Raw genomic sequence first — 141092 nt, forward strand, 5'->3', positions numbered from 1 at the left:
GGCACAACAGCACTGGGGATCTCTGCTTTCCCAGAGACTCAGCATGTCACGGTGCTCGTCCTTGGCAGAAGCTTTTTTCTGAAAAGGCAAACTTACGGCTCCTTCTCCCACAAGGAAGGTGCCAGCCCTGAAAGAAATTGCTGGTTTTCACCGTCCCCCTGCAGCCTATCCACAGGCACAACAGCACTGGGGATCTCTGCTTTCCCAGAGACTCAGCATGTCACGGTGCTCACTTTCGGCAGAAGCTTTTTCTGAAAAGGCAAACGTCCGGCTCCTTCTCCCACAAGGAAGGTGCCAGCCCTGAAAGAAATTGCTGGTTTTCACCGTCCCCCTGCGGCCTATCCACAGGCACAACAGCACTGGGGATCTCTGCTTTCCCAGAGACTCAGCATGTCACGGTGCTCTTTCTCGGCAGAAGCTTTTTCTGAAAAGGCAAACGCCTGGCTCCTTCTCCCACAAGGAAGGTGCCAGCCCTGAAAGAAATTGCTGGTTTTCACCGTCCCCCTGCAGCCTATCCACAGGCACAACAGCACTGGGGATCTCTGCTTTCCCAGAGACTCAGCATGTCACGGTGCTCTTTCTCGGCAGAAGCTTTTTTTGAAAAGGCAAACGTCTGGCTCCTTCTCCCACAAGGAAGCTGCCAGCCCTGAAAGAAATTGCTGATATTCAGTATCCCTCTGCAGTCTATCCACAGGCACAACAGCACTGGGGATCTCTGCTTTCCCAGAGACTCAGCATGTCACGGTGCTCACTTTCGGCAGAAGCTTTTTCTGAAAAGTCAAACGTCCGGCTCCTTCTCCCACAAGGAAGGTGCCAGCCCTGACAGAAATTGCTGGTTTTCACCGTCCCCCTGCGGCCTATCCACAGGCACAACAGCACTGGGGATCTCTGCTTTCCCAGAGACTCAGCATGTCACGGTGCTCTTTCTCGGCAGAAGCTTTTTTCTGAAAAGGCAAACGCCTGGCTCCTTCTCCCACAAGGAAGGTGCCAGCCCTGAAAGAAATTGCTGATATTCAGTATCCCCCTGCAGCCTATCCACAGGCACAACAGCACTGGGGATCTCTGCTTTCCCAGAGACTCAGCATGTCACGGTGCTCTTTCTCGGCAGAAGCTTTTTTCTGAAAAGGCAAACTTACGGCTCCTTCTCCCACAAGGAAGGTGCCAGCCCTGAAAGAAATTGCTGATATTCAGTATCCCTCTGCAGCCTATCCACAGGCACAACAGCACTGGGGATCTCTGCTTTCCCAGAGACTCAGCATGTCACGGTGCTCTTTCTCGGCAGAAGCTTTTTTCTGAAAAGGCAAACGCCTGGCTCCTTCTCCCACAAGGAAGGTGCCAGCCCTGAAAGCAAATGCAGGTCTTCACTATCCCTGTGCAGCCTATCCACAGGCACAACAGCACTGGGGATCTCTGCTTTCCCAGAGACTCAGCATGTCACGGTGCTCGTTCTTGGCAGAAGCTTTTTTCTGAAAAGGCAAACTAACGGCTCCTTCTCCCACAAGGAAGGTGCCAGCCCTTGAAAGAAATTGCTGGTTTTCACCGTCCCCCTGCAGCCTATCCACAGGCACAACAGCACTGGGGATCTCTGCTTTCCCAGAGACTCAGCATGTCACGGTGCTCTTTCTCGGCAGATGCTTTTTTCTGAAAAGGCAAACGCCTGGCTCCTTCTCCCACAAGGAAGGTGCCAGCCCTGAAAGAAATTGCTGATATTCAGTATCCCCCTGCAGCCTATCCACAGGCACAACAGCACTGGGGATCTCTGCTTTCCCAGAGACTCAGCATGTCACGGTGCTCTTTCTCGGCAGAAGCTTTTTTCTGAAAAGGCAAACGCCTGGCTCCTTCTCCCACAAGGAAGGTGCCAGCCCTGAAAGCAAATGCAGGTCTTCACCCTCCCCCTACAGCCTATCCACAGGCACAACAGCACTGGGGATCTCTGCTTTCCCAGAGACTCAGCATGTCACGGTGCTCTTTCTCCGCAGAAGCTTTTTTCTGAAAAGGCAAACTTAAGGCTCCTTCTCCCACAAGGAAGCTGCCAGCCCTGAAAGAAATTGCTGATATTCAGTATCCCTCTGCAGTCTATCCACAGGCACAACAGCACTGGGGATCTCTGCTTTCCCAGAGACTCAGCATGTCACGGTGCTCACTTTCGGCAGAAGCTTTTTCTGAAAAGTCAAACGTCCGGCTCCTTCTCCCACAAGGAAGGTGCCAGCCCTGAAAGAAATTGCTGGTTTTCACCGTCCCCCTGCGGCCTATCCACAGGCACAACAGCACTGGGGATCTCTGCTTTCCCAGAGACTCAGCATGTCACGGTGCTCTTTCTCGGCAGAAGCTTTTTTCTGAAAAGGCAAACTTACGGCTCCTTCTCCCACAAGGAAGCTGCCAGCCCTGAAAGAAATTGCTGGTTTTCACCGTCCCCCTGCAGCCTATCCACAGGCACAACAGCACTGGGGATCTCTGCTTTCCCAGAGACTCAGCATGTCACGGTGCTCTTTCTCGGCAGAAGCTTTTTTCTGAAAAGGCAAACTTACGGCTCCTTCTCCCACAAGGAAGGTGCCAGCCCTGAAAGCAAATGCAGGTCTTCACTATCCCTCTGCTGCCTATCCACAGGCACAACAGCACTGGGGATCTCTGCTTTCCCAGAGACGCAGCATGTCACGGTGCTCGTTCCTGGCAGAAGCTTTTTTCTGAAAAGGCAAACTTACGGCTCCTTCTCCCACAAGGAAGGTGCCAGCCCTGAAAGAAATTGCTGATATTCAGTATCCCTCTGCAGCCTATCCACAGGCACAACAGCACTGGGGATCTCTGCTTTCCCAGAGACGCAGCATGTCACGGTGCTCGTTCTTGGCAGAAGCTTTTTTCTGAAAAGGCAAACTTACGGCTCCGTCTCCCGCAAGGAAGGTGCCAGCCCTGAAAGAAATTTGCTGATATTCAGTATCCCTCTGCAGCCTATCCACAGGCACAACAGCACTGGGGATCTCTGCTTTCCCAGAGACTCAGCATGTCACGGTGCTCTTTCTCGGCAGAAGCTTTTTTCTGAAAAGGCAAACGCCTGGCTCCTTCTTCCACAAGGAAGGTGCCAGCCCTGAAAGCAAATTCAGGTCTTCACTATCCCTCTGCAGCCTATCCACAGGCACAACAGCACTGGGGATCTCTGCTTTCCCAGAGACTCAGCATGTCACGGTGCTCTTTCTCGGCAGAAGCTTTTTTCTGAAAAGGCAAACGTCCGGCTCCTTCTCCCACAAGGAAGGTGCCAGACCTGAAAGAAATTGCTGGTCTTCACCGTCCCCCTGCGGCCTATCCACAGGCACAACAGCACTGGGGATCTCTGCTTTCCCAGAGACTCAGCATGTCACGGTGCTCTTTCTCGGCAGAAGCTTTTTCTGAAAAGGCAAACGCCTGGCTCCTTCTCCCACAAGGAAGGTGCCAGCCCTGAAAGAAATTGCTGATATTCAGTATCCCCCTGCAGCCTATCCACAGGCACAACAGCACTGGGGATCTCTGCTTTCCCAGAGACTCAGCATGTCACGGTGCTCTTTCTCGGCAGAAGCTTTTTTCTGAAAAGGCAAACTTACGGCTCCTTCTCCCACAAGGAAGGTGCCAGCCCTGAAAGAAATTGCTGTTATTCAGTATTTCTCTGCAGCCTATCCACAGGCACAACAGCACTGGGGATCTCTGCTTTCCCAGAGACTCAGCATGTCACGGTGCTCTTTCTCGGCAGAAGCTTTTTTCTGAAAAGGCAAACTTAAGGCTCCTTCTCCCACAAGGAAGGTGCCAGCCCTGAAAGCAAATGCAGGTCTTCACTATCCCTCTGCAGCCTATCCACAGGCACAACAGCACTGGGGATCTCTGCTTTCCCAGAGACTCAGCATGTCACGGTGCTCTTTCTCGGCAGAAGCTTTTTCTGAAAAGGCAAACGCCTGGCTCCTTCTCCCACAAGGAAGCTGCCAGCCCTGAAAGAAATTGCTGGTTTTCACCGTCCCCCTGCAGCCTATCCACAGGCACAACAGCACTGGGGATCTCTGCTTTCCCAGAGACTCAGCATGTCACGGTGCTCGTTCTTGGCAGAAGCTTTTTTCTGAAAAGGCAAACTTACGGCTCCTTCTCCCACAAGGAAGGTGCCAGCCCTGAAAGAAATTGCTGGTTTTCACCGTCCCCCTGCAGCCTATCCACAGGCACAACAGCACTGGGGATCTCTGCTTTCCCAGAGACTCAGCATGTCACGGTGCTCTTTCTCGGCAGAAGCTTTTTTCTGAAAAGGCAAACTTACGGCTCCTTCTCCCACAAGGAAGGTGCCAGCCCTGAAAGAAATTGCTGATATTCAGTATCCCCCTGCAGCCTATCCACAGGCACAACAGCACTGGGGATCTCTGCTTTCCCAGAGACTCAGCATGTCACGGTGCTCTTTCTCGGCAGAAGCTTTTTTCTGAAAAGGCAAACGCCTCGCTCCTTCTCCCACAAGGAAGGTGCCAGCCCTGAAAGAAATTGCTGATATTCAGTATCCCCCTGCAGCCTATCCACAGGCACAACAGCACTGGGGATCTCTGCTTTCCCAGAGACTCAGCATGTCACGGTGATCTTTCTCGGCAGATGCTTTTTTCTGAAAAGGCAAACGCCTGGCTCCTTCTCCCACAAGGAAGGTGCCAGGCCTGAAAGAAATTGCTGATATTCAGTATCCCCCTGCAGCCTATCCACAGGCACAACAGCACTGGGGATCTCTGCTTTCCCAGAGACTCAGCATGTCACGGTGCTCTTTCTCGGCAGAAGCTTTTTTCTGAAAAGGCAAACGCCTCGCTCCTTCTCCCACAAGGAAGGTGCCAGCCCTGAAAGCAAATGCAGGTCTTCACTATCCCTCTGCAGCCTATCCACAGGCACAACAGCACTGGGGATCTCTGCTTTCCCAGAGACTCAGCATGTCACGGTGCTCGTTCTTGGCAGAAGCTTTTTTCTGAAAAGGCAAACTTACGGCTCCTTCTCCCACAAGGAAGGTGCCAGCCCTGAAAGAAATTGCTGGTTTTCACCGTCCCCCTGCAGCCTATCCACAGGCACAACAGCACTGGGGATCTCTGCTTTCCCAGAGACTCAGCATGTCACGGTGCTCTTTCTCGGCAGAAGCTTTTTTCTGAAAAGGCAAACGCCTGGCTCCTTCTCCCACAAGGAAGGTGCCAGCCCTGAAAGAAATTGCTGGTTTTCACCGTCCCCCTGCAGCCTATCCACAGGCACAACAGCACTGGGGATCTCTGCTTTCCCAGAGACTCAGCATGTCACGGTGCTCGTTCTCGGCAGAAGCTTTTTTCTGAAAAGGCAAACTTACGGCTCCTTCTCCCACAAGGAAGGTGCCAGCCCTGAAAGCAAATGCAGGTCTTCACTATCCCTCTGCAGCCTATCCACAGGCACAACAGCACTGGGGATCTCTGCTTTCCCAGAGACGCAGCATGTCACGGTGCTCGTTCTCGGCAGAAGCTTTTTTCTGAAAAGGCAAACTTACGGCTCCATCTCCCACAAGGAAGGTGCCAGCCCTGAAAGAAATTGCTGATATTCAGTATCCCTCTGTAGCCTATCCACAGGCACAACAGCACTGGGGATCTCTGCTTTCCCAGAGACTCAGCATGTCACGGTGCTCGTTCTCGGCAGAAGCTTTTTTCTGAAAAGGCAAACTTACGGCTCCTTCTCCCACAAGGAAGGTGCCAGCCCTGAAAGAAATTGCTGATATTCAGTATCCCCCTGCAGCCTATCCACAGGCACAACAGCACTGGGGATCTCTGCTTTCCCAGAGACTCAGCATGTCACGGTGCTCGTTCTCGGCAGAAGCTTTTTTCTGAAAAGCCAAACGTCTGGCTCCTTCTCCCACAAGGAAGGTGCCAGCCCTGAAAGAAATTGCTGGTCTTCACCGTCCCCCTGCAGCCTATCCACAGGCACAACAGCACTGGGGATCTCTGCTTTCCCAGAGACTCAGCATGTCACGGTGCTCTTTCTCGGCAGAAGCTTTTTTCTGAAAAGGCAAATTACGGCTCCTTCTCCCACAAGGAAGGTGCCAGCCCTGAAAGAAATTGCTGGTTTTCACCGTCCCCCTGCAGCCTATCCACAGGCACAACAGCACTGGGGATCTCTGCTTTCCCAGAGACTCAGCATGTCACGGTGCTCTTTCTCGGCAGAAGCTTTTTTCTGAAAAGGCAAACTTACGGCTCCTTCTCCCACAAGGAAGGTGCCAGCCCTGAAAGAAATTGCTGATATTCAGTATCCCTCTGCAGCCTATCCACAGGCACAACAGCACTGGGGATCTCTGCTTTCCCAGAGACTCAGCATGTCACGGTGCTCTTTCTCGGCAGAAGCTTTTTTCTGAAAAGGCAAACGCCTGGCTCCTTCTCCCACAAGGAAGGTGCCAGCCCTGAAAGCAAATGCAGTTCTTCACTATCCCTCTGCAGCCTATCCACAGGCACAACAGCACTGGGGATCTCTGCTTTCCCAGAGACTCAGCATGTCACGGTGCTCTTTCTCGGCAGAAGCTTTTTTCTGAAAAGGCAAACTTAAGGCTCCTTCTCCCACAAGGAAGCTGCCAGCCCTGAAAGAAATTGCTGATATTCAGTATCCCTCTGCAGCCTATCCACAGGCACAACAGCACTGGGGATCTCTGCTTTCCCAGAGACTCAGCATGTCACGGTGCTCACTTTCGGCAGAAGCTTTTTCTGAAAAGGCAAACTTACGGCTCCTTCTCCCACAAGGAAGGTGCCAGACCTGAAAGAAATTGCTGGTTTTCACCGTCCCCCTGCGGCCTATCCACAGGCACAACAGCACTGGGGATCTCTGCTTTCCCAGAGACTCAGCATGTCACGGTGCTCTTTCTCGGCAGAAGCTTTTTCTGAAAAGGCAAACGCCTGGCTCCTTCTCCCACAAGGAAGCTGCCAGCCCTGAAAGAAATTGCTGGTTTTCACCGTCCCCCTGCAGCCTATCCACAGGCACAACAGCACTGGGGATCTCTGCTTTCCCAGAGACTCAGCATGTCACGGTGCTCGTCCTTGGCAGAAGCTTTTTTCTGAAAAGGCAAACGTCTGGCTCCTTCTCCCACAAGGAAGGTGCCAGCCCTGAAAGAAATTGCTGGTTTTCACCGTCCCCCTGCAGCCTATCCACAGGCACAACAGCACTGGGGATCTCTGCTTTCCCAGAGACTCAGCATGTCACGGTGCTCACTTTCGGCAGAAGCTTTTTCTGAAAAGGCAAACGTCCGGCTCCTTCTCCCACAAGGAAGGTGCCAGCCCTGAAAGAAATTGCTGGTTTTCACCGTCCCCCTGCGGCCTATCCACAGGCACAACAGCACTGGGGATCTCTGCTTTCCCAGAGACTCAGCATGTCACGGTGCTCTTTCTCGGCAGAAGCTTTTTCTGAAAAGGCAAACGCCTGGCTCCTTCTCCCACAAGGAAGGTGCCAGCCCTGAAAGAAATTGCTGGTTTTCACCGTCCCCCTGCAGCCTATCCACAGGCACAACAGCACTGGGGATCTCTGCTTTCCCAGAGACTCAGCATGTCACGGTGCTCTTTCTCGGCAGAAGCTTTTTTTGAAAAGGCAAACGTCTGGCTCCTTCTCCCACAAGGAAGCTGCCAGCCCTGAAAGAAATTGCTGATATTCAGTATCCCTCTGCAGTCTATCCACAGGCACAACAGCACTGGGGATCTCTGCTTTCCCAGAGACTCAGCATGTCACGGTGCTCACTTTCGGCAGAAGCTTTTTCTGAAAAGTCAAACGTCCGGCTCCTTCTCCCACAAGGAAGGTGCCAGCCCTGACAGAAATTGCTGGTTTTCACCGTCCCCCTGCGGCCTATCCACAGGCACAACAGCACTGGGGATCTCTGCTTTCCCAGAGACTCAGCATGTCACGGTGCTCTTTCTCGGCAGAAGCTTTTTTCTGAAAAGGCAAACGCCTGGCTCCTTCTCCCACAAGGAAGGTGCCAGCCCTGAAAGAAATTGCTGATATTCAGTATCCCCCTGCAGCCTATCCACAGGCACAACAGCACTGGGGATCTCTGCTTTCCCAGAGACTCAGCATGTCACGGTGCTCTTTCTCGGCAGAAGCTTTTTTCTGAAAAGGCAAACTTACGGCTCCTTCTCCCACAAGGAAGGTGCCAGCCCTGAAAGAAATTGCTGATATTCAGTATCCCTCTGCAGCCTATCCACAGGCACAACAGCACTGGGGATCTCTGCTTTCCCAGAGACTCAGCATGTCACGGTGCTCTTTCTCGGCAGAAGCTTTTTTCTGAAAAGGCAAACGCCTGGCTCCTTCTCCCACAAGGAAGGTGCCAGCCCTGAAAGCAAATGCAGGTCTTCACTATCCCTGTGCAGCCTATCCACAGGCACAACAGCACTGGGGATCTCTGCTTTCCCAGAGACTCAGCATGTCACGGTGCTCGTTCTTGGCAGAAGCTTTTTTCTGAAAAGGCAAACTAACGGCTCCTTCTCCCACAAGGAAGGTGCCAGCCCTTGAAAGAAATTGCTGGTTTTCACCGTCCCCCTGCAGCCTATCCACAGGCACAACAGCACTGGGGATCTCTGCTTTCCCAGAGACTCAGCATGTCACGGTGCTCTTTCTCGGCAGAAGCTTTTTTCTGAAAAGGCAAACTTAAGGCTCCTTCTCCCACAAGGAAGCTGCCAGCCCTGAAAGAAATTGCTGATATTCAGTATCCCTCTGCAGTCTATCCACAGGCACAACAGCACTGGGGATCTCTGCTTTCCCAGAGACTCAGCATGTCACGGTGCTCACTTTCGGCAGAAGCTTTTTCTGAAAAGTCAAACGTCCGGCTCCTTCTCCCACAAGGAAGGTGCCAGCCCTGAAAGAAATTGCTGGTTTTCACCGTCCCCCTGCGGCCTATCCACAGGCACAACAGCACTGGGGATCTCTGCTTTCCCAGAGACTCAGCATGTCACGGTGCTCTTTCTCGGCAGAAGCTTTTTTCTGAAAAGGCAAACTTACGGCTCCTTCTCCCACAAGGAAGCTGCCAGCCCTGAAAGAAATTGCTGGTTTTCACCGTCCCCCTGCAGCCTATCCACAGGCACAACAGCACTGGGGATCTCTGCTTTCCCAGAGACTCAGCATGTCACGGTGCTCTTTCTCGGCAGAAGCTTTTTTCTGAAAAGGCAAACTTACGGCTCCTTCTCCCACAAGGAAGGTGCCAGCCCTGAAAGCAAATGCAGGTCTTCACTATCCCTCTGCTGCCTATCCACAGGCACAACAGCACTGGGGATCTCTGCTTTCCCAGAGACGCAGCATGTCACGGTGCTCGTTCCTGGCAGAAGCTTTTTTCTGAAAAGGCAAACTTACGGCTCCTTCTCCCACAAGGAAGGTGCCAGCCCTGAAAGAAATTGCTGATATTCAGTATCCCTCTGCAGCCTATCCACAGGCACAACAGCACTGGGGATCTCTGCTTTCCCAGAGACGCAGCATGTCACGGTGCTCGTTCTTGGCAGAAGCTTTTTTCTGAAAAGGCAAACTTACGGCTCCGTCTCCCGCAAGGAAGGTGCCAGCCCTGAAAGAAATTTGCTGATATTCAGTATCCCTCTGCAGCCTATCCACAGGCACAACAGCACTGGGGATCTCTGCTTTCCCAGAGACTCAGCATGTCACGGTGCTCTTTCTCGGCAGAAGCTTTTTTCTGAAAAGGCAAACGCCTGGCTCCTTCTCCCACAAGGAAGGTGCCAGCCCTGAAAGCAAATTCAGGTCTTCACTATCCCTCTGCAGCCTATCCACAGGCACAACAGCACTGGGGATCTCTGCTTTCCCAGAGACTCAGCATGTCACGGTGCTCTTTCTCGGCAGAAGCTTTTTTCTGAAAAGGCAAACGTCCGGCTCCTTCTCCCACAAGGAAGGTGCCAGACCTGAAAGAAATTGCTGGTCTTCACCGTCCCCCTGCGGCCTATCCACAGGCACAACAGCACTGGGGATCTCTGCTTTCCCAGAGACTCAGCATGTCACGGTGCTCTTTCTCGGCAGAAGCTTTTTCTGAAAAGGCAAACGCCTGGCTCCTTCTCCCACAAGGAAGCTGCCAGCCCTGAAAGAAATTGCTGGTTTTCACCGTCCCCCTGCAGCCTATCCACAGGCACAACAGCACTGGGGATCTCTGCTTTCCCAGAGACTCAGCATGTCACGGTGCTCACTTTCGGCAGAAGCTTTTTCTGAAAAGGCAAACGTCCGGCTCCTTCTCCCACAAGGAAGGTGCCAGCCCTGAAAGAAATTGCTGGTTTTCACCGTCCCCCTGCGGCCTATCCACAGGCACAACAGCACTGGGGATCTCTGCTTTCCCAGAGACTCAGCATGTCACGGTGCTCTTTCTCGGCAGAAGCTTTTTCTGAAAAGGCAAACGCCTGGCTCCTTCTCCCACAAGGAAGGTGCCAGCCCTGAAAGAAATTGCTGGTTTTCACCGTCCCCCTGCAGCCTATCCACAGGCACAACAGCACTGGGGATCTCTGCTTTCCCAGAGACTCAGCATGTCACGGTGCTCTTTCTCGGCAGAAGCTTTTTTCTGAAAAGGCAAACGTCTGGCTCCTTCTCCCACAAGGAAGCTGCCAGCCCTGAAAGAAATTGCTGATATTCAGTATCCCTCTGCAGTCTATCCACAGGCACAACAGCACTGGGGATCTCTGCTTTCCCAGAGACTCAGCATGTCACGGTGCTCACTTTCGGCAGAAGCTTTTTCTGAAAAGTCAAACGTCCGGCTCCTTCTCCCACAAGGAAGGTGCCAGCCCTGACAGAAATTGCTGGTTTTCACCGTCCCCCTGCGGCCTATCCACAGGCACAACAGCACTGGGGATCTCTGCTTTCCCAGAGACTCAGCATGTCACGGTGCTCTTTCTCGGCAGAAGCTTTTTTCTGAAAAGGCAAACGCCTGGCTCCTTCTCCCACAAGGAAGGTGCCAGCCCTGAAAGAAATTGCTGATATTCAGTATCCCCCTGCAGCCTATCCACAGGCACAACAGCACTGGGGATCTCTGCTTTCCCAGAGACTCAGCATGTCACGGTGCTCTTTCTCGGCAGAAGCTTTTTTCTGAAAAGGCAAACGTCTGGCTCCTTCTCCCACAAGGAAGGTGCCAGCCCTGAAAGAAATTGCTGGTTTTCACCGTCCCCCTGCAGCCTATCCACAGGCACAACAGCACTGGGGATCTCTGCTTTCCCAGAGACTCAGCATGTCACGGTGCTCTTTCTCGGCAGAAGCTTTTTTCTGAAAAGGCAAACTTAAGGCTCCTTCTCCCACAAGGAAGCTGCCAGCCCTGAAAGAAATTGCTGATATTCAGTATCCCTCTGCAGTCTATCCACAGGCACAACAGCACTGGGGATCTCTGCTTTCCCAGAGACTCAGCATGTCACGGTGCTCACTTTCGGCAGAAGCTTTTTCTGAAAAGTCAAACGTCCGGCTCCTTCTCCCACAAGGAAGGTGCCAGCCCTGAAAGAAATTGCTGGTTTTCACCGTCCCCCTGCGGCCTATCCACAGGCACAACAGCACTGGGGATCTCTGCTTTCCCAGAGACTCAGCATGTCACGGTGCTCTTTCTCGGCAGAAGCTTTTTTCTGAAAAGGCAAACTTACGGCTCCTTCTCCCACAAGGAAGCTGCCAGCCCTGAAAGAAATTGCTGGTTTTCACCGTCCCCCTGCAGCCTATCCACAGGCACAACAGCACTGGGGATCTCTGCTTTCCCAGAGACTCAGCATGTCACGGTGCTCTTTCTCGGCAGAAGCTTTTTTCTGAAAAGGCAAACTTACGGCTCCTTCTCCCACAAGGAAGGTGCCAGCCCTGAAAGCAAATGCAGGTCTTCACTATCCCTCTGCTGCCTATCCACAGGCACAACAGCACTGGGGATCTCTGCTTTCCCAGAGACGCAGCATGTCACGGTGCTCGTTCCTGGCAGAAGCTTTTTTCTGAAAAGGCAAACTTACGGCTCCTTCTCCCACAAGGAAGGTGCCAGCCCTGAAAGAAATTGCTGATATTCAGTATCCCTCTGCAGCCTATCCACAGGCACAACAGCACTGGGGATCTCTGCTTTCCCAGAGACGCAGCATGTCACGGTGCTCGTTCTTGGCAGAAGCTTTTTTCTGAAAAGGCAAACTTACGGCTCCGTCTCCCGCAAGGAAGGTGCTAGCCCTGAAAGAAATTTGCTGATATTCAGTATCCCTCTGCAGCCTATCCACAGGCCCAACAGCACTGGGGATCTCTGCTTTCCCAGAGACTCAGCATGTCACGGTGCTCTTTCTCGGCAGAAGCTTTTTTCTGAAAAGGCAAACGCCTGGCTCCTTCTCCCACAAGGAAGGTGCCAGCCCTGAAAGCAAATTCAGGTCTTCACTATCCCTCTGCAGCCTATCCACAGGCACAACAGCACTGGGGATCTCTGCTTTCCCAGAGACTCAGCATGTCACGGTGCTCTTTCTCGGCAGAAGCTTTTTTCTGAAAAGGCAAACGTCCGGCTCCTTCTCCCACAAGGAAGGTGCCAGACCTGAAAGAAATTGCTGGTCTTCACCGTCCCCCTGCGGCCTATCCACAGGCACAACAGCACTGGGGATCTCTGCTTTCCCAGAGACTCAGCATGTCACGGTGCTCTTTCTCGGCAGAAGCTTTTTCTGAAAAGGCAAACGCCTGGCTCCTTCTCCCACAAGGAAGCTGCCAGCCCTGAAAGAAATTGCTGGTTTTCACCGTCCCCCTGCAGCCTATCCACAGGCACAACAGCACTGGGGATCTCTGCTTTCCCAGAGACTCAGCATGTCACGGTGCTCACTTTCGGCAGAAGCTTTTTCTGAAAAGGCAAACGTCCGGCTCCTTCTCCCACAAGGAAGGTGCCAGCCCTGAAAGAAATTGCTGGTTTTCACCGTCCCCCTGCGGCCTATCCACAGGCACAACAGCACTGGGGATCTCTGCTTTCCCAGAGACTCAGCATGTCACGGTGCTCTTTCTCGGCAGAAGCTTTTTATGAAAAGGCAAACGCCTGGCTCCTTCTCCCACAAGGAAGGTGCCAGCCCTGAAAGAAATTGCTGGTTTTCACCGTCCCCCTGCAGCCTATCCACAGGCACAACAGCACTGGGGATCTCTGCTTTCCCAGAGACTCAGCATGTCACGGTGCTCTTTCTCGGCAGAAGCTTTTTTCTGAAAAGGCAAACGTCTGGCTCCTTCTCCCACAAGGAAGCTGCCAGCCCTGAAAGAAATTGCTGATATTCAGTATCCCTCTGCAGTCTATCCACAGGCACAACAGCACTGGGGATCTCTGCTTTCCCAGAGACTCAGCATGTCACGGTGCTCACTTTCGGCAGAAGCTTTTTCTGAAAAGTCAAACGTCCGGCTCCTTCTCCCACAAGGAAGGTGCCAGCCCTGACAGAAATTGCTGGTTTTCACCGTCCCCCTGCGGCCTATCCACAGGCACAACAGCACTGGGGATCTCTGCTTTCCCAGAGACTCAGCATGTCACGGTGCTCTTTCTCGGCAGAAGCTTTTTTCTGAAAAGGCAAACGCCTGGCTCCTTCTCCCACAAGGAAGGTGCCAGCCCTGAAAGAAATTGCTGATATTCAGTATCCCCCTGCAGCCTATCCACAGGCACAACAGCACTGGGGATCTCTGCTTTCCCAGAGACTCAGCATGTCACGGTGCTCTTTCTCGGCAGAAGCTTTTTTCTGAAAAGGCAAACGTCTGGCTCCTTCTCCCACAAGGAAGGTGCCAGCCCTGAAAGAAATTGCTGGTTTTCACCGTCCCCCTGCAGCCTATCCACAGGCACAACAGCACTGGGGATCTCTGCTTTCCCAGAGACTCAGCATGTCACGGTGCTCTTTCTCGGCAGAAGCTTTTTTCTGAAAAGGCAAACTTACGGCTCCTTCTCCCACAAGGAAGGTGCCAGCCCTGAAAGAAATTGCTGATATTCAGTATCCCTCTGCAGCCTATCCACAGGCACAACAGCACTGGGGATCTCTGCTTTCCCAGAGACTCAGCATGTCACGGTGCTCTTTCTCGGCAGAAGCTTTTTTCTGAAAAGGCAAACGCCTGGCTCCTTCTCCCACAAGGAAGGTGCCAGCCCTGAAAGCAAATGCAGGTCTTCACTATCCCTGTGCAGCCTATCCACAGGCACAACAGCACTGGGGATCTCTGCTTTCCCAGAAACTCAGCATGTCACGGTGCTCGTTCTTGGCAGAAGCTTTTTTCTGAAAAGGCAAACTTACGGCTCCTTCTCCCACAAGGAAGGTGCCAGCCCTGAAAGAAATTGCTGATATTCAGTATCCCTCTGCAGCCTATCCACAGGCACAACAGCACTGGGGATCTCTGCTTTCCCAGAGACTCAGCATGTCACGGTGCTCTTTCTCGGCAGAAGCTTTTTTCTGAAAAGGCAAACGCCTGGCTCCTTCTCCCACAAGGAAGGTGCCAGCCCTGAAAGCAAATGCAGGTCTTCACCCTCCCCCTACAGCCTATCCACAGGCACAACAGCACTGGGGATCTCTGCTTTCCCAGAGACTCAGCATGTCACGGTGCTCTTTCTCGGCAGAAGCTTTTTTCTGAAAAGGCAAACGTCTGGCTCCTTCTCCCACAAGGAAGCTGCCAGCCCTGAAAGAAATTGCTGATATTCAGTATCCCTCTGCAGTCTATCCACAGGCACAACAGCACTGGGGATCTCTGCTTTCCCAGAGACTCAGCATGTCACGGTGCTCACTTTCGGCAGAAGCTTTTTCTGAAAAGTCAAACGTCCGGCTCCTTCTCCCACAAGGAAGGTGCCAGCCCTGACAGAAATTGCTGGTTTTCACCGTCCCCCTGCGGCCTATCCACAGGCACAACAGCACTGGGGATCTCTGCTTTCCCAGAGACTCAGCATGTCACGGTGCTCTTTCTCGGCAGAAGCTTTTTTCTGAAAAGGCAAACTTACGGCTCCTTCTCCCACAAGGAAGGTGCCAGCCCTGAAAGAAATTGCTGGTTTTCACCGTCCCCCTGCAGCCTATCCACAGGCACAACAGCACTGGGGATCTCTGCTTTCCCAGAGACTCAGCATGTCACGGTGCTCTTTCTCGGCAGAAGCTTTTTTCTGAAAAGGCAAACTTACGGCTCCTTCTCCCACAAGGAAGGTGCCAGCCCTGAAAGCAAATGCAGGTCTTCACTATCCCTCTGCTGCCTATCCACAGGCACAACAGCACTGGGGATCTCTGCTTTCCCAGAGACGCAGCATGTCACGGTGCTCGTTCCTGGCAGAAGCTTTTTTCTGAAAAGGCAAACTTACGGCTCCTTCTCCCACAAGGAAGGTGCCAGCCCTGAAAGAAATTGCTGATATTCAGTATCCCTCTGCAGCCTATCCACAGGCACAACAGCACTGGGGATCTCTGCTTTCCCAGAGACGCAGCATGTCACGGTGCTCGTTCTTGGCAGAAGCTTTTTTCTGAAAAGGCAAACTTACGGCTCCGTCTCCCACAAGGAAGGTGCCAGCCCTGAAAGAAATTTGCTGATATTCAGTATCCCTCTGCAGCCTATCCACAGGCACAACAGCACTGGGGATCTCTGCTTTCCCAGAGACTCAGCATGTCACGGTGCTCTTTCTCGGCAGAAGCTTTTTTCTGAAAAGGCAAACGTCCGGCTCCTTCTCCCACAAGGAAGGTGCCAGACCTGAAAGAAATTGCTGGTCTTCACCGTCCCCCTGCGGCCTATCCACAGGCACAACAGCACTGGGGATCTCTGCTTTCCCAGAGACTCAGCATGTCACGGTGCTCGTTCTTGGCAGAAGCTTTTTCTGAAAAGGCAAACGCCTGGCTCCTTCTCCCACAAGGAAGCTGCCAGCCCTGAAAGAAATTGCTGGTTTTCACCGTCCCCCTGCAGCCTATCCACAGGCACAACAGCACTGGGGATCTCTGCTTTCCCAGAGACTCAGCATGTCACGGTGCTCTTTCTCGGCAGAAGCTTTTTTCTGAAAAGGCAAACGCCTGGCTCCTTCTCCCACAAGGAAGGTGCCAGCCCTGAAAGAAATTGCTGATATTCAGTATCCCCCTGCAGCCTATCCACAGGCACAACAGCACTGGGGATCTCTGCTTTCCCAGAGACTCAGCATGTCACGGTGCTCTTTCTCGGCAGAAGCTTTTTTCTGAAAAGGCAAACGTCTGGCTCCTTCTCCCACAAGGAAGGTGCCAGCCCTGAAAGAAATTGCTGGTTTTCACCGTCCCCCTGCAGCCTATCCACAGGCACAACAGCACTGGGGATCTCTGCTTTTCCAGAGACTCAGCATGTCACGGTGCTCTTTCTCGGCAGAAGCTTTTTTCTGAAAAGGCAAACTTAAGGCTCCTTCTCCCACAAGGAAGCTGCCAGCCCTGAAAGAAATTGCTGATATTCAGTATCCCTCTGCAGCCTATCCACAGGCACAACAGCACTGGGGATCTCTGCTTTCCCAGAGACTCAGCATGTCACGGTGCTCACTTTCGGCAGAAGCTTTTTCTGAAAAGGCAAACGTCCGGCTCCTTCTCCCACAAGGAAGGTGCCAGCCCTGAAAGAAATTGCTGGTTTTCACCGTCCCCCTGCGGCCTATCCACAGGCACAACAGCACTGGGGATCTCTGCTTTCCCAGAGACTCAGCATGTCACGGTGCTCTTTCTCGGCAGAAGCTTTTTCTGAAAAGGCAAACGCCTGGCTCCTTCTCCCACAAGGAAGGTGCCAGCCCTGAAAGCAAATGCAGGTCTTCACCCTCCCCCTACAGCCTATCCACAGGCACAACAGCACTGGGGATCTCTGCTTTCCCAGAGACTCAGCATGTCACGGTGCTCTTTCTCGGCAGAAGCTTTTTTCTGAAAAGGCAAACTTAAGGCTCCTTCTCCCACAAGGAAGCTGCCAGCCCTGAAAGAAATTGCTGATATTCAGTATCCCTCTGCAGTCTATCCACAGGCACAACAGCACTGGGGATCTCTGCTTTCCCAGAGACTCAGCATGTCACGGTGCTCACTTTCGGCAGAAGCTTTTTCTGAAAAGTCAAACGTCCGGCTCCTTCTCCCACAAGGAAGGTGCCAGCCCTGACAGAAATTGCTGGTTTTCACCGTCCCCCTGCGGCCTATCCACAGGCACAACAGCACTGGGGATCTCTGCTTTCCCAGAGACTCAGCATGTCACGGTGCTCTTTCTCGGCAGAAGCTTTTTTCTGAAAAGGCAAACTTACGGCTCCTTCTCCCACAAGGAAGCTGCCAGCCCTGAAAGAAATTGCTGGTTTTCACCGTCCCCCTGCAGCCTATCCACAGGCACAACAGCACTGGGGATCTCTGCTTTCCCAGAGACTCAGCATGTCACGGTGCTCTTTCTCGGCAGAAGCTTTTTTCTGAAAAGGCAAACTTAAGGCTCCTTCTCCCACAAGGAAGCTGCCAGCCCTGAAAGAAATTGCTGATATTCAGTATCCCTCTGCAGCCTATCCACAGGCACAACAGCACTGGGGATCTCTGCTTTCCCAGAGACTCAGCATGTCACGGTGCTCACTTTCGGCAGAAGCTTTTTCTGAAAAGGCAAACGTCCGGCTCCTTCTCCCACAAGGAAGGTGCCAGCCCTGAAAGAAATTGCTGGTTTTCACCGTCCCCCTGCGGCCTATCCACAGGCACAACAGCACTGGGGATCTCTGCTTTCCCAGAGACTCAGCATGTCACGGTGCTCTTTCTCGGCAGAAGCTTTTTCTGAAAAGGCAAACGCCTGGCTCCTTCTCCCACAAGGAAGGTGCCAGCCCTGAAAGCAAATGCAGGTCTTCACCCTCCCCCTGCAGCCTATCCACAGGCACAACAGCACTGGGGATCTCTGCTTTCCCAGAGACTCAGCATGTCACGGTGCTCTTTCTCGGCAGAAGCTTTTTTCTGAAAATGCAAACTTAAGGCTCCTTCTCCCACAAGGAAGCTGCCAGCCCTGAAAGAAATTGCTGATATTCAGTATCCCTCTGCAGTCTATCCACAGGCACAACAGCACTGGGGATCTCTGCTTTCCCAGAGACTCAGCATGTCACGGTGCTCACTTTCGGCAGAAGCTTTTTCTGAAAAGTCAAACGTCCGGCTCCTTCTCCCACAAGGAAGGTGCCAGCCCTGACAGAAATTGCTGGTTTTCACCGTCCCCCTGCGGCCTATCCACAGGCACAACAGCACTGGGGATCTCTGCTTTCCCAGAGACTCAGCATGTCACGGTGCTCTTTCTCGGCAGAAGCTTTTTTCTGAAAAGGCAAACTTACGGCTCCTTCTCCCACAAGGAAGCTGCCAGCCCTGAAAGAAATTGCTGGTTTTCACCGTCCCCCTGCAGCCTATCCACAGGCACAACAGCACTGGGGATCTCTGCTTTCCCAGAGACTCAGCATGTCACGGTGCTCGTTCTTGGCAGAAGCTTTTTTCTGAAAAGGCAAACTTACGGCTCCTTCTCCCACAAGGAGGGTGCCAGCCCTGAAAGAAATTGCTGGTTTTCACCGTCCCCCTGCAGCCTATCCACAGGCACAACAGCACTGGGGATCTCTGCTTTCCCAGAGACTCAGCATGTCACGGTGCTCACTTTCGGCAGAAGCTTTTTCTGAAAAGGCAAACGTCCGGCTCCTTCTCCCACAAGGAAGGTGCCAGCCCTGAAAGAAATTGCTGGTTTTCACCGTCCCCCTGCGGCCTATCCACAGGCACAACAGCACTGGGGATCTCTGCTTTCCCAGAGACTCAGCATGTCACGGTGCTCTTTCTCGGCAGAAGCTTTTTCTGAAAAGGCAAACGCCTGGCTCCTTCTCCCACAAGGAAGCTGCCAGCCCTGAAAGAAATTGCTGGTTTTCACCGTCCCCCTGCAGCCTATCCACAGGCACAACAGCACTGGGGATCTCTGCTTTCCCAGAGACTCAGCATGTCACGGTGCTCGTTCTTGGCAGAGGCTTTTTTCTGAAAAGGCAAACTTACGGCTCCTTCTCCCACAAGGAAGGTGCCAGCCCTGAAAGAAATTGCTGGTTTTCACCGTCCCCCTGCAGCCTATCCACAGGCACAACAGCACTGGGGATCTCTGCTTTCCCAGAGACTCAGCATGTCACGGTGCTCTTTCTCGGCAGAAGCTTTTTTCTGAAAAGGCAAACTTACGGCTCCTTCTCCCACAAGGAAGGTGCCAGCCCTGAAAGAAATTGCTGATATTCAGTATCCCCCTGCAGCCTATCCACAGGCACAACAGCACTGGGGATCTCTGCTTTCCCAGAGACTCAGCATGTCACGGTGCTCTTTCTCGGCAGAAGCTTTTTTCTGAAAAGGCAAACGCCTGGCTCCTTCTCCCACAAGGAAGGTGCCAGCCCTGAAAGAAATTGCTGATATTCATTATCCCACTGCAGCCTATCCACAGGCACAACAGCACTGGGGATCTCTGCTTTCCCAGAGACTCAGCATGTCACGGTGCTCTTTCTCGGCAGAAGCTTTTTTCTGAAAAGGCAAACGCCTGGCTCCTTCTCCCACAAGGAAGGTGCCAGCCCTGAAAGAAATTGCTGGTTTTCACCGTCCCCCTGCAGCCTATCCACAGGCACAACAGCACTGGGGATCTCTGCTTTCCCAGAGACTCAGCATGTCACGGTGCTCTTTCTCGGCAGAAGCTTTTTTCTGAAAAGGCAAACGCCTGGCTCCTTCTCCCACAAGGAAGGTGCCAGCCCTGAAAGCAAATGCAGGTCTTCACTATCCCTCTGCTGCCTATCCACAGGCACAACAGCACTGGGGATCTCTGCTTTCCCAGAGACGCAGCATGTCACGGTGCTCGTTCCTGGCAGAAGCTTTTTTCTGAAAAGGCAAACTTACGGCTCCTTCTCCCACAAGGAAGCTGCCAGCCCTGAAAGAAATTGCTGGTTTTCACCGTCCCCCTGCAGCCTATCCACAGGCACAACAGCACTGGGGATCTCTGCTTTCCCAGAGACTCAGCATGTCACGGTGCTCTTTCTCGGCAGAAGCTTTTTTCTGAAAAGGCAAACGCCTGGCTCCTTCTCCCACAAGGAAGGTGCCAGCCCTGAAAGAAATTGCTGGTTTTCACCGTCCCCCTGCAGCCTATCCACAGGCACAACAGCACTGGGGATCTCTGCTTTCCCAGAGACTCAGCATGTCACGGTGCTCTTTCTCGGCAGAAGCTTTTTTCTGAAAAGGCAAACGTCCGGCTCCTTCTCCCACAAGGAAGGTGCCAGCCCTGAAAGAAATTGCTGATATTCAGTATCCCTCTGCAGCCTATCCACAGGCACAACAGCACTGGGGATCTCTGCTTTCCCAGAGACTCAGCATGTCACGGTGCTCTTTCTCGGCAGAAGCTTTTTTCTGAAAAGGCAAACGCCTGGCTCCTTCTCCCACAAGGAAGGTGCCAGCCCTGAAAGAAATTGCTGATATTCAGTATCCCTGTGCAGCCTATCCACAGGCACAACAGCACTGGGGATCTCTGCTTTCCCAGAGACTCAGCATGTCACGGTGCTCGTTCTTGGCAGAAGCTTTTTTCTGAAAAGGCAAACTAACGGCTCCTTCTCCCACAAGGAAGGTGCCAGCCCTGAAAGAAATTGCTGATATTCAGTATCCCTCTGCAGTCTATCCACAGGCACAACAGCACTGGGGATCTCTGCTTTCCCAGAGACTCAGCATGTCACGGTGCTCACTTTCGGCAGAAGCTTTTTCTGAAAAGTCAAACGTCCGGCTCCTTCTCCCACAGGGAAGGTGCCAGCCCTGACAGAAATTGCTGGTTTTCACCGTCCCCCTGCGGCCTATCCACAGGCACAACAGCACTGGGGATCTCTGCTTTCCCAGAGACTCAGCATGTCACGGTGCTCTTTCTCGGCAGAAGCTTTTTTCTGAAAAGGCAAACGCCTGGCTCCTTCTCCCACAAGGAAGCTGCCAGCCCTGAAAGAAATTGCTGGTTTTCACCGTCCCCCTGCAGCCTATCCACAGGCACAACAGCACTGGGGATCTCTGCTTTCCCAGAGACTCAGCATGTCACGGTGCTCTTTCTCGGCAGAAGCTTTTTTCTGAAAAGGCAAACTTACGGCTCCTTCTCCCACAAGGAAGGTGCCAGCCCTGAAAGCAAATGCAGGTCTTCACTATCCCTCTGCAGCCTATCCACAGGCACAACAGCACTGGGGATCTCTGCTTTCCCAGAGACGCAGCATGTCACGGTGCTCGTTCCTGGCAGAAGCTTTTTTCTGAAAAGGCAAACTTACGGCTCCTTCTCCCACAAGGAAGCTGCCAGCCCTGAAAGAAATTGCTGGTTTTCACCGTCCCCCTGCAGCCTATCCACAGGCACAACAGCACTGGGGATCTCTGCTTTCCCAGAGACTCAGCATGTCACGGTGCTCTTTCTCGGCAGAAGCTTTTTTCTGAAAAGGCAAACGCCTGGCTCCTTCTCCCACAAGGAAGGTGCCAGCCCTGAAAGAAATTGCTGATATTCAGTATCCCCCTGCAGCCTATCCACAGGCACAACAGCACTGGGGATCTCTGCTTTCCCAGAGACTCAGCATGTCACGGTGCTCTTTCTCGGCAGAAGCTTTTTTCTGAAAAGGCAAACTTACGGCTCCTTCTCCCACAAGGAAGGTGCCAGCCCTGAAAGAAATTGCTGGTTTTCACCGTCCCCCTGCAGCCTATCCACAGGCACAACAGCACTGGGGATCTCTGCTTTCCCAGAGACTCAGCATGTCACGGTGCTCTTTCTCGGCAGAAGCTTTTTTCTGAAAAGGCAAACTTACGGCTCCTTCTCCCACAAGGAAGGTGCCAGCCCTGAAAGAAATTGCTGATATTCAGTATCCCTCTGCAGCCTATCCACAGGCACAACAGCACTGGGGATCTCTGCTTTCCCAGAGACTCAGCATGTCACGGTGCTCTTTCTCGGCAGAAGCTTTTTTCTGAAAAGGCAAACTTAAGGCTCCTTCTCCCACAAGGAAGGTGCCAGCCCTGAAAGCAAATGCAGGTCTTCACTATCCCTCTGCAGCCTATCCACAGGCACAACAGCACTGGGGATCTCTGCTTTCCCAGAGACTCAGCATGTCACGGTGCTCTTTCTCGGCAGAAGCTTTTTTCTGAAAAGGCAAACTTAAGGCTCCTTCTCCCACAAGGAAGCTGCCAGCCCTGAAAGAAATTGCTGATATTCAGTATCCCTCTGCAGCCTATCCACAGGCACAACAGCACTGGGGATCTCTGCTTTCCCAGAGACTCAGCATGTCACGGTGCTCACTTTCGGCAGAAGCTTTTTCTGAAAAGGCAAACATCCGGCTCCTTCTCCCACAAGAAAGGTGCCAGACCTGAAAGAAATTGCTGGTTTTCACCGTCCCCCTGCGGCCTATCCACAGGCACAACAGCACTGGGGATCTCTGCTTTCCCAGAGACTCAGCATGTCACGGTGCTCTTTCTCGGCAGAAGCTTTTTCTGAAAAGGCAAACGCCTGGCTCCTTCTCCCACAAGGAAGCTGCCAGCCCTGAAAGAAATTGCTGGTTTTCACCGTCCCCCTGCAGCCTATCCACAGGCACAACAGCACTGGGGATCTCTGCTTTCCCAGAGACTCAGCATGTCACGGTGCTCGTTCTTGGCAGAAGCTTTTTTCTGAAAAGGCAAACTTACGGCTCCTTCTCCCACAAGGAAGGTGCCAGCCCTGAAAGAAATTGCTGGTTTTCACCGTCCCCCTGCAGCCTATCCACAGGCACAACAGCACTGGGGATCTCTGCTTTCCCAGAGACTCAGCATGTCACGGTGCTCTTTCTCGGCAGAAGCTTTTTTCTGAAAAGGCAAACTTACGGCTCCGTCTCCCACAAGGAAGGTGCCAGCCCTGAAAGAAATTGCTGGTTTTCACCGTCCCCCTGCAGCCTATCCACAGGCACAACAGCACTGGGGATCTCTGCTTTCCCAGAGACTCAGCATGTCACGGTGCTCGTTCTCGGCAGAAGCTTTTTTCTGAAAAGGCAAACTTACGGCTCCTTCTCCCACAAGGAAGGTGCCAGCCCTGAAAGCAAATGCAGGTCTTCACTATCCCTCTGCAGCCTATCCACAGGCACAACAGCACTGGGGATCTCTGCTTTCCCAGAGACGCAGCATGTCACGGTGCTCGTTCTCGGCAGAAGCTTTTTTCTGAAAAGGCAAACTTACGGCTCCTTCTCCCACAAGGAAGGTGCCAGCCCTGAAAGAAATTGCTGATATTCAGTATCCCCCTGCAGCCTATCCACAGGCACAACAGCACTGGGGATCTCTGCTTTCCCAGAGACTCAGCATGTCACGGTGCTCGTTCTCGGCAGAAGCTTTTTTCTGAAAAGCCAAACGTCTGGCTCCTTCTCCCACAAGGAAGGTGCCAGCCCTGAAAGAAATTGCTGGTCTTCACCGTCCCCCTGCAGCCTATCCACAGGCACAACAGCACTGGGGATCTCTGCTTTCCCAGAGACTCAGCATGTCACGGTGCTCTTTCTCGGCAGAAGCTTTTTTCTGAAAAGGCAAACGCCTGGCTCCTTCTCCCACAAGGAAGGTGCCAGCCCTGAAAGAAATTGCTGGTTTTCACCGTCCCCCTGCAGCCTATCCACAGGCACAACAGCACTGGGGATCTCTGCTTTCCCAGAGACTCAGCATGTCACGGTGCTCTTTCTCGGCAGAAGCTTTTTTCTGAAAAGGCAAACTTACGGCTCCTTCTCCCACAAGGAAGGTGCCAGCCCTGAAAGAAATTGCTGATATTCAGTATCCCTCTGCAGCCTATCCACAGGCACAACAGCACTGGGGATCTCTGCTTTCCCAGAGACTCAGCATGTCACGGTGCTCTTTCTCGGCAGAAGCTTTTTTCTGAAAAGGCAAACGCCTGGCTCCTTCTCCCACAAGGAAGGTGCCAGCCCTGAAAGCAAATGCAGTTCTTCACTATCCCTCTGCAGCCTATCCACAGGCACAACAGCACTGGGGATCTCTGCTTTCCCAGAGACTCAGCATGTCACGGTGCTCTTTCTCGGCAGAAGCTTTTTTCTGAAAAGGCAAACTTAAGGCTCCTTCTCCCACAAGGAAGCTGCCAGCCCTGAAAGAAATTGCTGATATTCAGTATCCCTCTGCAGCCTATCCACAGGCACAACAGCACTGGGGATCTCTGCTTTCCCAGAGACTCAGCATGTCACGGTGCTCACTTTCGGCAGAAGCTTTTTCTGAAAAGTCAAACGTCCGGCTCCTTCTCCCACAAGGAAGGTGCCAGCCCTGACAGAAATTGCTGGTTTTCACCGTCCCCCTGCGGCCTATCCACAGGCACAACAGCACTGGGGATCTCTGCTTTCCCAGAGACTCAGCATGTCACGGTGCTCTTTCTCGGCAGAAGCTTTTTTCTGAAAAGGCAAACGCCTGGCTCCTTCTCCCACAAGGAAGGTGCCAGCCCTGAAAGAAATTGCTGATATTCAGTATCCCCCTGCAGCCTATCCACAGGCACAACAGCACTGGGGATCTCTGCTTTCCCAGAGACTCAGCATGTCACGGTGCTCTTTCTCGGCAGAAGCTTTTTTCTGAAAAGGCAAACGTCTGGCTCCTTCTCCCACAAGGAAGGTGCCAGCCCTGAAAGAAATTGCTGGTTTTCACCGTCCCCCTGCAGCCTATCCACAGGCACAACAGCACTGGGGATCTCTGCTTTCCCAGAGGCTCAGCATGTCACGGTGCTCTTTCTCGGCAGAAGCTTTTTTCTGAAAAGGCAAACTTACGGCTCCTTCTCCCACAAGGAAGGTGCCAGCCCTGAAAGAAATTGCTGATATTCAGTATCCCTCTGCAGCCTATCCACAGGCACAACAGCACTGGGGATCTCTGCTTTCCCAGAGACTCAGCATGTCACGGTGCTCTTTCTCGGCAGAAGCTTTTTTCTGAAAAGGCAAACGCCTGGCTCCTTCTCCCACAAGGAAGGTGCCAGCCCTGAAAGCAAATGCAGGTCTTCACTATCCCTGTGCAGCCTATCCACAGGCACAACAGCACTGGGGATCTCTGCTTTCCCAGAGACTCAGCATGTCACGGTGCTCGTTCTTGGCAGAAGCTTTTTTCTGAAAAGGCAAACTTACGGCTCCTTCTCCCACAAGGAAGGTGCCAGCCCTGAAAGAAATTGCTGATATTCAGTATCCCTCTGCAGCCTATCCACAGGCACAACAGCACTGGGGATCTCTGCTTTCCCAGAGACTCAGCATGTCACGGTGCTCTTTCTCGGCAGAAGCTTTTTTCTGAAAAGGCAAACGCCTGGCTCCTTCTCCCACAAGGAAGGTGCCAGCCCTGAAAGCAAATGCAGGTCTTCACCCGCCCCCTACAGCCTATCCACAGGCACAACAGCACTGGGGATCTCTGCTTTCCCAGAGACTCAGCATGTCACGGTGCTCTTTCTCGGCAGAAGCTTTTTTCTGAAAAGGCAAACTTAAGGCTCCTTCTCCCACAAGGAAGCTGCCAGCCCTGAAAGAAATTGCTGATATTCAGTATCCCTCTGCAGTCTATCCACAGGCACAACAGCACTGGGGATCTCTGCTTTCCCAGAGACTCAGCATGTCACGGTGCTCACTTTCGGCAGAAGCTTTTTCTGAAAAGTCAAACGTCCGGCTCCTTCTCCCACAAGGAAGGTGCCAGCCCTGACAGAAATTGCTGGTTTTCACCGTCCCCCTGCGGCCTATCCACAGGCACAACAGCACTGGGGATCTCTGCTTTCCCAGAGACTCAGCATGTCACGGTGCTCTTTCTCGGCAGAAGCTTTTTTCTGAAAAGGCAAACTTACGGCTCCTTCTCCCACAAGGAAGCTGCCAGCCCTGAAAGAAATTGCTGGTTTTCACCGTCCCCCTGCAGCCTATCCACAGGCACAACAGCACTGGGGATCTCTGCTTTCCCAGAGACTCAGCATGTCACGGTGCTCTTTCTCGGCAGAAGCTTTTTTCTGAAAAGGCAAACTTACGGCTCCTTCTCCCACAAGGAAGGTGCCAGCCCTGAAAGAAATTGCTGGTTTTCACCGTCCCCCTGCAGCCTATCCACAGGCACAACAGCACTGGGGATCTCTGCTTTCCCAGAGACTCAGCATGTCACGGTGCTCACTTTCGGCAGAAGCTTTTTCTGAAAAGGCAAACGTCCGGCTCCTTCTCCCACAAGGAAGGTGCCAGCCCTGAAAGAAATTGCTGGTTTTCACCGTCCCCCTGCGGCCTATCCACAGGCACAACAGCACTGGGGATCTCTGCTTTCCCAGAGACTCAGCATGTCACGGTGCTCTTTCTCGGCAGAAGCTTTTTCTGAAAAGGCAAACGCCTGGCTCCTTCTCCCAAAAGGAAGCTGCCAGCCCTGAAAGAAATTGCTGGTTTTCACCGTCCCCCTGCAGCCTATCCACAGGCACAACAGCACTGGGGATCTCTGCTTTCCCAGAGACTCAGCATGTCACGGTGCTCGTTCTTGGCAGAAGCTTTTTTCTGAAAAGGCAAACTTACGGCTCCTTCTCCCACAAGGAAGGTGCCAGCCCTGAAAGAAATTGCTGGTTTTCACCGTCCCCCTGCAGCCTATCCACAGGCACAACAGCACTGGGGATCTCTGCTTTCCCAGAGACTCAGCATGTCACGGTGCTCTTTCTCGGCAGAAGCTTTTTTCTGAAAAGGCAAACTTACGGCTCCTTCTCCCACAAGGAAGGTGCCAGCCCTGAAAGAAATTGCTGATATTCAGTATCCCCCTGCAGCCTATCCACAGGCACAACAGCACTGGGGATCTCTGCTTTCCCAGAGACTCAGCATGTCACGGTGCTCTTTCTCGGCAGATGCTTTTTTCTGAAAAGGCAAACGCCTGGCTCCTTCTCCCACAAGGAAGGTGCCAGGCCTGAAAGAAATTGCTGATATTCAGTATCCCCCTGCAGCCTATCCACAGGCACAACAGCACTGGGGATCTCTGCTTTCCCAGAGACTCAGCATGTCACGGTGCTCTTTCTCGGCAGAAGCTTTTTTCTGAAAAGGCAAACGCCTCGCTCCTTCTCCCACAAGGAAGGTGCCAGCCCTGAAAGCAAATGCAGGTCTTCACTATCCCTCTGCAGCCTATCCACAGGCACAACAGCACTGGGGATCTCTGCTTTCCCAGAGACTCAGCATGTCACGGTGCTCGTTCTTGGCAGAAGCTTTTTTCTGAAAAGGCAAACTTACGGCTCCTTCTCCCACAAGGAAGGTGCCAGCCCTGAAAGAAATTGCTGGTTTTCACCGTCCCCCTGCAGCCTATCCACAGGCACAACAGCACTGGGGATCTCTGCTTTCCCAGAGACTCAGCATGTCACGGTGCTCTTTCTCGGCAGAAGCTTTTTTCTGAAAAGGCAAACGCCTGGCTCCTTCTCCCACAAGGAAGGTGCCAGCCCTGAAAGAAATTGCTGGTTTTCACCGTCCCCCTGCAGCCTATCCACAGGCACAACAGCACTGGGGATCTCTGCTTTCCCAGAGACTCAGCATGTCACGGTGCTCGTTCTCGGCAGAAGCTTTTTTCTGAAAAGGCAAACTTACGGCTCCTTCTCCCACAAGGAAGGTGCCAGCCCTGAAAGCAAATGCAGGTCTTCACTATCCCTCTGCAGCCTATCCACAGGCACAACAGCACTGGGGATCTCTGCTTTCCCAGAGACTCAGCATGTCACGGTGCTCGTTCTCGGCAGAAGCTTTTTTCTGAAAAGGCAAACTTACGGCTCCATCTCCCACAAGGAAGGTGCCAGCCCTGAAAGAAATTGCTGATATTCAGTATCCCTCTGTAGCCTATCCACAGGCACAACAGCACTGGGGATCTCTGCTTTCCCAGAGACTCAGCATGTCACGGTGCTCGTTCTCGGCAGAAGCTTTTTTCTGAAAAGGCAAACTTACGGCTCCTTCTCCCACAAGGAAGGTGCCAGCCCTGAAAGAAATTGCTGATATTCAGTATCCCCCTGCAGCCTATCCACAGGCACAACAGCACTGGGGATCTCTGCTTTCCCAGAGACTCAGCATGTCACGGTGCTCGTTCTCGGCAGAAGCTTTTTTCTGAAAAGCCAAACGTCTGGCTCCTTCTCCCACAAGGAAGGTGCCAGCCCTGAAAGAAATTGCTGGTCTTCACCGTCCCCCTGCAGCCTATCCACAGGCACAACAGCACTGGGGATCTCTGCTTTCCCAGAGACTCAGCATGTCACGGTGCTCTTTCTCGGCAGAAGCTTTTTTCTGAAAAGGCAAACGCCTGGCTCCTTCTCCCACAAGGAAGGTGCCAGCCCTGAAAGAAATTGCTGGTTTTCACCGTCCCCCTGCAGCCTATCCACAGGCACAACAGCACTGGGGATCTCTGCTTTCCCAGAGACTCAGCATGTCACGGTGCTCTTTCTCGGCAGAAGCTTTTTTCTGAAAAGGCAAACTTACGGCTCCTTCTCCCACAAGGAAGGTGCCAGCCCTGAAAGAAATTGCTGATATTCAGTATCCCTCTGCAGCCTATCCACAGGCACAACAGCACTGGGGATCTCTGCTTTCCCAGAGACTCAGCATGTCACGGTGCTCTTTCTCGGCAGAAGCTTTTTTCTGAAAAGGCAAACGCCTGGCTCCTTCTCCCACAAGGAAGGTGCCAGCCCTGAAAGCAAATGCAGTTCTTCACTATCCCTCTGCAGCCTATCCACAGGCACAACAGCACTGGGGATCTCTGCTTTCCCAGAGACTCAGCATGTCACGGTGCTCTTTCTCGGCAGAAGCTTTTTTCTGAAAAGGCAAACTTAAGGCTCCTTCTCCCACAAGGAAGCTGCCAGCCCTGAAAGAAATTGCTGATATTCAGTATCCCTCTGCAGCCTATCCACAGGCACAACAGCACTGGGGATCTCTGCTTTCCCAGAGACTCAGCATGTCACGGTGCTCACTTTCGGCAGAAGCTTTTTCTGAAAAGGCAAACTTACGGCTCCTTCTCCCACAAGGAAGGTGCCAGCCCTGAAAGAAATTGCTGGTTTTCACCGTCCCCCTGCAGCCTATCCACAGGCACAACAGCACTGGGGATCTCTGCTTTCCCAGAGACTCAGCATGTCACGGTGCTCTTTCTCGGCAGAAGCTTTTTTCTGAAAAGGCAAACTTACGGCTCCTTCTCCCACAAGGAAGGTGCCAGCCCTGGAAGAAATTGCTGATATTCAGTATCCCTCTGCAGCCTATCCACAGGCACAACAGCACTGGGGATCTCTGCTTTCCCAGAGACTCAGCATGTCACGGTGCTCTTTCTCGGCAGAAGCTTTTTTCTGAAAAGGCAAACGCCTGGCTCCTTCTCCCACAAGGAAGGTGCCAGCCCTGAAAGCAAATGCAGGTCTTCACTATCCCTGTGCAGCCTATCCACAGGCACAACAGCACTGGGGATCTCTGCTTTCCCAGAGACTCAGCATGTCACGGTGCTCGTTCTTGGCAGAAGCTTTTTTCTGAAAAGGCAAACTTACGGCTCCTTCTCCCACAAGGAAGGTGCCAGCCCTGAAAGAAATTGCTGATATTCAGTATCCCTCTGCAGCCTATCCACAGGCACAACAGCACTGGGGATCTCTGCTTTCCCAGAGACTCAGCATGTCACGGTGCTCTTTCTCGGCAGAAGCTTTTTTCTGAAAAGGCAAACGCCTGGCTCCTTCTCCCACAAGGAAGGTGCCAGCCCTGAAAGCAAATGCAGGTCTTCACCCGCCCCCTACAGCCTATCCACAGGCACAACAGCACTGGGGATCTCTGCTTTCCCAGAGACTCAGCATGTCACGGTGCTCTTTCTCGGCAGAAGCTTTTTTCTGAAAAGGCAAACTTAAGGCTCCTTCTCCCACAAGGAAGCTGCCAGCCCTGAAAGAAATTGCTGATATTCAGTATCCCTCTGCAGTCTATCCACAGGCACAACAGCACTGGGGATCTCTGCTTTCCCAGAGACTCAGCATGTCACGGTGCTCACTTTCGGCAGAAGCTTTTTCTGAAAAGGCAAACGTCCGGCTCCTTCTCCCACAAGGAAGGTGCCAGCCCTGAAAGAAATTGCTGGTTTTCACCGTCCCCCTGCGGCCTATCCACAGGCACAACAGCACTGGGGATCTCTGCTTTCCCAGAGACTCAGCATGTCACGGTGCTCTTTCTCGGCAGAAGCTTTTTCTGAAAAGGCAAACGCCTGGCTCCTTCTCCCACAAGGAAGCTGCCAGCCCTGAAAGAAATTGCTGGTTTTCACCGTCCCCCTGCAGCCTATCCACAGGCACAACAGCACTGGGGATCTCTGCTTTCCCAGAGACTCAGCATGTCACGGTGCTCGTTCTTGGCAGAAGCTTTTTTCTGAAAAGGCAAACTTACGGCTCCTTCTCCCACAAGGAAGGTGCCAGCCCTGAAAGAAATTGCTGGTTTTCACCGTCCCCCTGCAGCCTATCCACAGGCACAACAGCACTGGGGATCTCTGCTTTCCCAGAGACTCAGCATGTCACGGTGCTCTTTCTCGGCAGAAGCTTTTTTCTGAAAAGGCAAACTTACGGCTCCTTCTCCCACAAGGAAGGTGCCAGCCCTGAAAGAAATTGCTGATATTCAGTATCCCCCTGCAGCCTATCCACAGGCACAACAGCACTGGGGATCTCTGCTTTCCCAGAGACTCAGCATGTCACGGTGCTCTTTCTCGGCAGATGCTTTTTTCTGAAAAGGCAAACGCCTGGCTCCTTCTCCCACAAGGAAGGTGCCAGGCCTGAAAGAAATTGCTGATATTCAGTATCCCCCTGCAGCCTATCCACAGGCACAACAGCACTGGGGATCTCTGCTTTCCCAGAGACTCAGCATGTCACGGTGCTCTTTCTCGGCAGAAGCTTTTTTCTGAAAAGGCAAACGCCTGGCTCCTTCTCCCACAAGGAAGGTGCCAGCCCTGAAAGCAAATGCAGGTCTTCACTATCCCTCTGCAGCCTATCCACAGGCACAACAGCACTGGGGATCTCTGCTTTCCCAGAGACTCAGCATGTCACGGTGCTCGTTCTTGGCAGAAGCTTTTTTCTGAAAAGGCAAACTTACGGCTCCTTCTCCCACAAGGAAGGTGCCAGCCCTGAAAGAAATTGCTGGTTTTCACCGTCCCCCTGCAGCCTATCCACAGGCACAACAGCACTGGGGATCTCTGCTTTCCCAGAGACTCAGCATGTCACGGTGCTCGTTCTCGGCAGAAGCTTTTTTCTGAAAAGGCAAACTTACGGCTCCTTCTCCCACAAGGAAGGTGCCAGCCCTGAAAGCAAATGCAGGTCTTCACTATCCCCCTGCAGCCTATCCACAGGCACAACAGCACTGGGGATCTCTGCTTTCCCAGAGACGCAGCATGTCACGGTGCTCGTTCTCGGCAGAAGCTTTTTTCTGAAATGGCAAACTTACGGCTCCATCTCCCACAAGGAAGGTGCCAGCCCTGAAAGAAATTGCTGATATTCAGTATCCCTCTGTAGCCTATCCACAGGCACAACAGCACTGGGGATCTCTGCTTTCCCAGAGACTCAGCATGTCACGGTGCTCTTTCTCGGCAGAAGCTTTTTTCTGAAAAGGCAAACGCCTGGCTCCTTCTCCCACAAGGAAGGTGCCAGCCCTGAAAGAAATTGCTGATATTCAGTATCCCCCTGCAGCCTATCCACAGGCACAACAGCACTGGGGATCTCTGCTTTCCCAGAGACTCAGCATGTCACGGTGCTCGTTCTCGGCAGAAGCTTTTTTCTGAAAAGCCAAACGTCTGGCTCCTTCTCCCACAAGGAAGGTGCCAGCCCTGAAAGAAATTGCTGGTCTTCACCGTCCCCCTGCAGCCTATCCACAGGCACAACAGCACTGGGGATCTCTGCTTTCCCAGAGACTCAGCATGTCACGGTGCTCTTTCTCGGCAGAAGCTTTTTTCTGAAAAGGCAAACGCCTGGCTCCTTCTCCCACAAGGAAGGTGCCAGCCCTGAAAGAAATTGCTGGTTTTCACCGTCCCCCTGCAGCCTATCCACAGGCACAACAGCACTGGGGATCTCTGCTTTCCCAGAGACTCAGCATGTCACGGTGCTCGTTCTCGGCAGAAGCTTTTTTCTGAAAAGGCAAACTTACGGCTCCTTCTCCCACAAGGAAGGTGCCAGCCCTGAAAGCAAATGCAGGTCTTCACTATCCCCCTGCAGCCTATCCACAGGCACAACAGCACTGGGGATCTCTGCTTTCCCAGAGACGCAGCATGTCACGGTGCTCGTTCTCGGCAGAAGCTTTTTTCTGAAATGGCAAACTTACGGCTCCATCTCCCACAAGGAAGGTGCCAGCCCTGAAAGAAATTGCTGATATTCAGTATCCCTCTGTAGCCTATCCACAGGCACAACAGCACTGGGGATCTCTGCTTTCCCAGAGACTCAGCATGTCACGGTGCTCTTTCTCGGCAGAAGCTTTTTTCTGAAAAGGCAAACGCCTGGCTCCTTCTCCCACAAGGAAGGTGCCAGCCCTGAAAGAAATTGCTGATATTCAGTATCCCCCTGCAGCCTATCCACAGGCACAACAGCACTGGGGATCTCTGCTTTCCCAGAGACTCAGCATGTCACGGTGCTCGTTCTCGGCAGAAGCTTTTTTCTGAAAAGCCAAACGTCTGGCTCCTTCTCCCACAAGGAAGGTGCCAGCCCTGAAAGAAATTGCTGGTCTTCACCGTCCCCCTGCAGCCTATCCACAGGCACAACAGCACTGGGGATCTCTGCTTTCCCAGAGACTCAGCATGTCACGGTGCTCTTTCTCGGCAGAAGCTTTTTTCTGAAAAGGCAAACGCCTGGCTCCTTCTCCCACAAGGAAGGTGCCAGCCCTGAAAGAAATTGCTGGTTTTCACCGTCCCCCTGCAGCCTATCCACAGGCACAACAGCACTGGGGATCTCTGCTTTCCCAGAGACTCAGCATGTCACGGTGCTCTTTCTCGGCAGAAGCTTTTTTCTGAAAAGGCAAACTTACGGCTCCTTCTCCCACAAGGAAGGTGCCAGCCCTGAAAGAAATTGCTGATATTCAGTATCCCTCTGCAGCCTATCCACAGGCACAACAGCACTGGGGATCTCTGCTTTCCCAGAGACTCAGCATGTCACGGTGCTCTTTCTCGGCAGAAGCTTTTTTCTGAAAAGGCAAACTTAAGGCTCCTTCTCCCACAAGGAAGGTGCCAGCCCTGAAAGAAATTGCTGATATTCAGTATCCCTCTGCAGCCTATCCACAGGCACAACAGCACTGGGGATCTCTGCTTTCCCAGAGACTCAGCATGTCACGGTGCTCACTTTCGGCAGAAGCTTTTTCTGAAAAGGCAAACTTACGGCTCCTTCTCCCACAAGGAAGGTGCCAGACCTGAAAGAAATTGCTGGTTTTCACCGTCCCCCTGCGGCCTATCCACAGGCACAACAGCACTGGGGATCTCTGCTTTCCCAGAGACTCAGCATGTCACGGTGCTCTTTCTCGGCAGAAGCTTTTTCTGAAAAGGCAAACGCCTGGCTCCTTCTCCCACAAGGAAGCTGCCAGCCCTGAAAGAAATTGCTGGTTTTCACCGTCCCCCTGCAGCCTATCCACAGGCACAACAGCACTGGGGATCTCTGCTTTCCCAGAGACTCAGCATGTCACAGTGCTCTTTCTCGGCAGAAGCTTTTTTTGAAAAGGCAAACGTCTGGCTCCTTCTCCCACAAGGAAGCTGCCAGCCCTGAAAGAAATTGCTGATATTCAGTATCCCTCTGCAGTCTATCCACAGGCACAACAGCACTGGGGATCTCTGCTTTCCCAGAGACTCAGCATGTCACGGTGCTCACTTTCGGCAGAAGCTTTTTCTGAAAAGTCAAACGTCCGGCTCCTTCTCCCACAAGGAAGGTGCCAGCCCTGACAGAAATTGCTGGTTTTCACCGTACCCCTGCGGCCTATCCACAGGCACAACAGCACTGGGGATCTCTGCTTTCCCAGAGACTCAGCATGTCACGGTGCTCTTTCTCGGCAGAAGCTTTTTTCTGAAAAGGCAAACGCCTGGCTCCTTCTCCCACAAGGAAGGTGCCAGCCCTGAAAGAAATTGCTGATATTCAGTATCCCCCTGCAGCCTATCCACAGGCACAACAGCACTGGGGATCTCTGCTTTCCCAGAGACTCAGCATGTCACGGTGCTCTTTCTCGGCAGAAGCTTTTTTCTGAAAAGGCAAACTTACGGCTCCTTCTCCCACAAGGAAGCTGCCAGCCCTGAAAGAAATTGCTGGTTTTCACCGTCCCCCTGCAGCCTATCCACAGGCACAACAGCACTGGGGATCTCTGCTTTCCCAGAGACTCAGCATGTCACGGTGCTCTTTCTCGGCAGAAGCTTTTTTCTGAAAAGGCAAACTTAAGGCTCCTTCTCCCACAAGGAAGCTGCCAGCCCTGAAAGAAATTGCTGATATTCAGTATCCCTCTGCAGTCTATCCACAGGCACAACAGCACTGGGGATCTCTGCTTTCCCAGAGACTCAGCATGTCACGGTGCTCACTTTCGGCAGAAGCTTTTTCTGAAAAGGCAAACGTCCGGCTCCTTCTCCCACAAGGAAGGTGCCAGCCCTGAAAGAAATTGCTGGTTTTCACCGTCCCCCTGCGGCCTATCCACAGGCACAACAGCACTGGGGATCTCTGCTTTCCCAGAGACTCAGCATGTCACGGTGCTCTTTCTCGGCAGAAGCTTTTTCTGAAAAGGCAAACGCCTGGCTCCTTCTCCCACAAGGAAGCTGCCAGCCCTGAAAGAAATTGCTGGTTTTCACCGTCCCCCTGCAGCCTATCCACAGGCACAACAGCACTGGGGATCTCTGCTTTCCCAGAGACTCAGCATGTCACGGTGCTCGTTCTTGGCAGAAGCTTTTTTCTGAAAAGGCAAACTTACGGCTCCTTCTCCCACAAGGAAGGTGCCAGCCCTGAAAGAAATTGCTGGTTTTCACCGTCCCCCTGCAGCCTATCCACAGGCACAACAGCACTGGGGATCTCTGCTTTCCCAGAGACTCAGCATGTCACGGTGCTCTTTCTCGGCAGAAGCTTTTTTCTGAAAAGGCAAACTTACGGCTCCTTCTCCCACAAGGAAGGTGCCAGCCCTGAAAGAAATTGCTGATATTCAGTATCCCCCTGCAGCCTATCCACAGGCACAACAGCACTGGGGATCTCTGCTTTCCCAGAGACTCAGCATGTCACGGTGCTCTTTCTCGGCAGATGCTTTTTTCTGAAAAGGCAAACGCCTGGCTCCTTCTCCCACAAGGAAGGTGCCAGGCCTGAAAGAAATTGCTGATATTCAGTATCCCCCTGCAGCCTATCCACAGGCACAACAGCACTGGGGATCTCTGCTTTCCCAGAGACTCAGCATGTCACGGTGCTCTTTCTCGGCAGAAGCTTTTTTCTGAAAAGGCAAACGCCTGGCTCCTTCTCCCACAAGGAAGGTGCCAGCCCTGAAAGCAAATGCAGGTCTTCACTATCCCTCTGCAGCCTATCCACAGGCACAACAGCACTGGGGATCTCTGCTTTCCCAGAGACTCAGCATGTCACGGTGCTCGTTCTTGGCAGAAGCTTTTTTCTGAAAAGGCAAACTTACGGCTCCTTCTCCCACAAGGAAGGTGCCAGCCCTGAAAGAAATTGCTGGTTTTCACCGTCCCCCTGCAGCCTATCCACAGGCACAACAGCACTGGGGATCTCTGCTTTCCCAGAGACTCAGCATGTCACGGTGCTCGTTCTCGGCAGAAGCTTTTTTCTGAAAAGGCAAACTTACGGCTCCTTCTCCCACAAGGAAGGTGCCAGCCCTGAAAGCAAATGCAGGTCTTCACTATCCCCCTGCAGCCTATCCACAGGCACAACAGCACTGGGGATCTCTGCTTTCCCAGAGACGCAGCATGTCACGGTGCTCGTTCTCGGCAGAAGCTTTTTTCTGAAATGGCAAACTTACGGCTCCATCTCCCACAAGGAAGGTGCCAGCCCTGAAAGAAATTGCTGATATTCAGTATCCCTCTGTAGCCTATCCACAGGCACAACAGCACTGGGGATCTCTGCTTTCCCAGAGACTCAGCATGTCACGGTGCTCTTTCTCGGCAGAAGCTTTTTTCTGAAAAGGCAAACGCCTGGCTCCTTCTCCCACAAGGAAGGTGCCAGCCCTGAAAGAAATTGCTGATATTCAGTATCCCCCTGCAGCCTATCCACAGGCACAACAGCACTGGGGATCTCTGCTTTCCCAGAGACTCAGCATGTCACGGTGCTCGTTCTCGGCAGAAGCTTTTTTCTGAAAAGCCAAACGTCTGGCTCCTTCTCCCACAAGGAAGGTGCCAGCCCTGAAAGAAATTGCTGGTCTTCACCGTCCCCCTGCAGCCTATCCACAGGCACAACAGCACTGGGGATCTCTGCTTTCCCAGAGACTCAGCATGTCACGGTGCTCTTTCTCGGCAGAAGCTTTTTTCTGAAAAGGCAAACGCCTGGCTCCTTCTCCCACAAGGAAGGTGCCAGCCCTGAAAGAAATTGCTGGTTTTCACCGTCCCCCTGCAGCCTATCCACAGGCACAACAGCACTGGGGATCTCTGCTTTCCCAGAGACTCAGCATGTCACGGTGCTCGTTCTCGGCAGAAGCTTTTTTCTGAAAAGGCAAACTTACGGCTCCTTCTCCCACAAGGAAGGTGCCAGCCCTGAAAGCAAATGCAGGTCTTCACTATCCCCCTGCAGCCTATCCACAGGCACAACAGCACTGGGGATCTCTGCTTTCCCAGAGACGCAGCATGTCACGGTGCTCGTTCTCGGCAGAAGCTTTTTTCTGAAATGGCAAACTTACGGCTCCATCTCCCACAAGGAAGGTGCCAGCCCTGAAAGAAATTGCTGATATTCAGTATCCCTCTGTAGCCTATCCACAGGCACAACAGCACTGGGGATCTCTGCTTTCCCAGAGACTCAGCATGTCACGGTGCTCTTTCTCGGCAGAAGCTTTTTTCTGAAAAGGCAAACGCCTGGCTCCTTCTCCCACAAGGAAGGTGCCAGCCCTGAAAGAAATTGCTGATATTCAGTATCCCCCTGCAGCCTATCCACAGGCACAACAGCACTGGGGATCTCTGCTTTCCCAGAGACTCAGCATGTCACGGTGCTCGTTCTCGGCAGAAGCTTTTTTCTGAAAAGCCAAACGTCTGGCTCCTTCTCCCACAAGGAAGGTGCCAGCCCTGAAAGAAATTGCTGGTCTTCACCGTCCCCCTGCAGCCTATCCACAGGCACAACAGCACTGGGGATCTCTGCTTTCCCAGAGACTCAGCATGTCACGGTGCTCTTTCTCGGCAGAAGCTTTTTTCTGAAAAGGCAAACGCCTGGCTCCTTCTCCCACAAGGAAGGTGCCAGCCCTGAAAGAAATTGCTGGTTTTCACCGTCCCCCTGCAGCCTATCCACAGGCACAACAGCACTGGGGATCTCTGCTTTCCCAGAGACTCAGCATGTCACGGTGCTCTTTCTCGGCAGAAGCTTTTTTCTGAAAAGGCAAACTTACGGCTCCTTCTCCCACAAGGAAGGTGCCAGCCCTGAAAGAAATTGCTGATATTCAGTATCCCTCTGTAGCCTATCCACAGGCACAACAGCACTGGGGATCTCTGCTTTCCCAGAGACTCAGCATGTCACGGTGCTCTTTCTCGGCAGAAGCTTTTTTCTGAAAAGGCAAACTTAAGGCTCCTTCTCCCACAAGGAAGGTGCCAGCCCTGAAAGAAATTGCTGATATTCAGTATCCCTCTGCAGCCTATCCACAGGCACAACAGCACTGGGGATCTCTGCTTTCCCAGAGACTCAGCATGTCACGGTGCTCACTTTCGGCAGAAGCTTTTTCTGAAAAGGCAAACTTACGGCTCCTTCTCCCACAAGGAAGGTGCCAGACCTGAAAGAAATTGCTGGTTTTCACCGTCCCCCTGCGGCCTATCCACAGGCACAACAGCACTGGGGATCTCTGCTTTCCCAGAGACTCAGCATGTCACGGTGCTCTTTCTCGGCAGAAGCTTTTTCTGAAAAGGCAAACGCCTGGCTCCTTCTCCCACAAGGAAGCTGCCAGCCCTGAAAGAAATTGCTGGTTTTCACCGTCCCCCTGCAGCCTATCCACAGGCACAACAGCACTGGGGATCTCTGCTTTCCCAGAGACTCAGCATGTCACAGTGCTCTTTCTCGGCAGAAGCTTTTTTTGAAAAGGCAAACGTCTGGCTCCTTCTCCCACAAGGAAGCTGCCAGCCCTGAAAGAAATTGCTGATATTCAGTATCCCTCTGCAGTCTATCCACAGGCACAACAGCACTGGGGATCTCTGCTTTCCCAGAGACTCAGCATGTCACGGTGCTCACTTTCGGCAGAAGCTTTTTCTGAAAAGTCAAACGTCCGGCTCCTTCTCCCACAAGGAAGGTGCCAGCCCTGACAGAAATTGCTGGTTTTCACCGTACCCCTGCGGCCTATCCACAGGCACAACAGCACTGGGGATCTCTGCTTTCCCAGAGACTCAGCATGTCACGGTGCTCTTTCTCGGCAGAAGCTTTTTTCTGAAAAGGCAAACGCCTGGCTCCTTCTCCCACAAGGAAGGTGCCAGCCCTGAAAGAAATTGCTGATATTCAGTATCCCCCTGCAGCCTATCCACAGGCACAACAGCACTGGGGATCTCTGCTTTCCCAGAGACTCAGCATGTCACGGTGCTCTTTCTCGGCAGAAGCTTTTTTCTGAAAAGGCAAACTTACGGCTCCTTCTCCCACAAGGAAGCTGCCAGCCCTGAAAGAAATTGCTGGTTTTCACCGTCCCCCTGCAGCCTATCCACAGGCACAACAGCACTGGGGATCTCTGCTTTCCCAGAGACTCAGCATGTCACGGTGCTCTTTCTCGGCAGAAGCTTTTTTCTGAAAAGGCAAACTTACGGCTCCTTCTCCCACAAGGAAGGTGCCAGCCCTGAAAGCAAATGCAGGTCTTCACTATCCCTCTGCTGCCTATCCACAGGCACAACAGCACTGGGGATCTCTGCTTTCCCAGAGACGCAGCATGTCACGGTGCTCGTTCCTGGCAGAAGCTTTTTTCTGAAAAGGCAAACTTACGGCTCCGTCTCCCGCAAGGAAGGTGCCAGCCCTGAAAGAAATTTGCTGATATTCAGTATCCCTCTGCAGCCTATCCACAGGCACAACAGCACTGGGGATCTCTGCTTTCCCAGAGACTCAGCATGTCACGGTGCTCTTTCTCGGCAGAAGCTTTTTTCTGAAAAGGCAAACGCCTGGCTCCTTCTCCCACAAGGAAGGTGCCAGCCCTGAAAGCAAATTCAGGTCTTCACTATCCCTCTGCAGCCTATCCACAGGCACAACAGCACTGGGGATCTCTGCTTTCCCAGAGACTCAGCATGTCACGGTGCTCTTTCTCGGCAGAAGCTTTTTCTGAAAAGGCAAACGCCTGGCTCCTTCTCCCACAAGGAAGCTGCCAGCCCTGAAAGAAATTGCTGGTTTTCACCGTCCCCCTGCAGCCTATCCACAGGCACAACAGCACTGGGGATCTCTGCTTTCCCAGAGACTCAGCATGTCACGGTGCTCGTCCTTGGCAGAAGCTTTTTTCTGAAAAGGCAAACTTACGGCTCCTTCTCCCACAAGGAAGGTGCCAGCCCTGAAAGAAATTGCTGGTTTTCACCGTCCCCCTGCAGCCTATCCACAGGCACAACAGCACTGGGGATCTCTGCTTTCCCAGAGACTCAGCATGTCACGGTGCTCACTTTCGGCAGAAGCTTTTTCTGAAAAGGCAAACGTCCGGCTCCTTCTCCCACAAGGAAGGTGCCAGCCCTGAACGAAATTGCTGGTTTTCACCGTCCCCCTGCAGCCTATCCACAGGCACAACAGCACTGGGGATCTCTGCTTTCCCAGAGACTCAGCATGTCACGGTGCTCTTTCTCGGCAGAAGCTTTTTTCTGAAAAGGCAAACGTCTGGCTCCTTCTCCCACAAGGAAGGTGCCAGCCCTGAAAGAAATTGCTGATATTCAGTATCCCTCTGCAGTCTATCCACAGGCACAACAGCACTGGGGATCTCTGCTTTCCCAGAGACTCAGCATGTCACGGTGCTCACTTTCGGCAGAAGCTTTTTCTGAAAAGTCAAACGTCCGGCTCCTTCTCCCACAAGGAAGGTGCCAGCCCTGACAGAAATTGCTGGTTTTCACCGTCCCCCTGCGGCCTATCCACAGGCACAACAGCACTGGGGATCTCTGCTTTCCCAGAGACTCAGCATGTCACGGTGCTCTTTCTCGGCAGAAGCTTTTTTCTGAAAAGGCAAACGCCTGGCTCCTTCTCCCACAAGGAAGGTGCCAGCCCTGAAAGAAATTGCTGATATTCAGTATCCCCCTGCAGCCTATCCACAGGCACAACAGCACTGGGGATCTCTGCTTTCCCAGAGACTCAGCATGTCACGGTGCTCTTTCTCGGCAGAAGCTTTTTTCTGAAAAGGCAAACGTCTGGCTCCTTCTCCCACAAGGAAGGTGCCAGCCCTGAAAGAAATTGCTGGTTTTCACCGTCCCCCTGCAGCCTATCCACAGGCACAACAGCACTGGGGATCTCTGCTTTCCCAGAGACTCAGCATGTCACGGTGCTCTTTCTCGGCAGAAGCTTTTTTCTGAAAAGGCAAACTTACGGCTCCTTCTCCCACAAGGAAGGTGCCAGCCCTGAAAGAAATTGCTGATATTCAGTATCCCTCTGCAGCCTATCCACAGGCACAACAGCACTGGGGATCTCTGCTTTCCCAGAGACTCAGCATGTCACGGTGCTCTTTCTCGGCAGAAGCTTTTTTCTGAAAAGGCAAACGCCTGGCTCCTTCTCCCACAAGGAAGGTGCCAGCCCTGAAAGCAAATGCAGGTCTTCACTATCCCTGTGCAGCCTATCCACAGGCACAACAGCACTGGGGATCTCTGCTTTCCCAGAGACTCAGCATGTCACGGTGCTCGTTCTTGGCAGAAGCTTTTTTCTGAAAAGGCAAACTTACGGCTCCTTCTCCCACAAGGAAGGTGCCAGCCCTGAAAGAAATTGCTGATATTCAGTATCCCTCTGCAGCCTATCCACAGGCACAACAGCACTGGGGATCTCTGCTTTCCCAGAGACTCAGCATGTCACGGTGCTCTTTCTCGGCAGAAGCTTTTTTCTGAAAAGGCAAACGCCTGGCTCCTTCTCCCACAAGGAAGGTGCCAGCCCTGAAAGCAAATGCAGGTCTTCACCCGCCCCCTACAGCCTATCCACAGGCACAACAGCACTGGGGATCTCTGCTTTCCCAGAGACTCAGCATGTCACGGTGCTCTTTCTCGGCAGAAGCTTTTTTCTGAAAAGGCAAACTTAAGGCTCCTTCTCCCACAAGGAAGCTGCCAGCCCTGAAAGAAATTGCTGATATTCAGTATCCCTCTGCAGTCTATCCACAGGCACAACAGCACTGGGGATCTCTGCTTTCCCAGAGACTCAGCATGTCACGGTGCTCACTTTCGGCAGAAGCTTTTTCTGAAAAGTCAAACGTCCGGCTCCTTCTCCCACAAGGAAGGTGCCAGCCCTGACAGAAATTGCTGGTTTTCACCGTCCCCCTGCGGCCTATCCACAGGCACAACAGCACTGGGGATCTCTGCTTTCCCAGAGACTCAGCATGTCACGGTGCTCTTTCTCGGCAGAAGCTTTTTTCTGAAAAGGCAAACTTACGGCTCCTTCTCCCACAAGGAAGCTGCCAGCCCTGAAAGAAATTGCTGGTTTTCACCGTCCCCCTGCAGCCTATCCACAGGCACAACAGCACTGGGGATCTCTGCTTTCCCAGAGACTCAGCATGTCACGGTGCTCTTTCTCGGCAGAAGCTTTTTTCTGAAAAGGCAAACTTACGGCTCCTTCTCCCACAAGGAAGCTGCCAGCCCTGAAAGAAAATGCAGGTCTTCACTATCCCTCTGCTGCCTATCCACAGGCACAACAGCACTGGGGATCTCTGCTTTCCCAGAGACGCAGCATGTCACGGTGCTCGTTCCTGGCAGAAGCTTTTTTCTGAAAAGGCAAACTTACGGCTCCTTCTCCCACAAGGAAGGTGCCAGCCCTGAAAGAAATTGCTGATATTCAGTATCCCTCTGCAGCCTATCCACAGGCACAACAGCACTGGGGATCTCTGCTTTCCCAGAGACGCAGCATGTCACGGTGCTCGTTCTTGGCAGAAGCTTTTTTCTGAAAAGGCAAACTTACGGCTCCGTCTCCCACAAGGAAGGTGCCAGCCCTGAAAGAAATTTGCTGATATTCAGTATCCCTCTGCAGCCTATCCACAGGCACAACAGCACTGGGGATCTCTGCTTTCCCAGAGACTCAGCATGTCACGGTGCTCTTTCTCGGCAGAAGCTTTTTTCTGAAAAGGCAAACGCCTGGCTCCTTCTCCCACAAGGAAGGTGCCAGCCCTGAAAGCAAATTCAGGTCTTCACTATCCCTCTGCAGCCTATCCACAGGCACAACAGCACTGGGGATCTCTGCTTTCCCAGAGACTCAGCATGTCACGGTGCTCTTTCTCGGCAGAAGCTTTTTTCTGAAAAGGCAAACGTCCGGCTCCTTCTCCCACAAGGAAGGTGCCAGACCTGAAAGAAATTGCTGGTCTTCACCGTCCCCCTGCGGCCTATCCACAGGCACAACAGCACTGGGGATCTCTGCTTTCCCAGAGACTCAGCATGTCACGGTGCTCTTTCTCGGCAGAAGCTTTTTTCTGAAAAGGCAAACGTCTGGCTCCTTCTCCCACAAGGAAGGTGCCAGCCCTGAAAGAAATTGCTGGTTTTCACCGTCCCCCTGCAGCCTATCCACAGGCACAACAGCACTGGGGATCTCTGCTTTCCCAGAGACTCAGCATGTCACGGTGCTCTTTCTCGGCAGAAGCTTTTTTCTGAAAAGGCAAACTTAAGGCTCCTTCTCCCACAAGGAAGCTGCCAGCCCTGAAAGAAATTGCTGATATTCAGTATCCCTCTGCAGCCTATCCACAGGCACAACAGCACTGGGGATCTCTGCTTTCCCAGAGACTCAGCATGTCACGGTGCTCTTTCTCGGCAGAAGCTTTTTCTGAAAAGGCAAACGCCTGGCTCCTTCTCCCACAAGGAAGCTGCCAGCCCTGAAAGAAATTGCTGGTTTTCACCGTCCCCCTGCAGCCTATCCACAGGCACAACAGCACTGGGGATCTCTGCTTTCCCAGAGACTCAGCATGTCACGGTGCTCGTTCTTGGCAGAAGCTTTTTTCTGAAAAGGCAAACGTCTGGCTCCTTCTCCCACAAGGAAGGTGCCAGCCCTGAAAGAAATTGCTGGTTTTCACCGTCCCCCTGCAGCCTATCCACAGGCACAACAGCACTGGGGATCTCTGCTTTCCCAGAGACTCAGCATGTCACGGTGCTCTTTCTCGGCAGAAGCTTTTTTCTGAAAAGGCAAACGCCTGGCTCCTTCTCCCACAAGGAAGGTGCCAGCCCTGAAAGAAATTGCTGATATTCAGTATCCCCCTGCAGCCTATCCACAGGCACAACAGCACTGGGGATCTCTGCTTTCCCAGAGACTCAGCATGTCACGGTGCTCTTTCTCGGCAGAAGCTTTTTTCTGAAAAGGCAAACTTACGGCTCCTTCTCCCACAAGGAAGCTGCCAGCCCTGAAAGAAATTGCTGGTTTTCACCGTCCCCCTGCAGCCTACCCACAGGCACAACAGCACTGGGGATCTCTGCTTTCCCAGAGACTCAGCATGTCACGGTGCTCTTTCTCGGCAGAAGCTTTTTTCTGAAAAGGCAAACTTAAGGCTCCTTCTCCCATAAGGAAGCTGCCAGCCCTGAAAGAAATTGCTGATATTCAGTATCCCTCTGCAGCCTATCCACAGGCACAACAGCACTGGGGATCTCTGCTTTCCCAGAGACTCAGCATGTCACGGTGCTCACTTTCGGCAGAAGCTTTTTCTGAAAAGGTAAACGTCCGGCTCCTTCTCCCACAAGGAAGGTGCCAGCCCTGAAAGAAATTGCTGGTTTTCACCGTCCCCCTGCGGCCTATCCACAGGCACAACAGCACTGGGGATCTCTGCTTTCCCAGAGACTCAGCATGTCACGGTGCTCTTTCTCGGCAGAAGCTTTTTCTGAAAAGGCAAACGCCTGGCTCCTTCTCCCACAAGGAAGGTGCCAGCCCTGAAAGCAAATGCAGGTCTTCACCCTCCCCCTACAGCCTATCCACAGGCACAACAGCACTGGGGATCTCTGCTTTCCCAGAGACTCAGCATGTCACGGTGCTCTTTCTCGGCAGAAGCTTTTTTCTGAAAAGGCAAACTTACGGCTCCTTCTCCCACAAGGAAGCTGCCAGCCCTGAAAGAAATTGCTGATTTTCACCGTCCCCCTGCAGCCTATCCACAGGCACAACAGCACTGGGGATCTCTGCTTTCCCAGAGACTCAGCATGTCACGGTGCTCTTTCTCGGCAGAAGCTTTTTTCTGAAAAGGCAAACTTACGGCTCCTTCTCCCACAAGGAAGGTGCCAGCCCTGAAAGCAAATGCAGGTCTTCACTATCCCTCTGCTGCCTATCCACAGGCACAACAGCACTGGGGATCTCTGCTTTCCCAGAGACGCAGCATGTCACGGTGCTCGTTCCTGGCAGAAGCTTTTTTCTGAAAAGGCAAACTTACGGCTCCTTCTCCCACAAGGAAGGTGCCAGCCCTGAAAGAAATTGCTGATATTCAGTATCCCTCTGCAGCCTATCCACAGGCACAACAGCACTGGGGATCTCTGCTTTCCCAGAGACTCAGCATGTCACGGTGCTCTTTCTCGGCAGAAGCTTTTTTCTGAAAAGGCAAACGTCCGGCTCCTTCTCCCACAAGGAAGGTGCCAGACCTGAAAGAAATTGCTGGTCTTCACCGTCCCCCTGCGGCCTATCCACAGGCACAACAGCACTGGGGATCTCTGCTTTCCCAGAGACTCAGCATGTCACGGTGCTCTTTCTCGGCAGAAGCTTTTTCTGAAAAGGCAAACGCCTGGCTCCTTCTCCCACAAGGAAGCTGCCAGCCCTGAAAGAAATTGCTGGTTTTCACCGTCCCCCTGCAGCCTATCCACAGGCACAACAGCACTGGGGATCTCTGCTTTCCCAGAGACTCAGCATGTCACGGTGCTCTTTCTCGGCAGAAGCTTTTTTCTGAAAAGGCAAACGCCTGGCTCCTTCTCCCACAAGGAAGGTGCCAGCCCTGAAAGAAATTGCTGGTTTTCACCGTCCCCCTGCAGCCTATCCACAGGCACAACAGCACTGGGGATCTCTGCTTTCCCAGAGACTCAGCATGTCACGGTGCTCTTTCTCGGCAGAAGCTTTTTTCTGAAAAGGCAAACGTCTGGCTCCTTCTCCCACAAGGAAGGTGCCAGCCCTGAAAGAAATTGCTGGTTTTCACCGTCCCCCTGCAGCCTATCCACAGGCACAACAGCACTGGGGATCTCTGCTTTCCCAGAGACTCAGCATGTCACGGTGCTCTTTCTCGGCAGAAGCTTTTTTCTGAAAAGGCAAACTTAAGGCTCCTTCTCCCACAAGGAAGCTGCCAGCCCTGAAAGAAATTGCTGATATTCAGTATCCCTCTGCAGCCTATCCACAGGCACAACAGCACTGGGGATCTCTGCTTTCCCAGAGACTCAGCATGTCACGGTGCTCACTTTCGGCAGAAGCTTTTTCTGAAAAGGCAAACGTCCGGCTCCTTCTCCCACAAGGAAGGTGCCAGCCCTGAAAGAAATTGCTGGTTTTCACCGTCCCCCTGCGGCCTATCCACAGGCACAACAGCACTGGGGATCTCTGCTTTCCCAGAGACTCAGCATGTCACGGTGCTCTTTCTCGGCAGAAGCTTTTTCTGAAAAGGCAAACGCATGGCTCCTTCTCCCACAAGGAAGCTGCCAGCCCTGAAAGAAATTGCTGGTTTTCACCGTCCCCCTGCAGCCTATCCACAGGCACAACAGCACTGGGGATCTCTGCTTTCCCAGAGACTCAGCATGTCACGGTGCTCGTTCTTGGCAGAAGCTTTTTTCTGAAAAGGCAAACGTCTGGCTCCTTCTCCCACAAGGAAGGTGCCAGCCCTGAAAGAAATTGCTGGTTTTCACCGTCCCCCTGCAGCCTATCCACAGGCACAACAGCACTGGGGATCTCTGCTTTCCCAGAGACTCAGCATGTCACGGTGCTCACTTTCGGCAGAAGCTTTTTCTGAAAAGGCAAACGTCCGGCTCCTTCTCCCACAAGGAAGGTGCCAGCCCTGAAAGAAATTGCTGGTTTTCACCGTCCCCCTGCAGCCTATCCACAGGCACAACAGCACTGGGGATCTCTGCTTTCCCAGAGACTCAGCATGTCACGGTGCTCTTTCTCGGCAGAAGCTTTTTTCTGAAAAGGCAAACGCCTCGCTCCTTCTCCCACAAGGAAGCTGCCAGCCCTGAAAGAAATTGCTGATATTCAGTATCCCCCTGCAGCCTATCCACAGGCACAACAGCACTGGGGATCTCTGATTTCCCAGAGACTCAGCATGTCACGGTGCTCTTTCTCGGCAGAAGCTTTTTTCTGAAAAGGCAAACGCCTGGCTCCTTCTCCCACAAGGAAGGTGCCAGGCCTGAAAGAAATTGCTGATATTCAGTATCCCCCTGCAGCCTATCCACAGGCACAACAGCACTGGGGATCTCTGCTTTCCCAGAGACTCAGCATGTCACGGTGCTCTTTCTCGGCAGAAGCTTTTTTCTGAAAAGGCAAACGCCTCGCTCCTTCTCCCACAAGGAAGGTGCCAGCCCTGAAAGCAAATGCAGGTCTTCACTATCCCTCTGCAGCCTATCCACAGGCACAACAGCACTGGGGATCTCTGCTTTCCCAGAGACTCAGCATGTCATGGTGCTCGTTCTTGGCAGAAGCTTTTTTCTGAAAAGGCAAACTTACGGCTCCTTCTCCCACAAGGAAGGTGCCAGCCCTGAAAGAAATTGCTGGTTTTCACCGTCCCCCTGCAGCCTATCCACAGGCACAACAGCACTGGGGATCTCTGCTTTCCCAGAGACTCAGCATGTCACGGTGCTCTTTCTCGGCAGAAGCTTTTTTCTGAAAAGGCAAACGCCTGGCTCCTTCTCCCACAAGGAAGGTGCCAGCCCTGAAAGCAAATGCAGGTCTTCACTATCCCTCTGCAGCCTATCCACAGGCACAACAGCACTGGGGATCTCTGCTTTCCCAGAGACTCAGCATGTCACGGTGCTCTTTCTCGGCAGAAGCTTTTTTCTGAAAAGGCAAACTTAAGGCTCCTTCTCCCACAAGGAAGGTGCCAGCCCTGAAAGAAATTGCTGATATTCAGTATCCCCCTGCAGCCTATCCACAGGCACAACAGCACTGGGGATCTCTGCTTTCCCAGAGACTCAGCATGTCACGGTGCTCTTTCTCGGCAGAAGCTTTTTTCTGAAAAGGCAAACGCCTGGCTCCTTCTCCCACAAGGAAGGTGCCAGGCCTGAAAGAAATTGCTGATATTCAGTATCCCCCTGCAGCCTATCCACAGGCACAACAGCACTGGGGATCTCTGCTTTCCCAGAGACTCAGCATGTCACGGTGCTCTTTCTCGGCAGAAGCTTTTTTCTGAAAAGGCAAACGCCTCGCTCCTTCTCCCACAAGGAAGGTGCCAGCCCTGAAAGCAAATGCAGGTCTTCACTATCCCTCTGCAGCCTATCCACAGGCACAACAGCACTGGGGATCTCTGCTTTCCCAGAGACTCAGCATGTCATGGTGCTCGTTCTTGGCAGAAGCTTTTTTCTGAAAAGGCAAACTTACGGCTCCTTCTCCCACAAGGAAGGTGCCAGCCCTGAAAGAAATTGCTGGTTTTCACCGTCCCCCTGCAGCCTATCCACAGGCACAACAGCACTGGGGATCTCTGCTTTCCCAGAGACTCAGCATGTCACGGTGCTCACTTTCGGCAGAAGCTTTTTCTGAAAAGGCAAACGTCCGGCTCCTTCTCCCACAAGGAAGGTGCCAGCCCTGAAAGAAATTGCTGGTTTTCACCGTCCCCCTGCGGCCTATCCACAGGCACAACAGCACTGGGGATCTCTGCTTTCCCAGAGACTCAGCATGTCACGGTGCTCTTTCTCGGCAGAAGCTTTTTCTGAAAAGGCAAACGCCTGGCTCCTTCTCCCACAAGGAAGCTGCCAGCCCTGAAAGAAATTGCTGGTTTTCACCGTCCCCCTGCAGCCTATCCACAGGCACAACAGCACTGGGGATCTCTGCTTTCCCAGAGACTCAGCATGTCACGGTGCTCGTTCTTGGCAGAAGCTTTTTTCTGAAAAGGCAAACGTCTGGCTCCTTCTCCCACAAGGAAGGTGCCAGCCCTGAAAGAAATTGCTGGTTTTCACCGTCCCCCTGCAGCCTATCCACAGGCACAACAGCACTGGGGATCTCTGCTTTCCCAGAGACTCAGCATGTCACGGTGCTCACTTTCGGCAGAAGCTTTTTCTGAAAAGGCAAACGTCCGGCTCCTTCTCCCACAAGGAAGGTGCCAGCCCTGAAAGAAATTGCTGGTTTTCACCGTCCCCCTGCAGCCTATCCACAGGCACAACAGCACTGGGGATCTCTGCTTTCCCAGAGACTCAGCATGTCACGGTGCTCTTTCTCGGCAGAAGCTTTTTTCTGAAAAGGCAAACGCCTGGCTCCTTCTCCCACAAGGAAGGTGCCAGGCCTGAAAGAAATTGCTGATATTCAGTATCCCCCTGCAGCCTATCCACAGGCACAACAGCACTGGGGATCTCTGCTTTCCCAGAGACTCAGCATGTCACGGTGCTCTTTCTCGGCAGAAGCTTTTTTCTGAAAAGGCAAACGCCTGGCTCCTTCTCCCACAAGGAAGGTGCCAGCCCTGAAAGAAATTGCTGATATTCAGTATCCCCCTGCAGCCTATCCACAGGCACAACAGCACTGGGGATCTCTGCTTTCCCAGAGACTCAGCATGTCACGGTGCTCTTTCTCGGCAGAAGCTTTTTTCTGAAAAGGCAAACGCCTCGCTCCTTCTCCCACAAGGAAGGTGCCAGCCCTGAAAGCAAATGCAGGTCTTCACTATCCCTCTGCAGCCTATCCACAGGCACAACAGCACTGGGGATCTCTGCTTTCCCAGAGACTCAGCATGTCATGGTGCTCGTTCTTGGCAGAAGCTTTTTTCTGAAAAGGCAAACTTACGGCTCCTTCTCCCACAAGGAAGGTGCCAGCCCTGAAAGAAATTGCTGGTTTTCACCGTCGCCCTGCAGCCTATCCACAGGCACAACAGCACTGGGGATCTCTGCTTTCCCAGAGACTCAGCATGTCACGGTGCTCTTTCTCGGCAGAAGCTTTTTTCTGAAAAGGCAAACGCCTGGCTCCTTCTCCCACAAGGAAGGTGCCAGCCCTGAAAGCAAATGCAGGTCTTCACTATCCCTCTGCAGCCTATCCACAGGCACAACAGCACTGGGGATCTCTGCTTTCCCAGAGACTCAGCATGTCACGGTGCTCTTTCTCGGCAGAAGCTTTTTTCTGAAAAGGCAAACGCCTGGCTCCTTCTCCCACAAGGAAGGTGCCAGCCCTGAAAGAAATTGCTGATATTCAGTATCCCCCTGCAGCCTATCCACAGGCACAACAGCACTGGGGATCTCTGCTTTCCCAGAGACTCAGCATGTCATGGTGCTCGTTCTTGGCAGAAGCTTTTTTCTGAAAAGGCAAACTTACGGCTCCTTCTCCCACAAGGAAGGTGCCAGCCCTGAAAGAAATTGCTGATATTCAGTATCCCTCTGCAGCCTATCCAAAGGCACAACAGCACTGGGGATCTCTGCTTTCCCAGAGACTCAGCATGTCACGGTGCTCTTTCTCGGCAGAAGCTTTTTTCTGAAAAGGCAAACGTCTGGCTCCTTCTCCCACAAGGAAGGTGCCAGCCCTGAAAGCATATGCATGTCTTCACCGTCCCCCTGCAGCCTATACACAGGCACAACAGCACTGGGGATCTCTGCTTTCCCAGAGACTCAGCATGTCACGGTGCTCTTTCTCGGCAGAAGCTTTTTCTGAAAAGGCAAACTTAAGGCTCCTTCTCCCACAAGGAAGCTGCCAGCCCTGAAAGAAATTGCTGATATTCAGTATCCCTCTGCAGCCTATCCACAGGCACAACAGCACTGGGGATCTCTGCTTTCCCAGAGACTCAGCATGTCACGGTGCTCTTTCTCGGCAGAAGCTTTTTTCTGAAAAGGCAAACGTCCGGCTCCTTCTCCCACAAGGAAGGTGCCAGACCTGAAAGAAATTGCTGGTCTTCACCGTCCCCCTGCGGCCTATCCACAGGCACAACAGCACTGGGGATCTCTGCTTTCCCAGAGACTCAGCATGTCACGGTGCTCTTTCTCGGCAGAAGCTTTTTTCTGAAAAGGCAAACGCCTGGCTCCTTCTCCCACAAGGAAGGTGCCAGCCCTGAAAGAAATTGCTGGTTTTCACCGTCCCCCTGCAGCCTATCCACAGGCACAACAGCACTGGGGATCTCTGCTTTCCCAGAGACTCAGCATGTCACGGTGCTCTTTCTCGGCAGAAGCTTTTTTCTGAAAAGGCAAACTTACGGCTCCTTCTCCCACAAGGAAGGTGCCAGCCCTGAAAGAAATTGCTGATATTCAGTATCCCTCTGCAGCCTATCCACAGGCACAACAGCACTGGGGATCTCTGCTTTCCCAGAGACTCAGCATGTCATGGTGCTCTTTCTCGGCAGAAGCTTTTTTCTGAAAAGGCAAACGCCTGGCTCCTTCTCCCACAAGGAAGGTGCCAGCCCTGAAAGCAAATGCAGGTCTTCACTATCCCTGTGCAGACTATCCACAGGCACAACAGCACTGGGGATCTCTGCTTTCCCAGAGACTCAGCATGTCACGGTGCTCTTTCTCGGCAGAAGCTTTTTTCTGAAAAGGCAAACGCCTGGCTCCTTCTCCCACAAGGAAGCTGCCAGCCCTGAAAGAAATTGCTGGTTTTCACCGTCCCCCTGCAGCCTATCCACAGGCACAACAGCACTGGGGATCTCTGCTTTCCCAGAGACTCAGCATGTCACAGTGCTCTTTCTCGGCAGAAGCTTTTTTCTGAAAAGGCAAACGCCTGGCTCCTTCTCCCACAAGGAAGGTGCCAGCCCTGAAAGAAATTGCTGATATTCAGTATCCCCCTGCAGCCTATCCACAGGCACAACAGCACTGGGGATCTCTGCTTTCCCAGAGACTCAGCATGTCATGGTGCTCGTTCTTGGCAGAAGCTTTTTTCTTAAAAGGCAAACTTAGGGCTCCTTCTCCCACAAGGAAGGTGCCAGCCCTGAAAGAAATTGCTGATATTCAGTATCCCTCTGCAGCCTATCCAAAGGCACAACAGCACTGGGGATCTCTGCTTTCCCAGAGACTCAGCATGTCACGGTGCTCTTTCTCGGCAGAAGCTTTTTTCTGAAAAGGCAAACGTCTGGCTCCTTCTCCCACAAGGAAGGTGCCAGCCCTGAAAGCATATGCATGTCTTCACCGTCCCCCTGCAGCCTATACACAGGCACAACAGCACTGGGGATCTCTGCTTTCCCAGAGACTCAGCATGTCACGGTGCTCTTTCTCGGCAGAAGCTTTTTCTGAAAAGGCAAACTTAAGGCTCCTTCTCCCACAAGGAAGCTGCCAGCCCTGAAAGAAATTGCTGATATTCAGTATCCCTCTGCAGCCTATCCACAGGCACAACAGCACTGGGGATCTCTGCTTTCCCAGAGACTCAGCATGTCACGGTGCTCTTTCTCGGCAGAAGCTTTTTTCTGAAAAGGCAAACGTCCGGCTCCTTCTCCCACAAGGAAGGTGCCAGACCTGAAAGAAATTGCTGGTCTTCACCGTCCCCCTGCGGCCTATCCACAGGCACAACAGCACTGGGGATCTCTGCTTTCCCAGAGACTCAGCATGTCACGGTGCTCTTTCTCGGCAGAAGCTTTTTCTGAAAAGGCAAACGCATGGCTCCTTCTCCCACAAGGAAGCTGCCAGCCCTGAAAGAAATTGCTGGTTTTCACCGTCCCCCTGCAGCCTATCCACAGGCACAACAGCACTGGGGATCTCTGCTTTCCCAGAGACTCAGCATGTCACGGTGCTCTTTCTCGGCAGAAGCTTTTTTCTGAAAAGGCAAACGCCTGGCTCCTTCTCCCACAAGGAAGGTGCCAGCCCTGAAAGAAATTGCTGATATTCAGTATCCCCCTGCAGCCTATCCACAGGCACAACAGCACTGGGGATCTCTGCTTTCCCAGAGACTCAGCATGTCACGGTGCTCTTTCTCGGCAGAAGCTTTTTTCTGAAAAGGCAAACGCCTGGCTCCTTCTCCCACAAGGAAGGTGCCAGCCCTGAAAGCAAATGCAGGTCTTCACTATCCCTGTGCAGCCTATCCACAGGCACAACAGCACTGGGGATCTCTGCTTTCCCAGAGACTCAGCATGTCACAGTGCTCTTTCTCGGCAGAAGCTTTTTTCTGAAAAGGCAAACGCCTGGCTCCTTCTCCCACAAGGAAGGTGCCAGCCCTGAAAGAAATTGCTGATATTCAGTATCCCCCTGCAGCCTATCCACAGGCACAACAGCACTGGGGATCTCTGCTTTCCCAGAGACTCAGCATGTCACGGTGCTCACTTTCGGCAGAAGCTTTTTCTGAAAAGGCAAACGTCCGGCTCCTTCTCCCACAAGGAAGGTGCCAGCCCTGAAAGAAATTGCTGGTTTTCACCGTCCCCCTGCGGCCTATCCACAGGCACAACAGCACTGGGGATCTCTGCTTTCCCAGAGACTCAGCATGTCACGGTGCTCTTTCTCGGCAGAAGCTTTTTTCTGAAAAGGCAAACGTCTGGCTCCTTCTCCCACAAGGAAGCTGCCAGCCCTGAAAGAAATTGCTGATATTCAGTATCCCTCTGCAGTCTATCCACAGGCACAACAGCACTGGGGATCTCTGCTTTCCCAGAGACTCAGCATGTCACGGCGCTCACTTTCGGCAGAAGCTTTTTCTGAGAAGTCAAACGTCCGGCTCCTTCTCCCACAAGGAAGGTGCCAGCCCTGACAGAAATTGCTGGTTTTCACCGTCCCCCTGCGGCCTATCCACAGGCACAACAGCACTGGGGATCTCTGCTTTCCCAGAGACTCAGCATGTCACGGTGCTCTTTCTCGGCAGAAGCTTTTTTCTGAAAAGGCAAACGCCTGGCTCCTTCTCCCACAAGGAAGGTGCCAGCCCTGAAAGAAATTGCTGATATTCAGTATCCCCCTGCAGCCTATCCACAGGCACAACAGCACTGGGGATCTCTGCTTTCCCAGAGACTCAGCATGTCACGGTGCTCTTTCTCGGCAGAAGCTTTTTTCTGAAAAGGCAAACGTCTGGCTCCTTCTCCCACAAGGAAGGTGCCAGCCCTGAAAGAAATTGCTGGTTTTCACCGTCCCCCTGCAGCCTATCCACAGGCACAACAGCACTGGGGATCTCTGCTTTCCCAGAGACTCAGCATGTCACGGTGCTCTTTCTCGGCAGAAGCTTTTTTCTGAAAAGGCAAACTTACGGCTCCTTCTCCCACAAGGAAGGTGCCAGCCCTGAAAGAAATTGCTGATATTCAGTATCCCTCTGCAGCCTATCCACAGGCACAACAGCACTGGGGATCTCTGCTTTCCCAGAGACTCAGCATGTCACGGTGCTCTTTCTCGGCAGAAGCTTTTTTCTGAAAAGGCAAACTTACGGCTCCTTCTCCCACAAGGAAGGTGCCAGCCCTGAAAGCAAATGCAGGTCTTCACTATCCCTCTGCTGCCTATCCACAGGCACAACAGCACTGGGGATCTCTGCTTTCCCAGAGACGCAGCATGTCACGGTGCTCGTTCCTGGCAGAAGCTTTTTTCTGAAAAGGCAAACTTACGGCTCCTTCTCCCACAAGGAAGGTGCCAGCCCTGAAAGAAATTGCTGATATTCAGTATCCCTCTGCAGCCTATCCACAGGCACAACAGCACTGGGGATCTCTGCTTTCCCAGAGACGCAGCATGTCACGGTGCTCGTTCTTGGCAGAAGCTTTTTTCTAAAAAGGCAAACTTACGGCTCCGTCTCCCACAAGGAAGGTGCCAGCCCTGAAAGAAATTTGCTGATATTCAGTATCCCTCTGCAGCCTATCCACAGGCACAACAGCACTGGGGATCTCTGCTTTCCCAGAGACTCAGCATGTCACGGTGCTCTTTCTCGGCAGAAGCTTTTTCTGAAAAGGCAAACTTAAGGCTCCTTCTCCCACAAGGAAGCTGCCAGCCCTGAAAGAAATTGCTGATATTCAGTATCCCTCTGCAGCCTATCCACAGGCACAACAGCACTGGGGATCTCTGCTTTCCCAGAGACTCAGCATGTCACGGTGCTCTTTCTCGGCAGAAGCTTTTTTCTGAAAAGGCAAACGTCTGGCTCCTTCTCCCACAAGGAAGGTGCCAGCCCTGAAAGAAATTGCTGGTTTTCACCGTCCCCCTGCAGCCTATCCACAGGCACAACAGCACTGGGGATCTCTGCTTTCCCAGAGACTCAGCATGTCACGGTGCTCTTTCTCGGCAGAAGCTTTTTTCTGAAAAGGCAAACTTACGGCTCCTTCTCCCACAAGGAAGGTGCCAGCCCTAAAAGCAAATGCAGGTCTTCACTATCCCTCTGCAGCCTATCCACAGGCACAACAGCACTGGGGATCTCTGCTTTCCCAGAGACTCAGCATGTCACGGTGCTCTTTCTCGGCAGAAGCTTTTTTCTGAAAAGGCAAACGCCTCGCTCCTTCTCCCACAAGGAAGGTGCCAGCCCTGAAAGCAAATGCAGGTCTTCACTATCCCTGTGCAGACTATCCACAGGCACAACAGCACTGGGGATCTCTGCTTTCCCAGAGACTCAGCATGTCACGGTGCTCTTTCTCGGCAGAAGCTTTTTCTGAAAAGGCAAACGCCTGGCTCCTTCTCCCACAAGGAAGCTGCCAGCCCTGAAAGAAATTGCTGGTTTTCACCGTCCCCCTGCAGCCTATCCACAGGCACAACAGCACTGGGGATCTCTGCTTTCCCAGAGACTCAGCATGTCACAGTGCTCTTTCTCGGCAGAAGCTTTTTTCTGAAAAGGCAAACGCCTGGCTCCTTCTCCCACAAGGAAGGTGCCAGCCCTGAAAGAAATTGCTGATATTCAGTATCCCCCTGCAGCCTATCCACAGGCACAACAGCACTGGGGATCTCTGCTTTCCCAGAGACTCAGCATGTCATGGTGCTCGTTCTTGGCATAAGCTTTTTTCTTAAAAGTCAAACTTACGGCTCCTTCTCCCACAAGGAAGGTGCCAGCCCTGAAAGAAATTGCTGATATTCAGTATCCCTCTGCAGCCTATCCAAAGGCACAACAGCACTGGGGATCTCTGCTTTCCCAGAGACTCAGCATGTCACGGTGCTCTTTCTCGGCAGAAGCTTTTTTCTGAAAAGGCAAACGTCTGGCTCCTTCTCCCACAAGGAAGGTGCCAGCCCTGAAAGCATATGCATGTCTTCACCGTCCCCCTGCAGCCTATCCACAGGCACAACAGCACTGGGGATCTCTGCTTTCCCAGAGACTCAGCATGTCACGGTGCTCTTTCTCGGCAGAAGCTTTTTCTGAAAAGGCAAACTTAAGGCTCCTTCTCCCACAAGGAAGCTGCCAGCCCTGAAAGAAATTGCTGATATTCAGTATCCCTCTGCAGCCTATCCACAGGCACAACAGCACTGGGGATCTCTGCTTTCCCAGAGACTCAGCATGTCACGGTGCTCTTTCTCGGCAGAAGCTTTTTTCTGAAAAGGCAAACGCCTGGCTCCTTCTCCCACAAGGAAGGTGCCAGCCCTGAAAGAAATTGCTGATATTCAGTATCCCCCTGCAGCCTATCCACAGGCACAACAGCACTGGGGATCTCTGCTTTCCCAGAGACTCAGCATGTCACGGTGCTCTTTCTCGGCAGAAGCTTTTTTCTGAAAAGGCAAACTTACGGCTCCTTCTCCCACAAGGAAGCTGCCAGCCCTGAAAGAAATTGCTGGTTTTCACCGTCCCCCTGCAGCCTATCCACAGGCACAACAGCACTGGGGATCTCTGCTTTCCCAGAGACTCAGCATGTCACGGTGCTCACTTTCGGCAGAAGCTTTTTCTGAAAAGGCAAACGTCCGGCTCCTTCTCCCACAAGGAAGGTGCCAGCCCTGAAAGCAAATGCAGGTCTTCACTATCCCTGTGCAGCCTATCCACAGGCACAACAGCACTGGGGATCTCTGCTTTCCCAGAGACTCAGCATGTCACGGTGCTCGTTCTTGGCAGAAGCTTTTTTCTGAAAAGGCAAACTAACGGCTCCTTCTCCCACAAGGAAGGTGCCAGCCCTTGAAAGAAATTGCTGGTTTTCACCATCCCCCTGCAGCCTATCCACAGGCACAACAGCACTGGGGATCTCTGCTTTCCCAGAGACTCAGCATGTCACAGTGCTCTTTCTCGGCAGAAGCTTTTTTCTGAAAAGGCAAACGCCTGGCTCCTTCTCCCACAAGGAAGGTGCCAGCCCTGAAAGAAATTGCTGATATTCAGTATCCCCCTGCAGCCTATCCACAGGCACAACAGCACTGGGGATCTCTGCTTTCCCAGAGACTCAGCATGTCACGGTGCTCGTTCTTGGCAGAAGCTTTTTTCTGAAAAGGCAAACTTACGGCTCCTTCTCCCACAAGGAAGGTGCCAGCCCTGAAAGAAATTGCTGGTTTTCACCGTCCCCCTGCAGCCTATCCACAGGCACAACAGCACTGGGGATCTCTGCTTTCCCAGAGACTCAGCATGTCACGGTGCTCACTTTCGGCAGAAGCTTTTTCTGAAAAGGCAAACGTCCGGCTCCTTCTCCCACAAGGAAGGTGCCAGCCCTGAAAGAAATTGCTGGTTTTCACCGTCCCCCTGCGGCCTATCCACAGGCACAACAGCACTGGGGATCTCTGCTTTCCCAGAGACTCAGCATGTCACGGTGCTCTTTCTCGGCAGAAGCTTTTTCTGAAAAGGCAAACGCCTGGCTCCTTCTCCCACAAGGAAGGTGCCAGCCCTGAAAGAAATTGCTGGTTTTCACCGTCCCCCTGCAGCCTATCCACAGGCACAACAGCACTGGGGATCTCTGCTTTCCCAGAGACTCAGCATGTCACGGTGCTCTTTCTCGGCAGAAGCTTTTTTCTGAAAAGGCAAACGTCTGGCTCCTTCTCCCACAAGGAAGCTGCCAGCCCTGAAAGAAATTGCTGATATTCAGTATCCCTCTGCAGTCTATCCACAGGCACAACAGCACTGGGGATCTCTGCTTTCCCAGAGACTCAGCATGTCACGGTGCTCACTTTCGGCAGAAGCTTTTTCTGAAAAGTCAAACGTCCGGCTCCTTCTCCCACAAGGAAGGTGCCAGCCCTGACAGAAATTGCTGGTTTTCACCGTCCCCCTGCGGCCTATCCACAGGCACAACAGCACTGGGGATCTCTGCTTTCCCAGAGACTCAGCATGTCACGGTGCTCTTTCTCGGCAGAAGCTTTTTTCTGAAAAGGCAAACGCCTGGCTCCTTCTCCCACAAGGAAGGTGCCAGCCCTGAAAGAAATTGCTGATATTCAGTATCCCCCTGCAGCCTATCCACAGGCACAACAGCACTGGGGATCTCTGCTTTCCCAGAGACTCAGCATGTCACGGTGCTCTTTCTCGGCAGAAGCTTTTTTCTGAAAAGGCAAACGTCTGGCTCCTTCTCCCACAAGGAAGGTGCCAGCCCTGAAAGAAATTGCTGGTTTTCACCGTCCCCCTGCAGCCTATCCACAGGCACAACAGCACTGGGGATCTCTGCTTTCCCAGAGACTCAGCATGTCACGGTGCTCTTTCTCGGCAGAAGCTTTTTTCTGAAAAGGCAAACTTACGGCTCCTTCTCCCACAAGGAAGGTGCCAGCCCTGAAAGAAATTGCTGATATTCAGTATCCCTCTGCAGCCTATCCACAGGCACAACAGCACTGGGGATCTCTGCTTTCCCAGAGACTCAGCATGTCACGGTGCTCTTTCTCGGCAGAAGCTTTTTTCTGAAAAGGCAAACGTCTGGCTCCTTCTCCCACAAGGAAGGTGCCAGCCCTGAAAGAAATTGCTGGTTTTCACCGTCCCCCTGCAGCCTATCCACAGGCACAACAGCACTGGGGATCTCTGCTTTCCCAGAGACTCAGCATGTCACGGTGCTCTTTCTCGGCAGAAGCTTTTTTCTGAAAAGGCAAACTTACGGCTCCTTCTCCCACAAGGAAGGTGCCAGCCCTGAAAGAAATTGCTGATATTCAGTATCCCTCTGCAGCCTATCCACAGGCACAACAGCACTGGGGATCTCTGCTTTCCCAGAGACGCAGCATGTCACGGTGCTCTTTCTTGGCAGAAGCTTTTTTCTGAAAAGGCAAACTTACGGCTCCGTCTCCCACAAGGAAGGTGCCAGCCCTGAAAGAAATTTGCTGATATTCAGTATCCCTCTGCAGCCTATCCACAGGCACAACAGCACTGGGGATCTCTGCTTTCCCAGAGACTCAGCATGTCACGGTGCTCACTTTCGGCAGAAGCTTTTTCTGAAAAGGCAAACGTCCGGCTCCTTCTCCCACAAGGAAGGTGCCAGACCTGAAAGAAATTGCTGGTTTTCACCGTCCCCCTGCGGCCTATCCACAGGCACAACAGCACTGGGGATCTCTGCTTTCCCAGAGACTCAGCATGTCACGGTGCTCTTTCTCGGCAGAAGCTTTTTCTGAAAAGGCAAACGCCTGGCTCCTTCTCCCACAAGGAAGCTGCCAGCCCTGAAAGAAATTGCTGGTTTTCACCGTCCCCCTGCAGCCTATCCACAGGCACAACAGCACTGGGGATCTCTGCTTTCCCAGAGACTCAGCATGTCACGGTGCTCTTTCTCGGCAGAAGCTTTTTTCTGAAAAGGCAAACTTACGGCTCCTTCTCCCACAAGGAAGGTGCCAGCCCTGAAAGAAATTGCTGATATTCAGTATCCCCCTGCAGCCTATCCACAGGCACAACAGCACTGGGGATCTCTGCTTTCCCAGAGACTCAGCATGTCACGGTGCTCTTTCTCGGCAGAAGCTTTTTTCTGAAAAGGCAAACGCCTGGCTCCTTCTCCCACAAGGAAGGTGCCAGCCCTGAAAGAAATTGCTGATATTCAGTATCCCCCTGCAGCCTATCCACAGGCACAACAGCACTGGGGATCTCTGCTTTCCCAGAGACTCAGCATGTCACGGTGCTCTTTCTCGGCAGAAGCTTTTTTCTGAAAAGGCAAACGTCTGGCTCCTTCTCCCACAAGGAAGGTGCCAGCCCTGAAAGAAATTGCTGGTTTTCACCGTCCCCCTGCAGCCTATCCACAGGCACAACAGCACTGGGGATCTCTGCTTTCCCAGAGACTCAGCATGTCACGGTGCTCTTTCTCGGCAGAAGCTTTTTTCTGAAAAGGCAAACTTAAGGCTCCTTCTCCCACAAGGAAGCTGCCAGCCCTGAAAGAAATTGCTGATATTCAGTATCCCTCTGCAGCCTATCCACAGGCACAACAGCACTGGGGATCTCTGCTTTCCCAGAGACTCAGCATGTCACGGTGCTCACTTTCGGCAGAAGCTTTTTCTGAAAAGGCAAACGTCTGGCTCCTTCTCCCACAAGGAAGGTGCCAGACCTGAAAGAAATTGCTGGTTTTCACCGTCCCCCTGCGGCCTATCCACAGGCACAACAGCACTGGGGATCTCTGCTTTCCCAGAGACTCAGCATGTCACGGTGCTCTTTCTCGGCAGAAGCTTTTTCTGAAAAGGCAAACGCCTGGCTCCTTCTCCCACAAGGAAGCTGCCAGCCCTGAAAGAAATTGCTGGTTTTCACCGTCCCCCTGCAGCCTATCCACAGGCACAACAGCACTGGGGATCTCTGCTTTCCCAGAGACTCAGCATGTCACGGTGCTCGTTCTTGGCAGAAGCTTTTTTCTGAAAAGGCAAACGTCTGGCTCCTTCTCCCACAAGGAAGGTGCCAGCCCTGAAAGAAATTGCTGGTTTTCACCGTCCCCCTGCAGCCTATCCACAGGCACAACAGCACTGGGGATCTCTGCTTTCCCAGAGACTCAGCATGTCACGGTGCTCACTTTCGGCAGAAGCTTTTTCTGAAAAGGCAAACGTCCGGCTCCTTCTCCCACAAGGAAGGTGCCAGACCTGAAAGAAATTGCTGGTTTTCACCGTCCCCCTGCAGCCTATCCACAGGCACAACAGCACTGGGGATCTCTGCTTTCCCAGAGACTCAGCATGTCACGGTGCTCTTTCTCGGCAGAAGCTTTTTTCTGAAAAGGCAAACGCCTCGCTCCTTCTCCCACAAGGAAGCTGCCAGCCCTGAAAGAAATTGCTGATATTCAGTATCCCCCTGCAGCCTATCCACAGGCACAACAGCACTGGGGATCTCTGCTTTCCCAGAGACTCAGCATGTCACGGTGCTCTTTCTCGGCAGAAGCTTTTTTCTGAAAAGGCAAACGCCTGGCTCCTTCTCCCACAAGGAAGGTGCCAGGCCTGAAAGAAATTGCTGATATTCAGTATCCCCCTGCAGCCTATCCACAGGCACAACAGCACTGGGGATCTCTGCTTTCCCAGAGACTCAGCATGTCACGGTGCTCTTTCTCGGCAGAAGCTTTTTTCTGAAAAGGCAAACGCCTCGCTCCTTCTCCCACAAGGAAGGTGCCAGCCCTGAAAGCAAATGCAGGTCTTCACTATCCCTCTGCAGCCTATCCACAGGCACAACAGCACTGGGGATCTCTGCTTTCCCAGAGACTCAGCATGTCACGGTGCTCGTTCTTGGCAGAAGCTTTTTTCTGAAAAGGCAAACTTACGGCTCCTTCTCCCACAAGGAAGGTGCCAGCCCTGAAAGAAATTGCTGGTTTTCACCGTCCCCCTGCAGCCTATCCACAGGCACAACAGCACTGGGGATCTCTGCTTTCCCAGAGACTCAGCATGTCACGGTGCTCTTTCTCGGCAGAAGCTTTTTTCTGAAAAGGCAAACGCCTGGCTCCTTCTCCCACAAGGAAGGTGCCAGCCCTGAAAGCAAATGCAGGTCTTCACTATCCCTCTGCAGCCTATCCACAGGCACAACAGCACTGGGGATCTCTGCTTTCCCAGAGACTCAGCATGTCACGGTGCTCTTTCTCGGCAGAAGCTTTTTTCTGAAAAGGCAAACGCCTGGCTCCTTCTCCCACAAGGAAGGTGCCAGCCCTGAAAGAAATTGCTGATATTCAGTATCCCCCTGCAGCCTATCCACAGGCACAACAGCACTGGGGATCTCTGCTTTCCCAGAGACTCAGCATGTCATGGTGCTCGTTCTTGGCAGAAGCTTTTTTCTGAAAAGGCAAACTTACGGCTCCTTCTCCCACAAGGAAGGTGCCAGCCCTGAAAGAAATTGCTGATATTCAGTATCCCTCTGCAGCCTATCCAAAGGCACAACAGCACTGGGGATCTCTGCTTTCCCAGAGACTCAGCATGTCACGGTGCTCTTTCTCGGCAGAAGCTTTTTTCTGAAAAGGCAAACGCCTGGCTCCTTCTCCCACAAGGAAGGTGCCAGCCCTGAAAGCATATGCATGTCTTCACCGTCCCCCTGCAGCCTATCCACAGGCACAACAGCACTGGGGATCTCTGCTTTCCCAGAGACTCAGCATGTCACGGTGCTCTTTCTCGGCAGAAGCTTTTTCTGAAAAGGCAAACTTAAGGCTCCTTCTCCCACAAGGAAGCTGCCAGCCCTGAAAGAAATTGCTGATATTCAGTATCCCTCTGCAGCCTATCCACAGGCACAACAGCACTGGGGATCTCTGCTTTCCCAGAGACTCAGCATGTCACGGTGCTCTTTCTCGGCAGAAGCTTTTTTCTGAAAAGGCAAACGTCCGGCTCCTTCTCCCACAAGGAAGGTGCCAGACCTGAAAGAAATTGCTGGTTTTCACCGTCCCCCTGCGGCCTATCCACAGGCACAACAGCACTGGGGATCTCTGCTTTCCCAGAGACTCAGCATGTCACGGTGCTCTTTCTCGGCAGAAGCTTTTTTCTGAAAAGGCAAACGCCTGGCTCCTTCTCCCACAAGAAAGGTGCCAGCCCTGAAAGCAAATGCAGGTCTTCACTATCCCTCTGCAGCCTATCCACAGGCACAACAGCACTGGGGATCTCTGCTTTCCCAGAGACTCAGCATGTCACGGTGCTCGTTCTTGGCAGAAGCTTTTTTCTGAAAAGGCAAACTTACGGCTCCTTCTCCCACAAGGAAGGTGCCAGCCCTGAAAGAAATTGCTGGTTTTCACCGTCCCCCTGCAGCCTATCCACAGGCACAACAGCACTGGGGATCTCTGCTTTCCCAGAGACTCAGCATGTCACGGTGCTCTTTCTCGGCAGAAGCTTTTTTCTGAAAAGGCAAACGCCTGGCTCCTTCTCCCACAAGGAAGGTGCCAGCCCTGAAAGAAATTGCTGATATTCAGTATCCCCCTGCAGCCTATCCACAGGCACAACAGCACTGGGGATCTCTGCTTTCCCAGAGACTCAGCATGTCATGGTGCTCGTTCTTGGCAGAAGCTTTTTTCTGAAAAGGCAAACTTACGGCTCCTTCTCCCACAAGGAAGGTGCCAGCCCTGAAAGAAATTGCTGATATTCAGTATCCCTCTGCAGCCTATCCAAAGGCACAACAGCACTGGGGATCTCTGCTTTCCCAGAGACTCAGCATGTCACGGTGCTCTTTCTCGGCAGAAGCTTTTTTCTGAAAAGGCAAACGTCTGGCTCCTTCTCCCACAAGGAAGGTGCCAGCCCTGAAAGCATATGCATGTCTTCACCGTCCCCCTGCAGCCTATCCACAGGCACAACAGCACTGGGGATCTCTGCTTTCCCAGAGACTCAGCATGTCACGGTGCTCTTTCTCGGCAGAAGCTTTTTCTGAAAAGGCAAACTTAAGGCTCCTTCTCCCACAAGGAAGCTGCCAGCCCTGAAAGAAATTGCTGATATTCAGTATCCCTCTGCAGCCTATCCACAGGCACAACAGCACTGGGGATCTCTGCTTTCCCAGAGACTCAGCATGTCACGGTGCTCTTTCTCGGCAGAAGCTTTTTTCTGAAAAGGCAAACGTCCGGCTCCTTCTCCCACAAGGAAGGTGCCAGACCTGAAAGAAATTGCTGGTCTTCACCGTCCCCCTGCGGCCTATCCACAGGCACAACAGCACTGGGGATCTCTGCTTTCCCAGAGACTCAGCATGTCACGGTGCTCTTTCTCGGCAGAAGCTTTTTCTGAAAAGGCAAACGCATGGCTCCTTCTCCCACAAGGAAGCTGCCAGCCCTGAAAGAAATTGCTGGTTTTCACCGTCCCCCTGCAGCCTATCCACAGGCACAACAGCACTGGGGATCTCTGCTTTCCCAGAGACTCAGCATGTCACGGTGCTCTTTCTCGGCAGAAGCTTTTTTCTGAAAAGGCAAACGCCTGGCTCCTTCTCCCACAAGGAAGGTGCCAGCCCTGAAAGAAATTGCTGATATTCAGTATCCCCCTGCAGCCTATCCACAGGCACAACAGCACTGGGGATCTCTGCTTTCCCAGAGACTCAGCATGTCACGGTGCTCTTTCTCGGCAGAAGCTTTTTTCTGAAAAGGCAAACGCCTCGCTCCTTCTCCCACAAGGAAGGTGCCAGCCCTGAAAGCAAATGCAGGTCTTCACTATCCCTGTGCAGCCTATCCACAGGCACAACAGCACTGGGGATCTCTGCTTTCCCAGAGACTCAGCATGTCACGGTGCTCGTTCTTGGCAGAAGCTTTTTTCTGAAAAGGCAAACGTCCGGCTCCTTCTCCCACAAGGAAGGTGCCAGCCCTTGAAAGAAATTGCTGGTTTTCACCGTCCCCCTGCAGCCTATCCACAGGCACAACAGCACTGGGGATCTCTGCTTTCCCAGAGACTCAGCATGTCACGGTGCTCTTTCTCGGCAGATGCTTTTTTCTGAAAAGGCAAACGCCTGGCTCCTTCTCCCACAAGGAAGGTGCCAGCCCTGAAAGAAATTGCTGATATTCAGTATCCCCCTGCAGCCTATCCACAGGCACAACAGCACTGGGGATCTCTGCTTTCCCAGAGACTCAGCATGTCACGGTGCTCTTTCTCGGCAGAAGCTTTTTTCTGAAAAGGCAAACGCCTGGCTCCTTCTCCCACAAGGAAGGTGCCAGCCCTGAAAGCAAATGCAGGTCTTCACCCTCCCCCTACAGCCTATCCACAGGCACAACAGCACTGGGGATCTCTGCTTTCCCAGAGACTCAGCATGTCACGGTGCTCTTTCTCGGCAGAAGCTTTTTTCTGAAAAGGCAAACTTAAGGCTCCTTCTCCCACAAGGAAGCTGCCAGCCCTGAAAGAAATTGCTGATATTCAGTATCCCTCTGCAGTCTATCCACAGGCACAACAGCACTGGGGATCTCTGCTTTCCCAGAGACTCAGCATGTCACGGTGCTCACTTTCGGCAGAAGCTTTTTCTGAAAAGTCAAACGTCCGGCTCCTTCTCCCACAAGGAAGGTGCCAGCCCTGACAGAAATTGCTGTTTTTCACCGTCCCCCTGCGGCCTATCCACAGGCACAACAGCACTGGGGATCTCTGCTTTCCCAGAGACTCAGCATGTCACGGTGCTCTTTCTCGGCAGAAGCTTTTTTCTGAAAAGGCAAACGCCTGGCTCCTTCTCCCACAAGGAAGCTGCCAGCCCTGAAAGAAATTGCTGGTTTTCACCGTCCCCCTGCAGCCTATCCACAGGCACAACAGCACTGGGGATCTCTGCTTTCCCAGAGACTCAGCATGTCACGGTGCTCTTTCTCGGCAGAAGCTTTTTTCTGAAAAGGCAAACTTACGGCTCCTTCTCCCACAAGGAAGGTGCCAGCCCTGAAAGCAAATGCAGGTCTTCACTATCCCTCTGCTGCCTATCCACAGGCACAACAGCACTGGGGATCTCTGCTTTCCCAGAGACGCAGCATGGTACGGTGCTCGTTCCTGGCAGAAGCTTTTTTCTGAAAAGGCAAACTTACGGCTCCTTCTCCCACAAGGAAGCTGCCAGCCCTGAAAGAAATTGCTGGTTTTCACCGTCCCCCTGCAGCCTATCCACAGGCACAACAGCACTGGGGATCTCTGCTTTCCCAGAGACTCAGCATGTCACGGTGCTCTTTCTCGGCAGAAGCTTTTTTCTGAAAAGGCAAACGCCTGGCTCCTTCTCCCACAAGGAAGGTGCCAGCCCTGAAAGCATATGCATGTCTTCACCGTCCCCCTGCAGCCTATCCACAGGCACAACAGCACTGGGGATCTCTGCTTTCCCAGAGACTCAGCATGTCACGGTGCTCTTTCTCGGCAGAAGCTTTTTCTGAAAAGGCAAACTTAAGGCTCCTTCTCCCACAAGGAAGCTGCCAGCCCTGAAAGAAATTGCTGATATTCAGTATCCCTCTGCAGCCTATCCACAGGCACAACAGCACTGGGGATCTCTGCTTTCCCAGAGACTCAGCATGTCACGGTGCTCTTTCTCGGCAGAAGCTTTTTTCTGAAAAGGCAAACGTCCGGCTCCTTCTCCCACAAGGAAGGTGCCAGACCTGAAAGAAATTGCTGGTTTTCACCGTCCCCCTGCGGCCTATCCACAGGCACAACAGCACTGGGGATCTCTGCTTTCCCAGAGACTCAGCATGTCACGGTGCTCTTTCTCGGCAGAAGCTTTTTTCTGAAAAGGCAAACGCCTGGCTCCTTCTCCCACAAGGAAGGTGCCAGCCCTGAAAGCAAATGCAGGTCTTCACTATCCCTCTGCAGCCTATCCACAGGCACAACAGCACTGGGGATCTCTGCTTTCCCAGAGACTCAGCATGTCACGGTGCTCGTTCTTGGCAGAAGCTTTTTTCTGAAAAGGCAAACTTACGGCTCCTTCTCCCACAAGGAAGGTGCCAGCCCTGAAAGAAATTGCTGGTTTTCACCGTCCCCCTGCAGCCTATCCACAGGCACAACAGCACTGGGGATCTCTGCTTTCCCAGAGACTCAGCATGTCACGGTGCTCTTTCTCGGCAGAAGCTTTTTTCTGAAAAGGCAAACGCCTGGCTCCTTCTCCCACAAGGAAGGTGCCAGCCCTGAAAGCAAATGCAGGTCTTCACTATCCCTCTGCAGCCTATCCACAGGCACAACAGCACTGGGGATCTCTGCTTTCCCAGAGACTCAGCATGTCACGGTGCTCTTTCTCGGCAGAAGCTTTTTTCTGAAAAGGCAAACGCCTGGCTCCTTCTCCCACAAGGAAGGTGCCAGCCCTGAAAGAAATTGCTGATATTCAGTATCCCCCTGCAGCCTATCCACAGGCACAACAGCACTGGGGATCTCTGCTTTCCCAGAGACTCAGCATGTCATGGTGCTCGTTCTTGGCAGAAGCTTTTTTCTGAAAAGGCAAACTTACGGCTCCTTCTCCCACAAGGAAGGTGCCAGCCCTGAAAGAAATTGCTGATATTCAGTATCCCTCTGCAGCCTATCCAAAGGCACAACAGCACTGGGGATCTCTGCTTTCCCAGAGACTCAGCATGTCACGGTGCTCTTTCTCGGCAGAAGCTTTTTTCTGAAAAGGCAAACGTCTGGCTCCTTCTCCCACAAGGAAGGTGCCAGCCCTGAAAGCATATGCATGTCTTCACCGTCCCCCTGCAGCCTATCCACAGGCACAACAGCACTGGGGATCTCTGCTTTCCCAGAGACTCAGCATGTCACGGTGCTCTTTCTCGGCAGAAGCTTTTTCTGAAAAGGCAAACTTAAGGCTCCTTCTCCCACAAGGAAGCTGCCAGCCCTGAAAGAAATTGCTGATATTCAGTATCCCTCTGCAGCCTATCCACAGGCACAACAGCACTGGGGATCTCTGCTTTCCCAGAGACTCAGCATGTCACGGTGCTCTTTCTCGGCAGAAGCTTTTTTCTGAAAAGGCAAACGTCCGGCTCCTTCTCCCACAAGGAAGGTGCCAGACCTGAAAGAAATTGCTGGTCTTCACCGTCCCCCTGCGGCCTATCCACAGGCACAACAGCACTGGGGATCTCTGCTTTCCCAGAGACTCAGCATGTCACGGTGCTCTTTCTCGGCAGAAGCTTTTTCTGAAAAGGCAAACGCATGGCTCCTTCTCCCACAAGGAAGCTGCCAGCCCTGAAAGAAATTGCTGGTTTTCACCGTCCCCCTGCAGCCTATCCACAGGCACAACAGCACTGGGGATCTCTGCTTTCCCAGAGACTCAGCATGTCACGGTGCTCTTTCTCGGCAGAAGCTTTTTTCTGAAAAGGCAAACGCCTGGCTCCTTCTCCCACAAGGAAGGTGCCAGCCCTGAAAGAAATTGCTGATATTCAGTATCCCCCTGCAGCCTATCCACAGGCACAACAGCACTGGGGATCTCTGCTTTCCCAGAGACTCAGCATGTCACGGTGCTCTTTCTCGGCAGAAGCTTTTTTCTGAAAAGGCAAACGCCTCGCTCCTTCTCCCACAAGGAAGGTGCCAGCCCTGAAAGCAAATGCAGGTCTTCACTATCCCTGTGCAGCCTATCCACAGGCACAACAGCACTGGGGATCTCTGCTTTCCCAGAGACTCAGCATGTCACGGTGCTCGTTCTTGGCAGAAGCTTTTTTCTGAAAAGGCAAACGTCCGGCTCCTTCTCCCACAAGGAAGGTGCCAGCCCTTGAAAGAAATTGCTGGTTTTCACCGTCCCCCTGCAGCCTATCCACAGGCACAACAGCACTGGGGATCTCTGCTTTCCCAGAGACTCAGCATGTCACGGTGCTCTTTCTCGGCAGATGCTTTTTTCTGAAAAGGCAAACGCCTGGCTCCTTCTCCCACAAGGAAGGTGCCAGCCCTGAAAGAAATTGCTGATATTCAGTATCCCCCTGCAGCCTATCCACAGGCACAACAGCACTGGGGATCTCTGCTTTCCCAGAGACTCAGCATGTCACGGTGCTCTTTCTCGGCAGAAGCTTTTTTCTGAAAAGGCAAACGCCTGGCTCCTTCTCCCACAAGGAAGGTGCCAGCCCTGAAAGCAAATGCAGGTCTTCACCCTCCCCCTACAGCCTATCCACAGGCACAACAGCACTGGGGATCTCTGCTTTCCCAGAGACTCAGCATGTCACGGTGCTCTTTCTCGGCAGAAGCTTTTTTCTGAAAAGGCAAACTTAAGGCTCCTTCTCCCACAAGGAAGCTGCCAGCCCTGAAAGAAATTGCTGATATTCAGTATCCCTCTGCAGTCTATCCACAGGCACAACAGCACTGGGGATCTCTGCTTTCCCAGAGACTCAGCATGTCACGGTGCTCACTTTCGGCAGAAGCTTTTTCTGAAAAGTCAAACGTCCGGCTCCTTCTCCCACAAGGAAGGTGCCAGCCCTGACAGAAATTGCTGTTTTTCACCGTCCCCCTGCGGCCTATCCACAGGCACAACAGCACTGGGGATCTCTGCTTTCCCAGAGACTCAGCATGTCACGGTGCTCTTTCTCGGCAGAAGCTTTTTTCTGAAAAGGCAAACGCCTGGCTCCTTCTCCCACAAGGAAGCTGCCAGCCCTGAAAGAAATTGCTGGTTTTCACCGTCCCCCTGCAGCCTATCCACAGGCACAACAGCACTGGGGATCTCTGCTTTCCCAGAGACTCAGCATGTCACGGTGCTCTTTCTCGGCAGAAGCTTTTTTCTGAAAAGGCAAACTTACGGCTCCTTCTCCCACAAGGAAGGTGCCAGCCCTGAAAGCAAATGCAGGTCTTCACTATCCCTCTGCTGCCTATCCACAGGCACAACAGCACTGGGGATCTCTGCTTTCCCAGAGACGCAGCATGGTACGGTGCTCGTTCCTGGCAGAAGCTTTTTTCTGAAAAGGCAAACTTACGGCTCCTTCTCCCACAAGGAAGCTGCCAGCCCTGAAAGAAATTGCTGGTTTTCACCGTCCCCCTGCAGCCTATCCACAGGCACAACAGCACTGGGGATCTCTGCTTTCCCAGAGACTCAGCATGTCACGGTGCTCTTTCTCGGCAGAAGCTTTTTTCTGAAAAGGCAAACGCCTGGCTCCTTCTCCCACAAGGAAGGTGCCAGCCCTGAAAGAAATTGCTGATATTCAGTATCCCCCTGCAGCCTATCCACAGGCACAACAGCACTGGGGATCTCTGCTTTCCCAGAGACTCAGCATGTCACGGTGCTCTTTCTCGGCAGAAGCTTTTTTTTGAAAAGGCAAACTTACGGCTCCTTCTCCCACAAGGAAGGTGCCAGCCCTGAAAGAAATTGCTGGTTTTCACCGTCCCCCTGCAGCCTATCCACAGGCACAACAGCACTGGGGATCTCTGCTTTCCCAGAGACTCAGCATGTCACGGTGCTCTTTCTCGGCAGAAGCTTTTTTCTGAAAAGGCAAACTTACGGCTCCTTCTCCCACAAGGAAGGTGCCAGCCCTGAAAGAAATTGCTGGTTTTCACCGTCCCCCTGCGGCCTATCCACAGGCACAACAGCACTGGGGATCTCTGCTTTCCCAGAGACTCAGCATGTCACGGTGCTCACTTTCGGCAGAAGCTTTTTCTGAAAAGGCAAACGTCCGGCTCCTTCTCCCACAAGGAAGGTGCCAGACCTGAAAGAAATTGCTGGTTTTCACCGTCCCCCTGCGGCCTATCCACAGGCACAACAGCACTGGGGATCTCTGCTTTCCCAGAGACTCAGCATGTCACGGTGCTCTTTCTCGGCAGAAGCTTTTTCTGAAAAGGCAAACGCCTGGCTCCTTCTCCCACAAGGAAGCTGCCAGCCCTGAAAGAAATTGCTGGTTTTCACCGTCCCCCTGCAGCCTATCCACAGGCACAACAGCACTGGGGATCTCTGCTTTCCCAGAGACTCAGCATGTCACGGTGCTCGTTCTTGGCAGAAGCTTTTTTCTGAAAAGGCAAACGTCTGGCTCCTTCTCCCACAAGGAAGGTGCCAGCCCTGAAAGAAATTGCTGGTTTTCACCGTCCCCCTGCAGCCTATCCACAGGCACAACAGCACTGGGGATCTCTGCTTTCCCAGAGACTCAGCATGTCACGGTGCTCTTTCTCGGCAGAAGCTTTTTTCTGAAAAGGCAAACGCCTGGCTCCTTCTCCCACAAGGAAGGTGCCAGCCCTGAAAGAAATTGCTGATATTCAGTATCCCCCTGCAGCCTATCCACAGGCACAACAGCACTGGGGATCTCTGCTTTCCCAGAGACTCAGCATGTCACGGTGCTCTTTCTCGGCAGAAGCTTTTTTCTGAAAAGGCAAACGTCTGGCTCCTTCTCCCACAAGGAAGGTGCCAGCCCTGAAAGAAATTGCTGGTTTTCACCGTCCCCCTGCAGCCTATCCACAGGCACAACAGCACTGGGGATCTCTGCTTTCCGAGAGACTCAGCATGTCACGGTGCTCTTTCTCGGCAGAAGCTTTTTTCTGAAAAGGCAAAATTAAGGCTCCTTCTCCCACAAGGAAGCTGCCAGCCCTGAAAGAAATTGCTAATATTCAGTATACCTCTGCAGCCTATCCACAGGCACAACAGCACTGGGGATCTCTGCTTTCCCAGAGACTCAGCATGTCACGGTGCTCACTTTCGGCAGAAGCTTTTTCTGAAAAGGAAAACGTCCGGCTCCTTCTCCCACAAGGAAGGTGCCAGACCTGAAAGAAATTGCTGGTTTTCACCGTCCCCCTGCGGCCTATCCACAGGCACAACAGCACTGGGGATCTCTGCTTTCCCAGAGACTCAGCATGTCACGGTGCTCTTTCTCGGCAGAAGCTTTTTCTGAAAAGGCAAACGCCTGGCTCCTTCTCCCACAAGGAAGCTGCCAGCCCTGAAAGAAATTGCTGGTTTTCACCGTCCCCCTGCAGCCTATCCACAGGCACAACAGCACTGGGGATCTCTGCTTTCCCAGAGACTCAGCATGTCACGGTGCTCGTTCTTGGCAGAAGCTTTTTTCTGAAAAGGCAAACGTCTGGCTCCTTCTCCCACAAGGAAGGTGCCAGCCCTGAAAGAAATTGCTGGTTTTCACCGTCCCCCTGCAGCCTATCCACAGGCACAACAGCACTGGGGATCTCTGCTTTCCCAGAGACTCAGCATGTCACGGTGCTCACTTTCGGCAGAAGCTTTTTCTGAAAAGGCAAACTTACGGCTCCTTCTCCCACAAGGAAGGTGCCAGCCCTGAAAGAAATTGCTGGTTTTCACCGTCCCCCTGCGGCCTATCCACAGGCACAACAGCACTGGGGATCTCTGCTTTCCCAGAGACTCAGCATGTCACGGTGCTCTTTCTCGGCAGAAGCTTTTTTCTGAAAAGGCAAACGCCTGGCTCCTTCTCCCACAAGGAAGGTGCCAGCCCTGAAAGAAATTGCTGATATTCAGTATCCCCCTGCAGCCTATCCACAGGCACAACAGCACTGGGGATCTCTGCTTTCCCAGAGACTCAGCATGTCACGGTGCTCTTTCTCGGCAGAAGCTTTTTTCTGAAAAGGCAAACGCCTCGCTCCTTCTCCCACAAGGAAGGTGCCAGCCCTGAAAGCAAATGCAGGTCTTCACTATCCCTCTGCAGCCTATCCACAGGCACAACAGCACTGGGGATCTCTGCTTTCCCAGAGACTCAGCATGTCACGGTGCTCGTTCTTGGCAGAAGCTTTTTTCTGAAAAGGCAAACTTACGGCTCCTTCTCCCACAAGGAAGGTGCCAGCCCTGAAAGAAATTGCTGGTTTTCACCGTCCCCCTGCAGCCTATCCACAGGCACAACAGCACTGGGGATCTCTGCTTTCCCAGAGACTCAGCATGTCACGGTGCTCTTTCTCGGCAGAAGCTTTTTTCTGAAAAGGCAAACGCCTGGCTCCTTCTCCCACAAGGAAGGTGCCAGCCCTGAAAGAAATTGCTGATATTCAGTATCCCCCTGCAGCCTATCCACAGGCACAACAGCACTGGGGATCTCTGCTTTCCCAGAGACTCAGCATGTCATGGTGCTCGTTCTTGGCAGAAGCTTTTTTCTGAAAAGGCAAACTTACGGCTCCTTCTCCCACAAGGAAGGTGCCAGCCCTGAAAGAAATTGCTGATATTCAGTATCCCTCTGCAGCCTATCCAAAGGCACAACAGCACTGGGGATCTCTGCTTTCCCAGAGACTCAGCATGTCACGGTGCTCTTTCTCGGCAGAAGCTTTTTTCTGAAAAGGCAAACGTCTGGCTCCTTCTCCCACAAGGAAGGTGCCAGCCCTGAAAGCATATGCATGTCTTCACCGTCCCCCCGCAGCCTATCCACAGGCACAACAGCACTGGGGATCTCTGCTTTCCCAGAGACTCAGCATGTCACGGTGCTCTTTCTCGGCAGAAGCTTTTTCTGAAAAGGCAAACTTAAGGCTCCTTCTCCCACAAGGAAGCTGCCAGCCCTGAAAGAAATTGCTGATATTCAGTATCCCTCTGCAGCCTATCCACAGGCACAACAGCACTGGGGATCTCTGCTTTCCCAGAGACTCAGCATGTCACGGTGCTCTTTCTCGGCAGAAGCTTTTTTCTGAAAAGGCAAACGTCCGGCTCCTTCTCCCACAAGGAAGGTGCCAGACCTGAAAGAAATTGCTGGTCTTCACCGTCCCCCTGCGGCCTATCCACAGGCACAACAGCACTGGGGATCTCTGCTTTCCCAGAGACTCAGCATGTCACGGTGCTCTTTCTCGGCAGAAGCTTTTTTCTGAAAAGGCAAACGCCTGGCTCCTTCTCCCACAAGGAAGGTGCCAGCCCTGAAAGAAATTGCTGATATTCAGTATCCCCCTGCAGCCTATCCACAGGCACAACAGCACTGGGGATCTCTGCTTTCCCAGAGACTCAGCATGTCACGGTGCTCTTTCTCGGCAGAAGCTTTTTTCTGAAAAGGCAAACGTCTGGCTCCTTCTCCCACAAGGAAGGTGCCAGCCCTGAAAGAAATTGCTGGTTTTCACCGTCCCCCTGCAGCCTATCCACAGGCACAACAGCACTGGGGATCTCTGCTTTCCCAGAGACTCAGCATGTCACGGTGCTCTTTCTCGGCAGAAGCTTTTTTCTGAAAAGGCAAACTTACGGCTCCTTCTCCCACAAGGAAGGTGCCAGCCCTGAAAGAAATTGCTGATATTCAGTATCCCTCTGCAGCCTATCCACAGGCACAACAGCACTGGGGATCTCTGCTTTCCCAGAGACTCAGCATGTCACGGTGCTCTTTCTCGGCAGAAGCTTTTTTCTGAAAAGGCAAACGCCTGGCTCCTTCTCCCACAAGGAAGGTGCCAGCCCTGAAAGCAAATGCAGGTCTTCACTATCCCTCTGCAGCCTATCCACAGGCACAACAGCACTGGGGATCTCTGCTTTCCCAGAGACTCAGCATGTCACGGTGCTCTTTCTCGGCAGAAGCTTTTTCTGAAAAGGCAAACGCCTGGCTCCTTCTCCCACAAGGAAGCTGCCAGCCCTGAAAGAAATTGCTGGTTTTCACCGTCCCCCTGCAGCCTATCCACAGGCACAACAGCACTGGGGATCTCTGCTTTCCCAGAGACTCAGCATGTCACAGTGCTCTTTCTCGGCAGAAGCTTTTTTCTGAAAAGGCAAACGTCTGGCTCCTTCTCCCACAAGGAAGGTGCCAGCCCTGAAAGCATATGCATGTCTTCACCGTCCCCCTGCAGCCTATCCACAGGCACAACAGCACTGGGGATCTCTGCTTTCCCAGAGACTCAGCATGTCACGGTGCTCTTTCTCGGCAGAAGCTTTTTCTGAAAAGGCAAACGCATGGCTCCTTCTCCCACAAGGAAGCTGCCAGCCCTGAAAGAAATTGCTGGTTTTCACCGTCCCCCTGCAGCCTATCCACAGGCACAACAGCACTGGGGATCTCTGCTTTCCCAGAGACTCAGCATGTCACGGTGCTCTTTCTCGGCAGAAGCTTTTTTCTGAAAAGGCAAACGCCTGGCTCCTTCTCCCACAAGGAAGGTGCCAGCCCTGAAAGAAATTGCTGATATTCAGTATCCCCCTGCAGCCTATCCACAGGCACAACAGCACTGGGGATCTCTGCTTTCCCAGAGACTCAGCATGTCACGGTGCTCTTTCTCGGCAGAAGCTTTTTTCTGAAAAGGCAAACGTCTGGCTCCTTCTCCCACAAGGAAGGTGCCAGCCCTGAAAGAAATTGCTGGTTTTCACCGTCCCCCTGCAGCCTATCCACAGGCACAACAGCACTGGGGATCTCTGCTTTCCCAGAGACTCAGCATGTCACGGTGCTCTTTCTCGGCAGAAGCTTTTTTCTGAAAAGGCAAACTTACGGCTCCTTCTCCCACAAGGAAGGTGCCAGCCCTGAAAGAAATTGCTGATATTCAGTATCCCTCTGCAGCCTATCCACAGGCACAACAGCACTGGGGATCTCTGCTTTCCCAGAGACTCAGCATGTCATGGTGCTCTTTCTCGGCAGAAGCTTTTTTCTGAAAAGGCAAACGCCTCGCTCCTTCTCCCACAAGGAAGGTGCCAGCCCTGAAAGCAAATGCAGGTCTTCACTATCCCTGTGCAGCCTATCCACAGGCACAACAGCACTGGGGATCTCTGCTTTCCCAGAGACTCAGCATGTCACGGTGCTCGTTCTTGGCAGAAGCTTTTTTCTGAAAAGGCAAACTAACGGCTCCTTCTCCCACAAGGAAGGTGCCAGCCCTTGAAAGAAATTGCTGGTTTTCACCGTCCCCCTGCAGCCTATCCACAGGCACAACAGCACTGGGGATCTCTGCTTTCCCAGAGACTCAGCATGTCACAGTGCTCTTTCTCGGCAGAAGCTTTTTTCTGAAAAGGCAAACGCCTGGCTCCTTCTCCCACAAGGAAGGTGCCAGCCCTGAAAGAAATTGCTGATATTCAGTATCCCCCTGCAGCCTATCCACAGGCACAACAGCACTGGGGATCTCTGCTTTCCCAGAGACTCAGCATGTCATGGTGCTCGTTCTTGGCAGAAGCTTTTTTCTGAAAAGGCAAACTTACGGCTCCTTCTCCCACAAGGAAGGTGCCAGCCCTGAAAGAAATTGCTGATATTCAGTATCCCTCTGCAGCCTATCCAAAGGCACAACAGCACTGGGGATCTCTGCTTTCCCAGAGACTCAGCATGTCACGGTGCTCTTTCTCGGCAGAAGCTTTTTTCTGAAAAGGCAAACGTCTGGCTCCTTCTCCCACAAGGAAGGTGCCAGCCCTGAAAGCATATGCATGTCTTCACCGTCCCCCTGCAGCCTATCCACAGGCACAACAGCACTGGGGATCTCTGCTTTCCCAGAGACTCAGCATGTCACGGTGCTCTTTCTCGGCAGAAGCTTTTTCTGAAAAGGCAAACTTAAGGCTCCTTCTCCCACAAGGAAGCTGCCAGCCCTGAAAGAAATTGCTGATATTCAGTATCCCTCTGCAGCCTATCCACAGGCACAACAGCACTGGGGATCTCTGCTTTCCCAGAGACTCAGCATGTCACGGTGCTCTTTCTCGGCAGAAGCTTTTTTCTGAAAAGGCAAACGTCCGGCTCCTTCTCCCACAAGGAAGGTGCCAGACCTGAAAGAAATTGCTGGTCTTCACCGTCCCCCTGCGGCCTATCCACAGGCACAACAGCACTGGGGATCTCTGCTTTCCCAGAGACTCAGCATGTCACGGTGCTCTTTCTCGGCAGAAGCTTTTTCTGAAAAGGCAAACGCCTGGCTCCTTCTCCCACAAGGAAGCTGCCAGCCCTGAAAGAAATTGCTGGTTTTCACCGTCCCCCTGCAGCCTATCCACAGGCACAACAGCACTGGGGATCTCTGCTTTCCCAGAGACTCAGCATGTCACGGTGCTCTTTCTCGGCAGAAGCTTTTTTCTGAAAAGGCAAACGCCTGGCTCCTTCTCCCACAAGGAAGGTGCCAGCCCTGAAAGAAATTGCTGATATTCAGTATCCCCCTGCAGCCTATCCACAGGCACAACAGCACTGGGGATCTCTGCTTTCCCAGAGACTCAGCATGTCACGGTGCTCTTTCTCGGCAGAAGCTTTTTTCTGAAAAGGCAAACGTCTGGCTCCTTCTCCCACAAGGAAGGTGCCAGCCCTGAAAGAAATTGCTGGTTTTCACCGTCCCCCTGCAGCCTATCCACAGGCACAACAGCACTGGGGATCTCTGCTTTCCCAGAGACTCAGCATGTCACGGTGCTCTTTCTCGGCAGAAGCTTTTTTCTGAAAAGGCAAACTTTACGGCTCCTTCTCCCACAAGGAAGGTGCCAGCCCTGAAAGAAATTGCTGATATTCAGTATCCCTCTGCAGCCTATCCACAGGCACAACAGCACTGGGGATCTCTGCTTTCCCAGAGACTCAGCATGTCACGGTGCTCTTTCTCGGCAGAAGCTTTTTTCTGAAAAGGCAAACGCCTGGCTCCTTCTCCCACAAGGAAGGTGCCAGCCCTGAAAGCAAATGCAGGTCTTCACTATCCCAGTGCAGCCTATCCACAGGCACAACAGCACTGGGGATCTCTGCTTTCCCAGAGACTCAGCATGTCACGGTGCTCTTTCTCGGCAGATGCTTTTTTCTGAAAAGGCAAACGCCTGGCTCCTTCTCCCACAAGGAAGGTGCCAGCCCTGAAAGAAATTGCTGATATTCAGTATCCCCCTGCAGCCTATCCACAGGCACAACAGCACTGGGGATCTCTGCTTTCCCAGAGACTCAGCATGTCACGGTGCTCTTTCTCGGCAGAAGCTTTTTTCTGAAAAGGCAAACGCCTGGCTCCTTCTCCCACAAGGAAGGTGCCAGCCCTGAAAGCAAATGCAGGTCTTCACCCTCCCCCTACAGCCTATCCACAGGCACAACAGCACTGGGGATCTCTGCTTTCCCAGAGACTCAGCATGTCACGGTGCTCTTTCTCGGCAGAAGCTTTTTTCTGAAATGGCAAACTTAAGGCTCCTTCTCCCACAAGGAAGCTGCCAGCCCTGAAAGAAATTGCTGATATTCAGTATCCCTCTGCAGTCTATCCACAGGCACAACAGCACTGGGGATCTCTGCTTTCCCAGAGACTCAGCATGTCACGGTGCTCACTTTCGGCAGAAGCTTTTTCTGAAAAGTCAAACGTCCGGCTCCTTCTCCCACAAGGAAGGTGCCAGCCCTGACAGAAATTGCTGGTTTTCACCGTCCCCCTGCGGCCTATCCACAGGCACAACAGCACTGGGGATCTCTGCTTTCCCAGAGACGCAGCATGTCACGGTGCTCGTTCCTGGCAGAAGCTTTTTTCTGAAAAGGCAAACTTACGGCTCCTTCTCCCACAAGGAAGCTGCCAGCCCTGAAAGAAATTGCTGGTTTTCACCGTCCCCCTGCAGCCTATCCACAGGCACAACAGCACTGGGGATCTCTGCTTTCCCAGAGACTCAGCATGTCACGGTGCTCTTTCTCGGCAGAAGCTTTTTTCTGAAAAGGCAAACGCCTGGCTCCTTCTCCCACAAGGAAGGTGCCAGCCCTGAAAGAAATTGCTGATATTCAGTATCCCCCTGCAGCCTATCCACAGGCACAACAGCACTGGGGATCTCTGCTTTCCCAGAGACTCAGCATGTCACGGTGCTCTTTCTCGGCAGAAGCTTTTTTCTGAAAAGGCAAACTTACGGCTCCTTCTCCCACAAGGAAGGTGCCAGCCCTGAAAGAAATTGCTGATATTCAGTATCCCTCTGCAGCCTATCCACAGGCACAACAGCACTGGGGATCTCTGCTTTCCCAGAGACTCAGCATGTCACGGTGCTCTTTCTCGGCAGAAGCTTTTTTCTGAAAAGGCAAACGCCTGGCTCCTTCTCCCACAAGGAAGGTACCAGCCCTGAAAGCTAATGCAGGTCTTCACTATCCCTCTGCAGCCTATCCACAGGCACAACAGCACTGGGGATCTCTGCTTTCCCAGAGACTCAGCATGTCACGGTGCTCTTTCTCGGCAGATGCTTTTTTCTGAAAAGGCAAACGCCTGGCTCCTTCTCCCACAAGGAAGGTGCCAGCCCTGAAAGCAAATGCAGGTCTTCACCCTCCCCCTACAGCCTATCCACAGGCACAACAGCACTGGGGATCTCTGCTTTCCCAGAGACTCAGCATGTCACGGTGCTCTTTCTCGGCAGAAGCTTTTTTCTGAAAAGGCAAACTTAAGGCTCCTTCTCCCACAAGGAAGCTGCCAGCCCTGAAAGAAATTGCTGATATTCAGTATCCCTCTGCAGCCTATCCACAGGCACAACAGCACTGGGGATCTCTGCTTTCCCAGAGACTCAGCATGTCACGGTGCTCACTTTCGGCAGAAGCTTTTTCTGAAAAGGCAAACATCCGGCTCCTTCTCCCACAAGGAAGGTGCCAGACCTGAAAGAAATTGCTGGTTTTCACCGTCCCCCTGCGGCCTATCCACAGGCACAACAGCACTGGGGATCTCTGCTTTCCCAGAGACTCAGCATGTCACGGTGCTCTTTCTCGGCAGAAGCTTTTTCTGAAAAGGCAAACGCCTGGCTCCTTCTCCCACAAGGAAGCTGCCAGCCCTGAAAGAAATTGCTGGTTTTAACCGTCCCCCTGCAGCCTATCCACAGGCACAACAGCACTGGGGATCTCTGCTTTCCCAGAGACTCAGCATGTCACGGTGCTCGTTCTTGGCAGAAGCTTTTTTCTGAAAAGGCAAACTTACGGCTTTTTCTCCCACAAGGAAGGTGCCAGCCCTGAAAGAAATTGCTGGTTTTCACCGTCCCCCTGCAGCCTATCCACAGGCACAACAGCACTGGGGATCTCTGCTTTCCCAGAGACTCAGCATGTCACGGTGCTCACTTTCGGCAGAAGCTTTTTCTGAAAAGGCAAACGTCCGGCTCCTTCTCCCACATGGAAGGTGCCAGCCCTGAAAGAAATTGCTGGTTTTCACCGTCCCCCTGCGGCCTATCCACAGGCACAACAGCACTGGGGATCTCTGCTTTCCCAGAGACTCAGCATGTCACGGTGCTCTTTCTCGGCAGAAGCTTTTTCTGAAAAGGCAAACTTACGGCTCCTTCTCCCACAAGGAAGGTGCCAGCCCTGAAAGAAATTGCTGGTTTTCACCGTCCCCCTGCAGCCTATCCACAGGCACAACAGCACTGGGGATCTCTGCTTTCCCAGAGACTCAGCATGTCACGGTGCTCTTTCTCGGCAGATGCTTTTTTCTGAAAAGGCAAACGCCTGGCTCCTTCTCCCACAAGGAAGGTGCCAGCCCTGAAAGAAATTGCTGATATTCAGTATCCCCCTGCAGCCTATCCACAGGCACAACAGCACTGGGGATCTCTGCTTTCCCAGAGACTCAGCATGTCACGGTGCTCTTTCTCGGCAGAAGCTTTTTTCTGAAAAGGCAAACTTACGGCTCCTTCTCCCACAAGGAAGGTGCCAGCCCTGAAAGAAATTGCTGGTTTTCACCGTCCCCCTGCAGCCTATCCACAGGCACAACAGCACTGGGGATCTCTGCTTTCCCAGAGACTCAGCATGTCACAGTGCTCTTCTCGGCAGAAGCTTTTTTCTGAAAAGGCAAACGCCTGGCTCCTTCTCCCACAAGGAAGGTGCCAGCCCTGAAAGAAATTGCTGATATTCAGTATCCCCCTGCAGCCTATCCACAGGCACAACAGCACTGGGGATCTCTGCTTTCCCAGAGACTCAGCATGTCACGGTGCTCGTTCTTGGCAGAAGCTTTTTTCTGAAAAGGCAAACTTACGGCTCCTTCTCCCACAAGGAAGGTGCCAGCCCTGAAAGAAATTGCTGGTTTTCACCGTCCCCCTGCAGCCTATCCACAGGCACAACAGCACTGGGGATCTCTGCTTTCCCAGAGACTCAGCATGTCACGGTGCTCTTTCTCGGCAGAAGCTTTTTTCTGAAAAGGCAAACTTAAGGCTCCTTCTCCCACAAGGAAGCTGCCAGCCCTGAAAGAAATTGCTGATATTCAGTATCCCTCTGCAGTCTATCCACAGGCACAACAGCACTGGGGATCTCTGCTTTCCCAGAGACTCAGCATGTCACGTTGCTCACTTTCGGCAGAAGCTTTTTCTGAGAAGTCAAACGTCCGGCTCCTTCTCCCACAAGGAAGGTGCCAGCCCTGACAGAAATTGCTGGTTTTCACCGTCCCCCTGCGGCCTATCCACAGGCACAACAGCACTGGGGATCTCTGCTTTCCCAGAGACTCAGCATGTCACGGTGCTCTTTCTCGGCAGAAGCTTTTTTCTGAAAAGGCAAACGCCTGGCTCCTTCTCCCACAAGGAAGGTGCCAGCCCTGAAAGAAATTGCTGATATTCAGTATCCCCCTGCAGCCTATCCACAGGCACAACAGCACTGGGGATCTCTGCTTTCCCAGAGACTCAGCATGTCACGGTGCTCTTTCTCGGCAGAAGCTTTTTTCTGAAAAGGCAAACGTCTGGCTCCTTCTCCCACAAGGAAGGTGCCAGCCCTGAAAGAAATTGCTGGTTTTCACCGTCCCCCTGCAGCCTATCCACAGGCACAACAGCACTGGGGATCTCTGCTTTCCCAGAGACGCAGCATGTCACGGTGCTCGTTCCTGGCAGAAGCTTTTTTCTGAAAAGGCAAACTTACGGCTCCTTCTCCCACAAGGAAGGTGCCAGCCCTGAAAGAAATTGCTGATATTCAGTATCCCTCTGCAGCCTATCCACCGGCACAACAGCACTGGGGATCTCTGCTTTCCCAGAGACGCAGCATGTCACGGTGCTCGTTCTTGGCAGAAGCTTTTTTCTGAAAAGGCAAACTTACGGCTCCGTCTCCCACAAGGAAGGTGCCAGCCCTGAAAGAAATTTGCTGATATTCAGTATCCCTCTGCAGCCTATCCACAGGCACAACAGCACTGGGGATCTCTGCTTTCCCAGAGACTCAGCATGTCACGGTGCTCACTTTCGGCAGAAGCTTTTTCTGAAAAGGCAAACGTCCGGCTCCTTCTCCCACAAGGAAGGTGCCAGACCTGAAAGAAATTGCTGGTTTTCACCGTCCCCCTGCGGCCTATCCACAGGCACAACAGCACTGGGGATCTCTGCTTTCCCAGAGACTCAGCATGTCACGGTGCTCTTTCTCGGCAGAAGCTTTTTCTGAAAAGGCAAACGCCTGGCTCCTTCTCCCACAAGGAAGCTGCCAGCCCTGAAAGAAATTGCTGGTTTTCACCGTCCCCCTGCAGCCTATCCACAGGCACAACAGCACTGGGGATCTCTGCTTTCCCAGAGACTCAGCATGTCACGGTGCTCGTTCTTGGCAGAAGCTTTTTTCTGAAAAGGCAAACGTCTGGCTCCTTCTCCCACAAGGAAGGTGCCAGCCCTGAAAGAAATTGCTGGTTTTCACCGTCCCCCTGCAGCCTATCCACAGGCACAACAGCACTGGGGATCTCTGCTTTCCCAGAGACTCAGCATGTCACGGTGCTCTTTCTCGGCAGAAGCTTTTTTCTGAAAAGGCAAACGCCTGGCTCCTTCTCCCACAAGGAAGGTGCCAGCCCTGAAAGAAATTGCTGATATTCAGTATCCCCCTGCAGCCTATCCACAGGCACAACAGCACTGGGGATCTCTGCTTTCCCAGAGACTCAGCATGTCACGGTGCTCTTTCTCGGCAGAAGCTTTTTTCTGAAAAGGCAAACGTCTGGCTCCTTCTCCCACAAGGAAGGTGCCAGCCCTGAAAGAAATTGCTGGTTTTCACCGTCCCCCTGCAGCCTATCCACAGGCACAACAGCACTGGGGATCTCTGCTTTCCCAGAGACTCAGCATGTCACGGTGCTCTTTCTCGGCAGAAGCTTTTTTCTGAAAAGGCAAACTTAAGGCTCCTTCTCCCACAAGGAAGCTGCCAGCCCTGAAAGAAATTGCTGATATTCAGTATCCCTCTGCAGCCTATCCACAGGCACAACAGCACTGGGGATCTCTGCTTTCCCAGAGACTCAGCATGTCACGGTGCTCACTTTCGGCAGAAGCTTTTTCTGAAAAGGCAAACGTCCGGCTCCTTCTCCCACAAGGAAGGTGCCAGACCTGAAAGAAATTGCTGGTTTTCACCGTCCCCCTGCGGCCTATCCACAGGCACAACAGCACTGGGGATCTCTGCTTTCCCAGAGACTCAGCATGTCACGGTGCTCTTTCTCGGCAGAAGCTTTTTCTGAAAAGGCAAACGCCTGGCTCCTTCTCCCACAAGGAAGCTGCCAGCCCTGAAAGAAATTGCTGGTTTTCACCGTCCCCCTGCAGCCTATCCACAGGCACAACAGCACTGGGGATCTCTGCTTTCCCAGAGACTCAGCATGTCACGGTGCTCGTTCTTGGCAGAAGCTTTTTTCTGAAAAGGCAAACGTCTGGCTCCTTCTCCCACAAGGAAGGTGCCAGCCCTGAAAGAAATTGCTGGTTTTCACCGTCCCCCTGCAGCCTATCCACAGGCACAACAGCACTGGGGATCTCTGCTTTCCCAGAGACTCAGCATGTCACGGTGCTCACTTTCGGCAGAAGCTTTTTCTGAAAAGGCAAACGTCCGGCTCCTTCTCCCACAAGGAAGGTGCCAGCCCTGAAAGAAATTGCTGGTTTTCACCGTCCCCCTGCAGCCTATCCACAGGCACAACAGCACTGGGGATCTCTGCTTTCCCAGAGACTCAGCATGTCACGGTGCTCTTTCTCGGCAGAAGCTTTTTTCTGAAAAGGCAAACTTACGGCTCCTTCTCCCACAAGGAAGGTGCCAGCCCTGAAAGAAATTGCTGGTTTTCACCGTCCCCCTGCAGCCTATCCACAGGCACAACAGCACTGGGGATCTCTGCTTTCCCAGAGACTCAGCATGTCACGGTGCTCTTTCTCGGCAGAAGCTTTTTTCTGAAAAGGCAAACGTCTGGCTCCTTCTCCCACAAGGAAGCTGCCAGCCCTGAAAGAAATTGCTGATATTCAGTATCCCTCTGCAGTCTATCCACAGGCACAACAGCACTGGGGATCTCTGCTTTCCCAGAGACTCAGCATGTCACGGTGCTCACTTTCGGCAGAAGCTTTTTCTGAGAAGTCAAACGTCCGGCTCCTTCTCCCACAAGGAAGGTGCCAGCCCTGACAGAAATTGCTGGTTTTCACCGTCCCCCTGCGGCCTATCCACAGGCACAACAGCACTGGGGATCTCTGCTTTCCCAGAGACTCAGCATGTCACGGTGCTCTTTCTCGGCAGAAGCTTTTTTCTGAAAAGGCAAACGCCTGGCTCCTTCTCCCACAAGGAAGGTGCCAGCCCTGAAAGAAATTGCTGATATTCAGTATCCCCCTGCAGCCTATCCACAGGCACAACAGCACTGGGGATCTCTGCTTTCCCAGAGACTCAGCATGTCACGGTGCTCTTTCTCGGCAGAAGCTTTTTTCTGAAAAGGCAAACGTCTGGCTCCTTCTCCCACAAGGAAGGTGCCAGCCCTGAAAGAAATTGCTGGTTTTCACCGTCCCCCTGCAGCCTATCCACAGGCACAACAGCACTGGGGATCTCTGCTTTCCCAGAGACTCAGCATGTCACGGTGCTCTTTCTCGGCAGAAGCTTTTTTCTGAAAAGGCAAACTTACGGCTCCTTCTCCCACAAGGAAGGTGCCAGCCCTGAAAGAAATTGCTGATATTCAGTATCCCTCTGCAGCCTATCCACAGGCACAACAGCACTGGGGATCTCTGCTTTCCCAGAGATTCAGCATGTCACGGTGCTCTTTCTCGGCAGAAGCTTTTTTCTGAAAAGGCAAACGCCTGGCTCCTTCTCCCACAAGGAAGCTGCCAGCCCTGAAAGAAATTGCTGGTTTTCACCGTCCCCCTGCAGCCTATCCACAGGCACAACAGCACTGGGGATCTCTGCTTTCCCAGAGACTCAGCATGTCACGGTGCTCTTTCTCGGCAGAAGCTTTTTTCTGAAAAGGCAAACTTACGGCTCCTTCTCCCACAAGGAAGGTGCCAGCCCTGAAAGCAAATGCAGGTCTTCACTATCCCTCTGCTGCCTATCCACAGGCACAACAGCACTGGGGATCTCTGCTTTCCCAGAGACGCAGCATGTCACGGTGCTCGTTCCTGGCAGAAGCTTTTTTCTGAAAAGGCAAACTTACGGCTCCTTCTCCCACAAGGAAGGTGCCAGCCCTGAAAGAAATTGCTGATATTCAGTATCCCTCTGCAGCCTATCCACAGGCACAACAGCACTGGGGATCTCTGCTTTCCCAGAGACGCAGCATGTCACGGTGCTCGTTCTTGGCAGAAGCTTTTTTCTGAAAAGGCAAACTTACGGCTCCGTCTCCCACAAGGAAGGTGCCAGCCCTGAAAGAAATTTGCTGATATTCAGTATCCCTCTGCAGCCTATCCACAGGCACAACAGCACTGGGGATCTCTGCTTTCCCAGAGACTCAGCATGTCACGGTGCTCTTTCTCGGCAGAAGCTTTTTCTGAAAAGGCAAACGTCCGGCTCCTTCTCCCACAAGGAAGGTGCCAGACCTGAAAGAAATTGCTGGTTTTCACCGTCCCCCTGCGGCCTATCCACAGGCACAACAGCACTGGGGATCTCTGCTTTCCCAGAGACTCAGCATGTCACGGTGCTCTTTCTCGGCAGAAGCTTTTTCTGAAAAGGCAAACGCCTGGCTCCTTCTCCCACAAGGAAGCTGCCAGCCCTGAAAGAAATTGCTGGTTTTCACCGTCCCCCTGCAGCCTATCCACAGGCACAACAGCACTGGGGATCTCTGCTTTCCCAGAGACTCAGCATGTCACGGTGCTCGTTCTTGGCAGAAGCTTTTTTCTGAAAAGGCAAACGTCTGGCTCCTTCTCCCACAAGGAAGGTGCCAGCCCTGAAAGAAATTGCTGGTTTTCACCGTCCCCCTGCAGCCTATCCACAGGCACAACAGCACTGGGGATCTCTGCTTTCCCAGAGACTCAGCATGTCACGGTGCTCTTTCTCGGCAGAAGCTTTTTTCTGAAAAGGCAAACGCCTGGCTCCTTCTCCCACAAGGAAGGTGCCAGCCCTGAAAGAAATTGCTGATATTCAGTATCCCCCTGCAGCCTATCCACAGGCACAACAGCACTGGGGATCTCTGCTTTCCCAGAGACTCAGCATGTCACGGTGCTCTTTCTCGGCAGAAGCTTTTTTCTGAAAAGGCAAACGTCTGGCTCCTTCTCCCACAAGGAAGGTGCCAGCCCTGAAAGAAATTGCTGGTTTTCACCGTCCCCCTGCAGCCTATCCACAGGCACAACAGCACTGGGGATCTCTGCTTTCCCAGAGACTCAGCATGTCACGGTGCTCTTTCTCGGCAGAAGCTTTTTTCTGAAAAGGCAAACTTAAGGCTCCTTCTCCCACAAGGAAGCTGCCAGCCCTGAAAGAAATTGCTGATATTCAGTATCCCTCTGCAGCCTATCCACAGGCACAACAGCACTGGGGATCTCTGCTTTCCCAGAGACTCAGCATGTCACGGTGCTCACTTTCGGCAGAAGCTTTTTCTGAAAAGGCAAACGTCCGGCTCCTTCTCCCACAAGGAAGGTGCCAGACCTGAAAGAAATTGCTGGTTTTCACCGTCCCCCTGCGGCCTATCCACAGGCACAACAGCACTGGGGATCTCTGCTTTCCCAGAGACTCAGCATGTCACGGTGCTCTTTCTCGGCAGAAGCTTTTTCTGAAAAGGCAAACGCCTGGCTCCTTCTCCCACAAGGAAGCTGCCAGCCCTGAAAGAAATTGCTGGTTTTCACCGTCCCCCTGCAGCCTATCCACAGGCACAACAGCACTGGGGATCTCTGCTTTCCCAGAGACTCAGCATGTCACGGTGCTCGTTCTTGGCAGAAGCTTTTTTCTGAAAAGGCAAACGTCCGGCTCCTTCTCCCACAAGGAAGGTGCCAGCCCTGAAAGAAATTGCTGGTTTTCACCGTCCCCCTGCAGCCTATCCACAGGCACAACAGCACTGGGGATCTCTGCTTTCCCAGAGACTCAGCATGTCACGGTGCTCACTTTCGGCAGAAGCTTTTTCTGAAAAGGCAAACGTCCGGCTCCTTCTCCCACAAGGAAGGTGCCAGCCCTGAAAGAAATTGCTGGTTTTCACCGTCCCCCTGCAGCCTATCCACAGGCACAACAGCACTGGGGATCTCTGCTTTCCCAGAGACTCAGCATGTCACGGTGCTCTTTCTCGGCAGAAGCTTTTTTCTGAAAAGGCAAACGCCTCGCTCCTTCTCCCACGAGGAAGCTGCCAGCCCTGAAAGAAATTGCTGATATTCAGTATCCCCCTGCAGCCTATCCACAGGCACAACAGCACTGGGGATCTCTGCTTTCCCAGAGACTCAGCATGTCACGGTGCTCTTTCTCGGCAGAAGCTTTTTTCTGAAAAGGCAAACGCCTGGCTCCTTCTCCCACAAGGAAGGTGCCAGCCCTGAAAGAAATTGCTGATATTCAGTATCCCCCTGCAGCCTATCCACAGGCACAACAGCACTGGGGATCTCTGCTTTCCCAGAGACTCAGCATGTCACGGTGCTCTTTCTCGGCAGAAGCTTTTTTCTGAAAAGGCAAACGCCTCGCTCCTTCTCCCACAAGGAAGGTGCCAGCCCTGAAAGCATATGCATGTCTTCACCGTCCCCCTGCAGCCTATCCACAGGCACAACAGCACTGGGGATCTCTGCTTTCCCAGAGACTCAGCATGTCACGGTGCTCTTTCTCGGCAGAAGCTTTTTCTGAAAAGGCAAACGCCTCGCTCCTTCTCCCACGAGGAAGCTGCCAGCCCTGAAAGAAATTGCTGATATTCAGTATCCCCCTGCAGCCTATCCACAGGCACAACAGCACTGGGGATCTCTGCTTTCCCAGAGACTCAGCATGTCACGGTGCTCTTTCTCGGCAGAAGCTTTTTTCTGAAAAGGCAAACGCCTGGCTCCTTCTCCCACAAGGAAGGTGCCAGCCCTGAAAGAAATTGCTGATATTCAGTATCCCCCTGCAGCCTATCCACAGGCACAACAGCACTGGGGATCTCTGCTTTCCCAGAGACTCAGCATGTCACGGTGCTCTTTCTCGGCAGAAGCTTTTTTCTGAAAAGGCAAACGCCTCGCTCCTTCTCCCACAAGGAAGGTGCCAGCCCTGAAAGCAAATGCAGGTCTTCACTATCCCTCTGCAGCCTATCCACAGGCACAACAGCACTGGGGATCTCTGCTTTCCCAGAGACTCAGCATGTCACGGTGCTCGTTCTTGGCAGAAGCTTTTTTCTGAAAAGGCAAACTTACGGCTCCTTCTCCCACAAGGAAGGTGCCAGCCCTGAAAGAAATTGCTGGTTTTCACCGTCCCCCTGCAGCCTATCCACAGGCACAACAGCACTGGGGATCTCTGCTTTCCCAGAGACTCAGCATGTCACGGTGCTCACTCTCGGCAGAAGCTTTTTTCTGAAAAGGCAAACGTCCGGCTCCTTCTCCCACAAGGAAGGTGCCAGACCTGAAAGAAATTGCTGGTTTTCACCGTCCCCCTGCGGCCTATCCACAGGCACAACAGCACTGGGGATCTCTGCTTTCCCAGAGACTCAGCATGTCACGGTGCTCTTTCTCGGCAGAAGCTTTTTTCTGAAAAGGCAAACGCCTGGCTCCTTCTCCCACAAGGAAGGTGCCAGCCCTGAAAGAAATTGCTGATATTCAGTATCCCCCTGCAGCCTATCCACAGGCACAACAGCACTGGGGATCTCTGCTTTCCCAGAGACTCAGCATGTCACGGTGCTCTTTCTCGGCAGAAGCTTTTTTCTGAAAAGGCAAACTTACGGCTCCTTCTCCCACAAGGAAGGTGCCAGCCCTGAAAGAAATTGCTGGTTTTCACCGTCCCCCTGCAGCCTATCCACAGGCACAACAGCACTGGGGATCTCTGCTTTCCCAGAGACTCAGCATGTCACGGTGCTCTTTCTCGGCAGAAGCTTTTTTCTGAAAAGGCAAACTTACGGCTCCTTCTCCCACAAGGAAGCTGCCAGCCCTGAAAGAAATTGCTGATATTCAGTATCCCTCTGCAGCCTATCCACAGGCACAACAGCACTGGGGATCTCTGCTTTCCCAGAGACTCAGCATGTCACGGTGCTCTTTCTCGGCAGAAGCTTTTTTCTGAAAAGGCAAACGCCTGGCTCCTTCTCCCACAAGGAAGGTGCCAGCCCTGAAAGCAAATGCAGGTCTTCACTATCCCTGTGCAGACTATCCACAGGCACAACAGCACTGGGGATCTCTGCTTTCCCAGAGACTCAGCATGTCACGGTGCTCTTTCTCGGCAGAAGCTTTTTCTGAAAAGGCAAACGCCTGGCTCCTTCTCCCACAAGGAAGCTGCCAGCCCTGAAAGAAATTGCTGGTTTTCACCGTCCCCCTGCAGCCTATCCACAGGCACAACAGCACTGGGGATCTCTGCTTTCCCAGAGACTCAGCATGTCACAGTGCTCTTTCTCGGCAGAAGCTTTTTTCTGAAAAGGCAAACGCCTGGCTCCTTCTCCCACAAGGAAGGTGCCAGCCCTGAAAGAAATTGCTGATATTCAGTATCCCCCTGCAGCCTATCCACAGGCACAACAGCACTGGGGATCTCTGCTTTCCCAGAGACTCAGCATGTCATGGTGCTCGTTCTTGGCAGAAGCTTTTTTCTGAAAAGGCAAACTTACGGCTCCTTCTCCCACAAGGAAGGTGCCAGCCCTGAAAGAAATTGCTGATATTCAGTATCCCTCTGCAGCCTATCCAAAGGCACAACAGCACTGGGGATCTCTGCTTTCCCAGAGACTCAGCATGTCACGGTGCTCTTTCTCGGCAGAAGCTTTTTTCTGAAAAGGCAAACGTCTGGCTCCTTCTCCCACAAGGAAGGTGCCAGCCCTGAAAGCATATGCATGTCTTCACCGTCCCCCTGCAGCCTATCCACAGGCACAACAGCACTGGGGATCTCTGCTTTCCCAGAGACTCAGCATGTCACGGTGCTCTTTCTCGGCAGAAGCTTTTTCTGAAAAGGCAAACTTAAGGCTCCTTCTCCCACAAGGAAGCTGCCAGCCCTGAAAGAAATTGCTGATATTCAGTATCCCTCTGCAGCCTATCCACAGGCACAACAGCACTGGGGATCTCTGCTTTCCCAGAGACTCAGCATGTCACGGTGCTCTTTCTCGGCAGAAGCTTTTTTCTGAAAAGGCAAACGTCCGGCTCCTTCTCCCACAAGGAAGGTGCCAGACCTGAAAGAAATTGCTGGTCTTCACCGTCCCCCTGCGGCCTATCCACAGGCACAACAGCACTGGGGATCTCTGCTTTCCCAGAGACTCAGCATGTCACGGTGCTCTTTCTCGGCAGAAGCTTTTTCTGAAAAGGCAAACGTCCGGCTCCTTCTCCCACAAGGAAGGTGCCAGCCCTGAAAGAAATTGCTGGTTTTCACCGTCCCCCTGCAGCCTATCCACAGGCACAACAGCACTGGGGATCTCTGCTTTCCCAGAGACTCAGCATGTCACGGTGCTCTTTCTCGGCAGAAGCTTTTTTCTGAAAAGGCAAACGCCTCGCTCCTTCTCCCACGAGGAAGCTGCCAGCCCTGAAAGAAATTGCTGATATTCAGTATCCCCCTGCAGCCTATCCACAGGCACAACAGCACTGGGGATCTCTGCTTTCCCAGAGACTCAGCATGTCACGGTGCTCTTTCTCGGCAGAAGCTTTTTTCTGAAAAGGCAAACGCCTGGCTCCTTCTCCCACAAGGAAGGTGCCAGCCCTGAAAGAAATTGCTGATATTCAGTATCCCCCTGCAGCCTATCCACAGGCACAACAGCACTGGGGATCTCTGCTTTCCCAGAGACTCAGCATGTCACGGTGCTCTTTCTCGGCAGAAGCTTTTTTCTGAAAAGGCAAACGCCTCGCTCCTTCTCCCACAAGGAAGGTGCCAGCCCTGAAAGCAAATGCAGGTCTTCACTATCCCTCTGCAGCCTATCCACAGGCACAACAGCACTGGGGATCTCTGCTTTCCCAGAGACTCAGCATGTCACGGTGCTCGTTCTTGGCAGAAGCTTTTTTCTGAAAAGGCAAACTTACGGCTCCTTCTCCCACAAGGAAGGTGCCAGCCCTGAAAGAAATTGCTGGTTTTCACCGTCCCCCTGCAGCCTATCCACAGGCACAACAGCACTGGGGATCTCTGCTTTCCCAGAGACTCAGCATGTCACGGTGCTCACTCTCGGCAGAAGCTTTTTTCTGAAAAGGCAAACGTCCGGCTCCTTCTCCCACAAGGAAGGTGCCAGACCTGAAAGAAATTGCTGGTTTTCACCGTCCCCCTGCGGCCTATCCACAGGCACAACAGCACTGGGGATCTCTGCTTTCCCAGAGACTCAGCATGTCACGGTGCTCTTTCTCGGCAGAAGCTTTTTTCTGAAAAGGCAAACGCCTGGCTCCTTCTCCCACAAGGAAGGTGCCAGCCCTGAAAGAAATTGCTGATATTCAGTATCCCCCTGCAGCCTATCCACAGGCACAACAGCACTGGGGATCTCTGCTTTCCCAGAGACTCAGCATGTCACGGTGCTCTTTCTCGGCAGAAGCTTTTTTCTGAAAAGGCAAACTTAAGGCTCCTTCTCCCACAAGGAAGGTGCCAGCCCTGAAAGAAATTGCTGGTTTTCACCGTCCCCCTGCAGCCTATCCACAGGCACAACAGCACTGGGGATCTCTGCTTTCCCAGAGACTCAGCATGTCACGGTGCTCTTTCTCGGCAGAAGCTTTTTTCTGAAAAGGCAAACTTACGGCTCCTTCTCCCACAAGGAAGCTGCCAGCCCTGAAAGAAATTGCTGATATTCAGTATCCCTCTGCAGCCTATCCACAGGCACAACAGCACTGGGGATCTCTGCTTTCCCAGAGACTCAGCATGTCACGGTGCTCTTTCTCGGCAGAAGCTTTTTTCTGAAAAGGCAAACGCCTGGCTCCTTCTCCCACAAGGAAGGTGCCAGCCCTGAAAGCAAATGCAGGTCTTCACTATCCCTGTGCAGACTATCCACAGGCACAACAGCACTGGGGATCTCTGCTTTCCCAGAGACTCAGCATGTCACGGTGCTCTTTCTCGGCAGAAGCTTTTTCTGAAAAGGCAAACGCCTGGCTCCTTCTCCCACAAGGAAGCTGCCAGCCCTGAAAGAAATTGCTGGTTTTCACCGTCCCCCTGCAGCCTATCCACAGGCACAACAGCACTGGGGATCTCTGCTTTCCCAGAGACTCAGCATGTCACAGTGCTCTTTCTCGGCAGAAGCTTTTTTCTGAAAAGGCAAACGCCTGGCTCCTTCTCCCACAAGGAAGGTGCCAGCCCTGAAAGAAATTGCTGATATTCAGTATCCCCCTGCAGCCTATCCACAGGCACAACAGCACTGGGGATCTCTGCTTTCCCAGAGACTCAGCATGTCATGGTGCTCGTTCTTGGCAGAAGCTTTTTTCTGAAAAGGCAAACTTACGGCTCCTTCTCCCACAAGGAAGGTGCCAGCCCTGAAAGAAATTGCTGATATTCAGTATCCCTCTGCAGCCTATCCAAAGGCACAACAGCACTGGGGATCTCTGCTTTCCCAGAGACTCAGCATGTCACGGTGCTCTTTCTCGGCAGAAGCTTTTTTCTGAAAAGGCAAACGTCTGGCTCCTTCTCCCACAAGGAAGGTGCCAGCCCTGAAAGCATATGCATGTCTTCACCGTCCCCCTGCAGCCTATCCACAGGCACAACAGCACTGGGGATCTCTGCTTTCCCAGAGACTCAGCATGTCACGGTGCTCTTTCTCGGCAGAAGCTTTTTCTGAAAAGGCAAACTTAAGGCTCCTTCTCCCACAAGGAAGCTGCCAGCCCTGAAAGAAATTGCTGATATTCAGTATCCCTCTGCAGCCTATCCACAGGCACAACAGCACTGGGGATCTCTGCTTTCCCAGAGACTCAGCATGTCACGGTGCTCTTTCTCGGCAGAAGCTTTTTTCTGAAAAGGCAAACGTCCGGCTCCTTCTCCCACAAGGAAGGTGCCAGACCTGAAAGAAATTGCTGGTCTTCACCGTCCCCCTGCGGCCTATCCACAGGCACAACAGCACTGGGGATCTCTGCTTTCCCAGAGACTCAGCATGTCACGGTGCTCTTTCTCGGCAGAAGCTTTTTCTGAAAAGGCAAACGCATGGCTCCTTCTCCCACAAGGAAGCTGCCAGCCCTGAAAGAAATTGCTGGTTTTCACCGTCCCCCTGCAGCCTATCCACAGGCACAACAGCACTGGGGATCTCTGCTTTCCCAGAGACTCAGCATGTCACGGTGCTCTTTCTCGGCAGAAGCTTTTTTCTGAAAAGGCAAACGCCTGGCTCCTTCTCCCACAAGGAAGGTGCCAGCCCTGAAAGAAATTGCTGATATTCAGTATCCCCCTGCAGCCTATCCACAGGCACAACAGCACTGGGGATCTCTGCTTTCCCAGAGACTCAGCATGTCACGGTGCTCTTTCTCGGCAGAAGCTTTTTTCTGAAAAGGCAAACGCCTGGCTCCTTCTCCCACAAGGAAGGTGCCAGCCCTGAAAGCAAATGCAGGTCTTCACTATCCCTGTGCAGCCTATCCACAGGCACAACAGCACTGGGGATCTCTGCTTTCCCAGAGACTCAGCATGTCACAGTGCTCTTTCTCGGCAGAAGCTTTTTTCTGAAAAGGCAAACGCCTGGCTCCTTCTCCCACAAGGAAGGTGCCAGCCCTGAAAGAAATTGCTGATATTCAGTATCCCCCTGCAGCCTATCCACAGGCACAACAGCACTGGGGATCTCTGCTTTCCCAGAGACTCAGCATGTCATGGTGCTCGTTCTTGGCAGAAGCTTTTTTCTGAAAAGGCAAACTTACGGCTCCTTCTCCCACAAGGAAGGTGCCAGCCCTGAAAGAAATTGCTGATATTCAGTATCCCTCTGCAGCCTATCCAAAGGCACAACAGCACTGGGGATCTCTGCTTTCCCAGAGACTCAGCATGTCACGGTGCTCTTTCTCGGCAGAAGCTTTTTTCTGAAAAGGCAAACGTCTGGCTCCTTTTCCCACAAGGAAGGTGCCAGCCCTGAAAGCATATGCATGTCTTCACCGTCCCCCTGCAGCCTATCCACAGGCACAACAGCACTGGGGATCTCTGCTTTCCCAGAGACTCAGCATGTCACGGTGCTCTTTCTCGGCAGAAGCTTTTTCTGAAAAGGCAAACTTAAGGCTCCTTCTCCCACAAGGAAGCTGCCAGCCCTGAAAGAAATTGCTGATATTCAGTATCCCTCTGCAGCCTATCCACAGGCACAACAGCACTGGGGATCTCTGCTTTCCCAGAGACTCAGCATGTCACGGTGCTCTTTCTCGGCAGAAGCTTATTTCTGAAAAGGCAAACGTCCGGCTCCTTCTCCCACAAGGAAGGTGCCAGACCTGAAAGAAATTGCTGGTCTTCACCGTCCCCCTGCGGCCTATCCACAGGCACAACAGCACTGGGGATCTCTGCTTTCCCAGAGACTCAGCATGTCACGGTGCTCTTTCTCGGCAGAAGCTTTTTCTGAAAAGGCAAACTTAAGGCTCCTTCTCCCACAAGGAAGCTGCCAGCCCTGAAAGAAATTGCTGATATTCAGTATCCCTCTGCAGCCTATCCACAGGCACAACAGCACTGGGGATCTCTGCTTTCCCAGAGACTCAGCATGTCACGGTGCTCTTTCTCGGCAGAAGCTTTTTTCTGAAAAGGCAAACGTCCGGCTCCTTCTCCCACAAGGAAGGTGCCAGACCTGAAAGAAATTGCTGGTCTTCACCGTCCCCCTGCGGCCTATCCACAGGCACAACAGCACTGGGGATCTCTGCTTTCCCAGAGACTCAGCATGTCACGGTGCTCTTTCTCGGCAGAAGCTTTTTCTGAAAAGGCAAACGCCTGGCTCCTTCTCCCACAAGGAAGCTGCCAGCCCTGAAAGAAATTGCTGGTTTTCACCGTCCCCCTGCAGCCTATCCACAGGCACAACAGCACTGGGGATCTCTGCTTTCCCAGAGACTCAGCATGTCACGGTGCTCTTTCTCGGCAGAAGCTTTTTTCTGAAAAGGCAAACTTACGGCTCCTTCTCCCACAAGGAAGGTGCCAGCCCTGAAAGAAATTGCTGATATTCAGTATCCCTCTGCAGCCTATCCACAGGCACAACAGCACTGGGGATCTCTGCTTTCCCAGAGACTCAGCATGTCACGGTGCTCTTTCTCGGCAGAAGCTTTTTTCTGAAAAGGCAAACGCCTCGCTCCTTCTCCCACAAGGAAGGTGCCAGCCCTGAAAGCAAATGCAGGTCTTCACTATCCCTGTGCGGCCTATCCACAGGCACAACAGCACTGGGGATCTCTGCTTTCCCAGAGACTCAGCATGTCACGGTGCTCGTTCTTGGCAGAAGCTTTTTTCTGAAAAGGCAAACGTCCGGCTCCTTCTCCCACAAGGAAGGTGCCAGCCCTTGAAAGAAATTGCTGGTTTTCACCGTCCCCCTGCAGCCTATCCACAGGCACAACAGCACTGGGGATCTCTGCTTTCCCAGAGACTCAGCATGTCACGGTGCTCTTTCTCGGCAGAAGCTTTTTTCTGAAAAGGCAAACGCCTGGCTCCTTCTCCCACAAGGAAGGTGCCAGCCCTGAAAGCAAATGCAGGTCTTCACCCTCCCCCTACAGCCTATCCACAGGCACAACAGCACTGGGGATCTCTGCTTTCCCAGAGACTCAGCATGTCACGGTGCTCTTTCTCGGCAGAAGCTTTTTTCTGAAAAGGCAAACTTACGGCTCCTTCTCCCACAAGGAAGGTGCCAGCCCTGAAAGAAATTGCTGGTTTTCACCGTCCCCCTGCGGCCTATCCACAGGCACAACAGCACTGGGGATCTCTGCTTTCCCAGAGACTCAGCATGTCACGGTGCTCACTTTCGGCAGAAGCTTTTTCTGAAAAGGCAAACGTCCGGCTCCTTCTCCCACAAGGAAGGTGCCAGACCTGAAAGAAATTGCTGGTTTTCACCGTCCCCCTGCGGCCTATCCACAGGCACAACAGCACTGGGGATCTCTGCTTTCCCAGAGACTCAGCATGTCACGGTGCTCTTTCTCGGCAGAAGCTTTTTCTGAAAAGGCAAACGCCTGGCTCCTTCTCCCACAAGGAAGCTGCCAGCCCTGAAAGAAATTGCTGGTTTTCACCGTCCCCCTGCAGCCTATCCACAGGCACAACAGCACTGGGGATCTCTGCTTTCCCAGAGACTCAGCATGTCACGGTGCTCACTTTCGGCAGAAGCTTTTTCTGAAAAGGCAAACTTACGGCTCCTTCTCCCACAAGGAAGGTGCCAGCCCTGAAAGAAATTGCTGATATTCAGTATCCCTCTGCAGCCTATCCAAAGGCACAACAGCACTGGGGATCTCTGCTTTCCCAGAGACTCAGCATGTCACGGTGCTCTTTCTCGGCAGAAGCTTTTTTCTGAAAAGGCAAACGCCTCGCTCCTTCTCCCACAAGGAAGGTGCCAGCCCTGAAAGAAATTGCTGATATTCAGTATCCCCCTGCAGCCTATCCACAGGCACAACAGCACTGGGGATCTCTGCTTTCCCAGAGACTCAGCATGTCACGGTGCTCTTTCTCGGCAGAAGCTTTTTTCTGAAAAGGCAAACGCCTGGCTCCTTCTCCCACAAGGAAGGTGCCAGGCCTGAAAGAAATTGCTGATATTCAGTATCCCCCTGCAGCCTATCCACAGGCACAACAGCACTGGGGATCTCTGCTTTCCCAGAGACTCAGCATGTCACGGTGCTCTTTCTCGGCAGAAGCTTTTTTCTGAAAAGGCAAACGCCTCGCTCCTTCTCCCACAAGGAAGGTGCCAGCCCTGAAAGCAAATGCAGGTCTTCACTATCCCTCTGCAGCCTATCCACAGGCACAACAGCACTGGGGATCTCTGCTTTCCCAGAGACTCAGCATGTCACGGTGCTCGTTCTTGGCAGAAGCTTTTTTCTGAAAAGGCAAACTTACGGCTCCTTCTCCCACAAGGAAGGTGCCAGCCCTGAAAGAAATTGCTGGTTTTCACCGTCCCCCTGCAGCCTATCCACAGGCACAACAGCACTGGGGATCTCTGCTTTCCCAGAGACTCAGCATGTCACGGTGCTCTTTCTCGGCAGAAGCTTTTTTCTGAAAAGGCAAACGCCTGGCTCCTTCTCCCACAAGGAAGGTGCCAGCCCTGAAAGAAATTGCTGATATTCAGTATCCCCCTGCAGCCTATCCACAGGCACAACAGCACTGGGGATCTCTGCTTTCCCAGAGACTCAGCATGTCATGGTGCTCGTTCTTGGCAGAAGCTTTTTTCTGAAAAGGCAAACTTACGGCTCCTTCTCCCACAAGGAAGGTGCCAGCCCTGAAAGAAATTGCTGATATTCAGTATCCCTCTGCAGCCTATCCAAAGGCACAACAGCACTGGGGATCTCTGCTTTCCCAGAGACTCAGCATGTCACGGTGCTCTTTCTCGGCAGAAGCTTTTTTCTGAAAAGGCAAACGTCTGGCTCCTTCTCCCACAAGGAAGGTGCCAGCCCTGAAAGCATATGCATGTCTTCACCGTCCCCCTGCAGCCTATCCACAGGCACAACAGCACTGGGGATCTCTGCTTTCCCAGAGACTCAGCATGTCACGGTGCTCTTTCTCGGCAGAAGCTTTTTCTGAAAAGGCAAACTTAAGGCTCCTTCTCCCACAAGGAAGCTGCCAGCCCTGAAAGAAATTGCTGATATTCAGTATCCCTCTGCAGCCTATCCACAGGCACAACAGCACTGGGGATCTCTGCTTTCCCAGAGACTCAGCATGTCACGGTGCTCTTTCTCGGCAGAAGCTTTTTTCTGAAAAGGCAAACGTCCGGCTCCTTCTCCCACAAGGAAGGTGCCAGACCTGAAAGAAATTGCTGGTCTTCACCGTCCCCCTGCGGCCTATCCACAGGCACAACAGCACTGGGGATCTCTGCTTTCCCAGAGACTCAGCATGTCACGGTGCTCTTTCTCGGCAGAAGCTTTTTTCTGAAAAGGCAAACGCCTGGCTCCTTCTCCCACAAGGAAGGTGCCAGGCCTGAAAGAAATTGCTGATATTCAGTATCCCCCTGCAGCCTATCCACAGGCACAACAGCACTGGGGATCTCTGCTTTCCCAGAGACTCAGCATGTCACGGTGCTCTTTCTCGGCAGAAGCTTTTTTCTGAAAAGGCAAACGCCTGGCTCCTTCTCCCACAAGGAAGGTGCCAGCCCTGAAAGCAAATGCAGGTCTTCACTATCCCTGTGCAGACTATCCACAGGCACAACAGCACTGGGGATCTCTGCTTTCCCAGAGACTCAGCATGTCACGGTGCTCTTTCTCGGCAGAAGCTTTTTCTGAAAAGGCAAACGCCTGGCTCCTTCTCCCACAAGGAAGCTGCCAGCCCTGAAAGAAATTGCTGGTTTTCACCGTCCCCCTGCAGCCTATCCACAGGCACAACAGCACTGGGGATCTCTGCTTTCCCAGAGACTCAGCATGTCACAGTGCTCTTTCTCGGCAGAAGCTTTTTTCTGAAAAGGCAAACGCCTGGCTCCTTCTCCCACAAGGAAGGTGCCAGCCCTGAAAGAAATTGCTGATATTCAGTATCCCCCTGCAGCCTATCCACAGGCACAACAGCACTGGGGATCTCTGCTTTCCCAGAGACTCAGCATGTCATGGTGCTCGTTCTTGGCAGAAGCTTTTTTCTGAAAAGGCAAACTTACGGCTCCTTCTCCCACAAGGAAGGTGCCAGCCCTGAAAGAAATTGCTGATATTCAGTATCCCTCTGCAGCCTATCCAAAGGCACAACAGCACTGGGGATCTCTGCTTTCCCAGAGACTCAGCATGTCACGGTGCTCTTTCTCGGCAGAAGCTTTTTTCTGAAAAGGCAAACGTCTGGCTCCTTCTCCCACAAGGAAGGTGCCAGCCCTGAAAGCATATGCATGTCTTCACCGTCCCCCTGCAGCCTATCCACAGGCACAACAGCTTTGGGGATCTCTGCTTTCCCAGAGACTCAGCATGTCACGGTGCTCTTTCTCGGCATAAGCTTTTTCTGAAAAGGCAAACTTAAGGCTCCTTCTCCCACAAGGAAGCTGCCAGCCCTGAAAGAAATTGCTGATATTCAGTATCCCTCTGCAGCCTATCCACAGGCACAACAGCACTGGGGATCTCTGCTTTCCCAGAGACTCAGCATGTCACGGTGCTCTTTCTCGGCAGAAGCTTTTTTCTGAAAAGGCAAACGTCCGGCTCCTTCTCCCACAAGGAAGGTGCCAGACCTGAAAGAAATTGCTGGTCTTCACCGTCCCCCTGCGGCCTATCCACAGGCACAACAGCACTGGGGATCTCTGCTTTCCCAGAGACTCAGCATGTCACGGTGCTCTTTCTCGGCAGAAGCTTTTTCTGAAAAGGCAAACGCCTGGCTCCTTCTCCCACAAGGAAGCTGCCAGCCCTGAAAGAAATTGCTGGTTTTCACCGTCCCCCTGCAGCCTATCCACAGGCACAACAGCACTGGGGATCTCTGCTTTCCCAGAGACTCAGCATGTCACGGTGCTCTTTCTCGGCAGAAGCTTTTTTCTGAAAAGGCAAACGCCTGGCTCCTTCTCCCACAAGGAAGGTGCCAGCCCTGAAAGAAATTGCTGATATTCAGTATCCCCCTGCAGCCTATCCACAGGCACAACAGCACTGGGGATCTCTGCTTTCCCAGAGACTCAGCATGTCACGGTGCTCTTTCTCGGCAGAAGCTTTTTTCTGAAAAGGCAAACGCCTCGCTCCTTCTCCCACAAGGAAGGTGCCAGCCCTGAAAGCAAATGCAGGTCTTCACTATCCCTCTGCAGCCTATCCACAGGCACAACAGCACTGGGGATCTCTGCTTTCCCAGAGACTCAGCATGTCACGGTGCTCGTTCTTGGCAGAAGCTTTTTTCTGAAAAGGCAAACTTACGGCTCCTTCTCCCACAAGGAAGGTGCCAGCCCTGAAAGAAATTGCTGGTTTTCACCGTCCCCCTGCAGCCTATCCACAGGCACAACAGCACTGGGGATCTCTGCTTTCCCAGAGACTCAGCATGTCACGGTGCTCTTTCTCGGCAGAAGCTTTTTTCTGAAAAGGCAAACGCCTGGCTCCTTCTCCCACAAGGAAGGTGCCAGCCCTGAAAGAAATTGCTGATATTCAGTATCCCCCTGCAGCCTATCCACAGGCACAACAGCACTGGGGATCTCTGCTTTCCCAGAGACTCAGCATGTCATGGTGCTCGTTCTTGGCAGAAGCTTTTTTCTGAAAAGGCAAACGTCCGGCTCCTTCTCCCACAAGGAAGGTGCCAGCCCTGAAAGAAATTGCTGATATTCAGTATCCCTCTGCAGCCTATCCAAAGGCACAACAGCACTGGGGATCTCTGCTTTCCCAGAGACTCAGCATGTCACGGTGCTCTTTCTCGGCAGAAGCTTTTTTCTGAAAAGGCAAACGTCTGGCTCCTTCTCCCACAAGGAAGGTGCCAGCCCTGAAAGCATATGCATGTCTTCACCGTCCCCCTGCAGCCTATCCACAGGCACAACAGCACTGGGGATCTCTGCTTTCCCAGAGACTCAGCATGTCACGGTGCTCTTTCTCGGCAGAAGCTTTTTCTGAAAAGGCAAACTTAAGGCTCCTTCTCCCACAAGGAAGCTGCCAGCCCTGAAAGAAATTGCTGATATTCAGTATCCCTCTGCAGCCTATCCACAGGCACAACAGCACTGGGGATCTCTGCTTTCCCAGAGACTCAGCATGTCACGGTGCTCTTTCTCGGCAGAAGCTTTTTTCTGAAAAGGCAAACGTCCAGCTCCTTCTCCCACAAGGAAGGTGCCAGACCTGAAAGAAATTGCTGGTCTTCACCGTCCCCCTGCGGCCTATCCACAGGCACAACAGCACTGGGGATCTCTGCTTTCCCAGAGACTCAGCATGTCACGGTGCTCTTTCTCGGCAGAAGCTTTTTTCTGAAAAGGCAAACGCCTGGCTCCTTCTCCCACAAGGAAGGTGCCAGGCCTGAAAGAAATTGCTGATATTCAGTATCCCCCTGCAGCCTATCCACAGGCACAACAGCACTGGGGATCTCTGCTTTCCCAGAGACTCAGCATGTCACGGTGCTCTTTCTCGGCAGAAGCTTTTTTCTGAAAAGGCAAACGCCTGGCTCCTTCTCCCACAAGGAAGGTGCCAGCCCTGAAAGCAAATGCAGGTCTTCACTATCCCTGTGCAGACTATCCACAGGCACAACAGCACTGGGGATCTCTGCTTTCCCAGAGACTCAGCATGTCACGGTGCTCTTTCTCGGCAGAAGCTTTTTCTGAAAAGGCAAACGCCTGGCTCCTTCTCCCACAAGGAAGCTGCCAGCCCTGAAAGAAATTGCTGGTTTTCACCGTCCCCCTGCAGCCTATCCACAGGCACAACAGCACTGGGGATCTCTGCTTTCCCAGAGACTCAGCATGTCACAGTGCTCTTTCTCGGCAGAAGCTTTTTTCTGAAAAGGCAAACGCCTGGCTCCTTCTCCCACAAGGAAGGTGCCAGCCCTGAAAGAAATTGCTGATATTCAGTATCCCCCTGCAGCCTATCCACAGGCACAACAGCACTGGGGATCTCTGCTTTCCCAGAGACTCAGCATGTCATGGTGCTCGTTCTTGGCAGAAGCTTTTTTCTGAAAAGGCAAACTTACGGCTCCTTCTCCCACAAGGAAGGTGCCAGCCCTGAAAGAAATTGCTGATATTCAGTATCCCTCTGCAGCCTATCCAAAGGCACAACAGCACTGGGGATCTCTGCTTTCCCAGAGACTCAGCATGTCACGGTGCTCTTTCTCGGCAGAAGCTTTTTTCTGAAAAGGCAAACGTCTGGCTCCTTCTCCCACAAGGAAGGTGCCAGCCCTGAAAGCATATGCATGTCTTCACCGTCCCCCTGCAGCCTATCCACAGGCACAACAGCACTGGGGATCTCTGCTTTCCCAGAGACTCAGCATGTCACGGTGCTCTTTCTCGGCAGAAGCTTTTTCTGAAAAGGCAAACTTAAGGCTCCTTCTCCCACAAGGAAGCTGCCAGCCCTGAAAGAAATTGCTGATATTCAGTATCCCTCTGCAGCCTATCCACAGGCACAACAGCACTGGGGATCTCTGCTTTCCCAGAGACTCAGCATGTCACGGTGCTCTTTCTCGGCAGAAGCTTTTTTCTGAAAAGGCAAACGTCCGGCTCCTTCTCCCACAAGGAAGGTGCCAGACCTGAAAGAAATTGCTGGTCTTCACCGTCCCCCTGCGGCCTATCCACAGGCACAACAGCACTGGGGATCTCTGCTTTCCCAGAGACTCAGCATGTCACGGTGCTCTTTCTCGGCAGAAGCTTTTTCTGAAAAGGCAAACGCCTGGCTCCTTCTCCCACAAGGAAGCTGCCAGCCCTGAAAGAAATTGCTGGTTTTCACCGTCCCCCTGCAGCCTATCCACAGGCACAACAGCACTGGGGATCTCTGCTTTCCCAGAGACTCAGCATGTCACGGTGCTCTTTCTCGGCAGAAGCTTTTTTCTGAAAAGGCAAACGCCTGGCTCCTTCTCCCACAAGGAAGGTGCCAGCCCTGAAAGAAATTGCTGATATTCAGTATCCCCCTGCAGCCTATCCACAGGCACAACAGCACTGGGGATCTCTGCTTTCCCAGAGACTCAGCATGTCACGGTGCTCTTTCTCGGCAGAAGCTTTTTTCTGAAAAGGCAAACGTCTGGCTCCTTCTCCCACAAGGAAGGTGCCAGCCCTGAAAGAAATTGCTGGTTTTCACCGTCCCCCTGCAGCCTATCCACAGGCACAACAGCACTGGGGATCTCTGCTTTCCCAGAGACTCAGCATGTCACGGTGCTCTTTCTCGGCAGAAGCTTTTTTCTGAAAAGGCAAACTTACGGCTCCTTCTCCCACAAGGAAGGTGCCAGCCCTGAAAGAAATTGCTGATATTCAGTATCCCTCTGCAGCCTATCCACAGGCACAACAGCACTGGGGATCTCTGCTTTCCCAGAGACTCAGCATGTCATGGTGCTCTTTCTCGGCAGAAGCTTTTTTCTGAAAAGGCAAACGCCTGGCTCCTTCTCCCACAAGGAAGGTGCCAGCCCTGAAAGCAAATGCAGGTCTTCACTATCCCTGTGCAGCCTATCCACAGGCACAACAGCACTGGGGATCTCTGCTTTCCCAGAGACTCAGCATGTCACGGTGCTCGTTCTTGGCAGAAGCTTTTTTCTGAAAAGGCAAACTAACGGCTCCTTCTCCCACAAGGAAGGTGCCAGCCCTTGAAAGAAATTGCTGGTTTTCACCGTCCCCCTGCAGCCTATCCACAGGCACAACAGCACTGGGGATCTCTGCTTTCCCAGAGACTCAGCATGTCACAGTGCTCTTTCTCGGCAGAAGCTTTTTTCTGAAAAGGCAAACGCCTGGCTCCTTCTCCCACAAGGAAGGTGCCAGCCCTGAAAGAAATTGCTGATATTCAGTATCCCCCTGCAGCCTATCCACAGGCACAACAGCACTGGGGATCTCTGCTTTCCCAGAGACTCAGCATGTCATGGTGCTCGTTCTTGGCAGAAGCTTTTTTCTGAAAAGGCAAACTTACGGCTCCTTCTCCCACAAGGAAGCTGCCAGCCCTGAAAGAAATTGCTGATATTCAGTATCCCTCTGCAGCCTATCCAAAGGCACAACAGCACTGGGGATCTCTGCTTTCCCAGAGACTCAGCATGTCACGGTGCTCTTTCTCGGCAGAAGCTTTTTTCTGAAAAGGCAAACGTCTGGCTCCTTCTCCCACAAGGAAGGTGCCAGCCCTGAAAGCATATGCATGTCTTCACCGTCCCCCTGCAGCCTATCCACAGGCACAACAGCACTGGGGATCTCTGCTTTCCCAGAGACTCAGCATGTCACGGTGCTCTTTCTCGGCAGAAGCTTTTTCTGAAAAGGCAAACTTAAGGCTCCTTCTCCCACAAGGAAGCTGCCAGCCCTGAAAGAAATTGCTGATATTCAGTATCCCTCTGCAGCCTATCCACAGGCACAACAGCACTGGGGATCTCTGCTTTCCCAGAGACTCAGCATGTCACGGTGCTCTTTCTCGGCAGAAGCTTTTTTCTGAAAAGGCAAACGTCCGGCTCCTTCTCCCACAAGGAAGGTGCCAGACCTGAAAGAAATTGCTGGTCTTCACCGTCCCCCTGCGGCCTATCCACAGGCACAACAGCACTGGGGATCTCTGCTTTCCCAGAGACTCAGCATGTCACGGTGCTCTTTCTCGGCAGAAGCTTTTTCTGAAAAGGCAAACGCCTGGCTCCTTCTCCCACAAGGAAGCTGCCAGCCCTGAAAGAAATTGCTGGTTTTCACCGTCCCCCTGCAGCCTATCCACAGGCACAACAGCACTGGGGATCTCTGCTTTCCCAGAGACTCAGCATGTCACGGTGCTCTTTCTCGGCAGAAGCTTTTTTCTGAAAAGGCAAACGCCTGGCTCCTTCTCCCACAAGGAAGGTGCCAGCCCTGAAAGAAATTGCTGATATTCAGTATCCCCCTGCAGCCTATCCACAGGCACAACAGCACTGGGGATCTCTGCTTTCCCAGAGACTCAGCATGTCACGGTGCTCTTTCTCGGCAGAAGCTTTTTTCTGAAAAGGCAAACGTCTGGCTCCTTCTCCCACAAGGATAGTGCCAGCCCTGAAAGAAATTGCTGGTTTTCACCGTCCCCCTGCAGCCTATCCACAGGCACAACAGCACTGGGGATCTCTGCTTTCCCAGAGACTCAGCATGTCACGGTGCTCTTTCTCGGCAGAAGCTTTTTTCTGAAAAGGCAAACTTACGGCTCCTTCTCCCACAAGGAAGGTGCCAGCCCTGAAAGAAATTGCTGATATTCAGTATCCCTCTGCAGCCTATCCACAGGCACAACAGCACTGGGGATCTCTGCTTTCCCAGAGACTCAGCATGTCACGGTGCTCTTTCTCGGCAGAAGCTTTTTTCTGAAAAGGCAAACGCCTGGCTCCTTCTCCCACAAGGAAGGTGCCAGCCCTGAAAGCAAATGCAGGTCTTCACTATCCCAGTGCAGCCTATCCACAGGCACAACAGCACTGGGGATCTCTGCTTTCCCAGAGACTCAGCATGTCACGGTGCTCTTTCTCGGCAGATGCTTTTTTCTGAAAAGGCAAACGCCTGGCTCCTTCTCCCACAAGGAAGGTGCCAGCCCTGAAAGAAATTGCTGATATTCAGTATCCCCCTGCAGCCTATCCACAGGCACAACAGCACTGGGGATCTCTGCTTTCCCAGAGACTCAGCATGTCACGGTGCTCTTTCTCGGCAGAAGCTTTTTTCTGAAAAGGCAAACTTAAGGCTCCTTCTCCCACAAGGAAGCTGCCAGCCCTGAAAGAAATTGCTGATATTCAGTATCCCTCTGCAGTCTATCCACAGGCACAACAGCACTGGGGATCTCTGCTTTCCCAGAGACTCAGCATGTCACGGTGCTCACTTTCGGCAGAAGCTTTTTCTGAAAAGTCAAACGTCCGGCTCCTTCTCCCACAAGGAAGGTGCTAGCCCTGACAGAAATTGCTGGTTTTCACCGTCCCCCTGCGGCCTATCCACAGGCACAACAGCACTGGGGATCTCTGCTTTCCCAGAGACGCAGCATGTCACGGTGCTCGTTCCTGGCAGAAGCTTTTTTCTGAAAAGGCAAACTTACGGCTCCTTCTCCCACAAGGAAGCTGCCAGCCCTGAAAGAAATTGCTGGTTTTCACCGTCCCCCTGCAGCCTATCCACAGGCACAACAGCACTGGGGATCTCTGCTTTCCCAGAGACTCAGCATGTCACGGTGCTCTTTCTCGGCAGAAGCTTTTTTCTGAAAAGGCAAACGCCTGGCTCCTTCTCCCACAAGGAAGGTGCCAGCCCTGAAAGAAATTGCTGATATTCAGTATCCCCCTGCAGCCTATCCACAGGCACAACAGCACTGGGGATCTCTGCTTTCCCAGAGACTCAGCATGTCACGGTGCTCTTTCTCGGCAGAAGCTTTTTTCTGAAAAGGCAAACGCCTGGCTCCTTCTCCCACAAGGAAGGTGCCAGCCCTGAAAGCTAATGCAGGTCTTCACTATCCCTCTGCAGCCTATCCACAGGCACAACAGCACTGGGGATCTCTGCTTTCCCAGAGACTCAGCATGTCACGGTGCTCTTTCTCGGCAGATGCTTTTTTCTGAAAAGGCAAACGCCTGGCTCCTTCTCCCACAAGGAAGGTGCCAGCCCTGAAAGCAAATGCAGGTCTTCACCCTCCCCCTACAGCCTATCCACAGGCACAACAGCACTGGGGATCTCTGCTTTCCCAGAGACTCAGCATGTCACGGTGCTCTTTCTCGGCAGAAGCTTTTTTCTGAAAAGGCAAACTTAAGGCTCCTTCTCCCACAAGGAAGCTGCCAGCCCTGAAAGAAATTGCTGATATTCAGTATCCCTCTGCAGCCTATCCACAGGCACAACAGCACTGGGGATCTCTGCTTTCCCAGAGACTCAGCATGTCACGGTGCTCACTTTCGGCAGAAGCTTTTTCTGAAAAGGCAAACATCCGGCTCCTTCTCCCACAAGGAAGGTGCCAGACCTGAAAGAAATTGCTGGTTTTCACCGTCCCCCTGCGGCCTATCCACAGGCACAACAGCACTGGGGATCTCTGCTTTCCCAGAGACTCAGCATGTCACGGTGCTCTTTCTCGGCAGAAGCTTTTTCTGAAAAGGCAAACGCCTGGCTCCTTCTCCCACAAGGAAGCTGCCAGCCCTGAAAGAAATTGCTGGTTTTCACCGTCCCCCTGCAGCCTATCCACAGGCACAACAGCACTGGGGATCTCTGCTTTCCCAGAGACTCAGCATGTCACGGTGCTCGTTCTTGGCAGAAGCTTTTTTCTGAAAAGGCAAACTTACGGCTTTTTCTCCCACAAGGAAGGTGCCAGCCCTGAAAGAAATTGCTGGTTTTCACCGTCCCCCTGCAGCCTATCCACAGGCACAACAGCACTGGGGATCTCTGCTTTCCCAGAGACTCAGCATGTCACGGTGCTCACTTTCGGCAGAAGCTTTTTCTGAAAAGGCAAACGTCCGGCTCCTTCTCCCACAAGGAAGGTGCCAGCCCTGAAAGAAATTGCTGGTTTTCACCGTCCCCCTGCGGCCTATCCACAGGCACAACAGCACTGGGGATCTCTGCTTTCCCAGAGACTCAGCATGTCACGGTGCTCTTTCTCGGCAGAAGCTTTTTCTGAAAAGGCAAACGCCTGGCTCCTTCTCCCACAAGGAAGCTGCCAGCCCTGAAAGAAATTGCTGGTTTTCACCGTCCCCCTGCAGCCTATCCACAGGCACAACAGCACTGGGGATCTCTGCTTTCCCAGAGACTCAGCATGTCACGGTGCTCTTTCTCGGCAGATGCTTTTTTCTGAAAAGGCAAACGCCTGGCTCCTTCTCCCACAAGGAAGGTGCCAGCCCTGAAAGAAATTGCTGATATTCAGTATCCCCCTGCAGCCTATCCACAGGCACAACAGCACTGGGGATCTCTGCTTTCCCAGAGACTCAGCATGTCACGGTGCTCTTTCTCGGCAGAAGCTTTTTTCTGAAAAGGCAAACTTAAGGCTCCTTCTCCCACAAGGAAGCTGCCAGCCCTGAAAGAAATTGCTGTTATTCAGTATCCCTCTGCAGTCTATCCACAGGCACAACAGCACTGGGGATCTCTGCTTTCCCAGAGACTCAGCATGTCACGGTGCTCACTTTCGGCAGAAGCTTTTTCTGAAAAGTCAAACGTCCGGCTCCTTCTCCCACAAGGAAGGTGCTAGCCCTGACAGAAATTGCTGGTTTTCACCGTCCCCCTGCGGCCTATCCACAGGCACAACAGCACTGGGGATCTCTGCTTTCCCAGAGACGCAGCATGTCACGGTGCTCGTTCCTGGCAGAAGCTTTTTTCTGAAAAGGCAAACTTACGGCTCCTTCTCCCACAAGGAAGCTGCCAGCCCTGAAAGAAATTGCTGGTTTTCACCGTCCCCCTGCAGCCTATCCACAGGCACAACAGCACTGGGGATCTCTGCTTTCCCAGAGACTCAGCATGTCACGGTGCTCTTTCTCGGCAGAAGCTTTTTTCTGAAAAGGCAAACGCCTGGCTCCTTCTCCCACAAGGAAGGTGCCAGCCCTGAAAGAAATTGCTGATATTCAGTATCCCCCTGCAGCCTATCCACAGGCACAACAGCACTGGGGATCTCTGCTTTCCCAGAGACTCAGCATGTCACGGTGCTCTTTCTCGGCAGAAGCTTTTTTCTGAAAAGGCAAACGCCTGGCTCCTTCTCCCACAAGGAAGGTGCCAGCCCTGAAAGCTAATGCAGGTCTTCACTATCCCTCTGCAGCCTATCCACAGGCACAACAGCACTGGGGATCTCTGCTTTCCCAGAGACTCAGCATGTCACGGTGCTCTTTCTCGGCAGATGCTTTTTTCTGAAAAGGCAAACGCCTGGCTCCTTCTCCCACAAGGAAGGTGCCAGCCCTGAAAGCAAATGCAGGTCTTCACCCTCCCCCTACAGCCTATCCACAGGCACAACAGCACTGGGGATCTCTGCTTTCCCAGAGACTCAGCATGTCACGGTGCTCTTTCTCGGCAGAAGCTTTTTTCTGAAAAGGCAAACTTAAGGCTCCTTCTCCCACAAGGAAGCTGCCAGCCCTGAAAGAAATTGCTGATATTCAGTATCCCTCTGCAGCCTATCCACAGGCACAACAGCACTGGGGATCTCTGCTTTCCCAGAGACTCAGCATGTCACGGTGCTCACTTTCGGCAGAAGCTTTTTCTGAAAAGGCAAACATCCGGCTCCTTCTCCCACAAGGAAGGTGCCAGACCTGAAAGAAATTGCTGGTTTTCACCGTCCCCCTGCGGCCTATCCACAGGCACAACAGCACTGGGGATCTCTGCTTTCCCAGAGACTCAGCATGTCACGGTGCTCTTTCTCGGCAGAAGCTTTTTCTGAAAAGGCAAACGCCTGGCTCCTTCTCCCACAAGGAAGCTGCCAGCCCTGAAAGAAATTGCTGGTTTTCACCGTCCCCCTGCAGCCTATCCACAGGCACAACAGCACTGGGGATCTCTGCTTTCCCAGAGACTCAGCATGTCACGGTGCTCGTTCTTGGCAGAAGCTTTTTTCTGAAAAGGCAAACTTACGGCTTTTTCTCCCACAAGGAAGGTGCCAGCCCTGAAAGAAATTGCTGGTTTTCACCGTCCCCCTGCAGCCTATCCACAGGCACAACAGCACTGGGGATCTCTGCTTTCCCAGAGACTCAGCATGTCACGGTGCTCACTTTCGGCAGAAGCTTTTTCTGAAAAGGCAAACGTCCGGCTCCTTCTCCCACAAGGAAGGTGCCAGCCCTGAAAGAAATTGCTGGTTTTCACCGTCCCCCTGCGGCCTATCCACAGGCACAACAGCACTGGGGATCTCTGCTTTCCCAGAGACTCAGCATGTCACGGTGCTCTTTCTCGGCAGAAGCTTTTTCTGAAAAGGCAAACGCCTGGCTCCTTCTCCCACAAGGAAGCTGCCAGCCCTGAAAGAAATTGCTGGTTTTCACCGTCCCCCTGCAGCCTATCCACAGGCACAACAGCACTGGGGATCTCTGCTTTCCCAGAGACTCAGCATGTCACGGTGCTCTTTCTCGGCAGATGCTTTTTTCTGAAAAGGCAAACGCCTGGCTCCTTCTCCCACAAGGAAGGTGCCAGCCCTGAAAGAAATTGCTGATATTCAGTATCCCCCTGCAGCCTATCCACAGGCACAACAGCACTGGGGATCTCTGCTTTCCCAGAGACTCAGCATGTCACGGTGCTCTTTCTCGGCAGAAGCTTTTTTCTGAAAAGGCAAACTTACGGCTCCTTCTCCCACAAGGAAGGTGCCAGCCCTGAAAGAAATTGCTGGTTTTCACCGTCCCCCTGCAGCCTATCCACAGGCACAACAGCACTGGGGATCTCTGCTTTCCCAGAGACTCAGCATGTCACGGTGCTCTTTCTCGGCAGAAGCTTTTTTCTGAAAAGGCAAACTTACGGCTCCTTCTCCCACAAGGAAGGTGCCAGCCCTGAAAGAAATTGCTGATATTCAGTATCCCTCTGCAGCCTATCCACAGGCACAACAGCACTGGGGATCTCTGCTTTCCCAGAGACTCAGCATGTCACGGTGCTCTTTCTCGGCAGAAGGTTTTTTCTGAAAAGGCAAACGCCTGGCTCCTTCTCCCACAAGGAAGGTGCCAGCCCTGAAAGCAAATGCAGGTCTTCACTATCCCTCTGCAGCCTATCCACAGGCACAACAGCACTGGGGATCTCTGCTTTCCCAGAGACTCAGCATGTCACAGTGCTCTTTCTCGGCAGAAGCTTTTTTCTGAAAAGGCAAACGCCTGGCTCCTTCTCCCACAAGGAAGGTGCCAGCCCTGAAAGAAATTGCTGATATTCAGTATCCCCCTGCAGCCTATCCACAGGCACAACAGCACTGGGGATCTCTGCTTTCCCAGAGACTCAGCATGTCATGGTGCTCGTTCTTGGCAGAAGCTTTTTTCTGAAAAGGCAAACTTACGGCTCCTTCTCCCACAAGGAAGGTGCCAGCCCTGAAAGAAATTGCTGATATTCAGTATCCCTCTGCAGCCTATCCAAAGGCACAACAGCACTGGGGATCTCTGCTTTCCCAGAGACTCAGCATGTCACGGTGCTCTTTCTCGGCAGAAGCTTTTTTCTGAAAAGGCAAACGTCTGGCTCCTTCTCCCACAAGGAAGGTGCCAGCCCTGAAAGCATATGCATGTCTTCACCGTCCCCCTGCAGCCTATCCACAGGCACAACAGCACTGGGGATCTCTGCTTTCCCAGAGACTCAGCATGTCACGGTGCTCTTTCTCGGCAGAAGCTTTTTCTGAAAAGGCAAACTTAAGGCTCCTTCTCCCACAAGGAAGGTGCCAGCCCTGAAAGAAATTGCTGATATTCAGTATCCCTCTGCAGCCTATCCACAGGCACAACAGCACTGGGGATCTCTGCTTTCCCAGAGACTCAGCATGTCACGGTGCTCTTTCTCGGCAGAAGCTTTTTTCTGAAAAGGCAAACGTCTGGCTCCTTCTCCCACAAGGAAGGTGCCAGACCTGAAAGAAATTGCTGGTCTTCACCGTCCCCCTGCGGCCTATCCACAGGCACAACAGCACTGGGGATCTCTGCTTTCCCAGAGACTCAGCATGTCACGGTGCTCTTTCTCGGCAGAAGCTTTTTTCTGAAAAGGCAAACGCCTGGCTCCTTCTCCCACAAGGAAGGTGCCAGCCCTGAAAGAAATTGCTGATATTCAGTATCCCCCTGCAGCCTATCCACAGGCACAACAGCACTGGGGATCTCTGCTTTCCCAGAGACTCAGCATGTCACGGTGCTCTTTCTCGGCAGATGCTTTTTTCTGAAAAGGCAAACGTCTGGCTCCTTCTCCCACAAGGAAGGTGCCAGCCCTGAAAGAAATTGCTGGTTTTCACCGTCCCCCTGCAGCCTATCCACAGGCACAACAGCACTGGGGATCTCTGCTTTCCCAGAGACTCAGCATGTCACGGTGCTCTTTCTCGGCAGAAGCTTTTTTCTGAAAAGGCAAACTTAAGGCTCCTTCTCCCACAAGGAAGGTGCCAGCCCTGAAAGAAATTGCTGATATTCAGTATCCCTCTGCAGCCTATCCACAGGCACAACAGCACTGGGGATCTCTGCTTTCCCAGAGACTCAGCATGTCACGGTGCTCTTTCTCGGCAGAAGCTTTTTTCTGAAAAGGCAAACGCCTGGCTCCTTCTCCCACAAGGAAGGTGCCAGCCCTGAAAGCAAATGCAGGTCTTCACTATCCCTGTGCAGACTATCCACAGGCACAACAGCACTGGGGATCTCTGCTTTCCCAGAGACTCAGCATGTCACGTTGCTCTTTCTCGGCAGAAGCTTTTTCTGAAAAGGCAAACGCCTGGCTCCTTCTCCCACAAGGAAGCTGCCAGCCCTGAAAGAAATTGCTGGTTTTCACCGTCCCCCTGCAGCCTATCCACAGGCACAACAGCACTGGGGATCTCTGCTTTCCCAGAGACTCAGCATGTCACAGTGCTCTTTCTCGGCAGAAGCTTTTTTCTGAAAAGGCAAACGCCTGGCTCCTTCTCCCACAAGGAAGGTGCCAGCCCTGAAAGAAATTGCTGATATTCAGTATCCCTCTGCAGCCTATCCACAGGCACAACAGCACTGGGGATCTCTGCTTTCCCAGAGACTCAGCATGTCATGGTGCTCGTTCTTGGCAGAAGCTTTTTTCTGAAAAGGCAAACTTACGGCTCCTTCTCCCACAAGGAAGGTGCCAGCCCTGAAAGAAATTGCTGATATTCAGTATCCCTCTGCAGCCTATCCAAAGGCACAACAGCACTGGGGATCTCTGCTTTCCCAGAGACTCAGCATGTCACGGTGCTCTTTCTCGGCAGAAGCTTTTTTCTGAAAAGGCAAACGTCTGGCTCCTTCTCCCACAAGGAAGGTGCCAGCCCTGAAAGCATATGCATGTCTTCACCGTCCCCCTGCAGCCTATCCACAGGCACAACAGCACTGGGGATCTCTGCTTTCCCAGAGACTCAGCATGTCACGGTGCTCTTTCTCGGCAGAAGCTTTTTCTGAAAAGGCAAACTTAAGGCTCCTTCTCCCACAAGGAAGCTGCCAGCCCTGAAAGAAATTGCTGATATTCAGTATCCCTCTGCAGCCTATCCACAGGCACAACAGCACTGGGGATCTCTGCTTTCCCAGAGACTCAGCATGTCACGGTGCTCTTTCTCGGCAGAAGCTTTTTTCTGAAAAGGCAAACGTCCGGCTCCTTCTCCCACAAGGAAGGTGCCAGACCTGAAAGAAATTGCTGGTCTTCACCGTCCCCCTGCGGCCTATCCACAGGCACAACAGCACTGGGGATCTCTGCTTTCCCAGAGACTCAGCATGTCACGGTGCTCTTTCTCGGCAGAAGCTTTTTCTGAAAAGGCAAACGCATGGCTCCTTCTCCCACAAGGAAGCTGCCAGCCCTGAAAGAAATTGCTGGTTTTCACCGTCCCCCTGCAGCCTATCCACAGGCACAACAGCACTGGGGATCTCTGCTTTCCCAGAGACTCAGCATGTCACGGTGCTCTTTCTCGGCAGAAGCTTTTTTCTGAAAAGGCAAACGCCTGGCTCCTTCTCCCACAAGGAAGGTGCCAGCCCTGAAAGAAATTGCTGATATTCAGTATCCCCCTGCAGCCTATCCACAGGCACAACAGCACTGGGGATCTCTGCTTTCCCAGAGACTCAGCATGTCACGGTGCTCTTTCTCGGCAGAAGCTTTTTTCTGAAAAGGCAAACGTCTGGCTCCTTCTCCCACAAGGAAGGTGCCAGCCCTGAAAGAAATTGCTGGTTTTCACCGTCCCCCTGCAGCCTATCCACAGGCACAACAGCACTGGGGATCTCTGCTTTCCCAGAGACTCAGCATGTCACGGTGCTCTTTCTCGGCAGAAGCTTTTTTCTGAAAAGGCAAACTTACGGCTCCTTCTCCCACAAGGAAGGTGCCAGCCCTGAAAGAAATTGCTGATATTCAGTATCCCTCTGCAGCCTATCCACAGGCACAACAGCACTGGGGATCTCTGCTTTCCCAGAGACTCAGCATGTCATGGTGCTCTTTCTCGGCAGAAGCTTTTTTCTGAAAAGGCAAACGCCTGGCTCCTTCTCCCACAAGGAAGGTGCCAGCCCTGAAAGCAAATGCAGGTCTTCACTATCCCTGTGCAGCCTATCCACAGGCACAACAGCACTGGGGATCTCTGCTTTCCCAGAGACTCAGCATGTCACGGTGCTCGTTCTTGGCAGAAGCTTTTTTCTGAAAAGGCAAACTAACGGCTCCTTCTCCCACAAGGAAGGTGCCAGCCCTTGAAAGAAATTGCTGGTTTTCACCGTCCCCCTGCAGCCTATCCACAGGCACAACAGCACTGGGGATCTCTGCTTTCCCAGAGACTCAGCATGTCACGGTGCTCTTTCTCGGCAGAAGCTTTTTTCTGAAAAGGCAAACGCCTGGCTCCTTCTCCCACAAGGAAGGTGCCAGCCCTGAAAGAAATTGCTGATATTCAGTATCCCCCTGCAGCCTATCCACAGGCACAACAGCACTGGGGATCTCTGCTTTCCCAGAGACTCAGCATGTCATGGTGCTCGTTCTTGGCAGAAGCTTTTTTCTGAAAAGGCAAACTTACGGCTCCTTCTCCCACAAGGAAGGTGCCAGCCCTGAAAGAAATTGCTGATATTCAGTATCCCTCTGCAGCCTATCCAAAGGCACAACAGCACTGGGGATCTCTGCTTTCCCAGAGACTCAGCATGTCACGGTGCTCTTTCTCGGCAGAAGCTTTTTTCTGAAAAGGCAAACGTCTGGCTCCTTCTCCCACAAGGAAGGTGCCAGCCCTGAAAGCATATGCATGTCTTCACCGTCCCCCTGCAGCCTATCCACAGGCACAACAGCACTGGGGATCTCTGCTTTCCCAGAGACTCAGCATGTCACGGTGCTCTTTCTCGGCAGAAGCTTTTTCTGAAAAGGCAAACTTAAGGCTCCTTCTCCCACAAGGAAGCTGCCAGCCCTGAAAGAAATTGCTGATATTCAGTATCCCTCTGCAGCCTATCCACAGGCACAACAGCACTGGGGATCTCTGCTTTCCCAGAGACTCAGCATGTCACGGTGCTCTTTCTCGGCAGAAGCTTTTTTCTGAAAAGGCAAACGTCCGGCTCCTTCTCCCACAAGGAAGGTGCCAGACCTGAAAGAAATTGCTGGTCTTCACCGTCCCCCTGCGGCCTATCCACAGGCACAACAGCACTGGGGATCTCTGCTTTCCCAGAGACTCAGCATGTCACGGTGCTCTTTCTCGGCAGAAGCTTTTTCTGAAAAGGCAAACGCCTGGCTCCTTCTCCCACAAGGAAGCTGCCAGCCCTGAAAGAAATTGCTGGTTTTCACCGTCCCCCTGCAGCCTATCCACAGGCACAACAGCACTGGGGATCTCTGCTTTCCCAGAGACTCAGCATGTCACGGTGCTCTTTCTCGGCAGAAGCTTTTTTCTGAAAAGGCAAACGCCTGGCTCCTTCTCCCACAAGGAAGGTGCCAGCCCTGAAAGAAATTGCTGATATTCAGTATCCCCCTGCAGCCTATCCACAGGCACAACAGCACTGGGGATCTCTGCTTTCCCAGAGACTCAGCATGTCACGGTGCTCTTTCTCGGCAGAAGCTTTTTTCTGAAAAGGCAAACTTACGGCTCCTTCTCCCACAAGGAAGGTGCCAGCCCTGAAAGAAATTGCTGATATTCAGTATCCCTCTGCAGCCTATCCACAGGCACAACAGCACTGGGGATCTCTGCTTTCCCAGAGACTCAGCATGTCACGGTGCTCTTTCTCGGCAGAAGCTTTTTTCTGAAAAGGCAAACGCCTGGCTCCTTCTCCCACAAGGAAGGTGCCAGCCCTGAAAGCAAATGCAGGTCTTCACTATCCCAGTGCAGCCTATCCACAGGCACAACAGCACTGGGGATCTCTGCTTTCCCAGAGACTCAGCATGTCACGGTGCTCTTTCTCGGCAGATGCTTTTTTCTGAAAAGGCAAACGCCTGGCTCCTTCTCCCACAAGGAAGGTGCCAGCCCTGAAAGAAATTGCTGATATTCAGTATCCCCCTGCAGCCTATCCACAGGCACAACAGCACTGGGGATCTCTGCTTTCCCAGAGACTCAGCATGTCACGGTGCTCTTTCTCGGCAGAAGCTTTTTTCTGAAAAGGCAAACGTCTGGCTCCTTCTCCCACAAGGAAGGTGCCAGCCCTGAAAGCAAATGCAGGTCTTCACCCTCCCCCTACAGCCTATCCACAGGCACAACAGCACTGGGGATCTCTGCTTTCCCAGAGACTCAGCATGTCACGGTGCTCTTTCTCGGCAGAAGCTTTTTTCTGAAATGGCAAACTTAAGGCTCCTTCTCCCACAAGGAAGCTGCCAGCCCTGAAAGAAATTGCTGATATTCAGTATCCCTCTGCAGTCTATCCACAGGCACAACAGCACTGGGGATCTCTGCTTTCCCAGAGACTCAGCATGTCACGGTGCTCACTTTCGGCAGAAGCTTTTTCTGAAAAGTCAAACGTCCGGCTCCTTCTCCCACAAGGAAGGTGCCAGCCCTGACAGAAATTGCTGGTTTTCACCGTCCCCCTGCGGCCTATCCACAGGCACAACAGCACTGGGGATCTCTGCTTTCCCAGAGACGCAGCATGTCACGGTGCTCGTTCCTGGCAGAAGCTTTTTTCTGAAAAGGCAAACTTACGGCTCCTTCTCCCACAAGGAAGCTGCCAGCCCTGAAAGAAATTGCTGGTTTTCACCGTCCCCCTGCAGCCTATCCACAGGCACAACAGCACTGGGGATCTCTGCTTTCCCAGAGACTCAGCATGTCACGGTGCTCTTTCTCGGCAGAAGCTTTTTTCTGAAAAGGCAAACGCCTGGCTCCTTCTCCCACAAGGAAGGTGCCAGCCCTGAAAGAAATTGCTGATATTCAGTATCCCCCTGCAGCCTATCCACAGGCACAACAGCACTGGGGATCTCTGCTTTCCCAGAGACTCAGCATGTCACGGTGCTCTTTCTCGGCAGAAGCTTTTTTCTGAAAAGGCAAACTTACGGCTCCTTCTCCCACAAGGAAGGTGCCAGCCCTGAAAGCTAATGCAGGTCTTCACTATCCCTCTGCAGCCTATCCACAGGCACAACAGCACTGGGGATCTCTGCTTTCCCAGAGACTCAGCATGTCACGGTGCTCTTTCTCGGCAGATGCTTTTTTCTGAAAAGGCAAACGCCTGGCTCCTTCTCCCACAAGGAAGGTGCCAGCCCTGAAAGCAAATGCAGGTCTTCACCCTCCCCCTACAGCCTATCCACAGGCACAACAGCACTGGGGATCTCTGCTTTCCCAGAGACTCAGCATGTCACGGTGCTCTTTCTCGGCAGAAGCTTTTTTCTGAAAAGGCAAACTTAAGGCTCCTTCTCCCACAAGGAAGGTGCCAGCCCTGAAAGAAATTGCTGATATTCAGTATCCCTCTGCAGCCTATCCACAGGCACAACAGCACTGGGGATCTCTGCTTTCCCAGAGACTCAGCATGTCACGGTGCTCACTTTCGGCAGAAGCTTTTTCTGAAAAGGCAAACATCCGGCTCCTTCTCCCACAAGGAAGGTGCCAGACCTGAAAGAAATTGCTGGTTTTCACCGTCCCCCTGCGGCCTATCCACAGGCACAACAGCACTGGGGATCTCTGCTTTCCCAGAGACTCAGCATGTCACGGTGCTCTTTCTCGGCAGAAGCTTTTTCTGAAAAGGCAAACGCCTGGCTCCTTCTCCCACAAGGAAGCTGCCAGCCCTGAAAGAAATTGCTGGTTTTCACCGTCCCCCTGCAGCCTATCCACAGGCACAACAGCACTGGGGATCTCTGCTTTCCCAGAGACTCAGCATGTCACGGTGCTCGTTCTTGGCAGAAGCTTTTTTCTGAAAAGGCAAACTTACGGCTTTTTCTCCCACAAGGAAGGTGCCAGCCCTGAAAGAAATTGCTGGTTTTCACCGTCCCCCTGCAGCCTATCCACAGGCACAACAGCACTGGGGATCTCTGCTTTCCCAGAGACTCAGCATGTCATGGTGCTCGTTCTTGGCAGAAGCTTTTTTCTGAAAAGGCAAACTTACGGCTCCTTCTCCCACAAGGAAGGTGCCAGCCCTGAAAGAAATTGCTGGTTTTAACCGTCCCCCTGCGGCCTATCCACAGGCACAACAGCACTGGGGATCTCTGCTTTCCCAGAGACTCAGCATGTCACGGTGCTCTTTCTCGGCAGAAGCTTTTTCTGAAAAGGCAAACACCTGGCTCCTTCTCCCACAAGGAAGCTGCCAGCCCTGAAAGAAATTGCTGGTTTTCACCGTCCCCCTGCAGCCTATCCACAGGCACAACAGCACTGGGGATCTCTGCTTTCCCAGAGACTCAGCATGTCACGGTGCTCTTTCTCGGCAGATGCTTTTTTCTGAAAAGGCAAACGCCTGGCTCCTTCTCCCACAAGGAAGGTGCCAGCCCTGAAAGAAATTGCTGATATTCAGTATCCCCCTGCAGCCTATCCACAGGCACAACAGCACTGGGGATCTCTGCTTTCCCAGAGACTCAGCATGTCACGGTGCTCTTTCTCGGCAGAAGCTTTTTTCTGAAAAGGCAAACTTACGGCTCCTTCTCCCACAAGGAAGGTGCCAGCCCTGAAAGAAATTGCTGGTTTTCACCGTCCCCCTGCAGCCTATCCACAGGCACAACAGCACTGGGGATCTCTGCTTTCCCAGAGACTCAGCATGTCACGGTGCTCTTTCTCGGCAGAAGCTTTTTTCTGAAAAGGCAAACTTACGGCTCCTTCTCCCACAAGGAAGGTGCCAGCCCTGAAAGAAATTGCTGATATTCAGTATCCCTCTGCAGCCTATCCACAGGCACAACAGCACTGGGGATCTCTGCTTTCCCAGAGACTCAGCATGTCACGGTGCTCTTTCTCGGCAGAAGCTTTTTTCTGAAAAGGCAAACGCCTGGCTCCTTCTCCCACAAGGAAGGTGCCAGCCCTGAAAGCAAATGCAGGTCTTCACTATCCCTCTGCAGCCTATCCACAGGCACAACAGCTTTGGGGATCTCTGCTTTCCCAGAGACTCAGCATGTCACGGTGCTCTTTCTCGGCAGATGCTTTTTTCTGAAAAGGCAAACGCCTGGCTCCTTCTCCCACAAGGAAGGTGCCAGCCCTGAAAGCAAATGCAGGTCTTCACCCTCCCCCTACAGCCTATTCACAGGCACAACAGCACTGGGGATCTCTGCTTTCCCAGAGACTCAGCATGTCACGGTGCTCTTTCTCGGCAGAAGCTTTTTTCTGAAAAGGCAAACTTAAGGCTCCTTCTCCCACAAGGAAGCTGCCAGCCCTGAAAGAAATTGCTGATATTCAGTATCCCTCTGCAGCCTATCCAAAGGCACAACAGCACTGGGGATCTCTGCTTTCCCAGAGACTCAGCATGTCACGGTGCTCACTTTCGGCAGAAGCTTTTTCTGAAAAGGCAAACATCTGGCTCCTTCTCCCACAAGGAAGGTGCCAGACCTGAAAGAAATTGCTGGTTTTCACCGTCCCCCTGCAGACTATCCACAGGCACAACAGCACTGGGGATCTCTGCTTTCCCAGAGACTCAGCATGTCACGGTGCTCACTTTCGGCAGAAGCTTTTTCTGAAAAGGCAAACGTCCGGCTCCTTCTCCCACAAGGAAGGTGCCAGCCCTGAAAGAAATTGCTGGTTTTCACCGTCCCCCTGCGGCCTATCCACAGGCACAACAGCACTGGGGATCTCTGCTTTCCCAGAGACTCAGCATGTCACGGTGCTCTTTCTCGGCAGAAGCTTTTTCTAAAAAGGCAAACGCCTGGCTCCTTCTCCCACAAGGAAGCTGCCAGCCCTGAAAGAAATTGCTGGTTTTCACCGTCCCCCTGCAGCCTATCCACAGGCACAACAGCACTGGGGATCTCTGCTTTCCCAGAGACTCAGCATGTCACGGTGCTCTTTCTCGGCAGAAGCTTTTTTCTGAAAAGGCAAACTTACGGCTCCTTCTCCCACAAGGTAGGTGCCAGCCCTGAAAGAAATTGCTGGTTTTCACCGTCCCCCTGCAGCCTATCCACAGGCACAACAGCACTGGGGATCTCTGCTTTCCCAGAGACTCAGCATGTCACGGTGCTCGTTCCTGGCAGAAGCTTTTTTCTGAAAAGGCAAACTTACGGCTCCTTCTCCCACAAGGAAGGTGCCAGCCCTGAAAGAAATTGCTGATATTCAGTATCCCCCTGCAGCCTATCCACAGGCACAACAGCACTGGGGATCTCTGCTTTCCCAGAGACTCAGCATGTCACGGTGCTCTTTCTCGGCAGATGCTTTTTTCTGAAAAGGCAAACGCCTGGCTCCTTCTCCCACAAGGAAGGTGCCAGCCCTGAAAGCAAATGCAGGTCTTCACCCTCCCCCTACAGCCTATCCACAGGCACAACAGCACTGGGGATCTCTGCTTTCCCAGAGACTCAGCATGTCACGGTGCTCTTTCTCGGCAGAAGCTTTTTTCTGAAAAGGCAAACTTAAGGCTCCTTCTCCCACAAGGAAGCTGCCAGCCCTGAAAGAAATTGCTGATATTCAGTATCCCTCTGCAGCCTATCCACAGGCACAACAGCACTGGGGATCTCTGCTTTCCCAGAGACTCAGCATGTCACGGTGCTCACTTTCGGCAGAAGCTTTTTCTGAAAAGGCAAACATCCGGCTCCTTCTCCCACAAGGAAGGTGCCAGACCTGAAAGAAATTGCTGGTTTTCACCGTCCCCCTGCGGCCTATCCACAGGCACAACAGCACTGGGGATCTCTGCTTTCCCAGAGACTCAGCATGTCACGGTGCTCGTCCTTGGCAGAAGCTTTTTTCTGAAAAGGCAAACTTACGGCTCCTTCTCCCACAAGGAAGGTGCCAGCCCTGAAAGAAATTGCTGGTTTTCACCGTCCCCCTGCAGCCTATCCACAGGCACAACAGCACTGGGGATCTCTGCTTTCCCAGAGACTAAGCATGTCACGGTGCTCACTTTCGGCAGAAGCTTTTTCTGAAAAGGCAAACGTCCGGCTCCTTCTCCCACAAGGAAGGTGCCAGCCCTGACAGAAATTGCTGGTTTTCACCGTCCCCCTGCGGCCTATCCACAGGCACAACAGCACTGGGGATCTCTGCTTTCCCAGAGACTCAGCATGTCACGGTGCTCGTTCTTGGCAGAAGCTTTTTTCTGAAAAGGCAAACTTACGGCTCCTTCTCCCACAAGGAAGGTGCCAGCCCTGAAAGAAATTGCTGATATTCAGTATCCCTCTGCAGCCTATCCACAGGCACAACAGCACTGGGGATCTCTGCTTTCCCAGAGACTCAGCATGTCACGGTGCTCTTTCTCGGCAGAAGCTTTTTTCTGAAAAGGCAAACGCCTGGCTCCTTCTCCCACAAGGAAGGTGCCAGCCCTGAAAGCAAATGCAGGTCTTCACTATCCCTGTGCAGCCTATCCACAGGCACAACAGCACTGGGGATCTCTGCTTTCCCAGAGACTCAGCATGTCACGGTGCTCTTTCTCGGCAGATGCTTTTTTCTGAAAAGGCAAACGCCTGGCTCCTTCTCCCACAAGGAAGGTGCCAGCCCTGAAAGCAAATGCAGGTCTTCACCCTCCCCCTACAGCCTATCCACAGGCACAACAGCACTGGGGATCTCTGCTTTCCCAGAGACTCAGCATGTCACGGTGCTCTTTCTCGGCAGAAGCTTTTTTCTGAAAAGGCAAACTTAAGGCTCCTTCTCCCACAAGGAAGCTGCCAGCCCTGAAAGAAATTGCTGATATTCAGTATCCCTCTGCAGCCTATCCAAAGGCACAACAGCACTGGGGATCTCTGCTTTCCCAGAGACTCAGCATGTCACGGTGCTCACTTTCGGCAGAAGCTTTTTCTGAAAAGGCAAACATCTGGCTCCTTCTCCCACAAGGAAGGTGCCAGACCTGAAAGAAATTGCTGGTTTTCACCGTCCCCCTGCGGCCTATCCACAGGCACAACAGCACTGGGGATCTCTGCTTTCCCAGAGACTCAGCATGTCACGGTGCTCTTTCTCGGCAGAAGCTTTTTCTGAAAAGGCAAACGCCTGGCTCCTTCTCCCACAAGGAAGCTGCCAGCCCTGAAAGAAATTGCTGGTTTTCACCGTCCCCCTGCAGCCTATCCACAGGCACAACAGCACTGGGGATCTCTGCTTTCCCAGAGACTCAGCATGTCACGGTGCTCGTTCTTGGCAGAAGCTTTTTTCTGAAAAGGCAAACTTACGGCTCCTTCTCCCACAAGGAAGGTGCCAGCCCTGAAAGAAATTGCTGGTTTTCACCGTCCCCCTGCAGCCTATCCACAGGCACAACAGCACTGGGGATCTCTGCTTTCCCAGAGACTCAGCATGTCACGGTGCTCGTTCCTGGCAGAAGCTTTTTTCTGAAAAGGCAAACTTACGGCTCCTTCTCCCACAAGGTAGGTGCCAGCCCTGAAAGAAATTGCTGGTTTTCACCGTCCCCCTGCAGCCTATCCACAGGCACAACAGCACTGGGGATCTCTGCTTTCCCAGAGACTCAGCATGTCACGGTGCTCGTTCCTGGCAGAAGCTTTTTTCTGAAAAGGCAAACTTACGGCTCCTTCTCCCACAAGGAAGGTGCCAGCCCTGAAAGAAATTGCTGATATTCAGTATCCCCCTGCAGCCTATCCACAGGCACAACAGCACTGGGGATCTCTGCTTTCCCAGAGACTCAGCATGTCACGGTGCTCTTTCTCGGCAGATGCTTTTTTCTGAAAAGGCAAACGCCTGGCTCCTTCTCCCACAAGGAAGGTGCCAGCCCTGAAAGCAAATGCAGGTCTTCACCCTCCCCCTACAGCCTATCCACAGGCACAACAGCACTGGGGATCTCTGCTTTCCCAGAGACTCAGCATGTCACGGTGCTCTTTCTCGGCAGAAGCTTTTTTCTGAAAAGGCAAACTTAAGGCTCCTTCTCCCACAAGGAAGCTGCCAGCCCTGAAAGAAATTGCTGATATTCAGTATCCCTCTGCAGCCTATCCACAGGCACAACAGCACTGGGGATCTCTGCTTTCCCAGAGACTCAGCATGTCACGGTGCTCGTCCTTGGCAGAAGCTTTTTTCTGAAAAGGCAAACTTACGGCTCCTTCTCCCACAAGGAAGGTGCCAGCCCTGAAAGAAATTGCTGGTTTTCACCGTCCCCCTGCAGCCTATCCACAGGCACAACAGCACTGGGGATCTCTGCTTTCCCAGAGACTAAGCATGTCACGGTGCTCACTTTCGGCAGAAGCTTTTTCTGAAAAGGCAAACGTCCGGCTCCTTCTCCCACAAGGAAGGTGCCAGCCCTGACAGAAATTGCTGGTTTTCACCGTCCCCCTGCGGCCTATCCACAGGCACAACAGCACTGGGGATCTCTGCTTTCCCAGAGACTCAGCATGTCACGGTGCTCGTTCTTGGCAGAAGCTTTTTTCTGAAAAGGCAAACTTACGGCTCCTTCTCCCACAAGGAAGGTGCCAGCCCTGAAAGAAATTGCTGATATTCAGTATCCCTCTGCAGCCTATCCACAGGCACAACAGCACTGGGGATCTCTGCTTTCCCAGAGACTCAGCATGTCACGGTGCTCTTTCTCGGCAGATGCTTTTTTCTGAAAAGGCAAACGCCTGGCTCCTTCTCCCACAAGGAAGGTGCCAGCCCTGAAAGCAAATGCAGGTCTTCACTATCCCTGTGCAGCCTATCCACAGGCACAACAGCACTGGGGATCTCTGCTTTCCCAGAGACTCAGCATGTCACGGTGCTCGTTCTTGGCAGAAGCTTTTTTCTGAAAAGGCAAACTAACGGCTCCTTCTCCCACAAGGAAGGTGCCAGCCCTTGAAAGAAATTGCTGGTTTTCACCGTCCCCCTGCAGCCTATCCACAGGCACAACAGCACTGGGGATCTCTGCTTTCCCAGAGACTCAGCATGTCACAGTGCTCTTTCTCGGCAGAAGCTTTTTTCTGAAAAGGCAAACGCCTGGCTCCTTCTCCCACAAGGAAGGTGCCAGCCCTGAAAGAAATTGCTGATATTCAGTATCCCCCTGCAGCCTATCCACAGGCACAACAGCACTGGGGATCTCTGCTTTCCCAGAGACTCAGCATGTCACGGTGCTCTTTCTCGGCAGAAGCTTTTTCTGAAAAGGCAAACTTAAGGCTCCTTCTCCCACAAGGAAGCTGCCAGCCCTGAAAGAAATTGCTGATATTCAGTATCCCTCTGCAGCCTATCCACAGGCACAACAGCACTGGGGATCTCTGCTTTCCCAGAGACTCAGCATGTCACGGTGCTCTTTCTCGGCAGAAGCTTTTTTCTGAAAAGGCAAACGTAAGGCTCCTTCTCCCACAAGGAAGGTGCCAGACCTGAAAGAAATTGCTGGTCTTCACCGTCCCCCTGCGGCCTATCCACAGGCACAACAGCACTGGGGATCTCTGCTTTCCCAGAGACTCAGCATGTCACGGTGCTCTTTCTCGGCAGAAGCTTTTTCTGAAAAGGCAAACGTCCGGCTCCTTCTCCCACAAGGAAGGTGCCAGCCCTGAAAGAAATTGCTGGTTTTCACCGTCCCCCTGCAGCCTATCCACAGGCACAACAGCACTGGGGATCTCTGCTTTCCCAGAGACTCAGCATGTCACGGTGCTCTTTCTCGGCAGAAGCTTTTTTCTGAAAAGGCAAACGCCTGGCTCCTTCTCCCACAAGGAAGGTGCCAGCCCTGAAAGAAATTGCTGATATTCAGTATCCCCCTGCAGCCTATCCACAGGCACAACAGCACTGGGGATCTCTGCTTTCCCAGAGACTCAGCATGTCACGGTGCTCTTTCTCGGCAGAAGCTTTTTTCTGAAAAGGCAAACGTCTGGCTCCTTCTCCCACAAGGAAGGTGCCAGCCCTGAAAGAAATTGCTGGTTTTCACCGTCCCCCTGCAGCCTATCCACAGGCACAACAGCACTGGGGATCTCTGCTTTCCCAGAGACTCAGCATGTCACGGTGCTCTTTCTCGGCAGAAGCTTTTTTCTGAAAAGGCAAACTTACGGCTCCTTCTCCCACAAGGAAGGTGCCAGCCCTGAAAGAAATTGCTGATATTCAGTATCCCTCTGCAGCCTATCCACAGGCACAACAGCACTGGGGATCTCTGCTTTCCCAGAGACTCAGCATGTCACGGTGCTCTTTCTCGGCAGAAGCTTTTTTCTGAAAAGGCAAACGCCTGGCTCCTTCTCCCACAAGGAAGGTGCCAGCCCTGAAAGAAATTGCTGATATTCAGTATCCCTCTGCAGCCTATCCACAGGCACAACAGCACTGGGGATCTCTGCTTTCCCAGAGACTCAGCATGTCACGGTGCTCTTTCTCGGCAGAAGCTTTTTTCTGAAAAGGCAAACGCCTGGCTCCTTCTCCCACAAGGAAGGTGCCAGCCCTGAAAGAAATTGCTGATATTCAGTATCCCCCTGCAGCCTATCCACAGGCACAACAGCACTGGGGATCTCTGCTTTCCCAGAGACTCAGCATGTCACGGTGCTCTTTCTCGGCAGAAGCTTTTTTCTGAAAAGGCAAACTTAAGGCTCCTTCTCCCACAAGGAAGCTGCCAGCCCTGAAAGAAATTGCTGATATTCAGTATCCCTCTGCAGTCTATCCACAGGCACAACAGCACTGGGGATCTCTGCTTTCCCAGAGACTCAGCATGTCACGGTGCTCACTTTCGGCAGAAGCTTTTTCTGAAAAGTCAAACGTCCGGCTCCTTCTCCCACAAGGAAGGTGCCAGCCCTGACAGAAATTGCTGGTTTTCACCGTCCCCCTGCGGCCTATCCACAGGCACAACAGCACTGGGGATCTCTGCTTTCCCAGAGACGCAGCATGTCACGGTGCTCGTTCCTGGCAGAAGCTTTTTTCTGAAAAGGCAAACTTACGGCTCCTTCTCCCACAAGGAAGCTGCCAGCCCTGAAAGAAATTGCTGGTTTTCACCGTCCCCCTGCAGCCTATCCACAGGCACAACAGCACTGGGGATCTCTGCTTTCCCAGAGACTCAGCATGTCACGGTGCTCTTTCTCGGCAGAAGCTTTTTTCTGAAAAGGCAAACTTACGGCTCCTTCTCCCACAAGGAAGGTGCCAGCCCTGAAAGAAATTGCTGATATTCAGTATCCCTCTGCAGCCTATCCACAGGCACAACAGCACTGGGGATCTCTGCTTTCCCAGAGACTCAGCATGTCACGGTGCTCTTTCTCGGCAGAAGCTTTTTTCTGAAAAGGCAAACTTACGGCTCCTTCTCCCACAAGGAAGGTGCCAGCCCTGAAAGAAATTGCTGATATTCAGTATCCCTCTGCAGCCTATCCACAGGCACAACAGCACTGGGGATCTCTGCTTTCCCAGAGACTCAGCATGTCACGGTGCTCTTTCTCGGCAGAAGCTTTTTTCTGAAAAGGCAAACGCCTGGCTCCTTCTCCCACAAGGAAGGTGCCAGCCCTGAAAGCTAATGCAGGTCTTCACTATCCCCCTGCAGCCTATCCACAGGCACAACAGCACTGGGGATCTCTGCTTTCCCAGAGACTCAGCATGTCACGGTGCTCTTTCTCGGCAGATGCTTTTTTCTGAAAAGGCAAACGCCTGGCTCCTTCTCCCACAAGGAAGGTGCCAGCCCTGAAAGAAATTGCTGGTTTTCACCGTCCCCCTGCAGCCTATCCACAGGCACAACAGCACTGGGGATCTCTGCTTTCCCAGAGACTCAGCATGTCACGGTGCTCTTTCTCGGCAGAAGCTTTTTTCTGAAAAGGCAAACTTACGGCTCCTTCTCCCACAAGGAAGGTGCCAGCCCTGAAAGAAATTGCTGATATTCAGTATCCCTCTGCAGCCTATCCACAGGCACAACAGCACTGGGGATCTCTGCTTTCCCAGAGACTCAGCATGTCACGGTGCTCTTTCTCGGCAGAAGCTTTTTTCTGAAAAGGCAAACTTACGGCTCCTTCTCCCACAAGGAAGGTGCCAGCCCTGAAAGAAATTGCTGATATTCAGTATCCCTCTGCAGCCTATCCACAGGCACAACAGCACTGGGGATCTCTGCTTTCCCAGAGACTCAGCATGTCACGGTGCTCTTTCTCGGCAGAAGCTTTTTTCTGAAAAGGCAAACGCCTGGCTCCTTCTCCCACAAGGAAGGTGCCAGCCCTGAAAGAAATTGCTGATATTCAGTATCCCTCTGCAGCCTATCCACAGGCACAACAGCACTGGGGATCTCTGCTTTCCCAGAGACTCAGCATGTCACGGTGCTCACTTTCGGCAGAAGCTTTTTCTGAAAAGGCAAACGTCCGGCTCCTTCTCCCACAAGGAAGGTGCCAGCCCTGAAAGAAATTGCTGGTTTTCACCGTCCCCCTGCGGCCTATCCACAGGCACAACAGCACTGGGGATCTCTGCTTTCCCAGAGACTCAGCATGTCACGGTGCTCTTTCTCGGCAGAAGCTTTTTTCTGAAAAGGCAAACGCCTGGCTCCTTCTCCCACAAGGAAGGTGCCAGCCCTGAAAGAAATTGCTGGTTTTCACCGTCCCCCTGCAGCCTATCCACAGGCACAACAGCACTGGGGATCTCTGCTTTCCCAGAGACTCAGCATGTCACGGTGCTCTTTCTCGGCAGAAGCTTTTTTCTGAAAAGGCAAACTTACGGCTCCTTCTCCCACAAGGAAGGTGCCAGCCCTGAAAGAAATTGCTGATATTCAGTATCCCTCTGCAGCCTATCCACAGGCACAACAGCACTGGGGATCTCTGCTTTCCCAGAGACTCAGCATGTCACGGTGCTCTTTCTCGGCAGAAGCTTTTTTCTGAAAAGGCAAACGCCTGGCTCCTTCTCCCACAAGGAAGGTGCCAGCCGTGAAAGCAAATGCAGGTCTTCACTATCCCTCTGCAGCCTATCCACAGGCACAACAGCACTGGGGATCTCTGCTTTCCCAGAGACTCAGCATGTCACGGTGCTCTTTCTCGGCAGATGCTTTTTTCTGAAAAGGCAAACGCCTGGCTCCTTCTCCCACAAGGAAGGTGCCAGCCCTGAAAGCAAATGCAGGTCTTCACCCTCCCCCTACAGCCTATCCACAGGCACAACAGCACTGGGGATCTCTGCTTTCCCAGAGACTCAGCATGTCACGGTGCTCTTTCTCGGCAGAAGCTTTTTTCTGAAAAGGCAAACTTAAGGCTCCTTCTCCCACAAGGAAGCTGCCAGCCCTGAAAGAAATTGCTGATATTCAGTATCCCTCTGCAGCCTATCCAAAGGCACAACAGCACTGGGGATCTCTGCTTTCCCAGAGACTCAGCATGTCACGGTGCTCACTTTCGGCAGAAGCTTTTTCTGAAAAGGCAAACATCCGGCTCCTTCTCCCACAAGGAAGGTGCCAGCCCTGAAAGAAATTGCTGGTTTTCACCGTCCCCCTGCGGCCTATCCACAGGCACAACAGCACTGGGGATCTCTGCTTTCCCAGAGACTCAGCATGTCACGGTGCTCTTTCTCGGCAGAAGCTTTTTCTGAAAAGGCAAACGCCTGGCTCCTTCTCCCACAAGGAAGCTGCCAGCCCTGAAAGAAATTGCTGATATTCAGTATCCCTCTGCAGCCTATCCACAGGCACAACAGCACTGGGGATCTCTGCTTTCCCAGAGACTCAGCATGTCACGGTGCTCTTTCTCGGCAGAAGCTTTTTTCTGAAAAGGCAAACTTACGGCTCCTTCTCCCACAAGGAAGGTGCCAGCCCTGAAAGAAATTGCTGATATTCAGTATCCCTCTGCAGCCTATCCACAGGCACAACAGCACTGGGGATCTCTGCTTTCCCAGAGACTCAGCATGTCACGGTGCTCTTTCTCGGCAGAAGCTTTTTTCTGAAAAGGCAAACGCCTGGCTCCTTCTCCCACAAGGAAGGTGCCAGCCCTGAAAGCTAATGCAGGTCTTCACTATCCCTCTGCAGCCTATCCACAGGCACAACAGCACTGGGGATCTCTGCTTTCCCAGAGACTCAGCATGTCACGGTGCTCTTTCTCGGCAGATGCTTTTTTCTGAAAAGGCAAACGCCTGGCTCCTTCTCCCACAAGGAAGCTGCCAGCCCTGAAAGAAATTGCTGGTTTTCACCGTCCCCCTGCAGCCTATCCACAGGCACAACAGCACTGGGGATCTCTGCTTTCCCAGAGACTCAGCATGTCACGGTGCTCTTTCTCGGCAGAAGCTTTTTTCTGAAAAGGCAAACGCCTGGCTCCTTCTCCCACAAGGAAGGTGCCAGCCCTGAAAGAAATTGCTGATATTCAGTATCCCCCTGCAGCCTATCCACAGGCACAACAGCACTGGGGATCTCTGCTTTCCCAGAGACTCAGCATGTCACGGTGCTCTTTCTCGGCAGAAGCTTTTTTCTGAAAAGGCAAACGCCTGGCTCCTTCTCCCACAAGGAAGGTGCCAGCCCTGAAAGAAATTGCTGGTTTTCACCGTCCCCCTGCAGCCTATCCACAGGCACAACAGCACTGGGGATCTCTGCTTTCCCAGAGACTCAGCATGTCACGGTGCTCTTTCTCGGCAGAAGCTTTTTTCTGAAAAGGCAAACTTACGGCTCCTTCTCCCACAAGGAAGGTGCCAGCCCTGAAAGAAATTGCTGATATTCAGTATCCCTCTGCAGCCTATCCACAGGCACAACAGCACTGGGGATCTCTGCTTTCCCAGAGACTCAGCATGTCACGGTGCTCTTTCTCGGCAGAAGCTTTTTTCTGAAAAGGCAAACGCCTGGCTCCTTCTCCCACAAGGAAGGTGCCAGCCCTGAAAGCAAATGCAGGTCTTCACTATCCCTCTGCAGCCTATCCACAGGCACAACAGCACTGGGGATCTCTGCTTTCCCAGAGACTCAGCATGTCACGGTGCTCTTTCTCGGCAGAAGCTTTTTTCTGAAAAGGCAAACTTAAGGCTCCTTCTCCCACAAGGAAGCTGCCAGCCCTGAAAGAAATTGCTGATATTCAGTATCCCTCTGCAGCCTATCCAAAGGCACAACAGCACTGGGGATCTCTGCTTTCCCAGAGACTCAGCATGTCACGGTGCTCACTTTCGGCAGAAGCTTTTTCTGAAAAGGCAAACATCCGGCTCCTTCTCCCACAAGGAAGGTGCCAGCCCTGAAAGAAATTGCTGGTTTTCACCGTCCCCCTGCGGCCTATCCACAGGCACAACAGCACTGGGGATCTCTGCTTTCCCAGAGACTCAGCATGTCACGGTGCTCTTTCTCGGCAGATGCTTTTTTCTGAAAAGGCAAACGCCTGGCTCCTTCTCCCACAAGGAAGGTGCCAGCCCTGAAAGCAAATGCAGGTCTTCACCCTCCCCCTACAGCCTATCCACAGGCACAACAGCACTGGGGATCTCTGCTTTCCCAGAGACTCAGCATGTCACGGTGCTCTTTCTCGGCAGAAGCTTTTTTCTGAAAAGGCAAACTTAAGGCTCCTTCTCCCACAAGGAAGCTGCCAGCCCTGAAAGAAATTGCTGATATTCAGTATCCCTCTGCAGCCTATCCAAAGGCACAACAGCACTGGGGATCTCTGCTTTCCCAGAGACTCAGCATGTCACGGTGCTCACTTTCGGCAGAAGCTTTTTCTGAAAAGGCAAACATCCGGCTCCTTCTCCCACAAGGAAGGTGCCAGCCCTGAAAGAAATTGCTGGTTTTCACCGTCCCCCTGCGGCCTATCCACAGGCACAACAGCACTGGGGATCTCTGCTTTCCCAGAGACTCAGCATGTCACGGTGCTCTTTCTCGGCAGAAGCTTTTTCTGAAAAGGCAAACGCCTGGCTCCTTCTCCCACAAGGAAGCTGCCAGCCCTGAAAGAAATTGCTGGTTTTCACCGTCCCCCTGCAGCCTATCCACAGGCACAACAGCACTGGGGATCTCTGCTTTCCCAGAGACTCAGCATGTCACGGTGCTCGTTCTTGGCAGAAGCTTTTTTCTGAAAAGGCAAACTTACGGCTCCTTCTCCCACAAGGAAGGTGCCAGCCCTGAAAGAAATTGCTGGTTTTCACCGTCCCCCTGCAGACTATCCACAGGCACAACAGCACTGGGGATCTCTGCTTTCCCAGAGACTCAGCATGTCACGGTGCTCACTTTCGGCAGAAGCTTTTTCTGAAAAGGCAAACGTCCGGCTCCTTCTCCCACAAGGAAGGTGCCAGCCCTGAAAGAAATTGCTGGTTTTCACCGTCCCCCTGCGGCCTATCCACAGGCACAACAGCACTGGGGATCTCTGCTTTCCCAGAGACTCAGCATGTCACGGTGCTCTTTCTCGGCAGAAGCTTTTTCTGAAAAGGCAAACGCCTGGCTCCTTCTCCCACAAGGAAGCTGCCAGCCCTGAAAGAAATTGCTGGTTTTCACCGTCCCCCTGCAGCCTATCCACAGGCACAACAGCACTGGGGATCTCTGCTTTCCCAGAGACTCAGCATGTCACGGTGCTCGTTCTTGGCAGAAGCTTTTTTCTGAAAAGGCAAACTTACGGCTCCTTCTCCCACAAGGAAGGTGCCAGCCCTGAAAGAAATTGCTGGTTTTCACCGTCCCCCTGCAGCCTATCCACAGGCACAACAGCACTGGGGATCTCTGCTTTCCCAGAGACTCAGCATGTCACGGTGCTCTTTCTCGGCAGAAGCTTTTTTCTGAAAAGGCAAACTTACGGCTCCTTCTCCCACAAGGAAGGTGCCAGCCCTGAAAGAAATTGCTGGTTTTCACCGTCCCCCTGCAGCCTATCCACAGGCACAACAGCACTGGGGATCTCTGCTTTCCCAGAGACTCAGCATGTCACGGTGCTCGTTCCTGGCAGAAGCTTTTTTCTGAAAAGGCAAACGCCTCGCTCCTTCTCCCACAAGGAAGGTGCCAGCCCTGAAAGAAATTGCTGATATTCAGTATCCCCCTGCAGCCTATCCACAGGCACAACAGCACTGGGGATCTCTGCTTTCCCAGAGACTCAGCATGTCACGGTGCTCTTTCTCGGCAGATGCTTTTTTCTGAAAAGGCAAACGCCTGGCTCCTTCTCCCACAAGGAAGGTGCCAGCCCTGAAAGCAAATGCAGGTCTTCACCCTCCCCCTACAGCCTATCCACAGGCACAACAGCACTGGGGATCTCTGCTTTCCCAGAGACTCAGCATGTCACGGTGCTCTTTCTCGGCAGAAGCTTTTTTCTGAAAAGGCAAACTTAAGGCTCCTTCTCCCACAAGGAAGCTGCCAGCCCTGAAAGAAATTGCTGATATTCAGTATCCCTCTGCAGCCTATCCACAGGCACAACAGCACTGGGGATCTCTGCTTTCCCAGAGACTCAGCATGTCACGGTGCTCACTTTCGGCAGAAGCTTTTTCTGAAAAGGCAAACATCCGGCTCCTTCTCCCACAAGGAAGGTGCCAGACCTGAAAGAAATTGCTGGTTTTCACCGTCCCCCTGCGGCCTATCCACAGGCACAACAGCACTGGGGATCTCTGCTTTCCCAGAGACTCAGCATGTCACGGTGCTCGTTCTTGGCAGAAGCTTTTTTCTGAAAAGGCAAACTTACGGCTCCTTCTCCCACAAGAAAGGTGCCAGCCCTGAAAGAAATTGCTGGTTTTCACCGTCCCCCTGCAGCCTATCCACAGGCACAACAGCACTGGGGATCTCTGCTTTCCCAGAGACTCAGCATGTCACGGTGCTCACTTTCGGCAGAAGCTTTTTCTGAAAAGGCAAACGTCCGGCTCCTTCTCCCACAAGGAAGGTGCCAGCCCTGACAGAAATTGCTGGTTTTCACCGTCCCCCTGCGGCCTATCCACAGGCACAACAGCACTGGGGATCTCTGCTTTCCCAGAGACTCAGCATGTCACGGTGCTCTTTCTCGGCAGAAGCTTTTTCTGAAAAGGCAAACGCCTGGCTCCTTCTCCCACAAGGAAGCTGCCAGCCCTGAAAGAAATTGCTGGTTTTCACCGTCCCCCTGCAGCCTATCCACAGGCACAACAGCACTGGGGATCTCTGCTTTCCCAGAGACTCAGCATGTCACGGTGCTCGTTCTTGGCAGAAGCTTTTTTCTGAAAAGGCAAACTTACGGCTCCTTCTCCCACAAGGAAGGTGCCAGCCCTGAAAGAAATTGCTGGTTTTCACCGTCCCCCTGCAGCCTATCCACAGGCACAACAGCACTGGGGATCTCTGCTTTCCCAGAGACTCAGCATGTCACGGTGCTCTTTCTCGGCAGAAGCTTTTTTCTGAAAAGGCAAACGCCTCGCTCCTTCTCCCACAAGGAAGGTGCCAGCCCTGAAAGAAATTGCTGGTTTTCACCGTCCCCCTGCAGCCTATCCACAGGCACAACAGCACTGGGGATCTCTGCTTTCCCAGAGACTCAGCATGTCACGGTGCTCGTTCTCGGCAGAAGCTTTTTTCTGAAAAGGCAAACTTACGGCTCCTTCTCCCACAAGGAAGGTGCCAGCCCTGAAAGCATATGCATGTCTTCACCGTCCCCCTGCAGCCTATCCACAGGCACAACAGCACTGGGGATCTCTGCTTTCCCAGAGACGCAGCATGTCACGGTGCTCGTTCTCGGCAGAAGCTTTTTTGTGAAAAGGCAAACTTACGGCTCCATCTCCCACAAGGAGGGTGCCAGCCCTGAAAGAAATTGCTGATATTCAGTATCCCTCTGTATCCTATCCACAGGCACAACAGCACTGGGGATCTCTGCTTTCCCAGAGACTCAGCATGTCACGGTGCTCGTTCTCGGCAGAAGCTTTTTTCTGAAAAGGCAAACTTACGGCTCCTTCTCCCACAAGGAAGGTGCCAGCCCTGAAAGAAATTGCTGATATTCAGTATCCCCCTGCAGCCTATCCACAGGCACAACAGCACTGGGGATCTCTGCTTTCCCAGAGACTCAGCATGTCACGGTGCTCGTTCTCGGCAGAAGCTTTTTTCTGAAAAGCCAAACGTCTGGCTCCTTCTCCCACAAGGAAGGTGCCAGCCCTGAAAGAAATTGCTGGTCTTCACCGTCCCCCTGCAGCCTATCCACAGGCACAACAGCACTGGGGATCTCTGCTTTCCCAGAGACTCAGCATGTCACGGTGCTCTTTCTCGGCAGAAGCTTTTTTCTGAAAAGGCAAATTACGGCTCCTTCTCCCACAAGGAAGGTGCCAGCCCTGAAAGAAATTGCTGGTTTTCACCGTCCCCCTGCAGCCTATCCACAGGCACAACAGCACTGGGGATCTCTGCTTTCCCAGAGACTCAGCATGTCACGGTGCTCTTTCTCGGCAGAAGCTTTTTTCTGAAAAGGCAAACGCCTGGCTCCTTCTCCCACAAGGAAGGTGCCAGCCCTGAAAGCAAATGCAGGTCTTCACTATCCCTCTGCAGCCTATCCACAGGCACAACAGCACTGGGGATCTCTGCTTTCCCAGAGACTCAGCATGTCACGGTGCTCTTTCTCGGCAGAAGCTTTTTTCTGAAAAGGCAAACTTAAGGCTCCTTCTCCCACAAGGAAGCTGCCAGCCCTGAAAGAAATTGCTGATATTCAGTATCCCTCTGCAGCCTATCCACAGGCACAACAGCACTGGGGATCTCTGCTTTCCCAGAGACTCAGCATGTCACGGTGCTCACTTTCGGCAGAAGCTTTTTCTGAAAAGGCAAACTTACGGCTCCTTCTCCCACAAGGAAGGTGCCAGCCCTGAAAGAAATTGCTGGTTTTCACCGTCCCCCTGCGGCCTATCCACAGGCACAACAGCACTGGGGATCTCTGCTTTCCCAGAGACTCAGCATGTCACGGTGCTCTTTCTCGGCAGAAGCTTTTTCTGAAAAGGCAAACGCCTGGCTCCTTCTCCCACAAGGAAGCTGCCAGCCCTGAAAGAAATTGCTGGTTTTCACCGTCCCCCTGCAGCCTATCCACAGGCACAACAGCACTGGGGATCTCTGCTTTCCCAGAGACTCAGCATGTCACGGTGCTCGTTCTTGGCAGAAGCTTTTTTCTGAAAAGGCAAACTTACGGCTCCTTCTCCCACAAGGAAGGTGCCAGCCCTGAAAGAAATTGCTGGTTTTCACCGTCCCCCTGCAGCCTATCCACAGGCACAACAGCACTGGGGATCTCTGCTTTCCCAGAGACTCAGCATGTCACGGTGCTCTTTCTCGGCAGAAGCTGTTTTCTGAAAAGGCAAACGTCTGGCTCCTTCTCCCACAAGGAAGGTGCCAGCCCTGAAAGAAATTGCTGATATTCAGTATCCCCCTGCAGCCTATCCACAGGCACAACAGCACTGGGGATCTCTGCTTTCCCAGAGACTCAGCATGTCACGGTGCTCTTTCTCGGCAGAAGCTTTTTTCTGAAAAGGCAAACGCCTCGCTCCTTCTCCCACAAGGAAGGTGCCAGCCCTGAAAGCAAATGCAGATCTTCACTATCCCTCTGCAGCCTATCCACAGGCACAACAGCACTGGGGATCTCTGCTTTCCCAGAGACTCAGCATGTCACGGTGCTCGTTCCTGGCAGAAGCTTTTTTCTGAAAAGGCAAACTTACGGCTCCTTCTCCCACAAGGAAGGTGCCAGCCCTGAAAGAAATTGCTGGTTTTCACCGTCCCCCTGCAGCCTATCCACAGGCACAACAGCACTGGGGATCTCTGCTTTCCCAGAGACTCAGCATGTCACGGTGCTCGTTCTCGGCAGAAGCTTTTTTCTGAAAAGGCAAACTTACGGCTCCTTCTCCCACAAGGAAGGTGCCAGCCCTGAAAGAAATTGCTGATATTCAGTATCCCCCTGCAGCCTATCCACAGGCACAACAGCACTGGGGATCTCTGCTTTCCCAGAGACTCAGCATGTCACGGTGCTCGTTCTCGGCAGAAGCTTTTTTCTGAAAAGCCAAACGTCTGGCTCCTTCTCCCACAAGGAAGGTGCCAGCCCTGAAAGAAATTGCTGGTCTTCACCGTCCCCCTGCAGCCTATCCACAGGCACAACAGCACTGGGGATCTCTGCTTTCCCAGAGACTCAGCATGTCACGGTGCTCTTTCTCGGCAGAAGCTTTTTTCTGAAAAGGCAAATTACGGCTCCTTCTCCCACAAGGAAGGTGCCAGCCCTGAAAGAAATTGCTGGTTTTCACCGTCCCCCTGCAGCCTATCCACAGGCACAACAGCACTGGGGATCTCTGCTTTCCCAGAGACTCAGCATGTCACGGTGCTCTTTCTCGGCAGAAGCTTTTTTCTGAAAAGGCAAACGTCCGGCTCCTTCTCCCACAAGGAAGGTGCCAGCCCTGAAAGAAATTGCTGATATTCAGTATCCCTCTGCAGCCTATCCACAGGCACAACAGCACTGGGGATCTCTGCTTTCCCAGAGACTCAGCATGTCACGGTGCTCTTTCTCGGCAGAAGCTTTTTTCTGAAAAGGCAAACTTAAGGCTCCTTCTCCCACAAGGAAGCTGCCAGCCCTGAAAGAAATTGCTGATATTCAGTATCCCTCTGCAGCCTATCCACAGGCACAACAGCACTGGGGATCTCTGCTTTCCCAGAGACTCAGCATGTCACGGTGCTCACTTTCGGCAGAAGCTTTTTCTGAAAAGGCAAACTTACGGCTCCTTCTCCCACAAGGAAGGTGCCAGACCTGAAAGAAATTGCTGGTTTTCACCGTCCCCCTGCGGCCTATCCACAGGCACAACAGCACTGGGGATCTCTGCTTTCCCAGAGACTCAGCATGTCACGGTGCTCTTTCTCGGCAGAAGCTTTTTCTGAAAAGGCAAACGCCTGGCTCCTTCTCCCACAAGGAAGCTGCCAGCCCTGAAAGAAATTGCTGGTTTTCACCGTCCCCCTGCAGCCTATCCACAGGCACAACAGCACTGGGGATCTCTGCTTTCCCAGAGACTCAGCATGTCACGGTGCTCGTTCTTGGCAGAAGCTTTTTTCTGAAAAGGCAAACTTACGGCTCCTTCTCCCACAAGGAAGGTGCCAGCCCTGAAAGAAATTGCTGGTTTTCACCGTCCCCCTGCAGCCTATCCACAGGCACAACAGCACTGGGGATCTCTGCTTTCCCAGAGACTCAGCATGTCACGGTGCTCACTTTCGGCAGAAGCTTTTTCTGAAAAGGCAAACGTCCGGCTCCTTCTCCCACAAGGAAGGTGCCAGCCCTGAAAGAAATTGCTGGTTTTCACCGTCCCCCTGCGGCCTATCCACAGGCACAACAGCACTGGGGATCTCTGCTTTCCCAGAGACTCAGCATGTCACGGTGCTCTTTCTCGGCAGAAGCTTTTTCTGAAAAGGCAAACGCCTGGCTCCTTCTCCCACAAGGAAGCTGCCAGCCCTGAAAGAAATTGCTGGTTTTCACCGTCCCCCTGCAGCCTATCCACAGGCACAACAGCACTGGGGATCTCTGCTTTCCCAGAGACTCAGCATGTCACGGTGCTCGTTCTTGGCAGAAGCTTTTTTCTGAAAAGGCAAACTTACGGCTCCTTCTCCCACAAGGAAGGTGCCAGCCCTGAAAGAAATTGCTGGTTTTCACCGTCCCCCTGCAGCCTATCCACAGGCACAACAGCACTGGGGATCTCTGCTTTCCCAGAGACTCAGCATGTCACGGTGCTCTTTCTCGGCAGAAGCTGTTTTCTGAAAAGGCAAACGTCTGGCTCCTTCTCCCACAAGGAAGGTGCCAGCCCTGAAAGAAATTGCTGATATTCAGTATCCCCCTGCAGCCTATCCACAGGCACAACAGCACTGGGGATCTCTGCTTTCCCAGAGACTCAGCATGTCACGGTGCTCTTTCTCGGCAGAAGCTTTTTCTGAAAAGGCAAACGCCTGGCTCCTTCTCCCACAAGGAAGCTGCCAGCCCTGAAAGAAATTGCTGGTTTTCACCGTCCCCCTGCAGCCTATCCACAGGCACAACAGCACTGGGGATCTCTGCTTTCCCAGAGACTCAGCATGTCACGGTGCTCGTTCTTGGCAGAAGCTTTTTTCTGAAAAGGCAAACTTACGGCTCCTTCTCCCACAAGGAAGGTGCCAGCCCTGAAAGAAATTGCTGGTTTTCACCGTCCCCCTGCAGCCTATCCACAGGCACAACAGCACTGGGGATCTCTGCTTTCCCAGAGACTCAGCATGTCACGGTGCTCACTTTCGGCAGAAGCTTTTTCTGAAAAGGCAAACGTCCGGCTCCTTCTCCCACAAGGAAGGTGCCAGCCCTGAAAGAAATTGCTGGTTTTCACCGTCCCCCTGCAGCCTATCCACAGGCACAACAGCACTGGGGATCTCTGCTTTCCCAGAGACTCAGCATGTCACGGTGCTCTTTCTCGGCAGAAGCTTTTTTCTGAAAAGGCAAACGTCTGGCTCCTTCTCCCACAAGGAAGGTGCCAGCCCTGAAAGAAATTGCTGATATTCAGTATCCCCCTGCAGCCTATCCACAGGCACAACAGCACTGGGGATCTCTGCTTTCCCAGAGACTCAGCATGTCACGGTGCTCGTTCTTGGCAGAAGCTTTTTTCTGAAAAGGCAAACTTACGGCTCCTTCTCCCACAAGGAAGGTGCCAGCCCTGAAAGAAATTGCTGGTTTTCACCGTCCCCCTGCAGCCTATCCACAGGCACAACAGCACTGGGGATCTCTGCTTTCCCAGAGACTCAGCATGTCACGGTGCTCTTTCTCGGCAGAAGCTTTTTTCTGAAAAGGCAAACGTCTGGCTCCTTCTCCCACAAGGAAGGTGCCAGCCCTGAAAGAAATTGCTGATATTCAGTATCCCCCTGCAGCCTATCCACAGGCACAACAGCACTGGGGATCTCTGCTTTCCCAGAGACTCAGCATGTCATGGTGCTCGTTCTCGGCAGAAGCTTTTTTCTGAAAAGGCAAACGCCTCGCTCCTTCTCCCACAAGGAAGGTGCCAGCCCTGAAAGAAATTGCTGATATTCAGTATCCCCCTGCAGCCTATCCACAGGCACAACAGCACTGGGGATCTCTGCTTTCCCAGAGACTCAGCATGTCACGGTGCTCTTTCTCGGCAGAAGCTTTTTTCTGAAAAGGCAAACGCCTCGCTCCTTCTCCCACAAGGAAGGTGCCAGCCCTGAAAGCAAATGCAGATCTTCACTATCCCTCTGCAGCCTATCCACAGGCACAACAGCACTGGGGATCTCTGCTTTCCCAGAGACTCAGCATGTCACGGTGCTCGTTCCTGGCAGAAGCTTTTTTCTGAAAAGGCAAACTTACGGCTCCTTCTCCCACAAGGAAGGTGCCAGCCCTGAAAGAAATTGCTGGTTTTCACCGTCCCCCTGCAGCCTATCCACAGGCACAACAGCACTGGGGATCTCTGCTTTCCCAGAGACTCAGCATGTCACGGTGCTCACTTTCGGCAGAAGCTTTTTCTGAAAAGGCAAACTTACGGCTCCTTCTCCCACAAGGAAGCTGCCAGCCCTGAAAGAAATTGCTGGTTTTCACCGTCCCCCTGCGGCCTATCCACAGGCACAACAGCACTGGGGATCTCTGCTTTCCCAGAGACTCAGCATGTCACGGTGCTCTTTCTCGGCAGAAGCTTTTTTCTGAAAAGGCAAACGCCTCGCTCCTTCTCCCACAAGGAAGGTGCCAGCCCTGAAAGAAATTGCTGATATTCAGTATCCCCCTGCAGCCTATCCACAGGCACAACAGCACTGGGGATCTCTGCTTTCCCAGAGACTCAGCATGTCATGGTGCTCGTTCTTGGCAGAAGCTTTTTTCTGAAAAGGCAAACTTACGGCTCCTTCTCCCACAAGGAAGGTGCCAGCCCTGAAAGAAATTGCTGATATTCAGTATCCCTCTGCAGCCTATCCAAAGGCACAACAGCACTGGGGATCTCTGCTTTCCCAGAGACTCAGCATGTCACGGTGCTCTTTCTCGGCAGAAGCTTTTTTCTGAAAAGGCAAACGCCTGGCTCCTTCTCCCACAAGGAAGGTGCCAGCCCTGAAAGCAAATGCAGGTCTTCACCCTCCCCCTACAGCCTATCCACAGGCACAACAGCACTGGGGATCTCTGCTTTCCCAGAGACTCAGCATGTCACGGTGCTCTTTCTCGGCAGAAGCTTTTTCTGAAAAGGCAAACGCCTGGCTCCTTCTCCCACAAGGAAGCTGCCAGCCCTGAAAGAAATTGCTGGTTTTCACCGTCCCCCTGCAGCCTATCCACAGGCACAACAGCACTGGGGATCTCTGCTTTCCCAGAGACTCAGCATGTCACGGTGCTCGTTCTTGGCAGAAGCTTTTTTCTGAAAAGGCAAACTTACGGCTCCTTCTCCCACAAGGAAGGTGCCAGCCCTGAAAGAAATTGCTGGTTTTCACCGTCCCCCTGCAGCCTATCCACAGGCACAACAGCACTGGGGATCTCTGCTTTCCCAGAGACTCAGCATGTCACGGTGCTCACTTTCGGCAGAAGCTTTTTCTGAAAAGGCAAACGTCCGGCTCCTTCTCCCACAAGGAAGGTGCCAGCCCTGAAAGAAATTGCTGGTTTTCACCGTCCCCCTGCAGCCTATCCACAGGCACAACAGCACTGGGGATCTCTGCTTTCCCAGAGACTCAGCATGTCACGGTGCTCTTTCTCGGCAGAAGCTTTTTTCTGAAAAGGCAAACGTCTGGCTCCTTCTCCCACAAGGAAGGTGCCAGCCCTGAAAGAAATTGCTGATATTCAGTATCCCCCTGCAGCCTATCCACAGGCACAACAGCACTGGGGATCTCTGCTTTCCCAGAGACTCAGCATGTCACGGTGCTCTTTCTCGGCAGAAGCTTTTTTCTGAAAAGGCAAACGCCTGGCTCCTTCTCCCACAAGGAAGGTGCCAGCCCTGAAAGAAATTGCTGATATTCAGTATCCCCCTGCAGCCTATCCACAGGCACAACAGCACTGGGGATCTCTGCTTTCCCAGAGACTCAGCATGTCACGGTGCTCTTTCTCGGCAGATGCTTTTTTCTGAAAAGGCAAACGCCTGGCTCCTTCTCCCACAAGGAAGGTGCCAGCCCTGAAAGAAATTGCTGATATTCAGTATCCCCCTGCAGCCTATCCACAGGCACAACAGCACTGGGGATCTCTGCTTTCCCAGAGACTCAGCATGTCACGGTGCTCTTTCTCGGCAGAAGCTTTTTTCTGAAAAGGCAAACGCCTCGCTCCTTCTCCCACAAGGAAGGTGCCAGCCCTGAAAGCAAATGCAGGTCTTCACTATCCCTCTGCAGCCTATCCACAGGCACAACAGCACTGGGGATCTCTGCTTTCCCAGAGACTCAGCATGTCACGGTGCTCGTTCCTGGCAGAAGCTTTTTTCTGAAAAGGCAAACTTACGGCTCCTTCTCCCACAAGGAAGGTGCCAGCCCTGAAAGAAATTGCTGGTTTTCACCGTCCCCCTGCAGCCTATCCACAGGCACAACAGCACTGGGGATCTCTGCTTTCCCAGAGACTCAGCATGTCACGGTGCTCTTTCTCGGCAGAAGCTTTTTTCTGAAAAGGCAAACGCCTGGCTCCTTCTCCCACAAGGAAGGTGCCAGCCCTGAAAGAAATTGCTGGTTTTCACCGTCCCCCTGCAGCCTATCCACAGGCACAACAGCACTGGGGATCTCTGCTTTCCCAGAGCCTCAGCATGTCACGGTGCTCGTTCTCGGCAGAAGCTTTTTTCTGAAAAGGCAAACGTCTGGCTCCTTCTCCCACAAGGAAGGTGCCAGCCCTGAAAGCAAATGCATGTCTTCACTATCCCTCTGCAGCCTATCCACAGGCACAACAGCACTGGGGATCTCTGCTTTCCCAGAGACGCAGCATGTCACGGTGCTCGTTCTCGGCAGAAGCTTTTTTCTGAAAAGGCAAACTTACGGCTCCATCTCCCACAAGGAAGGTGCCAGCCCTGAAAGAAATTGCTGATATTCAGTATCCCTCTGTAGCCTATCCACAGGCACAACAGCACTGGGGATCTCTGCTTTCCCAGAGACTCAGCATGTCACGGTGCTCGTTCTCGGCAGAAGCTTTTTTCTGAAAAGGCAAACTTACGGCTCCTTCTCCCACAAGGAAGGTGCCAGCCCTGAAAGAAATTGCTGATATTCAGTATCCCTCTGCAGCCTATCCACAGGCACAACAGCACTGGGGATCTCTGCTTTCCCAGAGACTCAGCATGTCACGGTGCTCGTTCCTGGCAGAAGCTTTTTTCTGAAAAGGCAAACGCCTCGCTCCTTCTCCCACAAGGAAGGTGCCAGCCCTGAAAGAAATTGCTGATATTCAGTATCCCCCTGCAGCCTTTCCACAGGCACAACAGCACTGGGGATCTCTGCTTTCCCAGAGACTCAGCATGTCACGGTGCTCTTTCTCGGCAGATGCTTTTTTCTGAAAAGGCAAACGCCTGGCTCCTTCTCCCACAAGGAAGGTGCCAGCCCTGAAAGCAAATGCAGGTCTTCACCCTCCCCCTACAGCCTATCCACAGGCACAACAGCACTGGGGATCTCTGCTTTCCCAGAGACTCAGCATGTCACGGTGCTCTTTCTCGGCAGAAGCTTTTTTCTGAAAAGGCAAACTTAAGGCTCCTTCTCCCACAAGGAAGGTGCCAGCCCTGAAAGAAATTGCTGGTTTTCACCGTCCCCCTGCAGCCTATCCACAGGCACAACAGCACTGGGGATCTCTGCTTTCCCAGAGACTCAGCATGTCACGGTGCTCACTTTCGGCAGAAGCTTTTTCTGAAAAGGCAAACGTCCGGCTCCTTCTCCCACAAGGAAGGTGCCAGCCCTGAAAGAAATTGCTGGTTTTCACCGTCCCCCTGCGGCCTATCCACAGGCACAACAGCACTGGGGATCTCTGCTTTCCCAGAGACTCAGCATGTCACGGTGCTCTTTCTCGGCAGAAGCTTTTTCTGAAAAGGCAAACGCCTGGCTCCTTCTCCCACAAGGAAGGTGCCAGCCCTGAAAGAAATTGCTGGTTTTCACCGTCCCCCTGCAGCCTATCCACAGGCACAACAGCACTGGGGATCTCTGCTTTCCCAGAGACTCAGCATGTCACGGTGCTCTTTCTCGGCAGAAGCTTTTTTCTGAAAAGGCAAACGTCTGGCTCCTTCTCCCACAAGGAAGGTGCCAGCCCTGAAAGAAATTGCTGATATTCAGTATCCCC

This window comes from Accipiter gentilis, chromosome 1, assembly GCF_929443795.1.
Source record: "Accipiter gentilis chromosome 1, bAccGen1.1, whole genome shotgun sequence".
NCBI classification, from domain to species: Eukaryota; Metazoa; Chordata; class Aves; order Accipitriformes; family Accipitridae; genus Astur; species Astur gentilis.